Genomic DNA, 144179 nt, shown 5'->3' with positions numbered 1-144179 from the left:
TAAAATGTTAAACAAACAAACAAAAAAAATCCTCTCACCACCACTTCGGACTTACTTCATTCACATTTTTTTAAATCACTTATCAGAAGAAAAATCACACTGAATATCCCCAAGCTGATTCTCGAATAGCATTATTTTTTGTCTGAACTGCCAAAAAAGTTTAGGTACACCAAAGCTGAGGTTGGCTAGTCACATTAATATATGGTCTCTTTCTTCTGCCAACCATTTTCTGCAGTGTAGACATCTCCCATGCTCCATACTATGAAAATAGCTGTCATTAGGCAAATTTGCTTCTATGTAGGATTATTATAATTATCATGGAATTATCACTTCATTAAACCAGACAGAGCTAAATTATCCCTGATGAAACAAATTTCAAATAAGGGTATCAAGACTGGGCCAAAAAGGAGGGGAAAGTAAAGTGAAACGTTGCAGAGCATTGCAGGAAATGAAGTCAGCATGTTTCATCGAGTTGGTCCCTAGGAGACATTATAGCACGGCGCAACATGACAGGGCAAGTTGGGCTCTATAACGAGGGAGACCACCTACCTCTTTTCGCAACTCAGTCCAATTATCCTCCCCAAACCCCAACAGAGGTTGTACATTTTCTCCCCAAATTGCAACAATCATTAATCATGCCAAATACCAGTTTTAATGAATGTCTGCATTCACGCAGCAGTAGCACCCTGTTACCAGGCTGCAGCACTGCAGCTCACCAGTGTGTGAGTTCTAGAATGATAATGATTAAAATCCCCTAGAATCTAGTTTCATGGTGGCATGCGTTGTTGCTTGGAAAGCACATTTCTACTTTGGAAAGAGATAAAGTCAAATAAGTCTCAGATTTGCACAGAGAACACATCAACTCTCTCGTATCTCTATAAAACTGTAGGAACTAGGCCTTGTGTTGTGAGCAGATCTTTATTAGCAAGGTGGGAAACATTCTGTCTTTGGGGTGTTCAAGCAAACCTTTTCTTGGTTTCACATAAAATTGCTTCTCGCTACATTCAATCTTCTAGTTCCAAGCTTCGTCTGCCCGAGCAGGTAGATGGACTGCAAGGACAAAACAATGTCCAAACCACCGCGCGCTAACTTTCATTAGCGACCCAAAACATCCTAATTCCTTAAAAGAGAGACTATCCTAAGTTTAATTTTTTCACTTCGGAAATACAGCATAGGAATTATATCTGTGATTATATGCTTTTGTCAAAGTAGAGATCAATAATTTCACACTTTTTATAACCTTGCCAATGTTTAGCCACATCATTGTTTCAGTCATGTCTCCCGCAAATGGGCCCTGCTCATTTTCCTCAATTGTTGGGCCAGTAAGGCTTTTGTTACCATAACAACAAGGGATAGAGCTGTTCTTGGACAATCAAGTCTTAAAAAAACCAAAACATTTGTGCAACGTAAATCACACTGAAGCTCAAAGAATAGGGTAAAATCATAGGTTCACCAAGCTGTCAAACCGATCTTGTTGATTAGTGTACATCTATGTTAAAGGAGTACATGCAGAAACATCACAAAACACAGTGATTGTGGTATGGCCCAGAATAGAGCCAGGAATGGACCTCGTTGAAAACTATACAAATCACTCCTGGTTGCTTAGGACAATATGGTTAAGTTGAAGCCTATAAATCAGGGGTCCTCAAATACAAATCTTGAAAGTCCACAACTGTATTTTTCGTACAAGCATGGCTCCATTTATTAATGTCAGTCTAGTATAAGGCAGGTCGAAGGTGGTAAAGGTGGTTTTCTTTTGACCAAACAAAAATTCCATGCACATTCTGATTAAATAAAAATAAATTAACAGAACATTTTCTTGACTTTAAATGAAAACACAAGAAAAACAAGCAAGTACATTGTTTACACATGTACACTAAATACAGTGCCTTGCAAAAGTATTCGGCCCCCTTGAACCTTGCAACCTTTCGCCACATTTCAGGCTTCAAACATAAAGATATGTTTGTGAACAGCAGTCTTCAGCTCTTTCCACAGATTCTCGATTGGATTCAGGTCTTGACTTTGACTTGGCCATTCTAACACCTGGATACGTTTATTTTTGAACCATTCCATTGTAGATTTGGCTTTATGTTTTGGATCATTGTCCTGTTGGAAGATAAATCTCCGTCCCAGTCTCAGGTCTTGTGCAGATACCAACAGGTTTTCTTCCAGAATGTTCCTGTATTTGGCTGCATCCATCTTCCCGTCAATTTTAACCATCTTCCCTGTCCCTGCTGAACAAAAGCAGGCCCAAACCATGATGCTGCCACCACCATGTTTGACAGTGGGGATGGTGTGTTGCTTTTACGCCAAACATATCGTTTTGCATTGTGGCCAAAAAGTTCAACTTTGGTTTCATCTGACCAGAGCACCTTCTTCCACATGTTTGGTGTGTCTCCCAGGTGGCTTGTGGCAAACTTTAAACAAGACTTTTTATGGATATCTTTGAGAAATGGCTTTCTTCTTGCCACTCTTCCATAAAGGCCAGTTTTGTGCAGTGTATGACTGATTGTTGTCCTATGGACAGACTCTCCCACCCCAGCTGTAGATCTCTGCAGTTCATCCAGAGTGATCATGGGCCTCTTGGCTGCATCTCTGATCAGTTTTCTCCTTGTTTGAGAAGAAAGTTTGGAAGGACGGCCGGGTCTTGGTAGATATGCAGTGGTCTGATGCTCCTTCCATTTCAATATGATGGCTTGCACAGTGCTCCTTGAGATGTTTAAAGCTTGGGAAATCTTTTTGTATCCAAATCCGGCTTTAAACTTCTCCACAACAGTATCTCGTACCTGCCTGGTGTGTTCCTTGGTTTTCATAATGCTCTCTGCACTTTAAACAGAACCCTGAGACTATCTAAGAGCAGGTGCATTTATACAGAGACTTGATTACACACAGGTGGATTCTATTTATCATCATCGGTCATTTAGGACAACATTGGATCATTCAGAGATCCTCACTGAACTTCTGGAGTGAGTTTGCTGCACTGAAAGTAAAGGGGCCGAATAATATTGCACGCCCCACTTTTCAGTTTTTTATTTGTTAAAAAAGTTTAAATTATCCAATAGATGTTGTTCCACTTCACGATTGTGTCCCACTTGTTGTTGATTCTTGACAAAAAAAAATTAAATTTCATATCTTTATGTTTGAAGCCTGAAATGTGGCGAAAGGTTGCAAGATTCAAGGGGGCCGAATACTTTTGCAAGGCACTGTAACTAACATAATAATATAATACTGACAGTACATTTTGTAACTGTAAAACACTGCTGGACAAAAAAGAAAACTTGCGCAAGTAGTACAGTACATGTACACATATACAGAACATAAATGACAAGCTCTGTCATTTAGATGGAAACATAATAATTATTGACAGTTACTTTAACTGTAAACACTGCTCAATGAGAGAAATGGCATTTGTGGGTCACAAAGCTGTTTACTCACATCATCAGCCAGTACTTCAGTGTGTCTTGTAGTTGATGAATGAGATTTGTTTGATTTTTGATGTCATTTTCTCCTTTTTCTTTTCCTTCGAACATTCCCGTCATACACTATATATATATATATTTTTTTAAATTTCTCCATCAAAGAACGGCTTCTTATGTTTGGCTAACAGCCACGACAGTTTGAGTGAGCACACCGTTGCAATTTGTTGTTCTGTCATAGATTTAACCATAACCTTGCTTGACTCTTGATATGACTACCTCAACCTGTTAATTTCTTTCCTTCTCAATTCTGATTTAGGAGGGAACTTATCTTCAAAAGAGCTGTGCTCTGTAACATAATGGCGTTTCACATTTTCATTTTTTATCAGAGCAACTGTCTTTTAACATGTTAAGTACAATACATTGGTTTGGTAATTGCAGTTGGTAAAACGGACGAATATTTGTCAGTCCATTCCTCATTGAAACGGCAATTTTCGTTGTCCACTTTTCTTCTCTTGGTCAACTCTAAGCATGACATTTTGTTAAAATCGGTTTTCTACTGCTGGCATGTAATCAAACCGATTGCAAAGTGCGACTCGTGTTTCACACTGCTGCGGTCCGTCAACTCTAGCTAGCAGAATGCAGGCTCTCTCAGTCAATCAGCATATCCATGCACGCTCTCTCAGCCAACCAGCGCATGCATGCACGCTCTCTCATCGAGATGACAACAGATGGGGTGGTGTGGCTCAGTGGTAGAGTAGTTGTCCCCCAACCCAGAGGTTGTGGGTTCGATTCTTCGCCCTGATGAACTCGTCTAAGTGTCCTTGAGCAAGATACTGAACCCCACGTTGCTCCTGGTGCTGCGTCACCAGTAGGTGGATGGTGAGATAGTGTAAAGCGCCTTGAAAGGTGGAAAAGCGCTATATAATTATATCACCAACCAACAACAGAAGGGGGGAACATGTAAGATATCTGACTAAAAATGAATGAATTTAGCGAGAGAATAGTAGTGCATAATGATCGATCAGCGACTCATACAAATACTATATGTTATTTGATTTTTTTTTTTTTTTTCGTTTATTTTATATTCTTTTTCTTTTTTTAAAGTGCCATTTGCTCAGGGTCCGTAGAGTGGTGTGCCGTGGTCCGGTCGTGGACCGCGGTCTGCTAATTTAGGACCCCGGCTATAAATGAAAACATTGCATGCATTTTTTTTTAATACTTCAAACTGTTACTTCTTTAACTTGCATCTATTGTTTAAGAATGCTTTAAAAATATTGAGTAGAGGTTTTCTGCTGACCGTCAAAGTATTTTGTTTCCTATGGGTATAATTATGTTTTCAAGTTCCCAGTTAAACATCATTTTGATCATAGAGGTTTTGCTGTACTAGTAGTTGTATTGAAAGTTTTAGCTAACCACTTGACACATTATTACAATTTATATTATCTTATTATCTTACCTTGTAATATGAACCTTGACTGCTACCAGATATTCTATGCATTTACTATCTAACCCCCCTCGCATCTCAGTAATGATGTAACCGCCCGCAGCGCTCGTCCCCTTAATTTTTAATCATTAGAATAAATAAATTTCTATGGAAACATTATGCAGTAGCGAGGAGGTTTTGCTCTCCATTGCTCAGCATAATTCACTGATGTGCAGTCGGAAATAAAGTGCTCCTATTAGAGCTCAAATACAGCATGGAAGAGAGCAGTGGGGGAATTTTGATTTGCATCTGTTTTATGTGGCAAATTGTGGCTGAGCTTTTATCTCCTGAATAATGTATTCCTTGCCCGCTTTCTGTGTCATATGACAAAAACATGAGCCCCCCCAATCATCAATGTTTGGAGCATTTGTTGATTTGTTACTTAGATTTTTTTAGGACTGTCAGCGATGTCACGCTGATTGACTTAATGAGGTCTGACAGTTTTTAAGTGGTAGTATTTGTCTCTAAGTCTAATATTCTGTCTCCCAATGTGGTGAAACAATAGTACTACCCTACTGTCAAACAAAAGCAGCAGATCTGGCAGTTAAAATTGCTTGTTAGTTTGTTTTGCATCAGCTCCTTTTTTGGGTGGGGGAACTCTACATTCATTATCCTTTTTATGTCTCATCTGGTCATAGTATTATTAAAAATGTTGGTATATGTTAAATCAAGCATTAACTGGTTTTGCTTTTGTGGAGTTAATCCAGAAGTGGTAAAGGTCCTGCAAAATGAAGGTCAACATCAAGAAACAACTTGACAGTCCAAAGGAAGTAAAAAAAAGCTTCGTTAACAAACCAAGTATGAGTTAATACAAATAATCAATAAGTATATGAAATAAGGCTTTAAAATGGGGAAAAATAAAAGTTGGCCTCTAAGGCCTCAGTAGGGGCTGTGTCCGATAACTGTAAACAAACCACGTGCTGCTCAAGTCCCTAAACTACCTCCACTTGTTTTGACATCAAACACAGATGCTACTTTCTCTAACTTGTTTTCTACGTCCACAGAACTCATCTTCCATGCCAACGAGGCTCCCTGACTGTGTACGCAGTGAGAAGGTCCTCTTTCTGCCACATTTTTTCGCTCCCATGTTAAAATTTGTTTACATGATCCTTAAATATGAGGACAATTTTTGTTTTTTTAACATTAACAACATTAACGTAACATTTATTCTGTTACGAGGTAATAGGATTGTGTGGTGGAGTGAGAATATAAGGTGGAGCCAATTACAGTAAAAGTGAGTGCAAGTTCAAAAGCCATTTCCAGTAATGTGAAAAGTAAACAAGATGACACTAAAGGCTAATTTAACAGAGGCCCTTTTAAAATGGTGACACGAGTAACTTGTAATTTGTAAAAGACATTTAAATCACCTGTGTACTTCATGTCTCCTTTAACAGTCATCAGTTTCAACGTTTGAATGTATAATGCAGTTGTTCTGAATTTGCATATGTGTAACACAATTTTTTTTAGACCTTAGATGTAAAAAGAAGAAAAAAAACTAGTAAATAAACTCCCCTAACCTAACAGTGTTGTCTTTTTTACAAAATTAAAGGGAACACATGCATATACAGTATACAGTATCTAGCGGTACCTCTCCATACAAAGTTAAATCATTCCAGGCATTTGTTTGTATGTCAAAATGATCATATGTCGAGCAGGATTTTCCCAAAAAAATACATTATAATTCCATTAATTTGTTTCACAGCCCGAAAACCTAAACTAAATCCTGAATAAATACTGCTGATACTATTACAAATGGCAATTACACATAGCAAAACAAATAAATTATAAATCAAATTGATAATAATAATATAATAATAATAATCCATCCATCCATCCATTATCTTCCGCTTATTCCGGGGTCGGGTCGCGGGGGCAGCAGCTTTAGCAGGGAAGCCCAGACTCCCCTCTCCCCAGCCACTTCAACCACCTCCTCCGGCGGGATCCCAAGGCGTTCCCAGGCCAGCCGAGAGACATAGTCTCTCCAGCGTGTCCTGGGTCGTCCCCGGGGCCTCCCGCCGGTGGGACATGCCCGGAACACCTCTCCAGGGAGGCGTCCAGGAGGCATCCGAGCCAGATGCCCGAGCCACCTCAACTGGCTCCTCTCAAAGCGGAGGAGTAGCGGCTCGACACCAAGCCCCTCCCGGATGACCGAGCTTCTCACCCGATCTCTAAGGGAGAGCCCGGACACCCTGCGGAGGAAACTCATTTCGGCCGCTTATATCCAGGATCTTGTTCTTTCGGTCATGACCCACAGCTCGTGACCATAGGTGAGGGTAGGAACGTAGATCGACCGGTAAATCGAGAGCTTCGCCTTTTGGCTCAGCTCCTTCTTCACCACAACAGACTGGTGCAGAGTCCGCATCACTGCAGACGCTGCACTGATCCGCCTATCAATCTCCCGCTCCCTCCTACCCTCACTCGTGAACAAGACCCCAAGATACTTGAACTCCTCCACTTGGGGCAGGATCTCATCCCCGACCCGGAGAGGGCATGCCACCCTTTTCCGGCTGAGGACCATGGTCTCGGATTTGGAGGTGCTGATCTTCATCCCAACCGCTTCACACTCGGCTGCAAATAATAATAATAATTTCTCTAATAATGTAACGAATCGGGTTCTGATGTGGCGGACGTATTTTGCATGCTGTACTTAAACGCACCGCGTGGCTGACGTGACAGAGAGAGACAGGTGCGGTGGAGATTTTAGAGTCTCTTTTAATGTTTTGTTGTTGGCGTCCACCGCAGCGGACAGTAGATGTGCTGTGTTGCACAAGTTCTGAAATAAATGATTAAAAACCTGACGACGCTGGCGATTTCTTTGGCGATGTTACCACAATTATGTCACCTTAACTTGTAAAGAATGGCGAACGGAGGTCAGAGAAGGACCGTCGATATCGCTGACATTCCACAGCCTTATTGCTGAGCCGGTTCACAGTTGCACACACTATTCTTATATTTTTTATCATTTCCATCTTTACTTCAATGGTAAGCATCACCTTTTGCTTTTTTCGCCACCTGCACCAACCTTCTTTGGAACCGATGTTGATTTCTCTCACAAGAAAATCCCCCGTGCGTCCGTCTCGCAGCAAAACAAAGAAACTGCGGTGCTCTCAGAAATGTCATATTTCAAGCATGTCGTCAGATGTAGAAACAAATGGCGAGTCAAATTTTGCGTCGAATTTCGAAAAGATCGGGTGTCGTAGCGATTGTATGTTGAGGTACCACTGTACTTCATTTGATGAATTCTAAAAGCAACATTTTATCAGGTGCTGTTCACTGACATGAAAGGATTTTGATCTAATTCTGAATTATATGGCTGGCTGACAGTCCCCACTGTATTTACAATACTCTTGCCTTGAAGTAAAAACACAGTCTCCAAGAGATTTAAAGATCAGTTGGAAATTGTGACAGATTCAACCTGAACCCCTACCTCGGCCATCTTAAATAGGATTACATTTAAAATGCATGTACTTGCATTGCTTTGATGAAAGAAAATAATCTGCAAAGGTTCTGAAGTAATTTATGTCCATCAGTGTTGACAAAGAAGAGGAAGGTAAGGCACTATGTACTGTTGCACTTCGTTGTAAGAACTACAAGACCATAACCTCCTCTTCCATGGATTGCAACACGCTGCTCGTCCTCCCCTAGTGCGCCAGTGGAGGGTTGTTATGAAGTGCACCATTGAAGCTTGTGCACCACTAAATCCCAAGAGGACCTACTCGTTATGGTTGTATAAAGCACCATAAATATGCTGCTTGGCTTTGGAAATGTTGCAAGCTGTAGCTTTATTACAAGCCATCCTGTTGAATTTCAGAGGCTCCCCAGTGAGTCAGCGAGAGCGAGGTTCACAGCGACTTACATCCTCCCCACCGTCCCCTATTGTTGGCGCCATTACCAATGCCTTCTATTGTTGTAGTTTTCAGGGGCACAACCTCACACCAGGCTACTTATTCTTCATGAGGTCACCACATGTATTCCCCAAGGCCTCTCTTGGACTCCTCAAAGAATGATATAGTGGAGCTGAGCTGCAGTGGAAAGGCAAATGAGAATGCAACTTTTCCAAAGGACGGTAATAAGGAGAGGAACTTTTTCAAACTGAACTGACAATTTGATCATGTTTTATGTAATTTGACCAGAAACTCCTAATAAAATCTTGCAGCAGTTGAGAAAAAAGGGGGAACAAGAGGAATTTAGTGCTGTTAGTGCAGAGGAGGGAGGCGACTGGCAGTTGTAACAAAAGTTTATTGACAGCTTTGATGGCAGTCTGGATCCAAAGGGTCATGTGGGCAGTTGGTGAGTGAGAGTAATTGGTGAAATGAACAGAAACTCCAGAGTTTAGGTCTACCAGATCTACCAACTTGAGCTAAAATAGCCGCTTTACATCCAAAATAGCCATTAATGCCAACCTGAAATATTGGAGAAACACAATGCTCAGTAGGATATTGACACGTACCACATCTTGTAAAAAAATTACATAAACCGCCTACAAGTGAGCAAGTGAAAATGTATTTGTGCTGTTGCCGCTATAACCTGCCATAACCGGGGTAAAGTCGTTCCCTTATAACACAATTCCATGATTTCCCTTTTGTGTCGTGGCAAAAAAAGAAAAAAAAAAGCTGTCTCGTACAATTGGGACGACTTAGCCGAAACAACAAGCATGTCCAATTTCTTCCACCAGCTGCACTCGAAGCATATACTCACACAAACACCTGTAGTTGAAGCAAAGCTTCGGGCAATCCCTTTCCTTTTGTTCAGTGATTTAAATAACATAGAGAACAATAAGTTACGCGCTTTAAACACTCACACTGCTCCAGTTTCTGCACGGAATAATCTTGTATTCTTCTGTGCAGAGGAGTGAAACCCATTCATTCTTTTTCTTTGTAACAGTCTCTTATGATAACAACAATAGTAGTTATTTACAGCACTGTTGCTTAGTTTGTACATGCAGCATGTCACTATTTGCATGTAGTGTTCTTGGTTACATCCATCTAGAGCAGTGGTGTCAAACCGATTCCACAAAGGGCCGCAGTGGGTCCTGGTCTTTGTTCCAACAGATCCAGCATAGACTGTTCAACCAATGAGGTTTCTGCTAAAATAAGCAGCACCTGACAGGAATCAACTGATTAAACTTGTAAAACACCAGATTGGTGAAAAGGTATTCATCTCGTTTGGTTGGAATGAAATCCAGTACCCACTGCGGCCCTTTGAGGACCGGTTTGACACCTGTGATCTAGAGAGAGAATACTATTTTTTATTCGATCATTTAAACTCTTACGTGCTTTTTGGATCGTTCATACAAGTATTAGGCTGGTCATGCAGTGATTTCCGAATTAAGTGTCATTTACTATCTTTTGCATATATATAACATGCAGTGAAGAAAATAAGTATTTGAACACTCCCACTTAGAAATCATCGAAGGGGTCTGATATTTTCATCGTAGGTGCATGTGCACTGTGAGAAAGATAATCTGAAAAGAAAAATCCAGAATTCACAATTTATAATTTTTTAATGATTTATTTGTGTGATACAGCTGCAAAAAAATATATGAACACCTGAAAAAAACAAAAGTAAAAATTTGGTACAGTAGCCTTTGTTTGCAATTGCAGAGGTCAAACATTGCCTGTAGTTTTTCACCAAGTTTGCACACACTGCAGGATGGACCTCTGCCCACCCATCAAGCACGTTTCTGGGCTGTCGCTGAGAAACAAGGAGTTTGAGGTCCCTCCAAAGGTTTTCTATCCGTCTGAAGACCGGCTAGGACATGCTTCAACCTTGTTATGCTTCTTACGGAGCTACTTCTTGATTTTCCTGGCTGTGTGCTTCGGGTCATTTTCATGTTGGAAGACCCAGGCTGACCCATCTTCAATGCTCTGAATGAAGGAAGGTGGTTGTTCCCCAAAATCTCACAATACAGGGCTCCAGTCATCCTCTCTTTAATACAGTGCACTCGTCCTGTCTCATGCGCAGAAAAACACCCCCAAAGCATAATGCTAACACCCCCTTGCTTCACAGTAGGGATGGTGTTCTTGAGATAGTACTCATTATTCATCTTCCTCCAAACCCGGTTAGTGGAATTATGACCAAAAAGTTCTATTTTACTATCATCTGACCACAAAACTTGCTTCCACGACTCCTCTGGATCATCCAAATCGTCATTGGCAGTGTTAAAATGGGCATGGACACGTACTGGTTTAGGCAGGGGAACCTTCTGTGCCATGCATGATTTCAAACCATGACGTCTAGTGCATTACCAACAGTAACCCTGGAAACGGTGGTCCCAGCTATTTTCAGGTCATTGACTAACTCTTTTCGTGTCCTGATTCCTCACCTTTCTTAAGATCATTGAGACCACAAGAGGCTTACATGGGGCTCCACTCCGATTGAGATTGACTGTCATGTTTAGCTTCTTCCATTTTCTAATGATTGCTCCAACAGTGAACCTTTTTTCATCAAGCTGCTTGGCAATTGCTCCGTAGCCCTTTCCAGCCTTGTGGAGGTGAACAATTTTGTCTCCGGTGTCTTTGGACAGCTCTTTGGTGTTACAAGTTTGAGTCTTACTGATTGTATGGGGTGGACAGGTGTCTTTATGCTGCCATCAACCTTCAACAAGTGCATCTGATTCAGGATAATACATGGCGTGGAGGTGGACTTTTAATAGGCGGACTAACAGCTCTTTCAGGGTCAGAATTCAAACAGATAGACATATATTCAAATACTTATTTGATGCTGTATCACACAAATAAATTGTTAAAAAATCATTCATTGTGATTTCTGGATTTTTCTTTTTAAATTCTCATAGTGGACATGCACTTTCAATTAAAATTTCAGATTCCTCCATGATTTCTAAGTGGGAGAACTTGCAAATTAGCAGGGTTTTCAAATACTTATTTTCTTCGCTGTCCGTATATTGGTGTATTTTATTCGATTCATATATGGCAAATTGAGTCCTGTAAGTATATTGTTTAGTCATATGCAAGCAAGAGATACTCAGGTCAATGGTCAAGTCATTACTCGGTATTCATATTATATCATTTGCTACAGGCTAAATCCTATCCTGAAATGGTCAAGGTTAGTAAGGTTAAAGGTCAGTTTATTTGCTATATGTTTGTTGCCAGCCTCATACTTGCTACAATGGTATTGCTGTAGTCAAATTTTCTAAATTCCTCTGTTCCAAAGCAAGAACAATGCCCAAGTTATATTCAATTGGACTTAAAACAAAGTTCTATTGATTTTTCATGCTGCTTTATAGAAAAAGGTAAGAGTTTCTGAAAGACTCAAAAGTGTGTTGGAAGGGATGTCAGTCTCAACTGCAAATTCAGGTCAAATCATTATAATGAAACTTAACTACAGCAATTTGATGTCATGCAACATGGCACCCAAATACTTGCTACAGTTGTCAAAAGGACTGCTACTGATTGAGGACCAGTGCATGATGTAATTAATGACCATTCCAGGATCTACTTAAGTGTTTACGACCAACACGTCTTAGTTATAAGTGTACAAATGGCAATATTTGCTGCAAAAGGTGCTCCAAGAAAAAGTTTGTTGCAGTCAACTTGTCTGTTTACGAACAACACAAATGCATGCTGAGCACTGCCGTTGGCCATGTTTTTGTTCACTTTTGACTGGAACCTTAGTAAGCTCCAAATGGAAAATTCTCAACTTTTCAGCAGTCTGAAATTCAGCATTCTTATCATAACAACTACCACTTTTCACTGATTTTAAATCCTGTTTGTTTCAAACTGTGATCAGATTCAAGTTCATTTTTGGTTTCAGTCATCTTCTATTTCTCAAAGAATGATGACTAAATTAAGAATGTATGTGAAGAATGTGGTCTCTTTGAGAAGCTGTTTCCAAGATAAGGTAGATATCTGCCAAATACGCATCAGATATTTTGTTCACAAAAAGCTCTAATGTTGTGTAACAATAGGACATCACAGGGAAAGTAATAAGATGACATTGATGACAGCAATGTCTGTGTTTTATTTTTTTTTTCTACATCTATTCCGCCTTCCTTTAATCTTGCGAATGTCTATGTCATTTTGTTTCCTCTGTCAGAAGGAAAATGCAATTTGTTATTTATTAACCGTCCCTATGTGTTTTTCTTCCTGCTTTGAGGCACGACGCATAAAATAGTGTCTAAAGAAAAAAACTGAAAACTACTGCATATGGTGAACAGATAAGGACTAAAGATTGATACGGAGACAGATGCCAGACACTGTTGATGCTATGTTTCCTGTTTCCAATTGGGGGAAAAGGGCATAAACTATTTTTACCTGTGTTAATAGAAACTATTTTTTCAAAGAATTGATAATAAATCACTTTCTACTGAGGTACTTTGAACTTTAGCACTATAACATCACCATTCAAACACAAAACTGCTATTTTATTGCATGTAAACAGAACAGTATAAAAGATATGACACCGAGAGACGAGTGTCTTTGTGTGTTAGGGTTCATCCATCCAGAGATCATGCCAAAATGCTGTTACGTTATGATCCGAGGCGTTCGTCACTTTGGTTGGTTGGTTTTGCCCAGTGTGCTTCAGTTTTCAAAGTTTGGTTGCATTTTCCGTAATTTTTCCATGTTTCGTCATAAAATGTACTAGTATACGCTTTAGGGGCTGAGTTTTCTTTTTTTTAAATTGTTGAGGAGTGCAAATAAGGGGGTTTTGATGAGGTTGTGTTCTAGATTAAAATGTACCGATGCGCATATTTATGTTTCTAATCAAACGTTTGGGGTGGTTTCATTTCATATGAAACAATAATACTAGATTATGTAAAGAACTTCAAAGAAAGTCTATTGATTTATTAATCGATCGATCTACCCCGGTACTGCTACAAGACTTGCAAATGGTAAAGTTGCATGAATTTGAAAGGAGTGAATGTTCAGGAACTGCAAAGATTTACTGGTCCATGATAATGACTAATAAGATCTAAATCTGAGCTCTTGGATCCATGTGCTTAACTGGGTGTTGCATTAAATGAAAATAGTCAAGTACCTTTTTTCATCCCACTCATCCAATGGGTTGGCAGCGCCTTGCATGGCAGCAGCACCATTGGTGTGTGAACGTGTGCTAATGTAAGGCGCTTTGGGCATGGTAACCATGCAGATAAATGTGCTCTATAGGTACTGTCTGTTTACCATTTACCATTTTTAAGAGGTTCGCCCCCTACATCCTTTGTCATCATTGTACCTTTCATGTTTTCTTGCCTCATTAGAAGCGATTACACTACCTCAATAAATCCCAATTTTTATATTTATTTGTTTAATTGAGAAATCAGTCCACGTTTTTTTCCCATGGTCCACCCTGTTGAACTCTCTGCATTAACCGCAGCATTGACCTCCTGTTACATGTTGCATTTTCTTTTATTCGTCGGGCCCTGCTGAAGCGAACAAACAATATGCCCTTTCCTTGCCTCCAATTCACTGTTAAGCGCCTCGATTTTGGCCTCTGAGAAATTGCATTGCCTCCTTTTCGTTTCTCTTGTCGCCACAAATCCCCCATCACATAGGGTTGTGAGCATGACTTATTCATTCATGTGGTGCTTCACATTTATCATATTGAATTTGGGCATGTAAAAGGCGGGATATGAAATTGATCCACGTGCTTTTTTTTCTGCTCCTTTCTGGGTGGAATGTAACTTTTCACATTTCCAAATGTACCAGTGGTTCAATTTTTTTTAAGGTTTATATTCAGTTTTAGTTAGAATTCTGTGCCATTTTATACTGTAGACCCCTGAACTATAAAGATAATCTCACAATGATAAGAGTGTGTAAGTCTACGGAATGTTATGTTTGACTGCTTTTTTACTTTTTTTTTTTTCCTCTGACAAGCTGCAAAGTAAGGGAGTAGCGGCCCTGAATGTGTATTCACTGATTTCCTTCGCTGAATAGGCCACTGCACAGCTCTCTCATTGACTCACTCTGCAAGTAATTCAATTGAACTAGTTGAATAGGTAGGACGATTGCCGATGAGGGCCAGCTACAGCCAACTGTGTCATTCCTCTGAATAAAAAACCTTCCCTTTTGGTGACCTAGCGCTCATCATTGTTCACTGTTATAACTGTGTGCCACAGCACTGAACTTATCTATCTTAGTAGCATTATTTTTGATAGTTTGTTTTATTTTGCTCACTATCTATATTTAATTTATATTACTGGTGCACGACAATTATTGGTCCGATAATTATCGGTCCGATAATAGGAATTATGACGTCATCCCAATAAATCCAATAACATTATTAATAGGACCGAAAATATGTACTGTGCTGGCTGGCCTGGAAATCAGTTGACCATTTGCGGGGCATTGCTACCACCTGAGAGTCATAATAATTCGCTGCATCTGTAATTTGTTCCACGAACTCGTTCACTTTACACAGTGCTGTGTCTAGCGGTAGCATTGACAATCGTGAATACTTTCTGTTATTTATGTTTCCGCCTCGGAATTATACGTCTGTAAGTATTTGTTAACTATAACATATGGATTTGCAATATATGTTTACTTTGGTGGTGAAGGGTCATATGTACAGAACTTCATAAATTGTTGTGTTATAGAAGCCAGCCAATGCTTTAGGCTAGTAGCTCAAGCTAGTGTGTTATGCTATGCATACATATAATAGTTGTCGTGTAATGTTAGTCCTGTCAGCATGCTTGGTAGGATTTTATACTATGCAGAGAAACCTCATACTTTATTGAATATGGGTTCACTCACTGCCGTTTATATTGATTATTATAAGGCAAGGCATTAATCCATTTTGTTCTACCATATTTTTGTTATGAGGAATGAGTGATAAACCTTACTATATAATGTTTGCATTTTACAGTGTTAGTTATAAGTTAGTAAGTTATTGTGAATCCTTTTGGTTATTGATAGGCTTGCTGGCCTAACCGGTCTCCCAGGTTAAGAAAATTGTTTCATGGACCAAGACCACAACAGTCTCCTCTCCTGTAGCACCAAATATTTTTATCTGATGACAAAGCACAATACCTGTTGGGTTCATGTTTTAGTTCAGTGCTCATTGTTCAGGAAACACATCTTCAATTATACTGACTAATTGATTGGGATTGACTCAAATTATATTTATTTGAAAAAAATAAATATTGGCACTTTATTTGAAGTCAAGACTGTTCTTGTCTTTGTTTTGTTCATTATAATAATGTTCGTGTCATTATGAAAATTTTGGTGAGGTCAAAGGCAAATGTATGTTGAATCCACCATTATTATTATTTTTAAACCTCCAGGTGTTCAAAAACTCGGGTGACTATACATTTTAAAAATTATATATTTATTATCGGTTATCGATATTGGTATCGGCTTTGAGGAGCAGGAAGTTATCGGTATCGGTTTCAAAAAATGGATATCGTGCACCCCTAATTTATATGTAATGAAACAATACAGCCATAGGTGACAAGATGTGGGACAGAAAGGTGAAGGGTGAAAGGGAAATTATATGGTTCATGGTTTTAATTATATGGTCTTATAATATTTGTTTCAGGTCTTGTATTTACTAAAATTATGAATATTATTATATTACTTGCACACCGCCATAGCAGAAATTGATGTGACATCAAATCGTTGACTGAGATTTCCTCACACCAACCAGATCATTATTTTCTTATTTTCCACAATCAAAAGAATGTTTTGGATTAACGGATTTAGGCACACAACCGTAGTGCTTATCCTTGTTGTTGCCCTTGTTATTTAAATATCCATATATTTTGTATTCCGTCATGTTCACTCTGAAACCTGTGCGAGATGGGACTGACGCAGTATTTGTATGGTAAGTAAGTAGTGTGGTACCTTAACATAAGATTTCTTTGACGTACGATCTTTTCGACATCTGACGTAAAATTTGATTCGCCATTTTTTCATACATCCGACGACATGCTCGGAATACGACGACATGACAGCGCCGCAGACGGACGCACAGCGGATATTCTTGTGAGCGAAATCGAGGGGTGCGCATCCGTGAACTGGCTCAACAATATGGCCGTAGAATGTCGACGATCTCCACGGTCCTCCTCCGACCTTCGTTAGCCAGTCTTTATAAGTTAAAGTGACAATTATTATTGTGGTAACATCGCCAGCATCGTCAGGTTTTTTATTAGGGCTGTCAAAATTATCACGTTAACGGGCGTTAATTAATTTTTAAAAAATTAATCACGTTAAAATATTTGACGCAATTGACGCACATGCCCCGCTCAAACAGATTAAAATGAGAGCACAGTGCAATGTCCACTTGTTAGTTGTGTTTTTTGGAGTTTTGTCGCCCTCTGCTGGCGCTTGGGTGCAACTGATTTTATGGGCTTCAGCACCCATGAGCATTGTGTAATTATTGACATCAACAATGGCGGGCTACTAGTTTATTTTTTGATTGAAAATTTTACAAATTATATTAGAAGGAAAACATTAAGAGGGGTTTTAATATAAAATGTCTATAACTTGTACTAACATTTATCTTTTAAGAACTACAAGTTTTTCTATCCATGGATCGCTTTAACAGAATGTTAATAATGTTAATGCCATCTTGTCGATTTATTGTTATAATAAACAAATTCAGTGCTTATGTAACGTATTTTGAATGTATATATCCATCTTGTGTCTTGTCTTTCCATTCCAACAATAATTTACAGAAAAATATGGCATATTTTATCGATGGTTTGAATTGCGATTAATTACGATTAATTAATTTTAACCCGATTGGTTACATTATTACAGGAATTATTATTATTAATTATTCATTCATTCATTCGTTCATTAATTACTATTAATTATTATTATTGTTATTGTATTATTCCGTTTTTTTATTAATAAATTATTTGTTTTGCTATGTGTAATTGCCATATGTAATAGTACCGGCAGGATTAAGGATTTAGTGTAGGTTTTCGGGCTGTGGAACGAATAAATGGAATTATAATGGATTCTTATTGGAAAATCCTTCTCAACATACGACCATTTCGACTTACAAACAAGGTCCTGGAACAAATTAACTTCATTTGTAGAGGTACCACTGTATTTCAACGATGCCACGGCAGAACTCCGCCCCCTGCTGACATAGAAGAAGCAAATATGCAACTTACTTAAAGAATATTACAAGTCCTAGCTACAGTGGTGTCCAAACTATTCCACATAGGGCCGCAGTGGGTGCGGGTTTTTGTTCAAACCCATCATGAGGACAACCTTTCACAAATCTGGTGTCTCACAAGTGTAATCAGTTGATTGCAGTCAGGTGCTGCTTGTTTTAGCACAAACTTCATTGGTTAAACTGTCTGTGCTCGATTGGTAGGAACACAAACCAGGACCCACAGTGGCCCTTGAGGACAGGTTTGGACACCCATGTGACCTAGCACCTACCTACCTTATAGATTTAGCGTCTGTTTACATGGTGATGCTCCGAGAATACGACACATTTCATGTTTGCATTTATATGGCTCCATCTCGATTCGAACGATGTCGCAATTCCGCTTGAAAACGATAGTAGTATTCACGCCAGGCCCTAGGGGCCAGTGCAGATTTACAAGGTGACAGCCAGTTATGCACTTCCTTGACACCATCCAACATACCCGCTCACTCGAGTGGGAGAGGGCTCACTCCAAGCAAAAGCATTGTTCTTTTACTCCAAAAGGCACACAAATGCAAACATTGAACATATTTCAATTAAAAATATTGTAAAAACAGTAAATTAAATCCGACATTGCACCATGTTTGCTATTTTTAATGTTTAGTAGCAGTAGCAGCCCAAAGTAACGTTTGCGAGTGATGACGTCATCGGCGCGAGAGCCTGTTTGTGGAGCAAGCCCCACAATCGAATCATTCCACTTTGGAGACCGCAATCAAAGTTATGCGTCTTCGCCTTCCGTTTTCGCTGTCACCATATAAAGGTGAGGCCTTTCCACAACACAATTGTTGCGCCTTGGTGTTGCAGCGTCACCATGTAAACCAGTTTGGCTAATATGGTACTGGAATTTAAGAATGTCTGACAACAGCTATTTCTCCCCCTCCTTGTTATGACCCCCCCCCCCCCCCCCCATATATTTCTGCATGAATGCAAATGATAAAGGTGATGTCTATCACTTAATGCAGGTGTATGAATAGTTCATCCTTACAGAAAATAATCCGATACACTGTGATATCGACATTTCCAAGGTACAATACTTCTCTGTGCTTCTAAAGCTCAGAGAACAAAGAGCATGTACCTGTATCGGGGTGAAATAAATCAATGGTGGGTCTAATCATCACCCGTCCCATAATGTACGCCCAAAGGGAGTTGTGGTAAAATCGAGTCTCCTGTTGACAAAAACAGAGTATTTCAAAGGCCACACTCCCTCATTTCACATTGCTATCAGCCAGTTTATCCTCCCGAGAGTAGGGGAGTTAGAAGTGTGTGTATGTGGGTGGGTAGGGGGTCATCTGCCCCTATATCCGGCATCTGATGTCTGAGGAAGGTGGCTGAGGTCAGGCTGATGGCCTGAGGGGTCCCGGTAGGCGCTTCGGACCCATCTCCAACAAAGCTGCTTTATGGAGCAGTGTTATCAGGGCATCACTAATGGTTATGATATGATCTGTCCAGCATCACTCCTAATTAAAGACTGCTGGGGGATTGTGGCCAAGGAGGCTGCTGCTTCCTCCCCCATTCCAGAGAGGCCTTGGCAGCCCTATGTGAATGAAGACTATTGTCTGAGCAACTCATTTCACTGGTGATCAAAGATCCTTTGTGGTCGTCACAAAAGGAAGTGGTCAGTGACCGGGAGGTACAGATATGTAGCTGTGGTTGGGAGATGGAGTGCGTAATCAGTCTCCTTACTGATAGCAATGAGCAGACTTTTTCTCATTGTGACAAAGACTAACCTTTTCAATACAAAACAAAGCAGTGACAAAAGGCAATTCTTTTTGTGTGGAAAGTCTGCATGTTGGACAGAGATTATCCATTCCAGAGTCTTCATAATTTCCACCATCTTCTTCATCACCTTATAAATCAACTCTAGCACACTGCAATCACATGGACTGGAGCAACTCTGTAGGAGTGAGAAAGTGTTGTCATCACTTACTCATCCAGTCTCTGTATAGGATCTCTGCAGTTTTAGTGTCAGGGCTCATGCAAGGCAAGGATGCTCTCAGGATCCACTTAAATTGCTGTTCAGAAGGGATGATTGCTTCACTTATTGGCGTGGAGAAAATTTAACACAAACGTGCCTGCATTTTATTGTTATTGTTTTAACCCAAAGTAATTTATGATAGGCTGCTAGGTAGTGCATGTTACTTGTTAACAAGTTACATGTGTTCTAGTCTTTTTTATTTTTTTATTTTTTGAAAATAGTCAAGTACTTATTTTCGTCCCACTCAGTCTTAGCATAGCACAGGTTACATGAAGACAATGAATTGCTCCTGAGTGTGAATATGAGGTTGGTTGTGTGATTATATTTGCTCTACCTTTCGCTTAAAATCTCTTGGCATATACTGTAAGCTACAGCACACCTGCAACCCTAGTTAAAGGCCGTTTCAAACTAGCGGCAGCATTGTGTGAAGGGTTCAGCCGCAACCCACTCATGTGTATGTGGGAGGGGACTTCTGTGCGAAAGTGAGAAGCCGTTTTGGACAGAACGGCAAGTTTGAATGAATTTACGCCGAGAGGTGGGGCCTATTTTCACAGTGCCGCCACCCTGACGTCAACAACGCATCCAATAGCAGAGGGGCAGGCACACTTTTATCTGTGCTATCAGACTGTTTCGGATAACGGATATATGCAAACCACAGTCGACGAAACCTTGATTAATACACTTTTTCAAAGTTTTCGTGATCTTTGGGACACCGAAAAATTACTCATACATCTTCTTGCTAAGCAAAATGGTAACTCGATGCGCGTTTGTGTGGGCATGTCGTTCACGAACACCAAAAAAATGTATTCACCTTTTTACCGAAACTATAAACCTCTTTACACAGGTATTATAATCCCCCTGACTCCTTGTTGTAGGAAAAGTTGCTGTTTTTTTGTGCAACAATAAAAAATAAACACATTGATGCTTGGCACTATAGTAAATAAGATTGTCGCTTTTCATTCCAGGCAGCGTCTTCGTCAGGTTACATGACCGTGGACCGCTCTTCACCTTGGGCTAACGCTAGTGTGAAAAGGCTTTAAGCGGTAGTACTGAGAATGAATTTATGGATAATATCTTAAAGAGTTCTTTTTTTCCTCACTGGAAATGAATGTCTGGATAGCTAACAACAGAAATACACATACAGTATGACTCCTGTTATGGATGGAAAATAAAGAATATGCAGTTCATGTGCTGTTTACTGATAGCGCTCTTTCTATGTACACACGCATACTGTATAACTACTGTTTATCAAACAAATGTGCTAAAGCAAAAATAAATGTTTTTCCCCTTTTTCTTATATGAAATGATAAGCATGTTTTCGAGGGACGAGAAAGATAAAGGCTCTTAAGTACTGAGTCTTTTCATTTCGCAATAAGATGGCACCGGTAGTGCTTTCAAGTTGCCAGATGAACTGTTCTTTGGAGAGGAGGTGGGGTGTTGGCTAATCATTTAATGTGCTGGGCCCAAAAAGTCTTTAAAGAAATGGCTGATGTGCTTAAAAGTGAAAGAATCTCACATCCGCCAAGGATTTATAGCTCACCAGTAAATCTTCACTAATTGATACTTTTCACTTTTTTGTGTGGGTGATATGTGCGGAAAAAAAGGAGTTTGTTGGATTTAGGAGGAGAAATGCATGATTATAATAAGTATGTAGTATTAAGTATGGTGATCTGGAAAAAATGAGATTTTCTTTGACCGATGGTAACAATGTTTTTTTTTTTTTTTTTTTTTTTTTTTTTTTTTTTCTATTATTATTAATGTTTTGAAATATTATATTTATTATTATTATTATTATAACCAATAGTTAACACATGGTGATTCAAAAAGAATGTGCCAAAACCATGGTGGTATATTTAAAAATAAATAAGAAATTGAAAAATAATTAATAACTAGCTGGATACAAGTATTGTATATAACTTCAAGTTTTTATTCCATGCTTTACAAGTGCTCAAGGTAACCACCACCAGTGGCACGGACAACATCAAGCTGATATGAATGATATGAATAAATTTGATTTGATTTGATTTGATTTGATTTGATTTATTTGATCTTTCAAGTCAAGAGCGTAAATAAATGAGTGATTTTCCAACAAAGAAAAATTTAAATTGACACCCAGTTAAACAAGTACAAATCCTGTCTCAAATGACTGCTAATTCAGTCTATTTCAATGATTTTAATATGAATAAATGCGTGATGATTTTTGCACATTCTTTTTAATCATTCAGTATAACCTGTGTATACTCTTTGTCACACATGCTGTTTCTTAAATCCACAGTGAACTGCCACCAGCATTGAAAAAAAAGTCGCTTTTTTGTGAAGGAGCAGCTGCAAGGTCTTTTGATAGAATGAGGTCACCAAAGAGGCAGAGATCAGTGATTTTACTAAGGGGGTTGCTTGAGATTTTAGTATGGGAGGTCTAACTCAAAAGAGCTTTCAGTCTATTCTGAAGTGAAGGAATGCCAAGCTACAGCACGCTCCACTTGTGCTTGTCCGGGTCGTAAATAAATCACAAGAAGTGTTCCCTAATTTCCCCTCTTAACACGTGATAATTGAAACATTAATAGGACGTTAATAGGATGTGTGTCCCCATAACCTTTGATATAAATCTTGCCCCTAATGTGGGGAATATTCACCATGACCATTCTGAATCGGGAGCGATTAAACGTGGTCGGACAAGCACCATTCTACAGGGGATTTACATTAATGGATTGATAAATTGAGCGCAGACCTTCACCAAGGTGAAAAGATTGTGGTGTGATTAGCAGAATTTACACAAAAGGCCAAAAGCCAAAGGCCTCTTTATACTCGAGGCTCGCATTGCATTACATGGTCTGTTTCGCATGCGTAGAAAATTGTAAACATGCGCAGTTGACGCAAAGGTTATCTATAGTAATAGTGATTGGTCCATTTACTGGTACCGCACTTTCCTGGTTTCGCTCCTACCTCACTGACCGACAACAATTCATCGCCATCAATCATTGCACATCCCCTCCTGTTCCCCTACCACAAGGTGTCCCCCAAGGTTCAGTTCTAGGTCCCCTCCTCTTCATTCTCTACAACCTCCCCCTTGGTCAGCTCATCCGCAAACATGGACTCCAATTTCACTGCTACGCTGACAACATCAAAAATTTACATAACCACACAACAAATCTCGCACAGCACCCAATCCACACTTCAAAACTGCCTCAGTGAAATTAATTCCTGGATGCAAGAAAACTATCTTCAACTCAACAGTAACAAATCAGACATAATCATCTTCGACCCTGCAGCCCACATCATAGACAGTCAATTTTCCCTCACCCTCAACAACTGCACCCTGCCTCTCTCAACACATTCCCGCAACCTTGGTATCATTTTTGACAATAAACTCAGATTCGACCACCACGTCAACCGTATCACCAGAACTGCCTTCTTCCACCTCAAGAACATAGCCCATCTTCGCCCCTCCCTCACCTTCTCTACTGCTAAAACCCTCATCCATGCCTTCATAACCTCCAGACTTGACTACTGCAACAGCATTCTCTTCGGTTCTCCATCCAAACTCATCAATAAACTACAATATATCCAAAACTCCGCTGCACGCCTTCTCACCCGGACCCCTTATAGGAACCACATTACCCCCGTCCTCCACAAACTGCACTGGCTTCCTATTTTATACAGAATTCAGTTCAAAATCATCCTTCTCACTTACAAAGAACTCAATAACTTAGCCCCGCCCTACCTTACAGACCTTCTCTGTCCCCACACCCCTTCCCGTCACCTCCGCTCTTCTAATGGAAACATCCTCGCACCGCCCAAACAAAGAACACACTGAACTAGGGGGGACAGAGCCTTCTCCGCTGATGCCCCCTCCCTTTGGAACTCACTCCCAAAACCCATTTGTTCCTGTTCAGACCTTCCCACATTCAAAAAACTGTTAAAAACTCACCTTTTTAAACTAGCTTTTAACTTATAATTATTGTCTTTGTTTTGTTCTGTTCACGTTGTTTGCTGTTTCTGTTCCTACTGTAAAGCATCTTTGAGCATTGGTAAAAGCGCTCTACAAATAAAATGTATTATTATTATTATTTATTATTATTTAGTCACATGCTGTGATGACATGCTCAGCTTTCGGCTTGGGTTCATGATACCGATATCATTAAAAAACAATATGTGAGCAAATTATGTGCACCTTTATTAGAGGAGTTCCAAAAAATCGATTATTACATGCATCGCAATTGGACACGTGACGATTCGATTACGATTCATAAAGGTTCAAAAACGATGATTTTCACTTATAACTTTATGACAGCCGCTCGTTGCCGAACGAATTTCAAGACACGTCTGCCACCTGGACACCGTTAACGGACGCACACACAACATTATGGACATGATGGATGCTCCTAGTTGCTGGAAGAGAGATTTACTCCTTTTTTAAAGACTGGAAAAAAAAATTGTGTATGAGACAGACAGGGTGGTCGCGCTTTTGTGCGTGTTGTTTTTTAGAGCGAGAAGGGAAGAGAGATACGTAGTTCGTTGCTCCTTTTCTTTCCTACTGTCCAGCAGTAGTTTTAAGGCATTTCAATTGAAAAATGTCCTGAGTTTGTTGCTAAGAGGTGAGTACACGAACCCTCTTCCACTGTTTAGCCTTTATTGTTGCCTTATTGTTGTTGTTTGTGAAATGTTAATAGTTAGCGCCGACCACTAAGCTAATTAGCTTATTCACTAATGTGTATTTCATATGCAGAACGTGTAAAACCATGATTAAGTACAGCAGTAACACTACAAACATGAGAAATAGTACAGAAATCTCATGGTGGGGAGAGAGAGGGAGAGAAGTGTGCGCGCTGTAATGAGTGTGTGTGTGGCGGTGTCAAGAGCAGTTCGGATTTCCACCTGTAACACTGTGAAAACAAAGTATATTGGTTAAAAGAAGGCTTAATTCTAAAGACACTTTGTTTGTGTCCAGAAAATGTGGAATTCATTCCACCAGTGTAAATTTTACTGTATTGTTGAGAGAAATAAGTAACCTTTAAAATGGTTAATGTTTTTGCACTTTCTTGTAAAAAAATAAATAAATAAAAAAGCAGCTTAAGGGCAGCTTTTTGTTGTATGGGCACGTTTCCATCTTTTCTGTTGAATCATTAGGATATTTTAAATAAATTATGGAGATAAATTTGTTTGGCTACTTTATTAATCAGTACTGTACGATGCATCGATAATCGTGATAATCGTGATAACCGCGATAACCGCTATCATCGCCAATACCGCCATCATCATTCAAAAAATCGAATCGTAGCACCCTGAATCGTAATCGAATCGAATCGTGGGTGCCTAAGATGGCACACCCCTAACCTTTATGATGCTAGCACTAAACGCAACCAAAATGCTAGCGAAATGTTGGAGATGTCCGTTCTGGTAGGTTTGTTGGAGTGGCAGCGAAGGTGAAAATTAAAACAAAATATTGTCAGCTCTAAAAAAATTGTGTGCTACCACAGGCTGAAGGCTGTGTTGCAGAGTGTTCATGCCCTCTATTGCCCTCTAACTCCTAAGCTGCAGGCAACAATGAGTCCATAATTAAACCAAAAAAAAATCAAATGTTGGGCTCCGAGGATTGATGTATATACATCCCTAGAATATACCTACCAAATTTCATTGTGATCCATCCTCGAATAAGGAAGGAATAGATTTTTTAAAAAATGATAGCGTACACATCCCCAACAACAATTACATGAGCGGTGACTTGACAGGCCTTCATTCTGTAAAAATTTCTAATGGTAAAGAGTAATTGCAGGAAGTAGTGGAGATAATAAAGAGTTGAGAAGAAAACTGTTGCTGGATTTTGTTCCACCATCTGACATACATTATCTTACTCCCCTTCTTAACAGCAACTGGACTGGTCACCAGTATATTGCACGATACGTATGGATATGCGAGCTAGAAAGAACAGTGAAATAAATTCCCTCCAGAATTGTTCTAATGGTGATTCAAACACAAATCTTCCAATTGAGAGACCTAACTGACCTAGCTAACCACTTTGCTGACCTCTGAGCTGCCTTTTTCCCCAAAACCTGATGACATTTCTGCAATTGATGTGATTTAGCAGCAGTAACCAAAGGGAATTCTGTGCGGGCAAGTCAGTTTTCCAGCCGATGATAATGATTTTTTTTTAATGCACATTTTGCCCTTTAGCTTTATAGTCAGGGCTATATATTAGTTTGTTCTGTCTACTCTGAGCTCAAAGCCCTCCAGTGCTAATTCATCTGTGTGGCAATGCTGCCTGCAACTTAGCTGGGAGAAACAAGATCCTCCTTATGGATTTAATGGCCAAGTCATGGCAAGAGGGCTTTCAGACCAGCTTTCATGTTGGCTCCACCAGAGGCTATAGAGGCAATGGCAAATTAATTATAGAAAAGAAGACAGCCTCTTATCAGAGAGGGCAGCTAGCATTTCCTGTTGCTCACTTTCTTCCGTCATCAACTCAGTACGGCTGTAATCTTCATGTGTCTAGCCTTTGTAAGCATGGTCTCGCTGTTCGTGGAAGAGGGGTGAAACTCGGAGCGTTTATTGAGTGGGAATGTTATAGAAAAGGTAGCAACTTCTCCACCTTCCCACTCAGAGTCAACAAATAAATCAATAGTGTACACGAGTCATTAATGACATCGTAATGCTGGCTGAGAAGAAGCAACAGACTGAACATAACACAAGCCTCATCAGTGACTGTTACTCTGTTGTTTTCGGTCTCAGAAATGGCACCTTGTGACCCAATCTAGGAAATAAAAAGAACACTTCCCAGAAGAAATACACACACGCAACCATTGCCTCATTTGTTGGAACTTTCCCCCAAAGGTACGCTCAAGAAATAATGGGAGATGGCAACAGCGAGTGCTGTGAATATTAACAATGAGTTGTGGAGCCATTGCCAGCTCCAAACTCTTAATTTTCATTTTATTATATCAGTGAATGTTCAATCTGGCAGTTGTATTCAGGTGGCAGACGCAGATGTTTCCGTAAACTAATAGTGGCAAGTAAATGTAAAGTTGACAAATAAAGAACACGCATTTTACAATGATTTGAGCGTTAGCACCTGTTTAGCTGCAAACTAAATCTGAAAATGTTGAATAAATTTAAATTTTATTAAAGACTGGAAAAATGAGACATTAGCTGTTCAAATAATTTTTTTTCCCACTCGTGCTACTGTATGTTGTGTGTCAAAATGACAAGCGTCACATTTGATACTCAGTGTTGCAGACATGCTTGAATCGCAACAAATGAAGACTTCAGGCCGAGTTATACTTCCGCGTCAGACCTGCGCCGTCAAGGAAGACCCGAGTTACGACCCTACGCCATAGCCTGACGCGCGCCTCTTGAAATTTCTAACCTTCGCGTCGCGTAGACGTGTATGACGTGGCGAAAACGGACTGTGATTGGTCCGCTCAGACTGTTGTTTCCGTTTTAGCGCCAAATCACCGCCATTGTAGAATAGAATCAAACATTATTTTCTACACGCAAAAATGGACCAAGCCGACGGGAGTATCATCGAAGAGCAAGTCTCGTCAAGACATTATTGTGATTGCCAAATGGCAAGGTCGGCGACTGAAAAAAAAAAAAAAAAAAAAATGGAGGAATTACCGAGACGTGTGTGTTCGGAATCGAGTGGCCACACGAAGCGGTGACCCAGTCGGCCAAAAACTGCCGACTTTTTATCACTTTATGTCGTAATTTTGGTTGGTGCACTTCATCATTAATTGTGTACATATGTTTGCTGTGAGTCTGTGACTTATTTACGTGTCACATTTCAAGTATATGAAGAATAAAGCACAGATTTGGTGTCTAAAGAGTTGTTTTGATCTTTAATTTTCAATAACAGACAGTTCACACACGATACATCATCACTAATTGAGAGTGCCTCGGTGCTGTTTATGATAATGTTAAAATCAAGGCTCCCAACGCAGTTTGGGAAGTTCCACAGCTGCCAGAAATCTGCTATGGCTTCCCACTGGCTGGTCGTAGGACACGGCAAACAAATCGGGCTGGAGGGCTTTGCAGACCTTGAACGCAGTGCTCGACGCCAGTTTGAAGCTAGCCGCCACAGCTAGCTCTCTCCACCCGAGTCTAAAACTCTGTGCGGCATCCAAAGTTGGCCAGACTGCCTGGAAACCGTCTTCTGCGTCGCCTGCCCCTCAACATTTGTATGTACAATATTTATTCAGTGTTGATGAGCAGAATATTTACTTTCAAAAGTTCCATCTTGCATTGTTTATTTTTTCTCCGACTAGCGGAAGTCAACAAGCATGCCCCAAAACCGTACAAACATAACGCCACATCCCTCTAGTGGCTTGGCGGGGAATTACAGAGCAACGCGTTCCGCAGAACTATCGAATGTCGAATGACGCCGTAGTCGCTGCGCCGTCACCGCAGCGGGGGAGTATAACTCAGGCTTTAGGGCACTTTCACACATGCACGGTTTGTTTTGTTTTAAATGGACCAGAATTTTTCTCAGATAGTCCGCTTCGTTTTGTAAATGTGTTTGTGCGCATTCGAACTCTAGTTCGAACCAAACAACCGAACTCTGGTCCGCTCAAAAATCGTGGGTCTCGGTCGGCTTTAAGCACACCCTGCTTTGCTTGTGAATGCAACTGGAACAGGGTGCACTTTTACTTCTTTATGTGTGCGTCACAGTGTGGAGCTGTGATGCTCTAGGCTGTGACGGTACACGCAGGGCATCCTTGGAAGTACAGCGTGGGCGCTATTCAAAATCAACAATGGCACGATGACAGATGATTAGCCATGGCCAAATGTTTTTTTTTACAGAATATTTTATATACAGAATCAGGTTATAATATGGCTATTGTGTTTTGCATACTGTTGCTGAACGTACCGTGTGAGAGTGACTGGCCAAGACAGGCAGTGTGTCTCAATGCAGCTGGTTCGTGAGTCTTGCTCTTCTGAAAGTGGCGACAATTTGATAGTCTAAAAATGTCACGAAAGTAAGAGCGAATGCTTGCCTGTGTGACCTGGGGTACAACGCGGTTCTCTTTTGTGGTTTAATTTACCCATATGCATTTTTATATACTCCAGTTCGCTCGGCATTGAGTCGGGAGGGAGCGACCCCACTGCTAGCTGAGCAGCGACTTGCTATGCTACGCTACATTAACATTTTAGTGCTATCAAATTTATCGCGGTAACGGACGGTAATTAATTTTTTAAATCAATCACGTTAATATATTTGACGAATTTAACGCATGCATAGAATGACCTGCTCATGCATTGCCTCAAACAGATTACAATGATGCCGTTTTAGCACATTGAGAGCTAAAAGGCAGTGAAATGCGAGTGGACACCGGCGTTCAGTGGACCGCGCCTTTTATTGGCATAAGGTTTGGCAAGTTTTTCATAACAAACATATTTATTGTGGCGTGCGACGTGGGGAGGAATGACAGGGGTTGATCATTTTCTTAACACGCTTAATTGAACACAGTGCAGAACATACTGTATACCATTTGCAGCCACCACTGACAGTCATGGTTGCCCAACTTCCCATCATGGATTTGGGCAGAACAGTTAAGTCGCTACAGTATCATTTAGTGAAAGCACAACAAAAATAATATTCCTATCTCTCCAAAAAAAATGATGTTCACAAAAACAAAAGTGGTCAATGCAAAGAGAACTGACTGGCATTCCCAATCAAAATAGCTATGCAAAATACATATAAAACTTGATCAGACTCTGCCTTGGTGAGATCGTTAATTGATTTAAAACTCACCACTTACACCTTGTTGTGTATTTCAATCACTACCTTACGTAGTTAAAGACACTGTTTTTTTTTTTTTTTTTTTTTTTTTTGAAGTTAAAGACTCTGGAAGACCGGCATCGAGCCCATGTGACGTCCTGCTCGGCGACGTCAACAATGGCGAGCTATTAGTTTATTTTTTGATTAAAAATTTTACTAAAACGAAAACATTAAGAGGTCTTTCTATCCGTGGATCCCTTTAACAAAAGCAATGTTAATAATTTTAATGCCATCTTGTGGATTTATTGTTATGATAAACAAATACAGTACTTATGTACAGTATGTTGAATATAAAGTATATGTCCGTCTTGTGTCCATTCCGACAATAATTTACAGAAAAATATGGCATATTTTAGAGATGGTTTGAATTGCGATGAATTACGATTAATTTTTAAGCTGTGATTAACTCGATTAAAAGTTTTCATCGATTGACAGCCCTAATTTTTTTGTTAATTCGAATTTATATGCATACAAATGTCTGTTTCATAAAACAGTCAGTTGACAAACAACAACTGACACACACAGATGCACAGTTATATTATCATTGCAAAATAAAAGATGGTCTCGTGTGAAAGTGCCCATAGACGCTAACAGTTTTAAGAGTTATCAAAGTGAGTTTCTGATCATCATCACCATGTGTTTTTTTTCCCTCGCTGCCGTTAAGCGATGCAGAGGTCATATATTGCACCAGCAACACTATCAAATTGGACTGTAAGCTTCTTCCACTATTAACTTCCTTGATATAAATCTAAGCTATGCAAAGTCAAAATTCTCACTCAGTGGCTTTACGCTCAGACTTTGTCTCCTAATGAGCAAATTCAGTTTTGGACTCCTTTTAAAAAAACTTGTGTGTGCAGGAAAGGTCAGACAACAAGGCAGAGCACATTTAATAGTTTAATTATAAGCTGCTGTATACATTCAGTGATTATTCCGATGTTTATTTTGCCAGAAGCCAAGGGTGAGACTAGCAAAACATTCAGTTACAAGATCTAGATTTTTTTGTAAGAAGTCTGTCCACTTTCATTCACATAATCCACATTATACATGGTTTGCTGCAAAGCAACATAAAGCCACATTGTCTCAGATTTTTGTCATGTCAGGCACAATTCCTTCTCGCCTGCTGCTTTTCAGGGCCAGGTTTATACCACGCTCATTAAAAACTTGTCAGATCAACAGTTGGGTGACAAACTCTCAGTGGCCGATTTGAAAATATAAAACATTTTTGAGTCCAGTCGGACACCTGGTGGAACCCAATTCATCAGCTTGCTTTTAAGATTATGCAATTTATGCATCTTATGTTTGCATCAGTGTTTTTTGGTTTCTTTTTCCATCTCACTCTAATGCTCATTGAACGAACACAATAATGTTGGTGCTGAAATCACTTATTTTGGGAATTTTTGAGTTTTTTTTTTCCTTTTTTTATGTTTTTTTTTTTTTTTTTTTTTTTTTTTTAATTCATTTTGTTGTAGCCCACACAGAAACTTGATGGCACAAGAACTGACCAATAAGAAACTTTACAACAAGGTAGACTGCAAGTCAACAGTTGCCAGGGGTAACACAGCCGAAGAAAAATAATAATCCAAGTTCATTTTTGAAAAATACAAACAAACAAAAAAAAAAAAAAAAACAGGTTCAATATAAAAGCAAAAGACAAAATAATGAGCAAAAGCAAGTTAATTTCAAGTATAACTTACTCATAGAATAACGACACAGCATTAAATATTCTCATTATACATTTTTAAATTATCTATAAAATATATTTTGGCATATATTTTTTTTCCATTTTGAGTTTGTGTTACAAACGCTACTGTAGCTTCAGTTGCACATCAATGTTTATGTTTATTTGTATTTTTTTTTAATCTGTTGAAACCAAACTTTAAAGGGATTGTCACATAACAACAGGTTAATAAAAATGATAATAGTAAACCCTATACAGAGTTTCACATAGCAAGACAAGAGTGACGATCCCTTCTATCCTAGCCCCATAATCAATAGTCAGAAAAAAAGGTACAAGACACCACAGAGCACAGGGTCCTAACATGTGCTCCACTGGCTACAATCAAGTTTGGGCGTCGCAGATACAATGTTGTACAACTGGTTGTGAACACATGGCTCTCTCTGTCCTACTTCCATGTTTATTTTTATTTTTTTGGGAGAGGCTCGGGCAGACAGTTCATTTCGCTCCATCTGTGACAGAGTATAAATACCGAAAAGAGCTCAGTCTGGTGTCGCCGGCATGTCCTCGCAGAGAAAGCTTTTCTCGTATTGGTGGGGTTAGGTGAAAACCAAGCAGATAAATCACCATTTTATGTCTCCCCGAAATCACGAGTATATTATAAGATGAATCCTGTTTATTTTTTTATTACACAGATTTCACTATACAAAGGAATAAAGAGCAGATTTTCACAGCTCGATACAAACTGCGAAAACCAAAGAAGGCAAATATTGAATTGTGATACAAAAAGTTGTCAAAAAGGCATAACTGTACTCGGGTGTCGGCACCTCGGATGTCCAACGTGTCCCGCTTTGGCGTGAGAGCTGGAGCGCTCTTCTAGCCATGTCTATGCAGTCAACAGTAACCTGCCTGTCCGCTCACTGCTCAGAGGGGGCGAAAAATGTAAGAAAAACAGGAAAGCAAACGAAGAAATTACCGCAACTACAACAATGCCACACCCATTACCTTGGCATCAGCACACAACTAGCTGCAGCACACACTTAAATATTGTATACTGCAAAGTGGTGTGCCTGGTCTAGTCCCATGGCCGGACTCTTCTTGTGTGTGCGCACAGCTATTGCAGGATATATATACTTATATGTGTTACGTGAGTTTTGCGCTGCATGAGCTGTAAGTGTTTGGCAGAGAAACTCGCTAAAGCACAATGTCCTTCAAGCGCTTGCTGCTGGGGGACTCCTTATCACGGCCGTCGTGAAGAAGCGTGTTAAACTCCCGCACCGACGGCTCACTGTCTTTGCCCTCTGGTTGCCGGAGCAGACTGTGGTTGGCGATGCGCTCTGCGTCGCGACATTTCAGTGTGTTGTAGTTGGACAAGGGCTTAGACATGGGGCTTTTCAGGTGCACCGGGGAAGTAATTGGACTGCCTGCCTCTCGCCCATTGCCGGCTTCACGCACGGCTCCGCCATTGGCCTTAGGGCTGCACACCTGAGACTCGTGAGTCCGCTTCCCCTTCAAGTCGCCTCGCTCCACGTCCTCGGGCCCGTCCTTACCGAAGGTGGCAAAAGTCCTCTTAGTAGTACCATCCTCATAGTGGGGTACATCCACCGTGGTGGCTTCGATTGACAAAGCGATGACATTGCGGGGGTGCTCGGGTGACTTGACGCGTGCCGCTAGGGGGACCCGAGGCATCCAACAGCGGTCAGAGTGTCCTAGGATTCGGCACTCCTCTTGACAGTGGAAGCCTTCGGCGGGATCTCCAGCTGGAAATACAAATGAAAATTGATAGAATTGTTAACACAGACAAAAATATTGCTGTGAAGTAAGACATACCACAAAACTTTAAGGTAAAATTGTATTTTCAAGGGAAAAATAGCAAATGGTGTTCCGATGTACTGTATGTGGAACCTGTATTAATATTGTTGTTGGAAAATGTGGGGCTTAAAATATGTGCACACCTTTTTTTAATTATTAATTATTTTTCTTTTGCTACTAATCATGTAATTATTATATACAGTAGTTTACAGTGATGTACCGGTGGAAACTAGTGGACCATATATATTGGAATTATCTAAATTTATTCAGGCACCTGAGACAGCAACAGGGTCCTCAAAATTTTGGAAATGAGGTCCTGCACGCATCAGTTGACTAATGTGCAGTTTTCCTGGTCATGAATGGCTGCACTTGGATTATTTGTGTCCATGTGTGCAACATGTACCATAATTTGCGCAATATAAGGCACACCTTACTATAAACCGGCAACCACCAAATTTGACACGAAAACGACATTTGTTCATAGATAAGCCGCGCTGGACATTAAGTCGCAGCTGTCCTCACTGTATTGTGGGATATTTACACTAAAAGATATTAAGCTATAACACTTTATTTGACAGTGGCATCATCCGACTGTCATAAAACCAAATTAACCAATTGGCTGCAAAGCTTCATTGCTTCAAGAAGCTTCATTTGGCCATCACTGCTCCCTTGGGGGAGACAGTCAACCTCTGCTGCCACCAGCTGTTGTTTTCCAACATGCCTCCTAGCATGCATTGCAGCGCTACAGATGTAAATAACAATCAAAATCCATGTTCTGTGCAAATTATTTTTCCAGTTGCTGTTCCAGTAGTTTCATTAATTGCTTGTTATAGTATTTGGTAACACTTTATTTGACAGTGGCGCCATAAGACTGTCATTAGACAATCATAATTATGATATGACACTGTGATGAGCAATGCTTACAACAGATGTCATTTAGTGTTATCCGGCAAATTATCTCACTTTTGAATGGATGTAAAAGAGCCGAGCTGGACATAAATGAAGTTAGTGACATAATTTGCCTGATGACACTTAATAACATCTGTCATTAGGATTCAGTACTGCCCATGATACTTACAAAAAAGTGTTACCTATTAACCCAAATAAATCAACAAATAAGCCGCACTGGACTATAAATTGCAGGATTCAAAATGAAAGAAAAAAGTAGCGGCTTATAGTCTGAAAATTACAGTCCATTTGAAAGTGCAAGCACTTTTCAAGAAAATCACAACAACAGATATTAGGTCATATACATTTCCTATTAATTAAAAATTCTTACAAAAATATTACCAGTTATGGAGAAAAAAATCAGGCAAACACACATGATGTACACATCATTATTGTTTTTCAGCAACATGGGCATTAAATCCCTGCTATGAATTCCAATATATCCTGGTTACTGTACCCGTAAAACCAGTACCAAAACAATAAATCCAGCAAGCTTCTGCTGGGTTTGTTTTGGTGTCACACAATTCATACACTTTTCCATAAGGCATCATAAGTATTAAATTAAGAATAGTTAAATTCTTCTCATTAAGAACACGTGCCAACTTCATCGCCCAGGACAGGAATCTGACGTACAGCTGATTAATTTATGTATCGCTAATTAACGGCCTGTTAACACTTTTTGTGTAATTATTTTTTTGGGGGGTGGCAACCTAGCCGCTTGAAGCAGCGCAATCAGATATCTCACAGAGACACTAGGCTGGTTCCGGTGATGTCGCCCCAGTTCCTCCCGCTCGCCGCACCTGTCATCTGGCACCAAGTCATAAATATGTAATGATGTTTTACGCTGTAGTGAATATGATATTTGTCTGCAGTCTGTATAGATGCACTTGCTCTCGCTGTTTATCTTCAAAAAGGGAAGGACTTTCAAAACGGCTCCTGACAACAAAGGTGTCATGCTCTTCTGACGTCTGCAGACTAAATTACCTCATAGGATTGATTACAAAATGTTGGCCACAGTGCGCCTTTTAAAGATGATTGAGCTCCATAATAGATGACAATATGTCCTCTCCAGTGGGCTGCGGTGGGGTGTCCCGCCGCACAGATATGCGCTGACACATTTTTGAGCTCACTTTGCACATTGAGCATAAGCCAACTCCATTTACAGCTGCCCAAGGTGACAAGACAGGATCTCAGAGGGGGGGTTGTTTGCCATCGACCCAAATGCATACACTTACATCTGGCAATCCCAGCCTGACAGATCACCTAATTAAAATCATTAATGATCTGTTTTTCTTCCTTCGTTCATTGCACCTCAGAGGAGGCTCTAGGGATCGATAGTTGAGGATTGGAGATGTGGATGAGACCGTTTGCTAGCAACCGCTCTTTCACAATACCTTCCAATCAAAAAGATTGCGGGAAAGTATAATGTCACTTCATCAAGAAAAAAAAAAAAAAAAAAGACACTGAGTTAAAAAAATTAAACCTTTTTCACAACTTGCACTCTTACATTTGCATGGATGCTGATTGGCGCTGCTGCACTGGTGGCAATCAAGAGACCTAAGGCACGAAGCTGAGGTTGTTGTGTCATGATGGAGAATTCAATCAGAACAGAAGAACGTAATCACTGCCAAAAAGTCTCTCTAGTCTTCTTCAACCACAATAGTGGTTGATTCCTAAAACCTTGATCAATCAGTGTTTTTTTAATTTGGTACCTGTCCAAAAAGGGTGTGCTCCTTTAAGACAAGCTAAGACTGGTGTTAATGGTTGGTGGCAATGTAAACTGATTTGTGTTAGGCTGTTCAAGTGGGTCTGGTAAGACATAAGATGTTTACATGGAAACATTTCTTTGTCAAAAATGCTATTTTTTGTCTTGGCATTCAGCAGGATGTGCTATGATAAAACGTTATACTGATCTGAACTATTGTTAACTGTCTGCTGCCTTTTTGATCCCATATAAAAAAACAAAAACAAAACTTTGTTAGGGGAAGGACGGAATGAATGGGTAATAACATTAGATTAGTGTCATCTGCAAAATCCAAGACATTCACAAAAGTCCTGTATATTGAGAATATCCGTTGAGTCTTTACCCAAACCTCTGACATTAACATCACCTGCGTCAATCAATTGGCCAATTAAAGGTCTATCTTTAAACACATCAAACGTCTCTATGGAAAGTCTCCTGTTACCTGGATAACAAAGTAAATCTCGCAACTGATACGAGATTTTCAAGTGCCTTGGTAATTAATGCCACTTATTATTTCAGCTTTTTATTTCTATAGCTTGAGGCAATTTCGCAAGCATGAAAAGCCTTTGGGGCACAAAGAAAAACACACAAGTTGTAAGTTCCGTACTTAGCACAGAATGCATTTCCCAATGAATGCTTTGTTATTTAAGCACGTCCCCCGCCACCTCAGTTCCTTTAAGGTCTCGGCGAGAGCAACTCGGGTTGTAAATGGCATTGTTGTGAAAACCGAGTGCCATTGACACACGCATCCTGGCTCTGCATAGTGCTTCATAAAACGTAGCTGTTGGTCTAAAGAGCGGCAACGAATTGAAGAGGCAAGATTTAAATGAAAAAAGTGCAGCTGACAAAGCACAATCATTTCCTATTTTCACACCCAAAAAAAATAGTCATTAGAGATAAATAACACACGCCATACAGCTATGCTCAACTTGGCAAGCCAACTCATGCAGAAGAAATGACTGCGAAGGCACCTCCTAAGTTTATGTATTTATTTATTTATTTTAAGAAATGAATGAGCCAATCAGCTCAAAAGAAATTGACAACTAGGCACAGAACAGATCGGAAACTGTAACAATCAGCATAGTGAATCCTGATTGGTGGAAAGTGATTCTTGTCTTGTGTCTTGTGTTATGAGGTGAGTGCAGGAAGTAAGACACAACATCAAATTTTGAAGTCTCATAAATAGTACCCATATAGACTTTCCAACATGGGCGTCGCCACACATATTACACTGAGAGTATGAATTTTGCCAATGTAAACAAAAATAATAATAATAATACTTTGGAGTTAAATCTACATGGGATAATCTACAGAATGTGCCTATTTATTATAGTCATATTACGCTATTCACTCCATATACACAATCTGCACATGGCTCCTTAATATAGTAATTTATGCTCGTAACTTTGACTGAGATAGGCATATGAGTTGACACCTACGCGAAGCACTTTCAGGAGATATGCTGAATTCAAGTGTGTCAGGGGATCTGAGTTCCCAAGTTGGAAAATCGTTCTGATGTATTGTAAAGTTGTGATATGGGATAAAATCATGATAGCTACAAAGACGAGTAGCCTATTTTATACTCCAACGATACACCACAAATTGAGTGACTGTTTGGCGTTTTTTTACAGACTCCGTGTAATAAAGAATTATTTTTTTTCAATCAATCCAACAACACGTGAATGCAGCATCAATATTGCGGTGTGTGTGCCAATCATACAGTCGACGGTGCAAATGACATCTTCGCACCTGCTTTACAGGTTAGAGATAGATAACTGCCCATCCTTGTTGTTTGTTTTTACCTGTGTGTTGATATTTGTTTGGTCTTCTTTTCCAATGAATTGGTTTAATGAATTTAAATGGTTCAACTTTACTCTTTCCGTATCAGGCAGTTAACTGTGGTAAACTACGCTGGTCGCAAATTGAAGTAGCTGATTAGCTGCCATTTTTTAACTTAAATTGCTATGTACAGTATACAATGACAATTAAATGCGATTTCAGTGAGAGGCTCTCACTCAAGAGTTTTGTCTAATATTGTGTTAATATGATATGTGGTACTTGAACTGTATCAATATTGATGCTATTTATTGCTATTTGTTTATAAGACCAAAATGAATAGAGTCAATCTGTATGAATTAGTTAGTAAAAATAATAGTTGTAGTAGTAGAAATAGTTGCTTATCTTTGGAATAGAACCTCTAGCAATTTTGTATGTGTGCTCATCATAGTTTCCTTCGATTTTACAAGCATTTTATTTGTTACTGCAGGTATCTGTAACAAGATGTATTATTATTATTTATGTTTAATTTTTTTATTTGACTCAAACAGCATTACTCGCGCAAATGGATATTGGAATGTTATTTCCTCACAGCAAAGACAAATCAGCAAGGAGGAATGAGAGAGGTAAGCTAGGCAACCCACCTAGGCAACATAAACCCCTTTTAAGTCACAACCTACCAGTTGAGAAACACTGATTAATTGCATAACATTTAAAGTGATATAGCCCCATTTTTGTCCAGACAAACTAGAGCAGAAGAAGAAGAGATATAATTTGATGGTAATGAGCAGAGGCGAATTGACTATCAACAAGGAATTTTAATTTTGAATACTGATGGCTGAAAAAAAAAAAACATCACTTTTTTTTACGGAAATATGTATTTGGGTCCGCGACCCTCGTGAGGAAAAGCGGCATGGAAAATGAATGAATGAATGAATGAATGTATTTGGGTTTGATTATACATAGTTAAAAGCGCTATAGCTTTCTTTTTATGATCGATAAGCACTAAAAAAAACTTTTGCTTGCTCGCCAGTGCCCTGCTGTAGGTCTAGTGACGCCCCTGCTTTCCAAGTCTATTTTAGAAAAAAGAGAATTCACAAAGCACTGGTTGTTTGTCCATTACAGGGCAGATTGAGATAGATAACCTATTCACATTCACATTTACACGATCACTGAGTGGGAACTATGCCCAAGGTGTTTGAAATCAATTCAGGCCAATGCACAATGGCACCATCAGTGACCCCTTATGAAATGTCTAAATACCAATTGCAATGTTAATTCTGCCCAAGTTTTACTGTTTACAGCCGCTTAAACGGGCAAAACCACAGTTCCAAATATTTATTTCTCGTAGTTTTTCACCATGCTCATTAAATTCTAAGCCTGCCAATGTCTGATGAAGACTTCTTAACTTCCTGGCACAGAGATTTGAGGAATCCCTCAGCTCGACAAGCTCATTGCTAAATTTGCCGTCGCCTCATGCGCCGCACATAATGATCCCTTCTTGTCATACAGCTGGAGGTGATGTTTGTGTGTGGCTAATGGAGGGAAGAGGAGGAAAAAAGGATCAGCAAAAGACTAAAAATCCCCCCCTGATGGGAATCAGGAGGGGAAGCGTTCACTGTCAGGAGGAGCTCGTCAAAGAAACTCCAAGAGCTTTGGCAAGTGATTTTGCATCCGCTTCAGTTAACACACTGAAAGATCTTCAACAATGATGTAATCCTGGTAATTCCTAAGGTCAAATTGAGTTAGTAAATCTTTATTTTATAATCCACAAGGTAATTTGGTGAAGCAGGATGAGACAGTTTAGTGAGTCTGCCACCCAAATTTGATAAAAACCAAGGATAACTTGGTGAAGTAATTCACATCACTGAAAAATGGCTGCCCCTTAGGGCTCTCAACAACCTTTCTGTAATTCCCACTTTGCACTGGCACTTTTGTTGTCGGTGCGGTGAGTGCACACATCATGGTTTTCATTTGAAAAAAGACGCTTCTCAGCTGACATGCAGACATGTTGATGCCATGGTGATGTTGTTCCTATGAAAGGGAATAATTAAGACCAATTTACACCTGATTTACGTGCTGCTCGAAAGCAAGTGACACTTAGCTTTGATGTGCCACTTTTCTATTCCACTGTTGCGGCCTTTGAAATTTAACTCTATCAAATCTAACTGATTTGACAGATCTGTGGAGGTGTTTGAAAAGATTATATATGACTGAGGGGAACAAAAAAGCTACTCTGTCAACAGGTAATGGCAAATCAGCTGCATTTTAAAATTGCACTTTTCGACAAACCTCACGGAATAGATATGATTTAGTTGACCAGCCTACTTTCTTGAAAGGGAAAATTATAGTATCTTGTAGGATTTGGCCACATTGACAGTGGTCAGTGTTGGGAGTAACCCCGTTATAAATAACGCCGTTACGTAACGGCGTTATTTTTTCAGTAACGGGGTAATCTAACTAATTACTTTTTCCGCCGTTACAACGCCGTTACCGTTACTGATGGTCAAAAGTGGTGTGTTACTTACTCTGAATAAATTGAAGAAACAACCAGCCGTGTCGAGTCGAGACTCTGCTCTGTTGATTTGTCATCCAAGACTTGGAGTGCGTTCAGGTTCGAGAATAGCGCACGTACTTCTGACTCCAAGCTGTTTGTCCCTGCTCATTCAGTTAGACAATACTTTTCAAAGTTTGGTAACATTTCTGTGTTTGCTACACCTGATGCTAGGCTCGTTCCCATCTCCCACTGTCAGCCAGCAATAATTCTGCTTCCATCTTGAGGACGCTTTGAAGGTGACGTGAATTGTCGGGAAACGGGCCTACCTGAATGCAACCCCTCGAGAGATGCGATGGAAGTGATTGTGATTGGCTGAGGGTTAGAGTCATATGTCTTGATAAGCCAATCAGAGCCGGTGATTTCACAAGCAACCCGGAACAGCGTGTGCGGCAAACACACACACGCAAAACAGATGCACAGGGTCGGGATGGCAGAGCATTCAGAAGAAAAAATGTCCTTTAAGAGGTGGAGATATAGACACTATTTCAAGTTTGTCGAAATTAAAGGAAAGAAACTGCATGTAATGTGTAATTTATGTCCCGGGGCAAAGCTTTTGTCGACATCTGTGGTAAGCAATTCAAATCTGCTGAAGCATCTAACAAGTTCACTACCTGTCTGTTCTTCTCTATTCCACTGACTGGAATACTGCTCAGAAAATTTCAAATTCTTTGACATGCAACAAGTTCTTTTTAAAGTAACGGAAATAGTTACTTTCCCTGGTAACTAGTTACTTTTACTATAGAGTAATTCAGTTACTAACTCAGTTACTTTTTGGAAGAAGTAGTGAGTAATGTAACTAATTACTTTTTTAAAGTAACATGCCCAACACTGACAGTGGTTTGACTGACCAAAATGTTAATTTTTAAAAATTGTATCTGTATCTAAACATTTTAGACAATTTACAGCAAGAAAAAAATATTTTTATGTCAAACACAGAGGTTAACAGTAATTTTGCCCATGTCATGTTTTTGAGCACTCAACAGAATTTAGATTTCAAACTTCATTCATAGCTGACACAGGTTGGACCCTGCTTAGGCTAAAGCTTGAATCAATTATCATTATTCATATTAGGTTTTTAACAGACACACTAAAGAATGATTCATAAATTCAATTCAAATTACATCCAGTGCAAGATGGCCACATTAGCTGTGTCCAAACGTGTTCATGTCACCACCCTCCAAAACCTTCCTCGACCATTATTTGTAAAATTTCAAATTCAGGCATATGTCAGTAAAAGTCTCATTAATGTCTGGTACACTCATTCCACATTAAAAACTCTGATATATATATATACAGTAAACTGTTCACATTAAGATGGTGAACTCTCTGAAGATATAAAGAGAAGTGGTTTCTTGTCTCATTTGCAATGTGCAATGCTGACTTGTACATATAACTGAAAGGATGTAAGTTTTAATGGAGAAAGGTACATTTCCTAGCACGCCAAGTGCAAGATGCAATACAGTAGTATAGTCAATTATAATTTGGTCACTTGTCTGATTAGACGGGGTGTAATTTAAACATTTCTTTGCATATCACTGGATCCTGTGGGACTGACTTCACCCTGTTATCTTGTTATTTCAAACGTTGTAGAATCGCAAAATCTTTTCAGAGAATGTGTCTTGCAGTGCTTGTAGTTGTTATGAAGACAACATGGCAACCAACACTCGCTGCCAGGTCTGCATGAAAGGGCTAAAATTTGCTGCTCGACAGAATCCACTCTCTGTTCTCATCACGGTGCTGCATTGTATCTTTGACAGTGAAATGGCTGTTTTGTAATTGCACTCCGTATTAATTTTCCATTCTGGCAGCCACACGGCAAAGATTGATTAAATCCAAATTGTTACTACAGGGCCTTGATGAAGCTGTTGCCACAGAAGCGGATAAAAGTATCAGGGGAGAACAGTTCAGGGGAAAAAAATTGCACCAGCAGTTTAGGGGCAAAAGAGAGTGGTATCTAGTTTCGGGAGTCAAGTGCATGCTGCTAGTCAGTCACAGCACAGGAGCAGAGGGGTGCTATGGCCAGCTGAGTCTCGGACAAGTAGCCTCAGCTACCACTCACCCGGGAAAGTGTGAGTCTTGCTGTCATCCCAGCGAGCCAATTCAGTGTGTGCGCCATAAATCAGCCCGCAGGCTCGGCTCCAGCGGGAGCGGCAAGATGGAGTGTGATGGTCTTGTTTTTACAAACAGTAGAGGGGCACCCTTACTGCGCTGGGCAAGCCATCACTCTCTGCACAGCACAGAGTCCTTTCCTTTTTTTCCATAGTACCTGTTTCATTCATGTGAAGCTTAGTCCATCACCAACACAACCATAACACTCTCTAAATTCATCCCTTGCAGCCTCCCTGCCAAAATCCATCCTTTATATGTCTCCTCCTCCTGTCCTCCCCTTTCATCTTATCAGCGCTGCTGTCTGACGTACATTGCTGTAATTAAATCCATCCTTCATCCAAAGTTCTTATTTCTGCCGAGAATGACTTCAAGTCTAGCAGTCAAATATTAATTGTGAAAGGAATTGGAATCGCTAGGCGGTCTTGTTAGCTCCTTGAGTCGTGCGATTAAGCCAGGGGTTCTTGAGGTTCTCGTTTTGCACGTATTCACCAGTCAATTTATGAAGAACACATTCAACATCGAATCCATCAAGCAGACAAATGTCTGACAGCTTGTCACTTGCCACACACGGTTGTGCCCTCCCCATGGCTATTACAATATGTCACTTCAACTTAATTCAAGGATATACATGCACCGCATACATTCTATAGCTGTACTCGCCCGATTGTTTAAAATGAAAATGGCTGTAAGGCACTCCAGGTTTTTGACCTTGGCCGTCGTGATCCAAAGCCAGCAGGTTCTTGTGTGAGAAATGAATTCCCTAACCCGTGTTAACAAACAATGGACTCACATCTAAATTGGTACAAACAGCAGCTGTTTAACAGCTGTGTAACAGGGACGGGTGGGTGGAACAAACACTCAACAATGGACGTGCTGTTAATAAATCATTATATCATCATTAGGTTCAAAGGCAGGACCGGTGGCTATTGAACTGCTGTGTGAAGTACAAATGAGACGATTTTTGTAACAGTGCGTGGGCGGTCGCATTTTAATGTCTGGTCAATGATAGGATTCCTTTACACTATTATACCAAAAGAAGAACCACTGGCCTATTCGCTTGAATTTATGGCAAGAACTCAGAAACTGAGAATTAGACATGCTACTCTGCTCAAAGTTCTGCCTTGGTTATCGACATCGTTTCTAAAAATATAAAAACAAACCATAGTACCGTATTTTTCAGACTATAAGTCACAGTTTTTTTCATAGTTTGGCTGAGGGTGCGATTTATACTCTGGAGCGACTTATGTGTGAAATTATTAACACATTATTAGATCATTTCATGTTATTTCTGTATTGTGGAGTGACACTGATGGTTTGGTAAACTTGTTAGCATGTTCTTTATGCTATAGTTATCTGAAAAACTCTTAATAGCTATTTTGCATCAACATAACGGCCACGTTCGCATTTCGTTGTTCATACATCATGTAACATTATCATACTTTACACTTATTCAGCATGTTGTTCTCTATTGTATTTTTATTTTAAATTGCCTTTCAAGATGACACATCTGTTCTATTTGTTGGATTTTATCAAGTAAATTTCCCCCGAAAATGCAATGTATACTCCGGTGCGACTTATATATGTTTTTTTCCTCTTCATTGGGCATTTTATGGCTGGTGCGACTCATACTCAGGTGCGACTTATAGTCCGACAAATACGGTAAGTTAGTATGCATTTGCAAAGTAATGAAACTAAAATTCAAATTAAACTACCGTAATTTCCCGAATATAACGCGCACTTTTTTTCCCCAAAATCAACTGGTAAACTCATGGTGCGCATTATAAACGGGTACATGGATGGAGACAGAAATATATGTGTATTACATATATATATAAACCGATTTTTTTCATTGACACGGCCACGTTGTGTTGAAGAAACGTATGCGGCCACCCGTTGCCGACCATTACGGTACGTGACGTCACCGTTTTGCTTCGGTAATACTTCACTCTAATCGGCCAAATGATTTCGTCTGTGTTAAATTCTGCTTTTTTCACTCTTCATAAAGCACAGAATTTAGTTTCTTGAACTCATTTGAGTCGACGTTTATTGCAGCTCCGCAATAGGGAATGGGACGTACTACGTCATTGTTTGGACCCGCCTCCATGCTGGCAATATAATTCACTTCCGGGCCGGCAGAGTCAATGCGGATTGTAACGTGTGATAGTGCTAAGCTAACTCTTTCGGTGTTTTAGAAAGAAAATATGGGTGCTTTATTGTTGCGTTACCGGGTGCAACAGCGTCTCCTACGACAAAAAAGGGGTGAGGAAAAATGGACTCACTTTTCACCGTTTTCCTGCATGGAGGACCAAATATCAGATCACGAAGGTACGACGGATGGCTGGATTGCAGTGGTTCGTCGGAAAAGCATTTCTTATGATCATATTTCTGCTGGAATGAGAGTGTGTTCCTGTCATCTCTCCTCTTGTAAGTTGAACGATTTATCCACTTTTGGTTTCAATACGTTTTTGTTTTTTTACACCGTTGTGTAAATCTGCCTCGGTAGCAATGCTCGCCTACTACGACTCCCCTACCTGTTGTGTTCCTAGGTAAACCTGCTGACAACACATCCCGATTGGTCACCATCTCTCTTCTTGGATTATTTGACAAAGAAAATTTGTTCAATGGAGTGGTTCCATTTGTCCTGTGTCGGACTCAAACAAGCCCCTGCAGCAGACGCCATCTGGGTCTGCCCTTCTCGTCGATGAACTGCGGGCTTTTAACTTGTGAAAATGCAAGAACTTTAATGCACATATTTATTCTGCCTGGCTATTTAACTATGGCCAGTGACGTTTTTTTTTTTTTTTTTTTTAACCACTTTGACAAAGACACCTTTCATTGTAATGTTGAATTTATATATTCTATTATTATTTTTAAATTATAATATTCTTATTTGCACTTATGTAGACTTTAGACTGTCAATTCAAATAGTGTTGGAAAAGTTGCAATACCTAAAATAGAAATGCAAGAACTGTAAAGTACATATTTATACACCTTTATTTACCTAAGGCCACTGGATGTTTTTTAACTGCTTTGAAAAATACAGGTTTTGTTGTGATCTTGTATTCATATAGTATATAGCTTTTTATAATGTATTATGTATTATAATATTTGCTGCCCCCTGCCAGAGTGTGGGCCATTTTGTACTAAAATGATTTTAAACTGTCAGTTCAAATACTGTGTTGGAGACTAGTACTTGCAATACTTAAAATGGAAATGCAAGAACTTTAAAGCACATATTTATCCTGTCTGGCAATTTACCCAAGGCCAGTAAATAGTGTTTTAAACTGCTTTGACAAAGACACGTTTATTGTGATCTTGTATTTGTGTATTACTTATAATTATATAATATTTGCTGCCACCGTCAGAGGGTGGGCCTTGTTTGCACTAATTTAAAGATTTTAAACTGTCAATTCAAATATTGTATTGGAGAAATTGCATTACTTGAAATAAATCTATTGCAACTTATCAGTCCCAGTTCTTGTCTACATCACTGTCCAAAAATTGTCAATGCATATTCCAAATAGAATAACAAAATTAAGTCACCTGACTTTGTAATTATTACACCTGTTTATTATGAAGACCTGAAGTAAACAACAAGCAGTTACAGTTTGTCAAGAAGTTATTCAAGTCATGTTTTGGTATTCATATTTTATTGACTTTTCATAACACTTGGGATCGTGTTTGTAAGAGCAGAGCAAACTGAAGTTTCAGCGTGCACTCTTCGCCTTTCCAACCTCTCATAACGCTCCGATGTGGTGCACTTGACCTCAGAATAACCCAAGAAGAGATATGGTGACCAATCGGGATGTGTTGTCAGCATTTCATATGCAGGTTTTCCTAGTAACACAACAGGTAGGTGATGAGGAGGAGTAGTTTAGCATTGCTACCGAGGCAGATTTACACAACAGTAAAGAAAAAAACAAAAACAAAAAACGTATTGAAACCAAAACGGATAAATCGTTCAACTTACAAGAGTAGAGATGAGGGGAATACACTCTCATTCCAGCAGAAATATGATCATAAGAAATGCTTTTCCGACGAACCGCTGCAATCCAGCCATCCGTCGTACCTTCGTGATCTGATATTTGGTCCTCCATGCAGGAAAACGGTGAAAAGTGAGTCCATTTTTCCTAGACCCTTTTTTTGTCGTAGGAGACGCTGTTGCACCCGGTAACGCAACAATAAGCACCCATATTTTCTTTCTAAAACACCGAAAGAGTTAGCTTAGCACTACCACACGTTACAATCCGCATTGACTCTGCCGGCCCGGAAGTGAATTATATTGCCAGCATGGAGGCGGGTCCAAACAATGACGTAGTACGTCCCATTCCCTATTCGGACTATAACAAATGTAAGGACACACACTTCCTGTGTCCGTCAACTATATCGGTCCCTCGGGAAACTCAAACCCAAATAACAATAGTTCCTTTTGTTACTAGTGTCGTGCTGACAGCTATGAGCTCTCACGGATTTCCGACTTACGTTCTCACTTTCATTTTACCGTATCAATCCATGGAAAAACATTTATTCATCATGAGGAAACGAGCAAGTTATACAGCAGCCTTTATAAGAAAAGTCACATCTGTTTTGTTTTCTCCTAGATTCTGGTAAGTTGGAGAAGTTGTCAAATCATATTATTACCGTAAATATTGTCAGTTCACGTTAATGTTTTGAACTACCAATGTGCTATGCTTGAGCTGTGTTTCACCAGTCAGTAAAATGACATCTCTGTATCTGTACACAAGCTCTGTTTTCTTGTATTCTTCTATTTATTGGTGCTAAAATTAGGGTGCGCGTTATAAACGGGTACAATAATTTCCCCTAGATTTTACAAGTAAATTTGGGGTGCGCATTATACACGGGTGTGCCTTATATTCGGGAAATTACGGTAGTACAGTGGTGCTTCTACTTACGAATATCTCTAAATAACATATTTTCTGGTTAAGACACGCCTCATCGGGAAAATATTGCCTCTTGTTACGAAAGAAATTTCAGGATACGAAAGGCAAAAATACAGTATGGGCTGCTACTCGCAGCTCCCAGAGTTTATTGAACGTAACATACTTATAGCTGCTCTGCCACTGGCTATTGCCTATTATCTTCCTGGCATCCATTGGCTAAGAGGGACCTCTACTGTATGTGTGTATCCTCTTCATTCGCCCCTCGTGTTTCGAGAACTTTACGTAACTGTATTGACTTTTATTCTTTATTCTTTTTTACATTATGCAAAACTCTCATTTTATTGTTATTATGGAACATTCTAATTATAACATCTATTTGTTATATGTTTTGATGCATTTTTATGCTTTATGAATGATTTATGTCTGAATTTTGGAGGGCTTGGAACGGATTACGGCATTTACATGGAAAATGCGTCTGTACTCATGGAATTTTCCGTTTACGAAAATACTTCCACAACCAATTAATTTCATAAATTTTCATAAACAGAGGTACCACTGTATTTCCAGTGCAGTATGGAATGTGAAATAATTCAAAGGGTTTGTTTCTTTTTATTGCAATTGTTGCAGTAACGATAAATGCCTTCTTTCCGTAATGCATGTTTTTCCAACTTGACACAGCCATTATTGTGTGTTATTGACCATGTCACATTTGGACAAAAACGTAATCTGGGATAAATTAAGGAAATCAGTTTTTAATACAAATGTTTTCTGTGTTTTAAAGTGCTGTCCCACTAAAAACAGAAATGAATCAGTATGATTTAAAATCTCGTTCTGTTGTGACTTTTCTGATACATTATACTGCAAAATGTGGCGTTCACTACTATAACACAACACCCTTGCCAATTGTCAGCTTTTCCATATTGTCGTCCTTAAGGTAAACTTCACAATTAACCTATGTTCTGGCTCTGCTGGTCCATGCCAAGAAAACAAGGCACTCTAAAACTCCAGACAGCAGGCTCCTGGTACCCCAGCTGTGCACCTGCCAACCCCACTATGACAGTAGAGCAGCCTGCTGCTTATGCATATTGAGATTGACTCATTTTAAATTTGTGCAGCTTTTAGTAGAGGACAACTTTAGATATAACCAAAAGGAATGAAGAGATTCACTGTTTAAGCCTGATGGAGCTCACAAGCTAATTTGCTCCTAAACCCCCAAGTCTGACAGGAAGTATAAAGGAGGTGTAGGAGATGATTTTTAAAATTACATCAGTGGTCACAGCTTCGGTGAAACTGTAAGGAGGTGGGTAAATGGACTTTGATCCAGTGTGAAAATGTATGTTTCATATTCAGAAAACTTGCTTTAAAATGCTGTAATCTGTAAACTAGTTGTATGTTTGTATGTTTGTGGTAATGCAGCTCCCAAACTCTTAACTCGCTTTCATTAAAAATTTAAATTGTACAACAGCTTATATATATCAACAAATTGACAGCTATCTTGCTTTGAAGTGCTGTATGTTTAAAGGCAATTTAAAGTATGGCAGTGAAAACAAATGCCAAATACATTGATCAAGTGTGAAGAAAATCCATCCACGTATCCATGTCCTACAATTAGGACAGCAAGTGAACAAGACTGAATTAAGATGAGAGGTGAGGTATACCCTGATTTGTCGGCAGTCAGTTGAAGCCCATGTAAAAATACAAGTGCAAAGATATGTTAAATATGAAAGTAAAATGTAAATAACCACTTAAACTCACCTACGTATTTGCAGTATGTGCAATTAAGTATTTAATTATCCTGACTTGCTGTTTTTGGTGCAAATTTAGGTAATCCACACAGAGAGCAGAGGTGGGTAGAGTAGCCAAATATTTTACTCAAGTAAGAGTAGCTTTACTTTTAAATAATATTACTCAAGTAAAACTAGTCATCCAAAAATATACTCAAGTACGTGTAAAAAAGTATTTGTCAAATAAAATACTCAAATAATGAGTAAAATTGTGAGTAACTGCTTACAATGTCTGATTTTTAAAAAATAATCGAATATACATTTTTTTTAGCACTTCATCTATACAAATTCTTTTTATTATACTGTACTATAACCTATTACATGACCATATTAGGAGAAAAAGATGACCCAAAAAAAAAAAAAATTCAGACTAGAACAAAACTTTAAAAAGTGACCCGTTGAAAGAGCATAAGTGCCCTCTAGTGGAGAAAAAACATTATTACCTCTGTTATAATGGAGTCATGCGATTATTGTTGCCACGTCTCATTGAAACTGAAACTTTCGGCATTTCTGGCAATGATAAAGTCACTATGTAGAAAGAAGAAAGATGCAACGACTCAAAAAGTATTGCATGGTAAAACTACTTATAGAAGTACATTTTTTTCAAAAGGTTACTCACGTAGATGTAACAGAGTAAATGTAACGCGTTACTACCCACCTCTGACAGAGAGGATGAAGCCTAGATTAAACACCAAAACCGCTCAACTGTCAGATGTACAAGAGTGCCTAGCCTCAAGAACAGTACATGCGAAAATATTAACGAAACTCAAACTTGGATTACTGTCATTATTTGTTTTGCTTCTTTAAAGGAAACCTCAGACTTAAAGACTTGTAGGCTCTAAAAAGTCACAATTGTTTTCTTACTTTCTTCACGTTTTCTTAAAACTATAAATTCTATAATATTTAGTACATGTTTTGACCTGCAGAAGGCACCATGATTTATGCGTGCAATGGACGCTCGGGGTGATGTCGTAATTTGTCACTTTCGTTAGACAAACACTACCAGTGTTCTGCAATTCTTTCTACGCGCCGAGATGTCCAACACATGCGTACATCAGCCAAAAGCGGCGAGTACTTACTATTTGTGTTTTTATTGAGTCTTTTATTACCATTTCATTGCCTCAAAATACTTTTTGCATGCGTTTTCCTCTCATACTTTTTGGCATTTGTGTTTTCTTGTGGTAGCTTTAAAGCAGATTATTGATCTGTTGACCACATTTGTCATGTAGCACATTTAAACCACCCTCATTTGATATTACTACGTTTAAGTATTTTCTTAAGGCATCTTTAGTATGTTGTGTCTGTATGCATCAAACCAAAACAAGCTGAAAGCGCACAGTAGTACTCCTGGTGTCAAATTCGCCTCTTGTAGCACGTTTCGCCGGTGTAGCACATTTTGGCAGAACCCCGGTTTTGTCATACTCTCGTCTCGTCTCATCCCGTCAATCCTGTTCATTTTGCTTTTGCTGCTCGTTTTGTGAAATATCGACAGTGCTGTCATGCTCATTAATGTTGGACCCTCCCGGGTTCAAATTGAAAGGGTTAAACAAATTACATGTTTATGTCGCTAGCGTCATACTCTGGAAGCCCGGCAGCGTAACTCAGAGCTGTCACCGCCCTGCCAGGTCACCAACAATGGCGACCTACTTGTTAAACTAATTTTACAAATTGTATAAAAACGAAAAAATCAAGAGGGGCTTCACTATCAAATTTATTTAACTCATAATCACATTTATCTTTAAAGAACTACAAGTCTTTTGATCCGTGGATTCCTTTAAAAATGTACACACTCTTTGTTTAGAGTGTTGCTTCATTTTGCTGTACACATCTACAGAGCCACTTTAAATGTGTCCGAACTTCACACAAGGACAGCACAGCAAAAATCTCAACCTTTTCTCTTTCTGTTTCCGTCTCTTTTCTCGCTCTCGTTGCTTCCAACTTACCTCAAAAAGTGGCCTTACATAATTAATACAATGTGCCTTCTCATTCAGTCACATTCACTTTGTGTCAGGCAGGACTATGTGTTTAATATTCCATTTTATCATGTCACCGAGCCCCGGTGAGATACCCACGCTCTCATTCCCCCCCTCTACCTTCCGCCTTTTCTTTCCTCCCCCTTCCCTTGAAAAGTCTCTTCGAGGTAATTTTAACAACCTCTGGAAGTAGGACATTGTAATACGGTGAGTGGCAGTATGAGGTATGAGGGGCAGCTTGAGCTCAGTGAGCTGAAAGACACACAATGACATGGAGTAGTTCAAATTGGGTTAGCGATCAAGGCTCAGAAAGACAATTTCTCAAGGAACCAGACACAATCAGTGTATGATCATGTGCAGTTTGGACATTTAACGGCACTGCTTGCATCGTCACAATTTTCACAGTCTGGATTCTTGTGGTCATGATATGGGATCAATTAGCCACCTACAACTAATAGATCTGCAATATATGCATCCTGAACTAAGATTTCAGTTTTACTAACATTTTGAAATTGAACTACGATTGCTGATAGATGATGACATTCATAAAGATTGAGTTCTATTTGTTTTAGCAAAATTTGAAATGAAATACTGGAAGTTGTAATAATATTGTATATATAGTCATTCACATCGTCAATGAAACCTATATACAGTTTACTTTAAAGTCTGAATGCAGAAGCATTTTTGTGCTGCAGTGAGCAGTATTTTTTCATGAACAGACTGCTGCTCTCTTTCCGGCTCCACATTATTCACCACAGCGAGAGCCGCTCCACGATACCACTTAATATGAGTCAGAATCAATAGCCTTAGTATTACCACCTGCAAACCCGTGCTTCACTCTACAGTGTCCGATGCTGTAGTAAGATCTGCACATGTGCACAGGAGGGAAGAGGAATGGCGGCCGCAGGAGACTGGTCCACAGACAGGGGAACTAATGGGCACATCTTTTTTAATTTGAGTTACATATATAAGCACGATGGCAGGGATCTGACACAGTGGAAGTAATTGGATTTTCCTGCATGTGCCCACTCATAATAACATACTGAGCTGTGACGTGTAAATGTCCTTATGCGTGGCGATGGATGCACAAGGAGGGGGGTTGAAACAAGGTGCAGCAGAGTGGAAGTGGCAGGTGTCAAAGATCCAATTCCCACCATCCGCTTCTCTACTTCCTTCTCTCGGAAGAATGCGGCCAAGAAGCAACCTTTCCCCTGTGCTTTAGCCGCACAAGGTGGACTTCCAAAATGCAATATGTCTGAACCAATGTCAAGGAATGAGGAGGTCATGCCTGCTTTATTTATTTCCTGATGCAAATGTGAGCAGAGTCGGAGTCCAGGACACACATAAGCCCACCGCTTCCCCCGCAGTGCTGATCCTAGACGAAGCAGTAGTGCAGAGAGTGCGCCTGTCCTCCTCATGCATTTTGGCCTCGTCTTTAACGAGCGCAGCATGAGAAGAGGCACATCATTAAATAGAGCCCCTCTGAGACTTGCCTGTCTGCCATTAAACTTAACAGCCGACCTCTCCCATTACCTTTTATCCTTCCCTTTAAGAGGCAAGGGACAGAGGGGCTTTGAAAAGTCAAATTTGGCCACCATCGATTAAGTCCGTTGCTTAGTTATATGAAAGTAAGGACAATAAAGCCTCTACTTTTCTTTTTTACCCTCTAGTTCTTTAGTCTCATACTGTAAATAACCAGCAACTGATCAGCCTGATTTTACATAAATGTGATAATTATGCTAATGCTCAGAAAGATTTGCCTGAAGGAAATATCCTTTTTTGTACAAATGGCTCTTTGTGAATAATGTTGTTAATGTTGATTAATTCACTTAATTTGCTTATGCACCACCGCTGGCCATGATGCAGAAAAAACATCCATGCGTCGCGTTCCGCTGCTGACCTTTTTTCACGCTCAAGTGGGCGAAAAACAAGTGGAAACTAGCATATAGTACAGCACATTTCAGAGTGTTGACTGGTAGAAATCACCAGGGCAGTGTTAGAAACATGCAAGTTGTACAGCTCTGTACTGGTTTGCATGCTGCCGCAGCAACAGAGGCAAAGATGCTTAATCAATTTACGACTCATGCATTCAAATTTTCCTTTTTTTTTTTTATTTTTTATTTTTATTTTTTTCATTCTCGCAGTGGATTGCAAAAAGTTATTATTAGATGAGTGTGGTGTTGCAAATATGGATATGGAGACCAATCGAACAGATTATTTGTTTTCGTCTTACATACATGTCAAGCCGAGGCCGTTGGCAATCTTACAAATAGCGACGTACGCCCTTACAAATTGGTGACTAATCTTACACTTTGTATTTGGCGTGCAATATGAAACAAAAATAAAACTAAATTTTTTAAATAATATGAATTTATTGGTAATATTGTTACATATCACTTGGTGCAATCAAAGAACAATCAATATCTTCAGCTACATCATGATCACTAAAATTTAACGGTGACTTCTGTTATAATAGTATGTAGCACTTTTGCTCCCGTTTTTGCATTAGTTCCCTTCTGTCTACTTTCGACATGTGGAAGTTTTAAAACTGTTTCATCATTTAAAGATAGATTCAAGTCAATATTTTGCCGATTTAGGAGTATTTTAGATAAAAAGTTACTTAGGTTCGCTAGGAAGGTTCACTACAACAGAGCCTTTCTGAGAAGTCTACTGCTTTAAAATGGCGGCTGTTTACAAACGCCGCCGAGTCTGTCATTTCACGTGTAGTTCTATATGCATGTGATGTCTAGGCGTAGATTGTAGGCTGTCGGCTACAGTCAGGAAATATTGGAGCCACCTAGCCTAGCATCGCGTTTGCTACAGCGTAACAACAAACACTCTTCTCACTACGTGTCTCTGAGTTTTCCCACGTCATTCAACCATCGTAGTAACGCAGAGTAACGCACATTGTCTCGTTGCCGAAACGGTGACAAAATCCCAATGGAGTAAAAAAAAAAAAAAAAACATAATGCACGAAAAACATACAGATGTTGAACGTACGGCGTACACATTTAAAAATCAGTGCTCACTTGTACAAATTACGCCAAAACCGTACAACTTGACAGGTATGGTCTTACTATGAGAGAACTTTATTCATCAAATTCATTCAAAAGTGAAAAGAAATCATTTTGAAATTATTCTTGTTGGCTGACTTTGTGATTGTCCATTAATTTTACCTGTAAGTTTGCTCGTGTGCCTCCCTATTTATTGGCTTCCTTCATGTCTTTGTGTTTCTCAGCGTATCATCACTTTGTCTGCCTGTGGATATAATTCTCCTGTTTCTTGTTGTTCCTATCAGCTCATTGTAGATGTCTTTGTTATTCGCCATGTCCGTTCCTACCTCATTCCATGTACCAATGTACATCATCGCATAATGGTGATTATTCAAAATTTTTGAATTTCTCCTCCACAAGCCTATTTGTTCGTCTTTAGGTAGAAGACGTATGTGTGAAGTTTGGTGTCATTCGGTATGCAATTAATGTTTGTGCCCTCCATAATGTTGTTTCCCTGTTGCTTTCCCACAATGAACTCAAATGGTGATTCGAAATGAATAAACGGCACATTTCTTTATGTGTTTGTAGATGTCAAACATTCACCAAAGGGCAGAACAGTCATATTGATACAAATAAAGTAAAACACCCTGGATCCCGGGGAGTTGGGCGGGGGGTGGTGGTGGTGGTGGTGGGGGGGGGGGGGCGATTGCTCTTTTGCTGGGCTGCGGGAGGAGGGATGGGCTGCGCTACCCCCCCCCCCACGGGCTGGCCGGGTGGGGGCCGTGGCCCTGGGTTGGCGCCTGCGTGGCGTCTCCGCTCGTCTGCATGGCTGTCGTGCGCTTGGTGGGGCTCACGTGCGACTGGATGTGATAGGGTGTGCTCGGGTGGGGGGTCCTGGTGCCGGGATTAGCGATGGGTCAGTATAGGGTCGGTCGCCAAAGGGCTTACACTCACAAGGGATTCACACGATTATTGGGTTCTCGATCACAGAGCTGATTTGTGTACACCCCTCTTTCCCTGGTCAACAGGCCCCCCCACATGGTGTCAACCGGAAATACATCTAGCTGACAATAGCACCAACATATTAGTAGTTAGTGTAGACGTTCAATGTATTTCTTGTTGTTGTTTGTGTTCCTTTTCTTCTGTTCCCCCAAACCGCTTCCTGTTCGCTGCTTGGTCATAATAAACGAGGTATGTTGAATGATCACAATGGGAGTATGTCATAGTCTCAATGTGAAACATTAAAACTGTTCAGACCAACCGGGCACTTAGACTTCCATTCCCCGTGTCAAACAGCTGAACAGGACAGGTTTAAAAATAAATAAATAGATTAATAAAAATAAAGTAAAAAAAATAAGATACTGTGAGGTACAATAAGGTACTGTTTAAGCGACTTAATAAAAAAAAAAAAAAAAAACGAGTGGATACAACAAAATGGCGTACGGGACAGTGATGTTGTATGGTCGAAATCATGTAAGTCGGGTGCGACGTAACCCGGGGACTACCACTCCCTATTTTTTTTTTTTTTTTTTTTGCCAATGCCCCAAAATCATCAGTAAGTGACCTAGGAATGCCCCAAAATTTACATGAAGTTAAGAATGACAGCAATTATATTTAATTGTTTTAGGTTTGCAACTTTATTTTTAGGGTTTTTTTATATTTCATTTTTAAAGTAATAAATAACCAAAGTACTAAAGTATATTTTGGTTTGCACCTGCTCCCCTACCTTGCATCTGTACTTCCTATGTCCACCATCAAAATCTTGACAGTAGTGAACATCCAAGGTCTCTTGAACAGCCTTGACCAAGAAAAAAGGTTCAACCTCATCAATAGTTGATATCGCAAATCACACGCTGAGCTGCTTGCTGCTGAGACTAAATGACGAATTGGAGTGTGGCCATGAAGGTCACCTGGGGGACAGTGAGAGAGCAGCCATGCTCATTGCTGAATAAAAGACAGTCATGATAGACTTGCTTCGTAACCTCCTATTTGGGTCTACAGGTCACTACTAAAATCTTATCTATGAATTGATATCAAGTGAATATTGAATAAACATGAAGGGAGAAAATTCAAGGGCGCCCTCATGTTCATGTTGCAACATGATGTCAGTTAAGGTTAAAATATTAAGGCATACTGCTTATGCAGTACATAGTTGAGTCCTTCATAAGTAAGCCCTAAAATATATATTTTAATAACATACATTTAAACGTACGATGACTTCAATATTGCAGTCGCGGAAGTTGGTGCTGGACCACGGTGCATGCTGACTTTAATACAAATTTGGATAATGTCGCCACTTTAGTCAATAGACTTTTTAGTAAACCAAGGAGCCCTAATTTAAGAATGTTTGTAGTAAAACTAGAGTGTCTGTGACTGTAAAAAACATGTTAAATGAGTGGTTCGATAATCCTTAAAGATGATTCTAAATTTGAATGTGATGTTGACATGATTTTTTTTTTTAGTATTTTCATGGCTCTTTTTACCATCTTTAGTATCTCAGGATTTGCAAGAAACAATTTTGTAAACAGAATCAAGTGTCCTGAACCATTGTTTTGCTTCGTGGTCACTCAGGTTTGTCTTCGTCTTGCCCTTCTACTATGCCTTAACCTCACAATTGTACATACTACAATCTTTTGTTTGTTGCAGCGCTTCCTCGCAAATATTTTTTTTTCCGGCTCATATTGGGAAGAGCCCCAGGTTCCCCTGGTGTTAGATAGCCTGTTTCGACTGAGACATTTTTATACCCCAAGCTGAGGCGTGTATAGCGCAGTGGAAAACGTGCATTTGCTACTCCATGTTCCAGTCAAACTACGCTGCATCAATGTGATGGACGGATGAGATGGAAAAGCCTGAAATGGATTAATGAGGATTGAGGTGTAGTTTTTCCCACGGAAAGGGAAAAGAAGTGAGAGGGGTTAAAAATGCCTTAATGATCCCCTCCTTCTCCCTACCTCTCCCTCATCACCCCAGCTGCAGTGATAAGTGTCTCTTTGTATTCTGGATAGAAAAGTGTGAGCTACAATGTACTTGTCCGCCTCTGATTATTCCCACTGATTTAAACAGAGCGTTTAATTTATATTCTTAGGAGATAAAACGCATGCCGTTCCTGTGCCCGGGCTGAGTACAAGTGTACATGTGCATCGGCTTCCTGCATGCTAATACTGCCTGCTTCATCTCTGCTTCATGACTTCACTATGAGAGCTCCTAAATGTGAGTCAGTGCTACAGGTAATGGAGCTGATTATAGCCGGCTGGGCTGGCGGCCAGCTGCCTAGAGGGAGTGGAGACCGCCCAGTCAGTGTCTCATATCCTGGGATCCCTGTAATACAAGCCCGGCTTGGCAGTCTCTCGACGGCTATCCTACCACTCGCGGTTCTCCTCCGGTCCATGTGTATACTGTAGATGTGTGTCTTCATATCAGCTTGTTTACTCTGCCAGCAACAATGATGCCATGAGTCCATTGTGACTGGTTACAGCTCAGCGCCTGCCCCAAAGTGAAACTAACTGCTATTTTCTGTCCTTGGGGGTTGTGTTTAGTGCAATGGAGTCCAGACCAGTGGTCCCCAGCCTTTGTGAGCTATGGATCAATTTCATATGAAGCAACATTTTTATATTTCTTTTTATGTTGCTAAATGGTTTTGTAATCATTGGCCATCCTTCACCATCCCAATATGAGAAGCTACCGCCTTAGTGTGTTACTTATGTCGGTCTAAGCCCTAAACCCTAACCTTTTGTACTAGGAGCACAGTGGTAAAACTTAAAATTTTAGGAGCACAAAGCAGAAGATTCAGGGGTGCACACTGTAACTCGACATGCAAAGTTTTCTCTAATTTTCACAATGAATGCATAAAACTACAAATTTATGAATCTATATTTTTATTCTCTTATCAGTTTTGACATCATCCAGTATACTGCTTAGAAACCAGCTTAAAAAGGAAATTTTGTTCTATTTCTGTCGCTGTTACGTGGCACTACAACCAATCAGCAAATAATTTATTGATTGACAAATCGCGTGCAAGGACACTGGCCAACCCAGTTACCAGTGTGCGACGAGCACATACTTTTTGATACCCCTTGGCAGGGGTCGCGTTAACTGAATATTTTCCGTCGTTGACCCTTTTTTTAAAACGGTGACGGAAAAAACTGATGTCCATCCGTCATTTTGACAGGTTGCAATTCACACCCCAGACCACAGGGTGGCAACTGAGCATATTAATTAGCTATTGTCTTTCTTGATGCATGACGTCGTTGGCCTTACTCGGAAAAATGTCAATGCAACTGAGTGTTTGCCTGGCACGGCCAGACTGTTCTCCCTGTATTTTTCAAACACTGAGAGAAAAGTCTGGGACACAGCCTCTCGAGTAGGTACAAAATCAATTGACAAATCAGATTTGTTTATTTGCATGACGTGTTCTTCACGAGCAACGTCACTAGTGCGCGCCGAAAGTCGTCTCTACAACAACACGGATGGCGGGAGAGCCGAGAATATGTTCCAATCCGCGGTAAATTCAGTTTTAAATGAGCTAAAACACATCGACACGAGACATTGACAACAATCTGTCTCGCGCTAGCCATGCTGAATAAACTCCATTCTCCTCGTATGTTTACTTCCGCGCGCAAGTCCCTCGTCCTACCTTCGTCGCTTTGCTAACAGCACGTCTGCCCGTCGCTGATTGGTGCACTCCGCTGTCTGTTTGCCTCTTGTTAAGCTTGTTCGGACAGAATATTAATTAGAAATGAATGAAAACTAAATACTATTGAATATGTCATTATTATCATTTTAAAAATGTAAGTGACGGGTAAAAATAGATTATGACCAGATTTTTATGACACTGTCAGTCAAAATGACAGACAACGAAAAAGTCTAGCGTAACCTCTGCCCCTTGGAATGATTTCTGGAGTAGGTTCACTATCCTCTTCCCCTTACTATCCACTCGCTTTCGCTATATGATTGGCCGAAGAGTCGAAATGCTCTCCCGTGAAATGCCTGTTTAAAAATGTTCCCGTTGTTACTTGTTGCGTTCGCTTAAAAGTAACCATTTAAAAGGGAAAAGCGATGGATGATACTACACACAGAGCGTATTATTAACAAATGAAAGTTGTATAATCATATAGCGAGAATAAGGAACGTCACTGACAAGCGCAGGCCCCCGCGAGTGGATAGTGAGGGGAATAGGATAGTGCACCTACACCGGGACATGAATAAAAAAGCAGCAGTATGGGAAGTTGTTGGCGCTCATAAAAGGTTGGAAATTTTAAAATGCCCTCCAAATTCATAGCTAATCAGAGACGAGCGATGACGCACAGGCAGAGAGCGGTGCGAGTCGCTGTCGCAGCAGTCACACCGCGCCCCGTGTGTTGGCTTTCAGGTCAACGGCGTTGACTTTCGCATTTCACCATCTCTCATCGCCTCCCACGTGTCGAGCCCATGAGTCAGACTTCCCCATGTTGGCTTCCTTTGAAACAGTGTCGGTGGTTTTGTTGGAAAGAAAGTAGTCACTTAGGATAGGTTCAAACTCCAGGTCTTAATGCTCGAATCCGATTTTTTCGTGTTTTTTTTAATCGAGTCAGGCATTAACTTGACGATCTGAACGGTACAAGTCGAAGTGGACCATTTTAAATCCGATCTGAGTCACTTTTGTATGTGGTTCAAATTCGATCTGGGCCACATTTTTTCAGAACGTGACTGGCGGATCTGAACTGTCAAGACTCCCAAATCGGAATTGTTGCAGCAATTACATCAGCAAGGAGCAAGAGGCATGGAGGACGGCAGCCATGTAGGCATTTGCGCCTAGCTTGAACTCTGTTTTTAAGCACGAAGCGGGCTTGACCACAGTCGTAAAAAAATAAAATGAAGAAAAGAATAAGCCTTATAATTTTCCATTTTCATTCTGTGCGCCAAATGAGCAATATTTCATTATTGCACACATGGCCGAGTCGGAGCAAACTGACACACCCACATCATTTCACGCACACACGTCAAGGCTCATGTGTGTGCGTGTATGCATTCTATCAGTCCATATAAACTTTGAATATAAGACTAAACGGGGATTAGTAATGTGTGTTATTTGTGTCCTCTTTTTGGAAATCAAAATATGATCACTCTGGAATGACATACAGCTAGCATGTGTAAATTGTTTTGATGCTTCTGCGCATGCGGGTCTATTTGCTGAGTGCATCTCGGACTGCGAATTAGTGTGAATGCGTGATACTTGAACGGTCTCAATGGACAAAGGCAGTCTGAACGGGCACGCCACAAAAACATATGGCAAAAAATCCGATTTGTGCATGAGAACTGTATTATGAACCTAGCCCTTTTGACCTTTTCGCCATTGTTCGCAAGTGCTATCAACTTTTCCAGCTAACCCAATATTAACCCGCTCTACCCATCTCCCGACTCCACCTTCTTTTTCTTCTATTGTATTTTCCCTTGTCAAACTAGCTTGTTACATTACAACCAACTAGTGGATTCAACTTTGAAGGAGTTTGTCAGAAAAAAAAAAAATGCAATGTTACTGTTTGCGCATGTGCGAGCAGATGAAAAAAATGCCCGTACTGGCTCTAATTTTAGTCGCAAAAGCGACCATTTGGTCACAGTCTGGAGCCCTGAAATATTAGTAGTAATGTACTGTTAACTAATAATGCAAACCATTCATATTTTTAAAAGATAATATTTAATATCTTAATGTCCACTGTGTGTCTGTGAAGCCCTTTGGGATTTTTTGATGATTTAGGGCAGGGGTGCCCAAGTCCAGTCCTCGAGAGCCCCAATCCAGCTTGTTTTCCATTTCTCCCTCCTTGAACAGACCTGAATCAAATGATCAGCTCATCAGCAAGCTCTGCAGGAGCCTGATAATGATCCTGATTATTTGAGTCAGGTGTGTTGGAGGAGGGAGAAATGGAAAACAAGCTGGATAGGGGCTCTCGAGGAAGGATTTGGGCACCCCTGATTTAGGGCAACATGGATAAACTGGTACTGTGGTACTACGACTTTGAGTGTTGGGGCTTCCTAGTCAAGAGAACTTTAGACAAATAGCACACCTTAAATTATGATCATTCACCCCATAGATATCACATTCTTGCCTCATCTATGAAATGGCACATTTGATTGTGCGCAGCATTGCTGAGAGAAAATTATAATGTAAACATGACTGTGTTACTTAAACGAAATAAATTCAATTGGTTTAACTAGATTACATATTAGGTTGGTGTATTTCATAGCCTGGGTCAGTCACACATGTCACAAAGACAAATAGTGAGCTCACGCCGGCTCGTGAGGAGCGTGTGGCTTGTGGGCAGATACGTAGCTGGTAAATAAAGCATAGTGGGGCACAACCCGTACTCTTAACCACTACTTATGCTGAATGTGCATCACGCAGATCATGTAAATTGCCGTGCAGTAGCCGTGAACATTGCTCTCCAACAATGACCCGGAGTAATGTAATCATCTGTGCAGAAGACTTAGCGCGAGGGGATGAAAGGGTAACTGTGTGCATTTTCTTGAAGGTGGGAAATAACACAAAGCAAGATTGTTCCATCCATAGGTTCACTGAGCAACACTCCTTTAGAGTTTGATTTTAGAATATGAAAATGGCCATTTTGGGTTAAATTCCTGGTAGGAGATACCCAAAGAATGAGCCCTAAAATTTTCTCCATGTCCAAAATTTCCTGAACAACTCTTGCATGGCTCTTTCACATTTTTTGTTTGTTTGTTTTTTTGTTTTCCTCGTCATATGCACGCTGCACACTTAACTTTGTGTTGATGAGAGATGATTGAGGCTTGTTTTTCCCTACTTTTGCACTGGGGGCTAATGAGAAAGTACAACATACATTTTCATCAGGACATACAAAAGTTTTCGACCATTTTGAGGTTCTCAAAAAGGCGTTTAATTTGTTGCATCGTGAGAAGGCCTTCAAAATGCTGCATTGCTCACTCCACAACTTGTAGTATTTCTCCATCACCTCATCTTTCTGTGATTAACCTTTAAAAACGGACTATCCGATCCTCAGTGCAGTGTTTGTGCACTGCCCGTTTTAACATTCCGTTCCTGGCTCCTGGTCTGATCTGCTTCTGCCCATCAAACTTCAGCCCCTTACCTGTTTTAAATTACCTCCCATCACCCGATTAAGCCTTGTTTCGCCACCTGCCGTCCACCAGGGGCAAACCTCAATGAGGTGTTTGACAAACAAGTGTTTTTCACTCTTTTTATGTGTATATTATTAACACACCTAGCATGCCACAGCATCATGAATAAGCAATGGAGATCCGGTAGCCTATTTTCCCTCTCTCACACTCTCTTCACACTCACACAGCGAGCTGAATGCCAGGATTGTGTGGAAAATGAGCTGTCAGCAGAGGACCCACTATAAGATACATCAGACTCATTGTGAGTCCTAGAAAATAATGAACTATTCCCATTTCTCTCTCTGATATGTTCAATACGCTATTCATGACAAGTGCACAGAGTTTCCTCTTGAGCTGATTAAAACACACCGGCTGTATTCAGGGGAGATTTGCCAGGATCAGGCGATGCTCCCACCGTGTTACGACGTTCCATGGCCGAGAGATAGTCTACATTCTGAGTTTGTCCCGCAGCAAAAGATGCTTGTAAAATTTAAAGCAGCATCAAAACACATCAAATTTGCTTTAATCCGTCCTCACATCCTTCGACTTATTCCCACTTGGAATTAAGCAAAGAACTAACAGGAGAAGGAAGGGCTGTGGAGGTTTTTTTTCAAGAATTTGTTGATTTACTTATGCAAGTACAGCAAACAAACACTAGTACCAAGAGACCGCGGCTATATTTAAACATGAAAGCAGCACACTCACTTGCTTAACATATTCAGATGTGTAAAAACAAAGAAAGCGATGGCAGCCTCTTTTCCACTGGGTAAAATAAATGTTGGTCATTTTTATTTCCCCCCCTTCCCCCAATAATGAGACAGAATACAAACATAGACAGGTAGAGAGATAGATAGTGGACCATTGCAGACACCTCGTGTTGTGAGCATTGGCATAACGCTAATGTTTGCTATTACACGGTTGCACTATGATAAGTGGAGTACGTTGACTTCAAAGAATGAGCACTTTGTCATCTTGGCGAATTACGTCAAGTCAAATCAAGTTTTTGTTTAGCCCCAAATGCTAATGATTCAATGCAGTGTGGAAGAAAAAAAATCGGCACTTCTGAAACCATGTACTCTATGCTCAGCTTAATTCCACTAATTATTCCTCGTCGGTTCTTCCAACGATGGGGAAAAAAGTGGAGCACAGATGGACACAGCTTGAAATTCCAATTTATTCCCTTCCATATTTCTTCAAGTTCGACTCCTGCTCTGTGGTGCACTTGGTCTTCCCTAACTCGTATTACACCTCCCCACTGCTCTTTGTCACTGTCGGGCATTTTACCTCCATGGCTCCAACATTAGATTAAGCAAATCAAAATGGATGGGCCCTGTATGGAGTTTGAATTGTGGATGTGATCATAAAAATATCATCATGCAAGATTTGTTGTTGTTGGCAGGCTTGATTCGATGTTGTCGAAATTTTATTCACTGAAAAAAATCACTCATACCTGCCAGATATATTGTTTCCTCTTTTTTTTTCATTTTCCCCTCACTAAGACTGCTTACTTTACTCTATGCTCATCTCTCCATCTATGTCTTTCTTACACTGCCTGCTCCTCCTCTTGCTCTTCCTCCCCTGCTGTAAGCACAGCCTTGCCGCCTCGCACACTCTGACACCTGTCAGCATTTTCTTTAGGAGATCACAGAACTGCAAACTAGAAATGTTCCCGTGTTGAATTTAGGGCAAGTTTTGCAGTAGAAACATATGCGTTGTTTTTAGCCCCCCTTCAAATTCAACAGGGAAAGAGAATTGCTTGAGTGGCACAAAGTTTAAGGAAAGACAAAAAAAAAGACATTTTCAATGAGGGAAGGAGGGAGATGCTAGATTCAATTAGGGGCAGTGGGACCCAGTGGATCCTGCTGATGGAAGATGGGAATATAGAGAAATCTGAGGCCCACTGAGGGGACTTCCTTTTCTGAGTTCCAAGCTCCAGGCCAATCTCCCAACAGGAGATAGTACATTGATGAGAGAAATTCTCCAGAGGTGAGGTAGGGCGAGGAATATGTCAAAAATAAAAGACGCCTGTTCCCTGCTCGATCTAATTGAACAGTCACAGTTTTCCTAGGTGTGTTAAAAAAATATTTTTTCCCTCCCATTCCTCTACTCTAATGAACATGAAATAACTGCAAAACCACAAAATCTTACCGTCACAGTCCCCATTTCGCTCTTACATCGCGAAATTTGACAAAACATGGACGTTAAGCTGTAAAAACACAGCATCTCTTCCATATTATCTAAGAATTACAACGAAGGGCTGACAATCAAAGAAACACCACCCCCACCCAAAAAAAACCCTCAAAAGATTTTACTACATATTAGCTGGCTATTATCATGGCATAAAATGTTCTACACAGCTAAAGCTCCATTCAACCAAATCCCGCCAATTTTAGCAGGTTAAAAAAAAAAAATAAATAAAAAATAAAAAATAAAACATTTAATACATGCCTTCTTCAGAGGTTATGGAATTTCAATATTTAAGATAGCCATTCCTTTGTAGAATTTTAAGAGATTTAATGAGATTTGCTCTACAAATACTTCAATCTAATCAGCCAAAATAGAGCTCATCTTAAGACTCATGACAGGAATTCACCAAACGATTAAGAAACACTAAAATGCTGAGCCGCTGCTTTTGGCACACTGTCAGTGACGGCATGTCAAAATTTGAATTTAATCTGGATCTGATGTTGGACCTTTGATTAGAAAATCAGCTTACTTTGAAAGAAGGAGACGAGGAATGTAAAACGTGTTTTCAGTTTCTCTAGGCGAAATGTAATAAGAAATATATTAAGGTTATTTTGTGTATTGACAAAAAAGCTGTGTGAAAATTGTTTTTTTTTCCATTGTCATTCTTATATTTTTAGACTTTTAAACCTGCATTTGTTTTATTTCTTCATACGCACTCAGTGCAGAGGTAACATATATTTATTTTGCCATGTTATTTATTTCGAGTTTTTTTAATTTTATTTTTTTGTTTATGTTGATTGCTTAGTTTCTTCATCAAATGCCCTGAAATGGATTTTACACTATATTACATATATTTGTGATTTAAAAGATGAGTTGTTTATCCCAGTGTGCTGGCACAGCTATTTTATGTTTTGTGTAAATTAGGTATTTGTTTATTTACTAATCTAGTTGCAAGTCATTATTTACAAATATTTCTTTTAATTTCATTTGTGTTACATTAAATTAACTACAGTCATGTGAAAAAATTAGGACACCCCATGAAATATTTAGTTCTTGATTAAGAAATGTTCACATATTAATGTCTGACCTTGTTTTTCTTTATCTCTGAAAAAGAAAGTGATTTAATTGCAGGTAAACAAAACATATTAACATTGTTTTACTCATTAAACCAAATATATCAACAAAATGCATATTCTAATTGAGGAAAAAGTTAGGACACAGTCCCACCTAATAGCTAGTGTTACCCCCTTTGGCTGAAATAACTTCCGTGAGACACTTTTCGGCCATTCCAGGACTCTCCATTTCTTTCTTTTTAGCCAGTCCTTGGTGGATTTACTGGTATGTTTTAGGTCTTGTCATGTTGCAGGGTCCAGTGTCGCTTCAGCTTTAATTTTTTCACAGATGATCTCACATATTCTCGAGCACTCTCTGTTACACGATAGAATTCTTGGTGGATTCTATGTTGGTGATCTGGCCAGGTCCTGCTGTAGCAAAGCATCCCCAAACCATGACACTTCTTCTCCATGCTTGACAGTTGGTATGAAGTTATTTTCCTGGAATGCTGTTTTGGGTTTACGCCAAACATGTCCTCTGTTCTGGTGTCTAAATAATTCAATTTTAGATTCATCTGTCAAAACAACATTATTCCAGAAGTCCCGGTCTTTGTCTACGTTCACTCTGGCAAACTTCAGTCTGGCCTTCATGTTCTTCTTGGAGAACAAAGGTTTTCTACTAGCACACCTCCCATGAAGGTTATACTTGTGAAGTCTCTTTCTGATTGTTGATGCGTGCACTTTCACATCAACAGTAGCAAGAGCCTGCGGTAGGTCCCGTGATGACATTTTAGGATTTTTGGAGACTTCTTTTAGCGTCTTGCTCTCGGGGTGAACTTGCTTGGACGGCCAGACCTGGGCATGTTGGCAGTCGTTTTGAATGCCCTCCACTTGTAGGCTATTGTCCAGACAGTTGAACTGCTTATTTTATATACTTTTGAGATCTTTAGAAATCCCTTACCAGACTCATAAGCCCCTACAATCTTCTTTCTGAAGGCCTCAGATAGCTCTTTTGATCTCCTCATGATGTTTTCTCTCTCTTTAACAGTCAGGGGCACACCAAACTAAATGTGAGATTTAAATTAAGCTTGAGAACGATAAACCGATACGACCGGATATCCGGTTTTACAGGTGAGAGATACAGCTGTATCGATAGTAAAGTTACCATTCGACAGTAATTAGCCATTAAATATTCAATGAATAGAATAGAATTTGGCTATCGCAAGCACAAGAATCGGCTTCTAATGCCTAGTTTAATGGATTGCTTAATATGATTATAATTTAGCTTTTACCTCACATGCTGCGCTTGTGTCATTCACCACACAGCCCACTTAGATTGTGAACACCGTCGTGGTTGCCTCAACTTCCCATGCATTTCGGCAGAACCACTAGTAGTCGCCGTCGTTACCCGATCGTCACGGGTGTCATAACAACGCGAGAGCTAACAAAACCACTGAAACGCACGCTCCGTAGCGTTTTCTTCACAGCCCAAAACGAAACTAGTAGTGGCAACGAAGCAACATGCTAAAACAATGGACAGTTTGCGCATCACGCCAGTGACGTGCAGCGATTGATTTTCAACGCACCCAGGAAAACAAAAGTCGGACTTTGAAGTGACAAAAGCAGCCAGATCTGTTTGCATGGGACAGAGCTACTGTGAAGTGTGAAGTGGTACAGAGATCGTGAGTTTTTAACCCTGAAAAATAACCCACTACAATGGTGGAAAGGGCGGCATATTGTTTCCACGAAACGCAGTCTACTTAAACATGAAAATGTGGATAAGTTGATCTTCCTCAAGAAAAATCTGCCCTTCAAAAAAGATATAGACAGTGATGAGGAATAAAAAAATGTGGAAGCACAGGCATAAGACTTTGCTGTGTATTAGGTTAAAGTAATGATTATTGACCTGTCCGTCTAAAATGCCATGTTTTTATTCCCCCAGTTATACCAGTGATAAAGCATAATTTATTATTTATTTATGATAACACTAGCAGGTTTAATTCTTTTTTTCTAGAGCTGCTGCATATAATTAATATTTTTTGCTTGTAAGATGTTTACGTTGAAAGTTTGCACTTCAATTACTTACCTATTGTGTTCAAAACACCAGGAAATACAGTAATTAAATTACTGCACTTTATTGTTGTCTATCACTGGAGTTTTAAGTTATTATCAATCCCATCCAACAAAATGACGGTCATATTTGTAAACTTTATTATTTTTTTTTTCATAAAAAAATAAAACAACATTGGTATAAATTTTTTTGTTTGATTTAATCATTAAATCATTTTTTATATGTTTAAAATACTGTACGAACACACACAAATGTTTGCTATCATATCGTTTTCACTCTGTATCGAACCGTATCGTTTTTAAACTGTATTGAATCGTATCGAATCGCTCGGCTTTAAAAATGTATTGTTTTTTTAATCGCATCGTAACCTGTGTATCTAGATACATATCGAATTGGTTTCATGCCAGAGATTCCCAACCCTAGTTTAAATAAGGCAAGCCTCCTTCAAAACACTGGGTAATGATGTTCTAATCATGTGCACCTGATGTGATACACCTGTGTCTGACTTTAGCCATTTTAAGTGGGATTGAATGTGGGGGTGTCCTAATTTAGTCCTCAACAGAAATTGCATTTATTTCAAATTACATTTCAAAGAAAGCAATCATATATCAGTTTTAATTGTTTAGTTCCATTACTTGAATCTCTCAAGGTTGTTAAAATTGATATTAAATATCCATATGACCAAATATGTTGGAAAACACACAGGCTTCCATCGGGTGTCCTCATTTTTTCACACGACTGTATATTGTGTGACAACCAGGCAGCTTGGGATGGGGAGATGGAGATTACAGTACTTGTTCATTTCCTTGCTCAAGTGTACCTTGACACTACTCGGAAAACTATCACCTCTCCTACAACTTGTCATGATTTCAATTTGGTGTTTGTAATGAACTGATAATTTAGTTGTATGTGTTAATTTTTAACCGTTTTGTCTTTAAGTTTAAGCTGATACTTTCTTTTACACTGTTTATCTGGATAGTGGTTGATCAGAACTGTTTTACGTACCTAAAAGGGGGGATAATGTATAACATTTGTGACAAATAATAAGTAAAGGATCAAGATGGGTTGTCCATTGTAATGGACAGTGGTGGGGGGTTGCATGAGCACAAAGGGGTTCCCTCATGAAAGAAAGCCTGCACGTTTATGAGCTGCGGAAGTGCTTTGTTTTGAGGTAACAAATAATACCTTTGCATGGCACTGGGAATGGGTTAAATTTCCAGGCTTTAACGGACTATGTAAATGTTGACCAAGCTTCTTCCTGCTAGCTTTGTTACCAGCCCCTCACCAACACAAGAAAACATGACAATAAAAGTGTGAATGGTGAGAACAAATCCTCACCGTTGTCTGTTGTTGGCTAGTGTGCCGTGCTAGTGTCCTGCTGTGTTTAGTGAACAATGTCCTCTGATAATCGCCTTCATTCAACCAACATGCAGTAACAGCTACACACAGTTCAGTCCTGAAATGTTTCTTGGATCTCTCAGAGGACTGCAGTCTCCAGAATAGTGCTTAAAGGATTAATCGATTAACTCAGGTAATTCTATCAGAAAAAAGCTTTGAATTAGACTTTGCTGCTTCGAGGATTCGTGTAATTAGAATGGCGTTGTAATGGTTTGTTTTGAAAGTGTTTATTTATTTATTTATTTATTTATTTTTTGGTGGATACACTGCCCTCTAATGGCAACAGTGAATATGACATGTTCCTAATCCGATTACTCAATTATTCTGACTAACGAGATGATAGATTAATCGATTACTAAGACAATCGATAGCTGCAGCCCTACTCCCGAATACCTTATAGTTATTTTGTTGTAGGGACAATGTCCTTTTTTCTCTTCATGCATCAAATATGGTTTAATATGGAGTTTATATAATTCACCAAAAACATCCAGTTCCATTCTAAAGATACTCTGAAGCTTTCTGGTTTGTCACTGCCCATTTGGGATCATTCTCACTAGTCAGTTTTAAGCTAGATCAATGACTTATTCTCTCTTTAATGGGGAGCAAACAATCTTGACCATATGTGCATATGGCTATAGTAACGTTTAGTGGTGGATGAAGTACTTTTTTTTTTTTTTTTTAACTTAAATAAAAGTACAGATACAGATGAAAAAAATTACAATGAAAAAGTACAAGTATCTACGAAAAAAACAAGTGAAAGTACCAAAGTACTTGCTATAAAATTTACTTTTAGTAATAGTAAAAGTATTTTCTTCGATGCAAAAATGTAATATACATATATATGCATTTATAGATATATATTCAGACATACATACAGAGATTTGAGTCAATATTGAAAGAAACGTGCAGAAAATTCATTGAATACACAATTTTATTTGAAAAAAATCAAACAATAAAATTGACTGCACTGTAAACAGAAGCTTAAAAAAACTCAAAAACTTAGTTTCTTGGCAGATTGCAGGCAAGTATCAGGTGCATACTGCCACCTACTGTACAAGAGTGTGCAGCACCTATTTAAAGGCGCACTGCTACAGTTTTTATTGGTCAATACCTTGTTCACCTACCTAATCTTGGAAGAAAAAAAGAAAACAAACAAAGGTAATGTGTAACGCAGGTGACTATTTGAAAAGTAGTGGAGTAAAAAGCACAGATATGTGATGTAGAAGGTAGAGAAGTAAAAGTAAAAATTGCCACTTCATATTTGTTCTCAAGTAAAGTACCGATACACAAAAATACTGTATACTGCACAGTAACAAAGTACTTTTACTCCGTTACATTCCACCACTGGTAACGTTCTTCAAACAACTACTCTAAGTATCTAATGAGAACCTAGGATTGCCAAAGGGAACCTTGTTAGGTCCATTTCATAATCCCTATTCCTCATAATTCTACTGTTTATTGAAGATAAACTTCATTGTTCTTGAAAATTGATGATCAATGAAAAATCCAATAACAAAACTCTCTGACTGCAATTCAAACCAGTTGATTTGCTAATGGTCAACACTGATACATTACACTTTATAGGTATGCTGCACCTTAAAAATACTGTAAACCGCTTTGTGCATCATCTCTAATTGTGTTCAACAATTACATCGCATCAGGCCAGATTGGTAGGTTGAGAATAAATGTACAGTTAGCACATTTATCTTTCATTGTTGATAGTATGTGATCCCACTGAGAGAAGCGTCGACATCAGGCGCGTATCCCAGCCAAGTTGTTACAAAAGATGGGCAAGCGGCCAGGGAGGTGGCAGCAGAGTCCATTTGCATGGATGTCATTAAGTGTGTCTGCTAATGTTATTATTCCCCACTTACACAACACCTCTAGCCAAAATTGCTCCCAGCTACATCAACTTTAAGAAAGCCTTATTATTCCTTGACATAAAAGCGTATTTTTGTTCTGTCGCACTCATTAAAAATTGATTTTGTACGTGAGCAAGGGGGAGAAGAAAAGCGAGGCGCTTATTATGGTTGGAGTTGAAATAACACCACTGAGGGAAGATATACAGTAGCTATTAATAAACCCTTTTTGCTGAGCTAAAAAAGGGAAACGCAGGTCATCCTAAAAGTTTCCCCAACCGTACAGTTCTTCACCTGTGGTATTTTTCTACGATCCTTAAGTAGTTACAAGGTGCACGACAACATGTGGGCCGAGTATAGACGTCTTCATCCCGCTCCACCTCCAGTGTGACTGGCAGCAGTTAAGCACCGACACCACCGCTTACACTGACTCCTGCCAGACGACGGGATGTCTTTTTAAACGCTCCAGTCAGATATGAAACATCCGCATTAACTCGCTGGCTAAATGATCTCTCTGAATAATGGATCAGAACTCGTGGAGATATGTAAAGTCCACCTTTGTGAGCCTAATTGCTGCCTTGCCAGCTCATGGGGATTCGACAACTCTTCAAACTCAAACATAGCTGCTGTCAATCAATGTGTGTTGCCTGAGGTTGCGTCAGATGGGTGGCATGCAGCGTTTTACTCACCCTTTCCAATTGTCAAAACTTGTGATCGTAGATAAAAAGTACCAAACAACTTTCAGTATGTACTCTAAATAATTAATGGATATTCTTACTGTAATATGGTGGAAAAAACAAGGCTGAAAAAGAAGTTTCTGCTCTTGGACCCGTCTTGAAAATAAGCAGCTGTGTTTTAAGCCAAAAGAACTCTTGTGTTTGATACAACAATATGTTTACATGCTGCCATAGCAGTTTCATGGCGCATTAAGCCGCCTAACCATTTTTAATTTGTCCATTTTATCCTGGAGACCCCCCCTTACAGACACCGCGCAACCGCTTTTTTTTTCAACCCAGACATAAAAAGAAGGTATGTAATTATATTTATTATTTGAAATGTGTATTATTTTTAGCTTACAATCATTAATTGATGTCTAATATTTAGTTTTTAAATAATTTAAAAAATTGTTAACTCACATATTTTAAACTTTTAAACAAATTACGTCACAATTTAAAAAATAGTGTCTGTAAATAGGTCAAGTATATCTACCCCATAACTATTTTTTTATTATTACTGTCACATTTTCCCCGATATTTTAGATAATAAATAATAGATGCAAACAAAGAAAAATTGAAAATAAAAAAAAAATTATAAGGGTGAATATTTGAAAAACAAAATCTAGACCACTCCTTGATGTCTAGGATTTCTGCATCGCGACCCTTGTTATATTACTGTGTTTCACCCACATAATCCCCAAAAAGTCCGGCTGTGGCCATTCGCAGCTGTGTCTTGACACTCAATGGTACATGCTACTTAGAGGTTTTGAATTGAAATAAGTACGCGATAATATCTTGTTAAAATCATGGTCTCTTTAATTATGCTCTCTCATGCTCTCACCTTGAGTTATGGTTTAGGACTTTCTTTTTTTTTTTAATGCCCTTCTTTTCAAAATGTTTCCTTCCCCAGAAAATGGAGATTTTAAGCTTTGCAAGGATGTATCACAGATGCATAATTTTGAAATTTGGCCAAATTAGGTGTCTTAAAGTGGAACTTCAAGTCACCTGAGTGTTTTCCGCCATATCCAATAGCCATGTTCATTTACAATTTGTATTTAATGAGCAGTATGTTCACTTAAAGACTGGTTGCAAAACAAACCATAGCCACAAAATATCAAATTACCATTTCAGATGACTAACACATTATTCAACATTTAAAGCTAGAATATCCCACTATCACAGCTTCTCGGTGACTTAATTAGTAAGAGATTATACTGTTCACATCTGAATAAAAGTAGTGAGACTTTACTAAATTTGGGTCACTAAAAATAAAAAATTAGGCCAAAACTCTCAATCAGCTAGTTCATACAGTTTCAGATAGTGTTACGACATCTGGCTGAAATGTTAAAATCCAAGCAATTTAGGCGAAAATGGGTATTAACTGAAATGGAAATGGATATTTCTGGGTAAACACGTATACCTACATAAAAGTGTCTACTCTTTCAGAATATAATCGTGGAGGCAAGAGATTTGACATAATGTATTGCATAAATCCTGGTGTTTTGGGAGTGGACAAAATGAATGTAGACACATATCTTAAGCGGTGGCACTCACTGATAAGTCCATCTCATGTCAAATGTAGCAACTTGTAAAACTGATATTATATAATTACACCAGGGGTGGGCAAACCGTTTCTCAAGAGCTGTAATGGGTCCTGGTCTTTGTTGTAACTGATCTAGCACAGACAGTTTAACCAATGAGGTTTCTGCTGAAACAAGAAACACCTGACTGCGATCAACTGCACTTGCAAGACACCAAATCGACGAAAACATTTCCTCTTCATGGGTTGGAATGGAAACCCACACCCACTGCGGCCCTTTGTGGAATGTTTTGCGCACCCCTGAATTACACCAATGTATCTTTGTAATGAAACTTTAAAATTAAATATTTTGAATACTTTGAGTACTCTGAGGCAGATATTAAAATAAAGGCCATGAAGTATCATACAACAAACAGATGACCACACTTTCAATGTTTAGTCACAATATTAGGTACACATAGAAACACTATTGTAGATTTTTTTTACAGCAGGCAAGTTACAGCAAACAGGCTTATCATGGCTACAAGCCATATTTTTACTTGGGACAGCTACTACTGTGCACTTAGTCTAAACAGTACTGTATGCACATTATGGCCATTTTTTTTTTTTTCTTAAAAAAACTGCAGTATTTTCACATAAGCAAGTGTTAAGATTGTCTCTGGGGAAGTATGAATCTGAATAAACTTAGTCATACATTATATAAATTAAAGACAATTGAAAATACTTCTTAATTAATTCCGACCAAATTACTGAATTGTTTTATACAGACTACAATTTGATATTATTTGATAGTCAAACAGAGTTGGCATTTTATAATAGCTCTAATTCTAATCTTTATTATGTTTGTTTAATATTTATAATATAAATATAAGTTTATTGAGACTGCCTGTATACTGTATTGCAGTGTCATTAACACCTAGCATGTCACATTTACTGGACGTTTTATGCTGTTATTTAATTCTTGTTTGAACAAACATTAGCCCCACCAAATTGATTTAATGGTCCATAGAATGTGAAAGGTACCAACATACAGTAGCTGGTCGGTAAACTTCGGTACTCCCGTACCAATCAGAATTTGAACAAAATGATTTGCCGATTTGCTGATGCAGAATTTTCATTGTTTTTTTGTTTTTTTTTCCTCCTAGTTTAAATTGACGGACACAGTGTTCAACTCCTACGGTATGTCACATTGTAATAAATCACACTAAAAAGTGAGGACAGAAGCCAGATCACAAGAATCAAAGTGAAATGTAAAAGATGCTTTGGTCATTATGTTTTAGTGTAACAGTAAAAACGAGGTCTTACCTTGATCTGGATGCTGGCAAACATTAGGAGGCACGGTCATGTTGAGCATGTCATTGACAGCTGTGTCAACATAGTGTCCTCGCTGGACATCGTGTTCGCTGTCAGTCTGGTCACTCTCCTCGTGGCCGCTGTCCTTTAAACTATTCCCCTCCAGGTCCTTGAATGTCGACGAACTGCACAAGAGGGGAACGAGAAAGATGTTGATTAACTGTCACATCACCTTCACTCACATGTTGGCCTTGCCAGTGTCCATATTTTTCTTGGTCAGGGTATTTTTTCAGTGACCTTCCTCTACCTTTTTTCTACAGGGCCATCTCGGTATAGCCCATATAGACAGCCATTTGCTTCATAATATTTATTGACCAAAAATTCACCTTGAAATAATCCTGATATAAAGAGCTTGTATGAATTTCCTTGTTGGGGGGGGGGGGGGGGGGGGGGCGAGCAGGCATTTTGAATGGACGCGCTGCCTTCAAGGGCATCTTGAACAAACGGGGAGACGCTCACTTCAATCAGACAAATACTGCCGTAATCAGGAATTCCGGGAAGGAAGATGGATGTCGGAAACGCTGGAGGCATGCAAACGGAGCATCTGCCTTGCGCTGGGGGCTTGCAGTCAATAAAGGAGGATGGGTGGGGGAGGGGGGAACAATCAACAGCTGCACAGTAACAGTGTGATTTCCCCTCGTTTGAGTGCCATCCCACTGGAACAAATTCCCATTTATAAACAACACTAAAGAGCAGGGGAATAAATCAACATGTATTCTTGGAGGAAGTAGGAAGGAGAGAGTGTGAAGTAGAAATGAAGGACATTCCAAGGTAGCTGCATCCTCAGATGCTGGCCGAACATTCCCCATTGTGGGGCTGCGGTGGCAGCTAATGCTGACCCTCTGATGTTATCACTGTAATTGCACCTGTTCCTGACCGGGGGGTCTCACTGGGCTCCTGAGGGCTTTTTTTGTGGGAATCTGCACTTCAATGCTCTTTGTTTACATAAATGCAGGAAATCTTTGGAGAGGAAATTGTCATAATGGGACTTGAGGGAGGTGGGGGGGACGCTAAGGGCAAACAAAAGAAAGCCAACATTGTTGCAAGGCTGCAGGTAACAAAAGGACAATTGTGGAATCAAACAGAGCTCTCTTACAGAAAGATTCCAAAGCCAATGGGAGTTATCTTGATCCCCCATGCCAACTTCCTCACCCTGCATTCCCATGTAAGTATCCTAATTTTCGACCAACACGGTGGACTTTCAAGTAGCATATGTGCCGCTAAATTCCCAGTTGTTCAGTATCCAAATTTGTCCTAAGACTGCACGTTTCTCTGGGAATTCTGGTTTTCTTCCACATTCATGCATATTTGGCAGGACAAATGCAATAGATGTTTTGGTCAGAATGTGAATGGGTGAGTCCTGCCACTTACTGGTGACGAGTTCAGGGTATACCCTGCTACTCGGTCGGCTAAATCGGAAAAGGCTCCTGCTCACCAGAAAAGTGCTAAAGAAAATAGATGTGATGCATTTACACTTTCAAATTATATCTCATCGGGCACTTCAATTCCTATCAATTCAAGGTTTATATTAATACTCAACCAAAATACTATTATTCTTGTGAAGCGATAGTGAGGGTATGATCATAATAACAAAAATGACCGTTGAAAAAGTATTGACCAATTTGACAGTAATTACTCGGTGTGAGTAGGTTGGTGCATGGGGCGGTTCTTGAGGCGTAAAAACAACAACCGGACCCATATATCGGCCAAAGTGACCAATGTTACAACCTGGAGCTGCTGCAGTCCCAGGTTCTCAAGTGGGGGCCCTTTTTCAAGTTGGCGTGTCTTCTTTGGGTTAATAGAATGCTCAAATTCATTCAGCAGCATTTTTTTTATGGCTCAGGATTGCTGAGGACTTGAAGGCCTTTGTTGCCAGATGCTGAATTGCTCCAGTCCAGTGTGAAGTCCTCTCATCGTCCACCTGTGGATCAGCCAATTCCTGGCCCTCATCACCCCAGGTCTCATCTGGTCTTGGTCTTCATAACAGATCTGCCTTCTTCAAATAGAAACAATCATTCTCATCGTGGTGGACCGTTTTTTCAAGATGAAACACTTCATTTCCATTCCCAAGCTTTCTTCTGCTTTTAGAGATGGCTGATTTTCTGGCCATCCACGTTTTCAAGACACAGCCCTGCTGCTGAAATAGTCCCCGACTAGGGCCCTCTGTTTATCTCTAGAGTATGCTAGGCATTCTGTAAAGTTCTCCGGGCGTCTTCCAGCCTCTCCTCGGGGAACCATCCCCAATTCAATGGACAAGCTATGAAAAAGGATTTGGAGTTGGCCCTCCGCTACAGTGTATCACAAAAGTGAGCACACCCCTCGCATTTCTGCAGATATTTAAGTACATATTTTCATGGGGCAACACTAATAAAATGACTATTTGACACAATGAAAAGTAGTCTGTGTGCAGCTAATATAATAGTTAATTTATTTTCCCCACAAAATAACTCAAAATATAGCCATTAATATCTAAACCCCTGCCAACAAAAGTGAGTACACCACTGAGAAACTATGTACATCCCTAAATGTCCAAATTGACTACTGCTTGTCATTTTCCCTCCAAAATTTCATTTGACTCGTTACAGGAGTGCTGTCAGCATTGCTGCAGAGATTGAAGAGGTGGGGGGTCAGCCTTTTAGTGCCCAGACCATACGCCGCACTCTATTAAACTGGCGTGCATTGCTGTCACCCCAGGAGGAAGCCTCTTCAGATTCAGAAGACGGTGCACAAGAAAGCCCGCAAACAGTTTGCTGAAGACATGTCAACAAAGCACATGGATTACTGGTACCATGTCCTATGGTCTGATGAGACGGGTGGGCTTTCTTCTGTACCATCTTCAGCTAAGCCACTGCCACACCCAGTCCTCCATTTGTTTGCTACATTGGTTTTCTTATTGCTAAATTTCAGTTGTAACTGTAAAGTCCGTGGCTGCTTCTTAGTCCAACACCAACCATAAACATTACAATTTTCCTTCTCCTGTTGTAATATGATCGACCTGCATAGGGATCTTCCATGTTGCTTTACAGGTAAATCATTATTTCAAAGTCTTGAAGGTAAGGGTTGTACGTTGTACATTTTAAAACTACAGGGTGACCCCAAAATTGAAAATAATACTTGTTTTGTAAAGAAACCAGATTGCATGTTTAATTTAATTATTATCTGACTCACAATGGACAGATTTGGATTTTAATTAGAACAATGGATTCCCTTTTATTGGCATGGATACCCCATTATTGCTAAAGTATTGACGGTCTTTTATTCATTGCATATGCCAGAAAAATTGACTTTGTTTGAGCACGCTAAAAATATTTGCTGTAAGATTTTCAGAAATGTACAGTGGTACCACAACATACGATTGCATCGACATAGAATCGTTTTGAAATCTGACGTAAACTTTGACTTATTATTTGTCTCAACATATGATGACATGCTGGAAATACGATTTATGACAGCGTTGCATTTTCATTGTTTTCCCGCAAGACGGATGCACGGTGGATTTTCTTGTGAGAGAAATCAACATGGGTCTCAAGCAGTTAAAAGGTGGCGCTTAGCAATCAAATTATGATGGAAATGATAAAAAAATATGAGCCTAGTGTGCGCGTCATTGAACTGGCACGACAATACGGTCAGAACACGTCTACAATCTCGACGGTCCTCCTCTGACCTCCGTTCGCCAGTCTATATAAGTTAAGGTGACAATTTTTGTTATTGAAACGTCGGCAAGGAATTTGCCAACTATCAGCAATAGCTAACGTCAACAACAACATGAAAGGCGAAAGTAAAATTTTTTCCGCACTTCTCTCACTCTGTCATCAGGTACACGGTGCATTCAGGAACAGCATGCAAAACACAACCGTCACATTAGAACCCGATATGTAAAATGCATATGATATTATTAGTCCGATTTTTATTTCTATATTTTTTGTTTTGCTATGTGTAATTGCTATTTGTAATTGTACCAGCAGTAGTTATTCAGGATTTAGGGTAGGTTTTTGGGCTGTATTCTGATGGGAAAATCCCGCTCAACATACGGCCATTACGATTTACAAATCAGGTCCTGGAACAAATCAAAGTCGTTTGTAGAGGTACCAATGTAATTGAAAACACTGGGCTTCTATTGTAGGCATCTACGTGAATTATAAATCCCTTTAAATAAATCATTACTTCCAGTTGATTTGAAGTATGACATTATAATTGATTTTTAAAGATTCTAAAATAGAGAAGACCATGTTGTTTATTGCCATGTCAATCCTCGATCAATGTCAGTCTTTCATATGCTATGCCTGCCTGGACACTTTCATTGTTATGCAGTGTAATGTATGACATCTATACAGCAAATACTTCCTAACCTTTGGGAGGTAAACATTGCATTCTGTTGCGTTTTAAAAATCAGCTTTGCATCATGTGTTGCTTGAATTTCAAAATTACAGATGATTTCTATCAGACGCTAATTCTATGTCTAATGATATCATCTCCACGCATCTTTTTTCATGTCTTTTTTTTTTTCATTCTCCCAATCCCTCTTATCCTATTCTCCAAAACAAACTCATACAAACCACTGCAATGATTCCTGTGATCTCATTAGATAAAACAATTACGGGTAGCAATGGTAACAAGGAGCTTAGAACAAAAATAATACTAAACATACCTTTTAATGAGGTGAGCTCTGCTGTTCACGTAACTGGAGTCAATTGAATAATTCTCCGTCTGTAGCACAGAGTGGGGTTGGGTTGGGATAGGGGAGGGGGTTTAGTAGGAGTTGGTGGTTGGGTGGGGTGAGACAAAGAGAGGTATTTTTAGTAGGAGAAATACACTTGAATAATAACGTCATTAATTGGTTTTCAGTATGAATGTCATATTGCACAAAGGAGAGCGTCCTCAGCATCAAACCATATATTGAAACATACATTAACTGTATTGTTATACAGGAGATAAACACACAAACATGAAGATGACTCAGAGTTGAGTGCTGTGAACACAATCCTCATCAAGCCACTGTCACATTCACCTGCTGGTTATCGAACCAGCTGAAAATCTTTAGAGATCAAAAATTCTTTGGAAGTGAAAGAAGAAATATTCCCCCTCCCATCCTAAAATGTTTCCTCCCTCCCTTTCTGTGAACAGCTCACTTCTATTTAAGAAGATTACCCATTAATGTGGAAAAAGCTGAAATAAATAACTAAATAACAGCAAGAGAAGGAGATGAAATTAAGAGCATACCGGGGGGAATCTGAACGCCGCAATTGGAGATGAAAAGACTTTTTCAGAATATGCATGCGATAGATCTCTGACCCACATTACGACGCTAGGTTCAAAGACATCCCGCTCTCATATTTTGCCCAGTGTTTATATTTGTTAAGGATCTATGAACCCTTTTTCCCTTGCACTGTATCAACTCCCACTAAAAAGTGCAGGCTTCTCAAAAGAAGCATGGCAAAGTCAGTAAAAAGCCAGAATTTGATCCTTTCTGCAAAGTATGGTCAGATGCAGGTGTTTTCTACAAAAAGAAAGCAGAGGCTTCACTTCAAATTCCAAAGTGGAGATAGGAGGTGGTGATAAGACGCTGCGGGTCGACCCCTTGACTTCCGTGTGAGGGCAGCTGTGCAGATACTGAGGCAGTGGTGAAATAATAACAACAACAAGAAAATAACCCGTATGGTGAAGCCAAGTCAATGAAAGCACTCACACAAATTGACAACACTTCATCCAAACACATCATTTAAGCAGGAAAAACTGCAATGGTGAATGCAAGGACATGCACTACATTATGAATCAGTGTGTTTGCCATGCTTATTATTATTCAGACGCTCTTTTTGCTATTTAGCCCTCATTAAACTTTAGCACGGCACTTTGTAGAGCAGATCATTCCTTGAAGAAAAAAAAATCAAGTTTATAGATGTTTTATTGTTTGAACCCACGTTGTTTTTCTGCAAGCAATAAATATTAACACAATTAAAATGTCATTTCACAAAGGGATAGGTATGATGATTCAGTACATATTGTGAGATTTCAACCTTTATTAAATCATCTTTGATTCCACGATTAAAAAGGCAGAACACAAACCTTCATGCAGTTAGCTAAAATTTTTGAGAAGAAATACTAAAATATAGACAATATATATAAGAAATATATATACATATAAGAAATATATACAGTACTGTGCAAAGGTTTTAGGCAGGACACCTGCCTAAAACTTTTGCACAGTACTGTATATTTTTATTATATTATGTATATACAGGATATACTGTATGTATATATTTTCCCCAAGTGGAAGCTTCCATGATCCTAATAAATTTGATAATTAAAAAATTATATATACAGTACTGTGCAAAAGTTTTAGGCAGGTGTCCTGCCTAAAACTTTTGCACAGTACTCTATATGGCGGGAAACACAGACAAGGCTGAAAAAGCAGTTTCCGCTCTTGCACTCCTCATGAAAAGAAACTGCTATATTTGAAGCCAAAACAACTGTTGTGTTTAATAAAACAATATGTCTATATGCTGCCATAGCAGATTCATGGCACATTAAGCCCCCAAATTATTTTTAATATGTCTATTTTACCCTGAAAACCCATGTTTACAGATGTCGCGCAACCGCTTTTGTTTCAACCCAGCCATTAAAAAAGGTAATTGGTTATATTTATTATTCAAAATGTCTGTCATTTTTAGCTTATAATAATTAATTGATGTCTCATATTTCATTAAAAAAAAAAACTACTTAAAAAAATAATTCACTCACATATCTTAAACTTTTAAACAAATTATGTCACAATGAAAAAAATGGCGTCTGTAAAAAAAAGTCACAGATATCTACCTCATAACTATCGCTTAATTGTATTTTTTTTTTTGTTACTGTCGCATTTTCTCAGATATGCTAGATGATAATCGATCCAAACAAAACATTTTTTAAAAATAAGTTTAAAAGAGTAAATATATGAAAAATAAAATCTCGGCCACTCTTGATGTCTGCGATTTCTGCATCCCTTGTTATTTTACCATTTTTCACCCATAAAATCCCCCAAAAATCCAGCTGTGGCCATTCACAGCTGTGTCTTGACACTCAGTGATACATGCAACATGGACCTTTTGGATCAAAACAAGGTAAGTACGCGATGATATCTCGTTAAAGTCATGGCGTCTGTAATTCTGCTCTCGCGTGCTCTCACCTCTGGATAGGGTTTTACTGTTTAAAAAACTTAGAGAAATTGAGATTTCAAGCTTTCCAATGATGTATCACACATGCATAACGAACAATTTTGAAAGTTGGCTAAATTGAGGGTCTCAGAGCGGAGCTTAAAGTCACCTGAGTGTTTTCCGCCATATATACAGTATATGCAGTGGTACCTCTACATACGAAGTTAATTCCCCCTAAATCTCAAAATCCCTATCCAAAAATATGTATTATACGTCATTTTACTGTCCTCGCAAAGATGTTGGAGCTAAATAAAGTGGTATGTATACATACATAGTAAATTCGTTCCAGGCCCTTGTTTGTAAGTCGAAAGGGTCGTATGTCGAGCAGGATTGTCCCATAACAAAATATTATAATCCCATTAATTCGTTCCACAGCCTGAAAATCTACACTAAATCCCGAATAGATGCTGCTGATACTATTGTAAATAGCAATTACATAGAGAAAAATAAATTAATTATGAATGAGAATCGGAATAATAATATAATAATAGTAATAATAAGAATAATAATACCTGTAATAATGTAACGAATGGGGTTCTATTGTGGCGGATGTGTTTTGCGTGGTGTACCTGAATGCACCGCGCAGCCGACGTGCCAGAGTGAGGGAGGGAGGACTTTTTATTTTTACTGTACTTTGTTCAGCTGGGGCGGACAATAGGTATGCTGTGTTGCGCAAGTTTTAAAATAAATGATTAAAAATGTTGTTTTTTTTGCGATGTTACCACAATAATAATTGTCACCTTAATCTATAAAGACTGGCAAATGGCGGTCGGAAGAGGACCGTCGAGATTCTAGACATTCTGCGGCCGAATTGTAAAGTCAATTCACGGACGCGCCCAGCATGCTCATATTTTTGTATCATTTACATCTTCATTTCAATGGTAAGCCTCAACTTTTTCCTTTTTTCGCCACCTGCACTAACATTCTTGGAACCAATGTTGATTTCTGTCACATGAAAATCCGCTGTGCATCAGTCTTGCGGGAAAACAAATTAACCGCGGCACTGTCATAAATCGTCATATTTCGAGCATGTCGTCAGATGTAGAAACAAATGGCAAGTCAAATTCTATTTCTGCTGTCGAAAAGATCTTGTGTGTGTAAGCGATTGTATGTTGAGGTACCACTGATAGACTCTAGTACATACTGTATTCAGTCCTGTTAGCACCCAAGAATTTACTTTGATTTTGGTCAGACATTAATGGTGTTTTAAGATGAAATGCAAAATGTCTGAAATAAATATGCCTTAAAACATCACACAAACACTCAGGGATACTGCTTGATGCCATTTAGCATTCCCACTAATCCAGCTCGTTTCAGCAAGCATCAATCAACTTACTCGGATTGTGTTAAAAGTTAGAGGCAATTGCAATGTAATACTTCTGTTCTAAATTTTTTTTAAAAATGAGCAAACTATACCTCTATTCTTCAAGGAGACTGCTGCATTCCTTAGTTCAGTTCAGCAAGCATCAAATTATAAACTCTGAACTGTACAGAATTTGACATTGATGTTTTACAGGACAGCCTAGAAGAAATCTGTCTTATAAAAATACACATAACCCTTTTGATAGTGTGTGATGTCAGCACATTCCAGCAAATCTTGAGACATCAGTCTTTTCAGCTAACAGAGAAAAATTGACTCATATCGTGTTAAAGATTTAAAGGAAGTGGAACAATAAGGCTCAAAGGTTGCACAAAAACCTTCATATTGTGAGATTTCAGCATTTCTCATTCAATATATCATTGTAATTTCCTTTGAGGAAAAATGGACATTTTGACCAAGTTAACATGCAATGTTCATCATAACACACGGCAATGAAAGATATTCTATTTTACAGTACAGTTCATAATCAAGCACGCCAGTTAACACAAAAACAAAAGATAACTTAAAAGATGTCTCATGGATATTAACTCATTTGCTCCCGAAAATGTATAAATACGTTCTATTTTTAATTGTTTCAGTGTCCCAAAGACGTATTCATACATCTATTTATACGACATCTCTGGGTCGTGATTCAATTTAGCTCCAAAGCACAAAGCTGAAAATCCATTTTAAAGAAATAAAACTGGCCACTGGAGGGCAGTAGCACATTTGGTAAGATCCGCAACCCGATTCAACGGCAACGAACGGCAAAGCCGCAAGGCAGTGCGCCGGCGGAACACGACCGAATGAATGCCAGGCTGCGGACGACCAAGCAGAACGACCGGGACCACTAGTGCAGCGGATGATGCCTTTGAGTCCGTGCTGCTCGTAAGCAGAGCCCACAGAGACTCAAAAAAAATGCATCTTTATGAGACAGACGGCGATGAGGGAAAAGTTTAACCGGCTGTCGCGGCCAGAACAGTGTCATCTTTCAGTTAGTTACAGTATGTATACATAAATTGTTACTTTGCTATCAAAAGCTCTATTTGTCTTGTTGTTTATCTTATTTTGTAAAAGGAAAACATTATTCAGATGTTTGGGATGTAACTAAAGCAAAAAATAGCTGTGTATAAGTCAAAGTTATGTTTCAAATGTATGCTTTCATAAAAAGCTAAATTTCTTTTTTCATCAGAAATTGGAAAATTGCTCAAACTAAGCTATGTTCTAATGCTGATTTCTAAAGAAAGGAAAAAGATATGAAATAACTTTTTTTTCTGCTGAAAGAAGAGAGTCTAATCTTTCTTTTGATGGGTTCCATGTTTATATTGCAATAGAACAGAATTTTCTGTGGGCCTGCAAAATCAGTCAAAATCCGGTAAAACTGCCGGGACCTAAGGGCCTTGCTCCAGTGAAAATGGCTGGGAATGAATGAGTTAACCTGACTGCAGCAAAGTGCCACATTCCCTTTGTCCAACGTGAACAAATAATTCCTCGATATTCAACCTCTTGCTAATTTAAAAAACGGGCAAGGAAAAAAGGTCTACAAACGTGACTATTGTCTCCCCTTCAATGATTTCATCAACATGCCTGACAGTAAACAGCTGTCTTCTTGCGAACTTGCAACATCACACATTTAATCAAAGGATTCCACAGGAAATGACCATAGTTCCCACTTTCTCAAAGGAGTGGCCTTGATGAGTCTCTCACTCCGAAACACAATGCCTCCTCCCACGTCCGTGAGCGACCTCAAATTGGAGGGCGTATCGATACATCTTGCTGGGAGGGGTCAAGTTGCAGCCCAGAGCAGCCAAGGAGGAGGAGGAGGCCGCAAATGGCTCCTTAATCAGGTTGGACAATGTGTTGTTGTGATCCAAGCGGCCCCGGTTTGGCGGCCAGAGCCACTCTATTCCCATAATTATTGCTCCGTTTCATCTGGAGGACTGCAGGGAGGAATGTGACTGATCGCTGTGTCACGACAAGTAGGGAGGGAGTCGAGAGAGCAGCTTTAAGATGGGAGGAAATGGGCGAGAGCTGACCTGCGGGACACAGAAGCATAATACCCCCCCTCCCATTTTCCACCCTGTTTTTCTTTTTGATTTTTTTGTTTTCAGCCTTTGCATCTTTCTCTTCAATAAAAGAAGGGTCACCGGGACAATGGACTCGCCTTTTGCCATCCAGAGAAAAAGCAATCTCCTCTAAGATTTGATTTGCCTTCCTTGCAGCGTTGTACACACAGTCAAATCAGAGTAAGGGTTCAGCGGGTTGGGTTGGGCTGGGTTAGTTTGGTGGGTAAGGACGCCAGTTCGTATACCAGTAGCACCTGACAAGCTCAGCAAATTTTGTACAGACTACAAAAAGACAAAATGTCTCCCTATGGGTATTACCAAGGAAGTGGCGACAAATGACAATGCTTAATTTGAAGCAAACATAGGCAGATGGAGCACTGTCTAAAAAAAAAAAAAATGCAGCATTTAAGGGTGTTACCGCCAATCTGCTCAATTTACAGGTAGAGACTTTTCTTTCGTCTTCTCTTTTGCCAGACTATGACAATTTACATTTTAAAAATAAAATGGTGGTACAAGTGTATGGTGTGATGCTGCTGAAAATCATTTCGTAGATGTGTCTGGATTAAATGCAAACATTTAAATAACGTTCACACCATTAATCTGTGCAAATATAAAGCTGGAATGAAGGGAACATATTCAAATGATTTTTTTCTATGTAACTTAAAAGACTTCTCAATTGTTTTTAGGTTATAGGTTATTAATTATTTATGGAAGTGTGAGGATTATGATGCTGTGATAAATAACCACAAATAACCATATGTGATGGCTCACTATTTGGCATCTGTAACTATAACAATTGAATTATTAACATTATGCCAGAAAGTCGTACAGCTGGAAGAGATGGTTTATGAAGAACAAAAAAGTTGTTTCCCCTCTTTTAACAGGTTATTTTATTCTCTAAATGGACAGGAGATGATGACATACAATTAAGTAACAAAAAGAATGCAATAATCACCCAAGATACATTTATTACATACATTTATTAAGGAAAGAATAATTAAAAGGTGTCCAGCAAGGACTATCATCACAGAGAGTCCCACACAAGTGCCTTCGAGAAGATCTGCCCGGAACTCTCAACACATACACTTTTTGTCATTTTCAATGCGAATAGGCAGACCCCCCCCCCCCCCCCCCCATTTTAACCCATTCAATGACTCACAAGAAAGTGGAATTTTACTAGGCAGCTGTGTTATCTGTTTATGACAGTGGTCTCCAAACTATTCCACATAAGGCCGCAGTGGGCGCAGGATTTCATAATTCCACATAGGGTCGCAGTGGGCGCAGGATTTCATTCCAACAAAACAAGATGACACCTTTTGACCAATCTAGTGTCTTACAAGTGTAATCAGTTGATTGCAGTCAGGTGCTGCTTGTTTTAGCAGAAACTTCATTGGTTAAACTGTCGGGGCTCGATCGGTTGGAACAAAAACCAGGACCCACAGCGGCCTTTGAGGACTGGTTTGAACTTTGGGGACCCCTGGTTATGACATTACTTCAGAAAAGAAGCTGAGAGCTGCAATTGTCAACTTATAAAGACAAACCAATATAGAAATGAGAGTACCAAGTACAATCAACAAATGTATGGGAAGAATTATCTCTACAGTTACAATTGATCAAGTGTGACTCATGAAAAGCACGAATAAATCAATTAAAATTATGGAATAATCTGTATTTGTAGCTTGACTAGAAAACAGCAAACAACCCCTGAATCCTTGCAATGCAAATGCAAATGGGAGATTGTTTAAGATAACAAGAAGAATCAACTGTCTTTTGAGAAAAGAAATCGATCCATCATTGACCCAAGCATGAATAGAATATTCCACAACGACTCCATTATAAGACAAAGATAAATGCTTACACAATTTGGTAAGTGTCTTAGACAAGGAACCATACATGCCTTCCAACTTCGAGTATTTTCTTTCTCACAATTTTGCAAGTGTGGATGAATGTGGCATGCGTGGATATACTAAATGCTACATGTTTGGACAAGTAAGAGACGACTCACTACTTTTCTGGATTTTGTCTAGTATTGATGCTATATATATATATATATATATATATATATATATATATATATATATATATATATATATATATATATATATATATATATATATATATATATATATATGGACTATAAGGTGCACTTGAGTATAAGCCGCACGCCACAAATTTGACTCAAAAACAACATCTGTTGATAGATAAGGCGCACCAACAAGAAAACTATTTGCTTATGTAAAAGCCGCACTGGATGAAAAGCCACAGGGATAGTCACATCTAAGTACCGTTGTCGTGATACTATAATATTTCAAACTGGATATCCATACTAAAAAAAAAAAAAAAAAAAGAAAGAAAGAAAACTAAATTCCATTTTCAATACTACATAAAAAAAAAAAAAAAAAAAAAAGTTTTTTTAGGAACTCAATGGAATGGAAACAGTAAGGAAAATGGAAAAATACCCTCTATTACTCTCAAGAGTCGTGCACAATCAAATTTACCCCATGACAACAAAATTCTCTTAACCTGAGGTAGCCCAAAAACCAGTATATAACTGAGTAATCAAATACCGTATCCCGACACAACATTTCAGTATCATTACAAATCAATACTTTTAACAAGCCTATATATATATATATTACCAAAAAACGGTAAAAGGTAAAAAGTTATTCTCCCTAATAACACTAACCTGTTTTGGAATAGGGTATGCCTTTGTAAGAATGCAGCAGACTACATTTGTATTCCTCCTGCAAGTTCAACAGAGCTTAACTTGGACTCTTAATGCACATTTCTGCACACACAGACACTTCCCCTTGTTGGGCTTTTCTTGCACAAAAATCCCCCGACTTGGCAGGAATGTGCTTTCATAGAGACGACCGGCTCACCTGTAGGTCTGCCCCCCGCCGAGCTGCTGAGGCCTATTGTGGTGACGCCTAAGACAAAGAGCCCTACGATTCAGTAAAGAATGTTTAGATTGTGTTTACCTTACACCGCTGAGCTACCAAAAGCCCCTGCAACCCTTGCCCCTTCTGCCCCAGACCCCGGCAACTATTCCACCATCTTCTCGATAACAGAATTTCTCAAAGATCCTCCGCCATCTGCTGGATTATAGATTCTCCTCTTCCTTGAGAGAGGCCAGGGCCCCCTCAGGGAGGATCAGTGGTGAAAAAGCGTGGAAGAGAGCTTTAGGGCACAGCCATAGTTGCGGATGAGATTACATTTTCTATTTCTGCTTGCCGCGGGGAGTCAGCCCTGATGAATACGGAGAGTTATTACCATTTAATATCAACGGGCTCCCCCGCACGCTCAAATTATATTCGATCAATTGTGACAGAGGGGTACACATGTGACAAACAACCTGCCACGTTCTCTGCATCATTTCACTCCATCACCCGTTAATTTAGTCCAAACCCAACAGCCCTGTCTGTGAATCAATCATGCTACCAAAGTGAATTATTGTGGCTGAGTGAACGTGTTAAAAGGCATCCCTTTTTCTTTGGCTTGAAGAAGAATTGGAACCAACCCCCTTCCAAAAAATACAATGATCATCAGTTTGTCCTTGATAGCACCGTACATGTCGAGTATTGTCTCAGCAATCCAAATAATGGCCTCTCTGAAACACAATGACACAAATGTGTGAACACACCAAAACTTCCTGCTTGCTTTTCAGTCTCTGTCGTTTAGCTTTCCTGCGTAAAGTTTAACAAATACTCCCCACTCTTGTTTTAAAAGACAATCAATCGCATAATTTGTAAAATGGACAAAACAACGCTGAAGCACTGAGCCTTATTTCATCCCAGTTCCAAGAGTCAACATTTATTCATCTGCCTCTGTTGAGCAAAACTTGCTGAAGGACTATATCGTGTCTGCAGTGCACATTCTAACAGCTGTCGCAGGTTCACATATTCATACAATTGGATACGTGATAACGTCAGCGCCATGAAAAGAAGCAATTTCTATCAACACAAATGAGTTTTGCATCTTAAACTGCGCACCGTTTTAATCCACCTACAGTATGTTATGTCCGGGTTGGTACATCATCATACCATAACTTCCCAGACGTGACGTCATGTTGTCCTTTTTCAGACCAAAGACTGCTGTTCATAGTCAGGCAATGCACTTTGCCATTTTACCACTAATCAAAATTCATTTACACACAACGAACAGCATTTTCCACATCATTTAAGCGATTTATAAGCGAGAAAACTAATCCTATCCATACTACCAACGTCAAGAAAGTGCAGATGATGCCTATTTGTCTTTTTTACCATCAGACACAGACAATAGTCCAGACTTGTCTCCATGTCACTCAGGCCTAGAGGCTCCATAGACATCCAACTGGAAAAGATGTGATTAATTATACATACATTGATAGAAACGGCATTCATTATTCATGTGTTTTAGAGCCATTTCCCCCCCTTTCAGAATGATGAAAAGATCTTAAATAATAGGCCCCCCTATGCAGACATCTGCATTCCAACGTAGTTGAGCGGCGCTTAAGCAGCTTAAGTCTGTTGTCTTTCTTTTTAGAGTGGGGGTCGCTGCTCACCTCTGACATTTTTTTCAAAACTTTGGTGGCCATGTGACTTCCTGCGGTGGTTGTTTTGTGGTGCTTTTGTCTCGAGTGACAAGGCTAGTCAGCATCAGTTGAATAGTGATCTTGGTACTGCACCACTAAACTCCTGAAGCCGAGTAAGGGTTTCATTGAACACCTGTTCAGCATTCATAGCCGCACGTGCCCACAGACTCAATCCAACCCCGAGTATGAAAGAGGAGCATGAGATAAAGTTCTCCGGTTTTACATAATAATAAGGCTGGAAGGTTGTGAGAGAAAATGTATCTGTGTTGCTTCCGAAAGAAAGAAAGCTTAAGAACTCCAAGACTTTTGGGGATTTGATTTAATTTGAATCTCAGACCAAAAAGTTTTCAATCACCTCATTCCCACCCAAAAATGCGTAAATTGGCATAAAGCATCAAGGTTTGGATTAAGGAAAAGATGAGCTTTGCATCTTTGCTAGAAAGGATTTGTGCTTCTGACCCTTTGGGAACAAGCACTATACACACAAAAACATAATTAGCAGTCACTTATTTTTGGTGTGTGAATTACTAAAGAGCATTGACTTCTCTTGGTTGTGTCCTACATTAGCCGGAGTTGTGGAGAGAAGTGAGGCACACTAATTTGGAGCATGGGATATTCCCAATGGTTTACACCCCCTCCCTTGGGCAAGGCCTTAAAAACACACATTCAGAAAGAGTGTATGTTATGTAAACACTAGCGACTGAGTAAACAGGATAACTTTTGGTTACTTTTGAAACACGAAAGAAATTAGCATCTAATTAACTAATTTCCATGCCAGAAAGGGAACAATTAACTGAAAGACTGCTTATTAACCTCTTGTAACAAGTTGGAGCACCGTTGTTTTATGTGTAACAGATCACTTGAAAATACTGCAGGCGTCAACCAGCAATATGGAAGTAAAGACATTTGAATCATAGATGTGCGTATATGGCTCGTGTATATTGTTGACGTAGCAATTGCCACAGCACCATTGACAATATTCGGCTATCCCCTGAGTATGTGACTTTATGGGGTTTTACCCTCATGGACATGCCAACCAAGTGAAGCAGGCCTCTGGGAATGAATATACTGAATGATAAAACCCCTTGGTGCCAAAATTTTAAAAATTAAGATTTAAAAATCAACTGCCTCAATTCTTTGTGGCATAGTTTCAACAAGGTGCTGGAAGCATTCCTCAGAGAGTTTGGTCTATGTTGACATGATGGCATCACACAGTTGGTGCAGATTTGTTGGCTGCACATCCATGATGCGAATCTCCCGTTCCACCACATCCCAAAGATGCTCTATTGGATTGAGATCTGGTGATTGTGGAGGCCATTTGAGTACAGTGAACTCATTGTCATGTTCAAGAAACCAGTCTGAGATGATTCCAGCTTTATGACATGGCGCATTATCCTGCTGAAAGTAGCCATCAGAAGTTGGGTACATTGTGGTCATAAAGGGATGGACATGGTCAGCAACAATACTCATGTAGGCTGTGGCGTTCCAACGATGCTCAATTGGTACCAAGGGGCCCAAAGAGTGCCAAGAAAATATTCCCCACACCCTTACACCACCACCACCAGCCTGAACCGTTGATACAAGGCAGGATGGATCCATGCTTTCATGTTGTTGACGCCAAATTCTGACCCTACTATCCGAATGTTGCAGCAGAAATCGAGACTCATCAGACCAGGCAACGCTTTTCCAATCTTCTATTGTCCAATTTCGATGAGCTTGTGCAAATTGTAGCCTCAGTTTCCTGTTCTTAGCTGAAAAGAGTGGCACCCGGCGCGGTATTCTGCTGCTGTAGCCCATCTGCCTCAAAGTTCGACGTACTGTGCGTTCAGAGATGCTCTTCTGCCTACCTTGGTTGTAACAGGTTGTTATTTGAGTCACTGTTGCCTTTCTATCAGCTCGAACCAGTCTGGCCATTCTCCTCTGACCTCTGGCATCAACAAGGCATTTCCGCCCACAGAACTGCCCCTCACTGGATATTTTTTCTTTTTCAGACCATTCTCTGTAAACCCTAGAGATGGTTGTGCGTGAAAATCCCAGTAGATCAGCAGTTTCTGAAATACTCAGACCAGCCCTTCTGGCACCAACAACCATGCCACGTTCAAAGTCACTCAAATCACCTTTCTTCCCCATACTGATGCTCGGTTTGAACTGCAGGAGATTGTCTTAAACCATGTCTACATGCCTAAATGCACTGAGTTGCCGCCATGTGACTGGCTGATTAGAAATTAAGTGTTAACGAGCAGTTAGACAGGTCTACTTCATAAAGTGCCCGGTGAGTGTATATTTTATCTATGATATGATGCAAATTAGCGTCAACAGGCATCTCTGGTTAGGAATAAAAAAAAAACATTGAGCTTGCTTTGATGTGAAAATAAAAAACAGCTCTAATTAACATCAATGAATGTTTTGTATTATGGTAAAAGCACAAACCATATTCACGGATAGACATTAAGGGATATTAGCCACTAGCTCAGACAGTGGCTTTTGAAGTTCACTAAATACACTATAAAAACCACTGGCCCAGGTCAACGCGTCAGTTTCTTATCGAATAACATTTCTTTAGGTAAATTTATAGAAAAGTGCAGCAAATCGGTGCAAAAACATGAATCCATTACAAATAATCCTATTCAAATTTCATAATCATATCCATAATCATTCCATAATCACTCCAGTATAGCTAACAATTTTTCTTGGAGCTCCAGGGAGAGGCGGGCCCACGGGAGAGCCCCGTGCCTGGACGAAGCTTTCCTGTCTTCCTCTTACCGCCCTCTGGAAGTCTCCCCTGGCTCGGATGTCGTGACAACAATTTAGAAGTCAAAGAGATGACCAAGGCAATCATGACTATTTTCAAGCCAGACCGTCGTGAGGACGATATCATGTTCACCGTAGTCACACGGATGAATTATCACGTTATGTTCATACCATAGGTTTCATATTTGACTTTTCTCTAACTTACTAGTCTGCATGTGTGGGCATTGATCTGCACACCTCACAGTAAACCTCATTTCTTGTCTCATCACCACTGGGACTGAAACTTTCTCCCCCTTTTGTTTTTATGTTGGACTTCCCTTTCCCTCAAATACTCCAGCGACTTTCTCTTTCTTGAGTGGTCGTCCTCCAACACCCCCGGTGCTTGGCCAGGTGCTGGGGGTTTCAGAAACATCTCGTCTTTTAGTATAACATTAGGTGGGTACTGAGATACAATCAACGCGCAGCAGTAGTCAGGTTGTGCGAATTCACGCGGGAGCGAGCAAGTGAACGAGGTGTGTTTACGCCCTACGGAAGCAACCGCTGGCTGCATAGACTGTAAGGTTGTGTTTGATCGGGATCGCGTAACCTCATCAAAACAAAGAACCACTAGAAATAAACGTGAAATGAGGTTTTTGATTTTTTTTTTGGACGCATTATTTTTACTGGCCCCACCGGGCCAGTGGTTTTAGCATTCTGTTGGCCCTGACGGTTTTAAAAGTACGTCTGGGCCACTCAGCCATTTATATTGTAGACCTCTGTTATTTTTTTGCAGGGACTGGATGTGTGTGGCCTTACATAAGTCTAATTTTTGATGCCAAAGCTCGTGTTTCATATGTCACTGAATTCCTTATTTCACTGACATTAGGTTTGCAGTGACACCATAGATACTATCTGTCCATTTTTTCTGCAATTGTATCAGCATGTGTGAGATTCATCTGATATGATCCCCATTTTGAAGTAGCCTGATTACATGGCGCGTGCCTTGACACACAACCCAAATTGGTTATACTGTGCAGAATAAGTCCGACATTTAAAGTGAGTAGCAGTCCCATCTTTTCTTGCCCCCCTCCTCCATTGCACTGTGACAGGGCTTCTTTCGAGACATTTCAGTCCAGTGGAGATTTGCAGCAGCTCATTACAGTCCGCAAAGACACAGCCAGAGGATGCAGTCGCTCAGAGAGGGATTGAATTGGTCTGTTTATTGACATGCCTTAATCTGACACTCGGTAAAGGGAATTAGTCACCGCCTCTAGACATACTCCAGCATCACAAGTCACTCCGGCAAAAAGGGATACAGCGCCCGGGCTACGAGTGGAACTTCATCAGCGTTCATTAATCCCACCACCCCAGGCCACACTAGCCAGCAAATAGTATTTGCACTATGGAACGCTCGGGTGAATGGGTGACACAGTTTAAAGGGCATGTGACCTAGGTACAGTACAAGTGCTACAATATCTCCGTGCACCAGCAGCTTAACCCATTTGATGCCTCCTAAATCAAAGGTCAAATTTGGTAACTACCTTTCAATCACTGTGTTTTTTTTTTTTCTAAACAGATCCCTTGGCTCAAGGATTCTCAAACATTTTGTGGCCCACGGACATCTTTTAGGTGTTAAAAATACATAGATACTAATTATTCATCGAGCATGTGTATGATCTTCCTAGCCATCATGTAAAGGACTGTCAGTGGGGCCCCTTGAGCGATACATTTAAAGGAAATGAGAGGGACCGCAATGTTTGCCTGAGATAAGTCTGAGAAATTGAAAACACCCAGTTTGTGCAACGTGTTGGTCTAGATTAGTGTCAAACATGAAAACAGAGCTCATTGTTTTATTATGTTTACAAACAAACGGAAAAGTGACATAGGGTGCCGTACGGTGCTGCAAAATTCATCGAGCAAAAAATAAATTAAAAATAAATAAATAAAATAAAAAATAAATAAATAAAAATCTTATAACGATGGAAATTGACAAAGGTGAAAATGAAAGGATTTTTATTTTGTTCTAAAACGAATGATATAGTTTTAGTGATCAAATCTATGGATCAAATATAACAATGCAATGTACAAATAGTATAAAATTCTCTAAAATGTAGTAAATAATAATGCAATATGTGGGGCTACGTTGTGCATGTGGCAGAGTTTAACCCTTTAACACCTAAGCCTATTTTGGCCGAATTTGCATGCATTTGATGTTGCCTTTATATTTCAAAGAAAAAATTGTTCACAATGGCCAAGTTGGGTCCCTTTTTTAAGGACACCTTGAACTTCATGTCCAAACTGTTGTTTTCTTCACTGATCAATTATAATCCACATTTTGGACCCAAAAAGACAAAAAAAATCCCAAAATATTTTTTCAAAACTTGTAATGTTGATTTCCCATTAACAACCAAACATGCTCGACCAACCGTTTTGAAGCTTGATAATATTTATTCAGCTTGTTAGGATAAACATTCAATAGGAAAAAATAAGATTGAATAGCTTTATGTTTGACAATTCAACACAAACAGCAAGTATGGTCATAGGCGTTTTTGGCCTTTATACATACTATGGTCAAAACAGGTTATATACAGTGCAAAATAATGAGAAAAAAAATATATATATATCATCTAACACAAAAAGGGTTTGGAGGATATCTCTTTGTGAAATTAGGTATTATACCCATCACCTTATCTAAAGTATATACGTACATGCAATCAAGCTTCTCGAACACTCATCTTTATAAAAATTGAAATTTAATAGAGAAGAAAAAAAAATATATAACACTGAATAAAAGTATTTTCAAAAATATTTACAAGTAGTTCAGTTCAATTAGGCTCGAGCGTTTACGTCGCAGCAGCACGGGATCGTGCGAGATTTGCGACAACGCAGCCATTGCGGAAGCACGTCTGTATCACGGAACATTTCAACTTAACGGCAAATATAATTGAACTACGAGTGCCAAAGATGGGAAAATGTAGGGAAAACTTGCCAGTTCGATAAAGAGACAAACTTGTTACCACGGCGAAGGACATATATGTGAGCAATTTTAAGGATGTGAACAATGTTGACCCTCACGAGCAAGCCGAACACAAATGGAATAAAGATGTCGACAAGCTTCCACCACTACGCGAAATGGACATCATGCTGTATTTAGTATTTGGTGTATGTTACTACACTCATCAGCAATTCCGAAACTACAAATCGCTACAAAGCTACGAACAGTTTTGCTGCTAATGGGTGCAGGATCTTCACATTATGACCATAGCAAACGGCAACACCATCTTTCTAGCAAAGGTAGGCAATGTGTGTTTACATTAGTCTGTGACCATGGATGTACAAATTTTTTGTTGCATAAAATGTAGCCTGTGTACAAATTATTTGCCACTCTGTCACGTGAAAATATTACAGCTTTTTCATTTAGCAACGACAGGAATTATGTTTTATGAAGACAATGCACATGTATGCATGCTAGTTGTTTAGCTGTAGCTATAGCTAACAACAGGCCGACTTAGGGCGTAAAGTTACTGAAATTTGCGTAAACAAACGAAATTAACTTACCGGAGAGGAAGTGCATAGAGCAAACTCAGTGTGTAACTGGAGAATCAAACGTTATGCCCTTCCTTCTGATAGAGGCCACGCATGCCATTCTTCGACGTTTGGTAAGTTCAGATATCACCTTTCCCTCTCCTTTTCTCCATGTAGGGATCCGGAAGAAACTCAGTGTTGTTCCGTCGAGCTGTACATTCTCCTTTCTATTCGATCGGTTGTTGCAATTCTTTACCGCACAATAATTTCCAACCATTTTTAAAGAGCGACCTGTGTTGAAATGCCTCACTGTTTATGTTTCTTGCTTCCACAATGGCGATAGCGGCGGAAACCTCGCGAGTGCCACGTCATACGCTCGAGCCTAATTCAAAATTTTCTGGCATACGACCCAATTATTTTCTTTTTTTTTTTTTGCTCACTCAATAAAGCTTCTGCATGAACAGGTCACAGAGCTGCGTCACACACAACGTCACACAGCCTACTCTTTCGCCGTTAGCGCACTGCTGTCACTTCTACTCGCCGAGACGCCAACTCATCCCAGAAAAACAACGACAAATACGGCTCATCTTCTTCCTTGAGTTAATGAAATAATGCATTAGCTTACGCTAAATTTAGTTTTAGATTCATTCTGCACGTTTCAAAGTCGCTCGCTCAATCGAACCGGTGTTCGGCCATTCCTTACTACGCGGCGAAACGTGCTACACAATGCTAAGCGCGCTTGCGCATGCGTCCACACGCATGCGCACATCGGTTAGAAGCGGTGAGTACTCACTATTTTTGTTTTTATTTAGTTATCTAGAACCTTTTCACTGCCTCAAAGATACTTTTTGCATGTATTACCCTCTCAAACTTTTAACCATTGTGTTTTTTTGTGTTAGCTTTGAAGCAATTGACCACATTAGCCACGTAGTGTATTTAAACCGTCCTTATTTGATATAATTTCATTTAAATATTTTCTGCTGGCATTTTTTTATTACGTTATTCCTGTATGCATCTATACAAAACAAGTTTAGAGCGCACAGTAGTACTTTGGGTGTTAAATTCGACTAATGTAGATGTTTCGCCGATGTAGGAGATTTTGGCAGAACACCGGTGCACAACACCGGCCGTTGCTTGCTTCGCATGCCTCCTTTTCCTTAGTTGGCACCTCGCTCGGAAATTTATTAAAAATGTCCACATTCGGTTCGTCCTTCTTGACATCACAACGGCTTTTGGGATCTGTAGTTATTTTGTGCTGCTTTCGGTTTTGAAAAAGGACGAGAAATGATGGAAATATGGAGATAGATACATGGTCCATGCAGCGTTTTAATGCATATTTATGAGTGCAATAAAACTATAAAACTCAAATGACATTATCTCCCGTTTTTTTTTTTTTTTTTGGTCAATTGACTTCAAATAAAAACTGGTGTGGACATCAACTTCCGCACGTTCAAATGAGACCAACCAGCGGCAGGTGGGTGACGTAATTACAGCGTGACGGAGCTTCAAAGACGACATGCGTAAACGCGTCGCTGCCGACACGTTCGGTGTTAAAGGGTTAACCCAGGCCCTCTGCACAAATTACCTAACATCTACAGTTTTGGGAGAAAAATGCATTCTAATGTTGTTTAGAGCTAGCATCATGTTAACTGCAAACACCCATAGAGTAGTTTACTAAAGCAATAAAACATGAGAACGTGTCACCCATTTTTTACATGGCAATCAAGAAACCTTGATCTAAAAATTTTACTTTGGAATACAAGCACATTCCAACAACAGCTTGTATGTGTCGTCTATTTTACAGGACAAGTGAAATGACTATTCTTGGAAAACAGGGGTACCATTACTTACCCCTGTTACAACTTACTTCTCTTCACCTATTCTGTAGGTATGACTTTTTTTTTTAACTATTCCAATAAAATCATCATATATTACGAATTATTTTTCACATCCCCAAATTATGGCTTAAAGGTAATAGGGTCCCGGGAACCACTGTTTTAGAAGCCCACAGCTAAGAGTGATCCAGATAAGCAAGTATTGCACAATGTTTCTGATCCTGTTTTCTGGTAAATCAATGAGATGTACATCTGTTTGGTCATCAACTGCAATGGTTTTACTAGGCAGCTGTCAGAGTGATAGCAGAGTATTAGCTCTCTGTGCATCATTGCTGCATCTGTAAATCTGTCTTCTTAACAGGATCGGGTGCTGTCCGATGGGAATAACATCCCAGTGCTATGCTTCTGTTTATAATCCATTACTGATTTAAACAAAAAAAAAAAAAAAAAAAAAGCACACACACAGACACACACTTACCGTGTGTGAAAGAACAAGTGAGGGGGGAATAAACAATGAGTCAGCAGGGGAAAAAACGCAACAGGAATCTGCAGTGAAACGTGTTGACCCAAACACACATTCACACAGAGTCACAGTGGGAATAAAAATTGGAGCAGTCAGAACGGGAACCTAGCAGTATGCGAGCAGGGGGCCGCTGGATGGGCCAGATGCAGTGGGCTTGACCCACTCATTGCAAGTGGGGGGAAGTGAATGTGTGTGTATGTGCATGTGGTTGGGGGGTGGATTAGCTGAACTGACTTCATTTAATTGAATTTGTATTTGGGCCGACTTTGGGGAGCAAACAGTTTTTCACCGTGGGGGAAAGCACGGGGGGCGCAGAAAACAGCAACAGACGGTGAATCTTGCCTCCTTCCCCCTACAGTGCATCAGCAGGGGAAAGCCGAGGTGCTGCTGTAGTTCCCCCCACACACATGCGAACACATATCTTGTTTCCCTGTAATTATGTCTCCATTATGAAGTCTAATCTATCCCATTGAAATGCATCTTACACTCCAGCACCCACCTTTCCACAGCTTTGATTCCTTAAAATGAAGTCCTTTTTAATCCTTTTGTTCTGCCACCATAAACAACATGTAGTAATTTTCAGTGCTTATCAAAAGCGCCGCTCCGTGCATGCTTGTTTTTGTATGTCAGCGTGTGTGCTAAGCCGTTATCTTGCAAGAACATATCTCTGGGCTGGATGTTTATCTGGACTGATTGGAAGAGTTCGCCTTGTCCCTGTGCCATAGTGAACAATATTATCTTTTGTTTTTCATCATTCCATTTTTCCCAGGGCCCTCGATAGTTGATAGCTGATGGAAGAGAAATCCCTTTAGTCACCCTCAGGCGTCTAATGTACTTTTACTTGTAATCTGTGAATTTAATAAATCAAATGGGGGAGGAAACAATCCGTACACAATCAAATGCTTCAACTCCCTTTTGTACTGCAGTGAGGGGGAGGCATGGCTGTCACTATTAGGCGGAGGAGAAACAGCTGCAGCGGCCGAGTACACAACAAACACAGCACACATTGCTTCTGATGGCTTGATGGAAAATATTGCCGATCTCTGCTATCAAGTTAGCTGTGGACCATGCTCGACATCTTCTCTAATGTGTGCAAAAAAACAGTATTGTAGTGTTTACCATAAATAAATCACTGGTATTGTTTTAGTTGGTTATTTGGTCATAAAGTAACAGGGCGTTTGAACGGCTTTTGCTCTGTACAGTCAAATTTCATTTGAATGCCTACTGGTTTAGCTCTGACACCATTTTTTTTTTTTCAAAATAAATATATATCATAGACTTATAGACTATATTACACTATATTATATTATAACTATAGACTTTCCGCCAGTATATGGCGGAGAACACAGACAAGACTGAAAAAGCAGTTTCTGCTCTTGCACCCCTCTTTAAAATAAACTGCTATATTTTACGCCAAAAGAACTGTTGTGTTTGATAGAACAATATGTCTATATGCTGCCATTGCAGATTCACGGCGCTATTCCTCCGAACTATTTTTAATTTGTCCGTTTTACCCTGGAAACCCCCGTTTACAGACGTCACGCAACCGCTTTTGTTTCAACTTAGCCATAAAAAGAAGGTACGTAATTTTATTTATTATTCAAAATGTCTGTCATTTTTAGCTTAGAATCAATAATTCATGTCTAATATTTAGTTTAACAAAAAAAAAAAAAAAAAAAAAATTCACTCGTATATTTTAAACAAATTACAACACAATGAAAAATTTGGCGTCTGTAAATAAGTCACGGATATCTAACTCATAACTATTGCTTAGTTGTAATTTTTTTGTTACTGTCGCATTTTCCCCGATATGTTAGATGAAAACAAAGAAAAATTGAAAAATAACGTTTAAAAGGGTAAATATATGAAAAAGAAAATCTCGACCACTCCTTGTTGTCGACGATTTCTGCATTACTTCTCCCATTTCCCCCGTAAAAATCCCCCAAAAATCTGGTTGTGGCCATGACACTCGGTGATACATGCTACATGGAGTTTTTGGATCAAAACAAGGTAAGTACACAATAATATCTCGTTAAAACCATGGCATCTTTAATTCTGCTCTCGCCTGCAGTTAGAGTTTTGCTGTTTATTTTTTTTTTAAATGCCCTTCTGTTCAAAATGTTTCTTCCCCCAGAAAATTGAGATTTTAAGCTTTCCAGTGATGTATCACACATGCATATAGGACAATTTTGAAATTTGGCCAAATCGGGGGTGTCAGAGCAGAACTTAAGTCACCTAAGTGTTTTCCGCCCTATATACTGTATATACTAGTAAATCATATTATATAGATAGATATACATTTATTATCAGACTCAATGTCCAAATCACAACAACACAACACAAGTAAGATATATATATGTATATATGAATATTCTTGGTTAGCGAATTTTTAAATCAAATGACTTATTTTACAATTCGCCAAACCCACATTTTTTTCCCCCTATTTGGTCCTGAATGACTCGGAATCGGTTATGTTACACTAACTCAGAAACTCTTGTGTTACCTCTTTAAAGATTGTTTCACCTCCATGAAAAACCAAGTACGCAGCAAAGACAGCCACCACATGCACCTGATTATTTTATTGCTTGAGAGCACCAAGCAAGCAAGCAAACCAACAGTAGACATAAGAAAAAGAGCGAGCCAGAACAGTTGGTCTACAATTATTTTGGTATGGTTTTCTGTCTCTCTGCTAAGCCTGTAAAATTTGGTCCACAAAATACTGAAACATGATGCAGTTTAAAGGAGAATGGTAGCGAGGATAAAGGTAAGGATGCAGTAGCTATTGATGAGGTAATCAGGCAATCATTGTCATTATTTTTTCTTAGGTATGATGATATTCAGGTGGTTGAGCTTAGTCATGTGTGTCCTATAGTGCAAAATGTATGGTATTTACATTAGTTTTGTTAAACAACAAAAGTTCATGTGTATGTCCTGTCTGAATTTTGCAAAAGCACATTCGCAATATCTATCTATCTATCTATCTATCTATCTATCTATCTATCTATCTATCTATCTATCTATCTATCTATCTATCTATCTATCTATCTATCTATCTATCTATCTATCTATCTATCTATCTATCTATCTATCTATCTATCTATCTATCTATCTATCTATCTATCTATCTATCTATCTATCTATCTATCTATCTATCTATCTATCTATCTATCTATCTATCTATCTATCTATCTATCTATCTATATATGTATATATATGTATATATATATACATACAGTGTTGTTAATCTTACATTAATAAGGTAATTTAGTAACTTAGTTACCTTTTTGTAAGAGTAATTAGTTACTCAGCAAAGTAATTGACATTTTTTTCATGTTCTACATGTTATTATATTATATATTCTATAACATCTTCCACATAAAAGATGTTTATATTAACTGATTGAATTGAACTGAAAAACGTAGTTTACACTTTTTACATTTTTTTTTTTTTAATTTCACCTATTTGACAGTGTAACGATATACAAACTTTAACTTTCAAATGCTTTGAGAACTGTACTGAACCCACACCGAGGTACATACTGAACCATGACTTGTGTGTATCGTCACACCCCTAATATTTATAGATACATATTTTTAATATGCAGGTGAAGCTCTGAATCTCCTACCTCTCCTGTCTTTGCTCTAGTTGTTTTGATTAAAAAACATCACAAAAGGTTAATGGATACGTCATTTAAGAAAGGTTTAGGGCAAGTGACTATTTTTGGTCTTAAAAAAAATATATATATATATAAATATTATATTATAGCGTCTACAACAGGGGTGGGCAAACGGGTCCTCAAGGGCCTTAGTGGGTCCTGGTCTTTGCTCCAACTGATCCAGCAAGGACAGTTTGACCAATGAAGTTTCTGCTGAAACAAGAAGCACCTGCCTGTGATCAACTGATTGCGCTTACAAGACACCAGATTGGTAAAAAAGGTTTCCTCTTAATGGCTTGGAACAGAAACCCGCACCCACTGCGGCCCTTTGTGGAATAGTTTGCCCACCCTTGGTCTACAAGGACAATGCCGGTGATAATTATAAACACTCAGCAGGAAAACAACATTATTTTCAATTGATTGTACCCACCTGGACGCCACGAACTCTATGTGGAATAAAAAGTTGCCCCAGAGTTTAAGATGACACTCGCCATGGTAAACGCTAATGAGAATGCAAATGCTATGTTAACGCTCCAAACCACCTAACCAATCATCATCGTGTTTGCAACGGTGTCACCACCCGCTAGAAGATTGTCCTGGCTGGCAAGATTTATCAAATAAATATACTTTTTTAATTTACATTTTCTCAAAATGTAACAAGGAGAACAAATTACTTGAGTTAACCAAAAGTAAGTACTTTAATGCCAAGCGGTTTACAATATCGCCTGAACTATCTTCACTTTCCATTTCAGTCTGTTGTTTATTACTTAAAAAAAAAAAATCATTCAATACATACATTTTCAGCACAGATGATAGTGAATAAATGTGGCTAAAAAGTTATTGTGGGATTACAACCTCCCCTCACAGGTGTCAAAGTTGACATACCTACATCAATTTTTGAGTATTTGCAGTAGGTGTTTCTATCCTAATACTTCACGAAAAGGAACAGAGTGTCAAAGTATGCCTTTACTTTAGTTGTTAAATCATAGCCTCATCATTATCAACTTTAAACACATTAATTAGCAAAGTTGGCACATGCTTTCCGTAAACACCTAATGATGTTTGCACACACTTTAGGTGTTACTATTTCAGAAAATGCTAAATGCTTATTGAGTTGCCAAAATAAAGGGTGTGTTTGTCTGCAAATAGGTGTTTGTCTTGCTCTTTGTTAAGGAAAAAAAAAAAATCACACCATTTGAAATCAACACTGAAAAATGAACATTCAATTTTTTTCTTCTTCAATGACACATATTTTTAGGAAAATATGTTTAAAAATATGCTTAAATGTTTGCTACAAAAATATTGTTTTAATGCAGAGGCCAAAACTGCCTATTCAAGACTATCAGACACTCTCTAGTAATCATCTTTTTTTCTTTCCTTCCCCTGGCCCCTATCAAAAGATATTACTGTGCAAAATGTCAGCGGGAGAGACAGAGAGAGAGGGAAAAAAGAGGCAAGAGAAGTAATCTCCATCTCCTTTTTGATCACAAGTGGAATAATTGGAACCCTCTTAGGCTCATTACACAACTTGCCCGCAAGCCAAAAGATAGCTCCAGCTGCCCCTCTTCATTCATGTTGAAGCTTTGAAAACTACTGCTTTCTCCAGTAACAACTCTTTATAAGATGCAATGACAAAAGGTCCTATATTGAAGGGCCATCCTTTTTTTTAAAAGGGAGATATAGCTTTCAAGAAGCGCAGCCAAACATTCGTCAGGATTGGAAAGAAAAAACAAGAGATGATAAGGCGACTTGTTAACAATGAACCCTGCAACTGATCGGCTCTGTGCTGCTATCAAAACTATGTTTGTCATGATTATGATACTAATTACTATTACTGTGGTATCCAGATTAACCTTAGCGGTGGCTTTAAATCACCTGCGCTGATGGTAGCCCAATCATGTCTCAGAAGAACGGCACAAATGTCCCCTCAGATAAATCCACTCTAATTAGCCGTGTGCCTTACAGGGCCTATGTGCTGCTAATAATTAGTGCTACAGTAGCAAAGGTCATGAAAAACTATTTATGCAGCCTGCATGGATAATGGGTAGAGAGTGAGGGGCGGGGTGGGGAGCTAGCGGTCTTCTTCTTTGCCAATTTTTAGAGTGACTTTTAAAATCAATATATTTGTACTAAACTCCGTTTGAAATTTGGGTGTGTCTTTGTGCTTTTGAAGATAGAATCGCGTCACCCTCAACCTGTTCCTTGTTTTATTAATCCGCAATCTAATGTGTTTGCACTAACCCTTTAAGTCAAATCATCAAGTGTAAAGGTGCAAAGATGTTTGTTGCGAGCACAGGTTAATGAGCTGAAACAGAAATTCTGAGGCGGCGGTAAACAAGTCCCTACACCGAGTTGCTATGTATATCTATTTCGATACCAGCTTCACCACCCCCGTGTGGTTTTGGCAGCATCTTAACTCCCAGGCTGCCTCCCGCGATAAGAGCCCAGGGCTTTACAGGCAGGATCCGCAAGGAATTCAGTCACCTTGTCACCATCACGCCTGCGACAAAATAAGCAACAGCCTCACACTTTAACACGTATTTCAAGCAACACATATGTTTACGTGTGCATGATGGTGTCTGTTCCACAGTTGCAACCACATCCAACTCTATTTTTTAAACACCTGAATTGTGCAGTCTCTGGTTTGTCTAAATTGAACTTGTTGATGTTGAGTGTTTCGCTCAAAAAGACACGAAAGGCATTTTGATGAATCTATTGGCATAAATGTGAAAATGGCAGTGTTTTTTTTTGTTTTTTTTTTTTTTTGAGTGACCTGCAATTGGACCAAAGTCCACTACAACAGGCTCCAGCTCATCTGATGTCATGGAGCAACATTCTTGACTACAGCATGTTGCTTGTTGTTTATACCTGTTCTGTTCAGCTGTTTTGATGTGGGAGAAAAGGAGTCTGAGGGTCCTTATGGTCTAAACAGTTTTAATGTATCACATTGGAGTTTGATATACTCCTTTGCGCAAATTTTAATGTTGCAGCCTCTCTCATAACGGTGTGCCAAAAAATTGATTATAAGATGCATCACGATTTGAGACGTGACGATTCAATTACGATTCATAAATGTTCAAAACCGATGATTTTCCTTAACTCATTTGCTCCCAGAACCGTATAAAAACCTATTTTTAAATGCTCCACTGGCCCACAAACGTATTTATATGTCTTTTGCGTTTTTTTTTTTTTTTATTTATAAGAAGCAAATATAGCTTCCGCTGTATCTGAGAAACTAAGAACAACGCTCCAAACCCCTTTTAAAGCAATAAAACTGGCCACTGGAGGGCAGTAGCGCATTTTGGAAGACCAGGCAACCGATTCAACAGCAGTGAACGGCCGGACAGCTTCGTCAGAGCGCTGGCGGCATGAAGCCAGGCGGCTCTCCGACCCGACAAAACAACGAGAGGACACCTGGGACGCCAGGCGCTGGACGACTGGCAAAACAAGTGAAACCCCCCGTGGAGCGGCTCGCCAAGCAGACCCCGCAGAAATGCAAACATAATCCATCTTTGTGAGACAGACAACGATGAGGGAAAAGTTTACACAGCTGACGTGGCGACAACGGCGTCATCTCGGCGACAAACCGTCATCTCTCAGTAGTCGTGTGTGAATAAATTATTACTTTGCTATCTAAAGCTCTATTTGTCTGGTTGTTCATGGTATTTTGTCAAAGGAAAACATTATTCAGATGGTTGGAATGTAACAAATGCAAAAAATAGCTTTGTTAAAGTCAAAGTTATGTTTGAAATGTATGCGTTTACAAAAAGCTCATTTTCTCCGTTTTTTTCATCAGAAATTGGAAAATTGCTCAAACTAAGCTATTTTCTAATGCTGATTTCTAAAGAATGGAAAAAGATACGAACTTACTTTTTTTCTGCTGAAAGAAGAGAGTCTAATCTTTCTTTTGGTGGGTTCCAAGTTTATATAGCAATAGAACATCATTTTCTGTGGGCCTTGCAAAATCAGTCAAAATCGAGAAAAACGGCCGGGAGCGAAGGGCCTTGCTCTGGTGAAAATGGCTGGGAGTGAAAGAGTTAAAAACTTTATGACAGCCGCTCGTAGCGGAACGAAATTCAAGACACGTCTGCCATCCGGACACTTTTAATGAGAGATTTACTTCTTTTCAAAAGACTGGAAAATAAATTTGTGTATGAGACAGCCAGGGACCCGGCGGTCGCGCTTCCGTGCGCAAGATACTTTTTAGAGCGAGAGGGGAAGAGAGATAGTTCGTTGCTCCTTGTCTTTCAGTTGTCCAGCAGTCGGTTCAAGTTGTGTTAATTGGAAAAAGTCCCTAGTGTTTTGCTAAGTCCCGTGTCCGTCTATCAGAGGTGAGTACACGAACCCTCTTGTACTGTTTAGCCTTTATTGTTGTGGTTTTTGAGATGTTAGAGCGCTATGCTAATTAGCGACTTCGCTAACATATACAGTGCCTTGCAAAAGTATTCGGCCCCCTTGAATCTTGCAACCTTTCGCAACATTTCAGGCTTCAAACATAAAGATATGAAATTTAATTTTTTTGTCAAGAATCAACAACAAGTGGGACACAATCGTGAAGAGGAACAACATTTATTGGATAATTTAAACTTTTTTAACAAATAAAAAACTGAAAAGTAGGGCGTGCAATATTATTCGGCCCCTTTACTTTCAGTGCAGCAAACTCACTCCAGAAGTTCAGTGAGGATCTCTGAATGATCCAGTGTTGTCCTAAATGACCGATGATGATAAATAGAATCCACCTGTGTGTAATCAAGTCTCCGTATAAATGCACCTGCTCTGTGATAGTCTCAGGGTTCTGTTTAAAGTGCAGAGAGCATTATGAAAACCAAGGAACACACCAGGCAGGTCCGAGATACTGTTGTGGAGAAGTTTAAAGCCGGATTTGGATACAAAAAGATTTCCCAAGCTTTAAACATCTCAAGGAGCACTGTGCAAGCCATCATATTGAAATGATAGGAGCATTAGACCACTGCAAATCTACCAAGACCCGGCCGTCCTTCCAAACTTTCTTCTCAAACAAGGAGAAAACTGATCAGAGATGCAGCCAAGAGGCCCATGATCACTCTGGATGAACTGCAGCTGAGGTGGGAGAGTCTGTCCATAGGACAACAATCAGCCGTACACTGCACAAATCTGGCCTTTATGGAAGAGTGGCAAGAAGAAAGCCATTTCTCAAAGATATCCATAAAAAGTCTCGTTTAAAGTTTGCCACAAGCCACCTGGGAGACACACCAAACATGTGGAAGAAGGTGCTCTGGTCAGATGAAACATAACTTTTTGGCCACAATGCAAAACGATATGTTTGGCGTAAAAGCAACACAGCTCATCACCCTGAACACACCGTCCCCACTGTCAAACATGGTGGTGGCAGCATCATGGTTTGGGCCTGCTTTTCTTCAGCAGGGACAGGGAAGATGGTTAAAATTGACGGGAAGATGGATGCAGCCAAATACAGGAACATTCTGGAAGAAAACCTGTTGGTATCTGCACAAGACCTGAGACTGGGACGGAGATTTATCTTCCAACAGGACAATGATCCAAAACATAAAGCCAAATCTACAATGGAATGGTTAAAAAATAAACGTATCCAGGTGTTAGAATGGCCAAGTCAAAGTCCAGACCTGAATCCAATCGAGAATCTGTAGAAAGAGCTGAAGACTGCTGTTCACAAACACTCTCCATCCAACCTCACTGAGCTCGAGCTGTTTTGCAAGGAAGAATGGGCAAGAATGTCAGTCTCTCGATGTGCAAAACTGATAGAAACATACCCCAAGCAACTTGCAGCTGTAACTGGAGCAAAAGGTGGCGCTACAAAGTATTAACGCAAGGGGGCCGAATAATATTGCACGCCACACTTTTCAGTTTTTTATTTGTTAAAAAAGTTTAAATTATCCAATAAATTTTGTTCCACTTCACAATTGTGTCCCACTTGTTGTTGATTCTTGACAAAAAATTAAAATTTTATATCTTTATGTTTGAAGCCTGAAATGTGGCGAAAGGTTGCAAGGTTCAAGGGGGCCGAATACTTTTGCAAGGCACTGTATATCAAGTTGTGCGTTGTTTGGTGGTGTACATAAGTTACTCCAGATGCAGAACGTTTAAAACCAGGATTAAATACAACGGTAACACTACAGACATGGGAAATTGTACAGAAATCTTTGAAAACAAAGTATATTGGTTAAAAGAAGTCTTACTCCTGAAGACACTTTGTTTGTTTCCAGAAAATGTTAAATTCATTCCACCAGTGTAAATTTTATTGTATTGGTGAGAGAAATAAATACTGCCTTTAAAATGGTTAATGTTTTTGCACTTTCTTGTAAAAAGAAAAAAAAAGAAAAAATAAAAAAAATTTAAAAATTTAAAAAATTTAAAAAAAAAAAAAAAAAAACAGTTTAAGGGATGCCTTATTTGTATGGGCATGTTTCCATTGTTCCTGATGAATCATTAGGATACTTTAAGTAAATAATTACATTAATTTGTTTGGTTACTTTATTAATTAGTAATGTACGATGCATCAATAATCGTGATAATCGTGATCATCGTTCAATAATCAAATTGTAGCACTCTGAATCGTAATTGAATCAAATCCTGGGGTGTCTAAGATGGCACACCCCTACTCATTACGCCCAGAAACTCTACATTGTGCGGGTACTGCACGCTCACCACATACACAATGAATAGGTTTGTCGGCAGCATGCTGCGATCTTCCAAAGTGTAATGTGAAAATGTCTTTGAACTAACCTGACTCAAGACTTTCTAAATCCAACTCAGAGGCCTTGGGCAATCAATCCTCTTGGTGAATTCTGCTTCACAATAATAGGAAGAGCTGAGATTTCAAACGACAAATCTTACAAGAGCATATCTAATGACAATCCAGCTCAGTGAGCATTTTAAGGATTAGCTGCACTCTTTTTTTGTTCTTTTGTGCCCATTTTTCATGTGACATCCTCACTTTCCTTCACTGCTCATATAGGGTTATACCGTTATCATTACCTTCGTGTCTTGTAAGTCACTTGCATGATTTGTGAGTCAATGTGGAGTCAGTGCGGTAATAAACCCGAAAAAGTTCATATCAAACCAAAATGAACATGGTTAACACCAGGTCAAGCTGCTTTACCACAGTCCAATAATTTGAAATAAAAGTCCAGATTTTTAAACTGCAGCCATTTAAATCTTACTATACATTAGCATAATGTGTTAAAATTTCGGTAGGCATTTCAAACGTTATTTTGTGTAGCAGATTAAATTAGTAGAATTTTACGCTTGTTTAGAGTTAACAATGTAAAAGTGAACCTAAGAAAGCTCATTTCTACAGTTGTTTTTATCAATACCAGTTATCCCCTGACTGCGGCAGTATAAGAGAAACCATGTAAATCAGATCCAGGAGGTCATTTGTCTATAAGTGTGTCAATCAATGTGTCAACTGTGTACTAATAAACCCAATGTGAGCTCATGCTGTGCACACTGCTGGGTTCAGTGCACTCAAGTTCAACTGAGATGAACTTTGAAGTTTATCTTTGTACGTTGGAGCTTGGTATTATATTTATCTGACTTGGTGGGATTTACATAGAATCATCACTGTTTTGAAAAGTGGAATATATATTTTTAGATGACTGAAGAAAGCCAGAATCATCGGTAGCATTTATAGACATTCCTAAAGCACTGGTGCTGGCGCCTATTAGCACGACCCCACCTCCCTATTTTAAGTAGAATATTTTAATGGAATTTAAGTGACAATATTATCAAGACAAATATACATATATTTTTTTCCGTGCAAAGCTAAACGTTAGCAAAATGGTTCATTCAGTTTGTCACATCCTCTGACAATTTTTCCAGAACTCACCACGTTGGTGTTGATAAACACAGTGAAAGTGATTAAAAGGCCAAGCTCAACAGGACATCTAGTTTTTTAGCCTCTTTCAGTACGTTAATGAAATTTCCTTGGGTTGATATGAGTGGAGGCATCCAGTTTACCTTTGTGTCTGTTGGGTTGTGGGGAGTGGGTAGAGTGTTTTAAAAACAGAAAATTGTGATTACCATTGATCTCATTTGTCAAATGCATAATCTCTGACTCATCGACGCAACGGCCACATTGGGTGACGCCGAAACGTCTTCCTCCGCTTCCTTAAATCCCAAACAAGCGTTGAGGGAAACAGCGATAAGCAAGCCCTTATCCTTTTAAAGACACTCCCGTAATCCTACCACAGTGGGTGGAGAGAGGGGGCTTCAGAGATTTAGTCTGGATTAGAGCTCGTCCCCCAAATTAAGCCAAAAAAAGTTTCCCCAGTTGCTCATGCAAATTGGGTGACTGGCTTTCAACCAGTGCAGATAAAAAAAAAAAAAAAAAGCAACTGATGAAGGTGTAGAATTGGAAAACTGCTCTTGCAGCTCTCACACTCTGATTCTGCTCCTTAAACTGACCATCTGTATTGATGCCCAAAATGCAAACTGGTGCATATACCTGATTTTATTTGCCAACCGGCTTAGTCTCAAACAAGCTCCTCAAGCCAAGTTATCCTTTCCCCTCGACACGACTTCCCATGGCAATAACAAGGCCAAATCTGCAGCTTAGAGGCTCAAATAATCATCAGTGAGTAGCGTACAAATCTAAATTCACAACACCACAACCATGTCATCCCCCCCCATTGCTCTAGTTCTCCATTTGCTGTGCTCTGAAAGTGGGCGACCACATGTGAATATGGTTATGGTTATGCATTTTTATTTATTTATTTTTTTCAACATTTACATATTGGTGACTAGTCAATACTAGGATTTCTATATTAGACAACCACATTGTTGTACTGGTGCTGATTCCAACAGTAGGATAGTGGGCTGTAAATAACACAGCACAAGAAATATTGTTTATTTTCATAATAAAATGTCAAAAAAATTTTGATCCATTTATTTTTATTTTTTTTTTAATGCAGTGGTGTCCAAACCGGCCCTCAATGCTCGCTGTGGGTGCAGATTTTTGTTCTAACTGAACCATCACAAACAGATTAATCAATGAGGTTTCTGATGAAACAAGTAGCACCTGACTGCAATTAACTGATTGCACTACACACAAACGCTGGATTTGTAAAAAGGTATTTTCTTGATTATTATTAGTAATAAATTTCACTCTGAACAAAAGCAGCATAGAAAATGACCGTTTGGTTTTCTGGGGATGCACAGTATATGGGTCATTATTCATTGAATATGCTCCATCACTACAAAAATTATAGAAATATAATGTGTGATTGTCATGTGGTATGGCTAAAATATCAAACATTCCTCAACAATATTTCAGTTTGTTAGTTTTTTTTTTTTTTTTTTTTTTTTTTCCGTCTGAAGACAACATGGGATTGCAGCTACAGTAAGTCTTGTCCCTCATGAAGCAATGTTTACTTCAAAAGTTTGGTAATGCTTTACTAGAATGTTTCTTATGACAGCGTCATAAGACTGTCATAATCATGAACGAATGAATGCTTATGACAGACGTCATGAAGTAAACTAACCCTAAATCCTAACCCAAATATATTTGAAACTGTCAGCTTTGGATCTAAAGTGACAAAATTTACTGAATGGCACTGAATGACATATATCATAAACATCCATTTATTTTCATGGCATGTGTCATCTCATGTCTAATGACACTGTTATAAGTCCAACAGAGTGCAACCAAATGTTTTTTTTTTTTTTATCTTTTCAAGTGGTACTGTGAAGTTCAAATTTTGTCAAAACCTAATGATACTTGTGATTCCACAACAATGTGTATCATTGGGATGGCAATTCCCTGTCCACTCTGTTCTAAGTCTAATGATTAAAATTGTAGATTACTAAATTAATTTTATCAGGGGTTAGGGTTTGGTTTGGCTTGTTTTTTGAAGTGCTCGGTTCGGTTTATTTTCGGTACAGAAAAAAGGCTGTGAAAAAAAATCGAAAATGCTTTTATTTTTAAAAAAATGTATTCAATAGAACTCATGTAAATGAATATAAGTGACCATTTTGGGTAATATTTCAAATAAATTACACTCTGAGTTCATACAATTAAAACATGAATAAACAATTGTAACGCACACCTGTCACCACGCCACCAGCCGATCGAGGCGGGCCGACCCAACAGTAGTGAAGTAAGACAGTCTTTTAGCTCAAGCTTCTTGCTTGCATTTGTCATGCCTGTAATTTACAGGACTTTACAGGAAAGTAAAGTCTCAATTACTTAACCCAAGCCCTGAGTGTCCAACACTTAAGGCGTCCGTGCGGAAACTCCCACAGGACTTGGGTTCTGCACGCAGCGCTAATGATAAATTTTAATTCAAATGCAAAAAACAAAAACAAAACGTTACGCAAACGAACCGAACCGAACATGCAAAACTGAAACGATTCACAGCATCCACGTCAACCTATAAACCCTTAACTGCATCTGGTGCCAAAATGAAAGAATATACCAAAAAAGTTAAATGTTTTTTGTTGGATGTTTTTAATGTAAAAGAATCATGCACAGCCATAAAATGCCATCTTGAACACAGCTTGTGATGACCTCCCTGCTTTGATTGCCAAAGGAAACTACAACTAAACCCAAAGATTGAAAGTGGAGACTTTTTCTTTAAGGAGCACAAGTTCCGCCACACTACCTTTCTAACTGGAACAGAGAGCAGCTCTCAGGTGGAACTAAAGACGTTAGCGTGGAAAAAAGACAACACTTAAAGCCACCTTAGCAAGGCCAAGTGCTTTTCGTTCATTAACTTAGCTGTCTGGACTGCGCTATGTCAAACGTTAGACGTGAGGGGAAAGTCAAAACACGGTGCCCTATTGTGCGCCGCAGCCCTAATATTATTTCCTAATGGCGAAAGAGAGCTGCGGGAGGAGGCGGAGACATGATCAATTCAGAAGCAAGGCAGTCATAAGTATTATCATTAGTGGATTTTCATCCTCTGCGTGTCCTGTGCCCAGAAAGAGACGATATCATCTATTCCTGGCACACATTCCTGTCTTGGCAACTTGACCTGGTATTACTCAAGCAAAGAAATAGATTCTCATCCCTCTTGAAGCCGCCACTGGGTGTAAATGATATGCCTAGGCCCTTTTCTGGAAACCTATAATCCCAGGAACACTAGCCCGGGCAGAAACCTGCATATTTGTGTGTGAATGCAAAAATGCAAAGCGCTCTTTAATGGAAAGGTGAGACTTTCAAACAACAAATCCCCGACACCAGACATCAGCAAAATTCTCTCCCAGAGCTTTCATTGTGCTGTTTAATTCTTAATGTCATCTCACGGCTCTTCTCCTTTATGTCAGACTCAATCACAACGACTGCTTGGAGATTTGAACGCATCATGAATGAGAATAGGAGCTAAACATACGGTGTGGGGGGGGGCGACAATGACGGAGAGAGAGGCGATAAAAGAAGGGGATAACAGGGGTGACACCGTCGGGGGGATGAAAGAGGGAGAAAAAAATGGTAGTCACACAGAGCAGGGGAATGTGAGGCCTCTACACTCGGTCATAGTCCATTAGACTGGCTGAATGCAAGTGCTGCAGCTTATTACATGCTCTACCTCTGTTGTGTGGATGCATAACACACAATTACACCATTCGGCCGGCTACATCGCCCAGCTCCTCTGAGGCAGCTGATTTCTGCCACTGCTACTAGTGAAACCTCCGTATAATAGTCCCTGATGTAAATCCAGTTTTATATGTCTTGAAACAAAAGTGCCATTTCAATGTTCTTGAATGAAATGAAGGCCCACTGCACCAATGGCCCAAACAAAACAACAATGCAACATTTGCGTGAGTGTGCTGACTATTTTAACGCCTATTTCTCACTTTTAAAAAGCATGTTAGACAAGAATAATTCAAGCCAATTCCAGCCACAATTTCTTTATGGTATAGCGGTACCTTGACTCAGGAGTACCCCAATATAAGTTTTTTTTAGTTACAGGTTTTTAACAAATATATAAGAAATGACGTAAGCCACTTGTTTGAGTAAAGTGAAAACAAAAAAATTGAGCAATGAAAGTACTTTGATGCGATCACATGTTGGCAAGGAGCATCACATTTTGCAGTGCAATACAACACTTAAAAAAACTGGTTGGTTTCTTTACATTCTCTTATGTGTATTTATACTTTGTAAGGAATCTGGTTCTAATGTTAAGGTTGTGTTTGTATGCTGTACCTCAGTGGTCTCCAGCCTTTTTTGCACCACGGACAGGTGTAATGTGGGCCTTTTTTTCACGGACCGGCTATGTGTGGCAGAAAATGACAGTACATATATATATATATATATATATATACAATAACACGTCGAGGCTAAAAACGAATATAAAGTGCTGGGAAAATGCCACTCACTACACACTGAATCAACCTTTTTTTTAAACAGCAGCCTCTCCTAAATATCTGTGGTCGCAAGTAGGGGTGTGACAAAATATCGAAATGGTGATATATCGTGATACTTTGTATCCCAAAAGGTTATCAATATGCTCCTTTCAAGAATCAAGATATTGTTGTGAAAAGGTGCCAATGTCCAAAATCCATTTAGACTGGGAACGTTCGTTCATTCAAAACCAGAGCATTCACAGTCATTCTGTCCGATTTTCAGGGCATTTACAGGTCACTTGCTGTTCATTTTAGGGCATTTACAGGTCATTTTCTGTTGAGTTTGAGTCACTGCCCATTCATTTGGGTGATTCCCAAGTTATTTCCTGTTCTGTAACTCAAAGTAAACTGGAAGAGACCCATGAAATTCCCCCAAAATCAACAGGAAGTAACTGAAAATGAACAGGTGAATGACCTTAAGTAGCCCAAAATTACCTCATTGCCTGGCATTGGCTGCCACTACCGGACATAGACGTCCAATCCATTTGAACTCCCACTTCAAACGGATTGAACGTCTACGAATGATTAACTCATTCCAATTCACAGCAGAAGCTTGGTTTTCTGTTTATGAGTTGTTTGTAGAATATCCTAGAATGATTTCCTGACCAATGTATCGATAATCGTTGTATCGTCAGATCATCGTTATCGTGAGCTTTGTATCGCAAATTGTATCATATCGTGAGGTACCAAGAGGTTCCCACTCCGAGTCGCAAGCATAATGAGTTCTTCTCCTTTCGTTAAAGTTTTAGTGCATTCCTTTTGTTGCCTCGTTTGCTAGCTTTTAGCCACATATTATGCAGAATGGACTTGATTGTAGGCTCGTCTTCTGGGTAAGCAGGTGGCCTTTTCCCTTTAAAAAAAACTGTCCAAAGACGTTGCTGCCCGCAGCACACAGCCAACGGCAGCTAAAGTTACTGTTTACATTGACTGGCGCTGGGCTAGTATAGGTGTGCAAACACCCTAGTAATTGCGGCCAACCAATAGATGGCAACCTATACAAATTAGTCTCTATAGATTAGACAGGGATATTGATGTGTCAAGAGCCACAGGCCAGATTGCAGTCGTTAATAAATTATTTACCGCATTGCCCTGAATATAAGACGGCCCTGATTATAAGACGACCCCCTCTTTTTCAAGACTCAAGTTTGAAAAAAGACTTTTTGAACACCAAATTAATTTTTATACAGAAAAATAATTACAGTACATCTGAAACAAATGATTATAACAATATATTTGAGAGAAAAATCATGTTATTTTGCCTCATTCAAATCTTAATATCTGGACATTTAAATATGTAAACTAAAGTGCAATCAAATTGCTGGCTTCTGGTTTTTGAAATGTAACTAAACCAATCTATTGTGACAAAACAACAAAATTGCAATAACTGCATTCACCATCAAAGTGAAGTCTAACTGTAACTGTAGTCTTGAAACAAATCTGAATAAGGGAAAACATTGCAATAAAATAATGCAAACTGTTTAAACTTGAGAGTAGCGGAGATCTGTCATGACAGAACATCGCTTTAATGATATTTGGCGCCATCTAGCGTCATGAATGGGTATAATGACTAGACCACGAATATAAGACGACCCCCACTTTTTCAGTCTTATATCAATGCAAAAAACACCGTCTTATATTCGGGCCAATACGGTATTTCTCTGCGGCACGGTAGCAAATATGCCACGGACCAATGTCCGGTGGTTGGGGACCACTGCTGTACCTGAACTGTGTGATTGGCGGTAGAGAGAGAGCGGTGCAGAGGAGTTGACTGTAATGCTTTCACTTTCGTTGCTTGGATGTCTTTTTGGCATTGGCTACGTCGGACAGTGGCAAAAATAAATGATTAAAAACCTGACAAAGCTGGACACTTTCTTGTCAATGTTACAATATATTTAATACAATCGTCATTTTGTTTTTCAAAAGCACATAAATATATGAGCGAAATCAATTTCACATTTAAGTAAATTGAGCTTGATCAAGATACACAAATTTTGAATCAAGGTGCCACTGTACCTCGAAACGTAGTGGCAGTAGCATGGCAGAGAGCAAAGGCATAGCTGCATTGCAGGTGGGGGGTTTTTCCACCTGCGCAGGCAAATTGTTTGACAAGTCTTCCTACTTACTATTCTACAATAATGCATGCAGAAGTTGACATTTAATCTGATGGGGAAAATGCTAACTAACCTCCTCCCGCTACCTCCTTGTTTTAGGCCTCTGCTAAAAGGTCACTCTTCTCCTGTGCCAGAGCTGGCTGCCCAAGGTACCTTCCATTCACTGCATATATTTAATAAATAATCATTTGCTGCTAAATTGTGAAAAAAGTCACAACACCATGTTACAAAAAAAATATTGCAACAACAAAACATTCATTTATAAGGTACAAGATACCATTATAACGCCAAGGTGAGCGACAAACAATAATGATTCAAACTTATCATTTAGCTTCATATAGCGTATTCGATTTTTGATATGTTTGATATATGTTTTAAACTCAATACAGTTTGTTTTCAAAACTTAAATATTAATATCAACTATAATGCTTTATTTACATCACCAAAACCATCTGTAACCCGAGTGTCAGCGCCTCCCCACGTTCCGCTCCCACCTCTGACCAGGCTGGGACGCGAACCCATGCGCCGCGACGAATCTAGTCGGCAGGCAAGGACGTTAACCACTGCGCCGATAAAGCTCGAGCTAACGGTGCAGCGTCCTTACATGAAGGAATCGGCGAGGAGGTTTCCACGTTCCACAACACATACAATGTGTACCCGTTACACTCTCCCCCCGAAACCTTCGCTGCCGATCCCGGACGAGCCCCCATTTGTAACCCGAGTGTCAGCGCCGCCCCACGTTCCACTCCCACCTCTGACCAGGCTGGGACGCAAACCCGCGAGCCGCGACGAATCTAGTCGGCAGGCAAGGACGTTAACCACTGCGCCAATAAAGCTTGAGCCAACGGCGCAGCCGTTAGCGTCCTTACATGAAGGAATCGGCGGGGAGGTTTCCACGTTCCACAACGGATACAATGTGTACCCGTTACACATCCATAAAATTAGATGCACCAAAACAGATGTGCTAAATCTCACAAGAATTTTAGTTTCTAAAATTGACCAAAAGTCCAACTGAAAGTTAACAGAAAGTAGTTGACTTAAACCACCCAATTACACGTAATCTGCATTTAGATTCCAATGATACTTAAATCCGTAATTGACATTTGAGGCATAGAGAGAGAGTTTATTTTGGGGGATATTAATTCGTTCAGTGATATGAATGCAACCCTCCCCCTCTTTTTTTAACTATAGCAAATCTTTGGTTTTGTCTTTTTAAATATCCAGCCTGACCTTTTCTCCCCTTTAAGAATGTAGTCCATTCTCAGGGGCCAACCCATGTCCCATTACTGGAAGATGAGCTATTTCTTTTTCCCATAATATCCACCTAGAGTCATAATTTTTCTTGAAAGCTTAATAAACCTTTGCAGGAAACAATGCTGATCATTACACACTTGATGGTAAACATTTGCATATTCATGCGCTCTGTTGGGACTTGAGACAGTCCGATGATTTCCATGAAAGGAAACACAATGTGGCATATTTATGTCTGAGAGTTTAATTTGAGAAATTAAAAGCAGGAGAGGGGTGGGTGAAAAAATGCCACTGGATACTCATTTAAATGGGTAATTACGTCTATGCAGCATTGCTTGCGGGGCTTAACAAGGTACGTAATGATGTCCTGTTCCCCAGTGATAAACATCATCACTATGTCCATTTCCTTTACTCCATTTAGCCTTCTCCAAATTACATGTCGACCCATCAACCTCAGTCCAAAGTTCTTGTTGACGTTCTGCATTCAAGTCCACTAAAAGTCTTTAAAGAGATTTAGTGTATATTTTGCTCTAACTGACTCTGACTTCGCATTAAATCTCCTTTTTATAGCGTAAAAATGTTAAATATTCCCACATTTTCTGTCTGTTCAGTGGCTCTGAACAAAGCTGGATAGAAAGTAAATGATAATTGTAACCACTTTGCGTCTGCTGAATAAAATATGATACCACACACAGTGTAAAATCCACTTAAACCACTATCTTCACTTAATGCCACCATCTGTGTTGTCGGATACACTGAAGTAATATTTATCTCCAAAGTACAAAATAATCTGTTCTAACAATAGGAATGTGACATTTTTTGTGGAAAAAAAGATAATGTTTTCCCATTTGAAGGCCAGGATTTATATGGAGAAATGCTGATAACATTTTGTTTTTACCAAAATTGTAACAAATGTCCGGAACTCATATTGGGCAAAACAGTGAAGTGTTACCTTAAAATCAGCATAAAATGTATTGATAACATTCCCAAAGTTGGTTTACTGCACCACAAAAGTTAGATGCCAAACGTAGATGACAATAGTACCAGAGAAGTTTTCCATGCTTTTAAAAATAAGAACATAAATCATTAATGTGTGACCCTGAGGTAGTTAGTAATATGCAAAAGTACATGTGCGTGCGATAAAACATGTAAGTAATCTTCCTCGGTGAAAGTAAAAAATATTTCAGGCTTTTGGAAATCATAGACTTCCACCAATCCATCTCATCTCTTCTTTGTGCCTTGAGTGCTGCATGTCCCTCACAGATTGAGGAAACGCAGGTGTTGAGTGATACGTGACATTTTTTTCCCCACTGCCCTTTTCAATCTTGACTTGTCAACATCTTGCACACCAGACTCTGACTGTATGTGTGCACCAGCAAAATAAGCAACTTGTGCACGCGTGTGTAGGGGTGTTTCCGTTTGTGTGTGTAAAACCACGGCCAAACTCATTTAGAGAGGGCACTAAGTGCATTGCTCTCACCCACTGTTCATTCATTTCTGACAGCTGAGGGTTTATTCAGCTTTATAAACACTGACACTTGAAAAATGGCGCAGACTCTTTAAAGTCTATGCCTTACAAACACTTAAATAATTAACAGGATCATCTGCCACTCATTCAGTGGGGCAGTCTAAAACTTGTCATGGGAGATGAAAAGCTTTTATTCTTTTTTTAATTGAAGCCGACTTTAAATACTGCAACTGATTTGATAAAAGTTTCTCTATTGCGTCAAGCCTTCAAATGTCCATTTAATTTGCCAAAGTGCAGTTTCTCTTTACTTAGTCATTGACCTGAACTAACATTTGATACTTTAAAGCAACAATTAAAAAAAATATATATATATTTTCTAATCATACAACCAAGCTAACAAACTTGTTGCCTTTTGAAAATCCAAGATTGTCTCTGTTGTAATACAAGCGATAAATATTTTCCGAACAGGAAATATGTCGTTATGTACAGTAACAAAATGCCTTAAGCAACTTGAAGCACTGCTGAGACACATTACACTACTAGCATTAACAGCAATACTTACAGCTAACCATATATTGAACACAATAATATTGACTACAATAGCATTAAAGGGGTACTACAAATACAAGATCACAATGTACGATTATTAACAATGCCTCTCCATTCTGAGTCAGCCTCTTGGATGTAAATGATAATGTCACAGCTCATGTTTCAAATAAATGAGACAACCCATAAGAGATGTTTTGTGAGTGGCGTTTGTGTGTGTGCTTGTGTATTCCTCACAAGTGTAGAAGGCCACCTGCAATGATCTGAGTGATGGCAACATGCCGCTTCTCGCTCAGTATGACAAGTTTGCCTATTGCCATGCATACCTCAATAATGATAATAATCTGATATTTATTTATGTAGGTACTAGATTTGATAACATAATGAACACTCAAATGTACCGTATATTATCATTTTTTAAAGTATGGTAAATGTTAAAAAAAAAAAAAAAAAAGTGGTGTTATTTAATCATCTTTATTGATTGACTAAAAATGTACCAATAAGGAGTACCCAGGGCTCCGGGCTTTTTTACTAGGAGCACAGTGGCCTCTAACTTAAAACTCTAGGGGCGCAAGCAGAAGATTCATGGGCGCGACCTGTAAATCGACATGCAAAGTTTTCTTCTAATTTTCACTGTTTAACTGATAATACTATCATAATAAATGCATAAAACTAAAAATGTATGAATCTACTGTATATTTCATTCTCTATCAGTTTTGACAACAACCAGTATACTGCTTAGAAATAAGGTTAACATGGGAATTTTGTTCTATTTCTGTCGCCGTCACCTGGCACCGCAACCAATCAGCAACAGATTTATTGATCGCCAAATCACCTGCGAGGACACTGGCCAACCCGGAAATTGACATCCACATGCCACAGTTTGTCAACATAAAGGAGCATATCATTTTAGCAGTGTGCAACCAGCACATACTTTATGATACCTTTGTGATACTTTATGATAAGCAGCAGTATGGAAAGTTGTTAACGCTCAGAAAAGATTGGAATTTTTAAAATGCTCTCCAAATTCATAGCTAATCAGAGATGAGCGATGACGCACAGGCAAAGGGCGGTGGGTGTCGCTGCCTCTGGCCGCTGCAGTCACATCGCACGTTGCCTGTCAGCTCAACGGCGATGACTTTTATAGTTTGCCATTGCTCATCGCTTCCCGTGTGTCGAGCCCCTAAGTTGGACTTATTCCTCCCATTGGCTTCCTCTGAAACAGTGCCGATGGATGTGTTGGAAAGAAAGTAGTCACTTATTGTCCTTTTCATCATTGTTCGCAAGTGCTGTCAAGTTTTTGCGCAACCTTAATAATAACACGCTCCACAGAGTCCACACGCCACCCTCCTCCAGCTTCTTTTTCTTCTGTTGTATTTTCTCTTGTCAGACCAGCTTGTTACATTACCGCCAACTAGTGGATGTAACCGTGAAGGAGTTTGTTACCCCCCCCCCCCCCCCCAAAAAAAAAAAAAAAAAAAAACACACAATGTTACTGTTCACGCATGTGCAACGACGTGACAAAAATACTCACACTGGCTCTAATTTTAGTCGCAAAATGCAACCACTTGATTGCAGTCTGGAGCGCTGGTACCAGTAAAGTTAGTGAATGTGTGTTGATGTGACCAGGCATGTTTCCTGATCACATAACAATAACGTAGCCTAACAGTTGACAATAGTTTTTCCCCCCTAAAAAAGTTTACCAAATGCCAAACATCCCATCTTGTTAGTTACCACAAATTATTACCTGAAGTAAGGTTGTAAAATAGTAAACAAACAAAATGTTACTAGATGATTGTTCACATAGTTTTGAAAAAGGTTGCCAGAAGTTACTTCACATACAGTAATTACAAAAATTGTTACAAATTGTTATAAAATGGGGGTTTCCTCAGATGACTCAATACAGTTAAATTAAATTATCTTTTAGTGACGTGCTAATTATCTGAAACCACAAGTGAAAGAAGATGTCTAGGATATTAAAAAATACATTGTAGCCAAAGGCCATTCTTTTTTGTATAATTGCCCATTTGATCAACTAATACACCATATTCATGCCATGAATCATAGCTCATTGGTCATATTAATCTTGAGCAGCTCCAACAAACATCACACTGCTGATGTCCTTCAGAACAATGGACAAGAGGGATGTAGAGTGTGGTATATACCGCTTCAATTTTTTCACCAGGGAGAATACAATATACACAACTGCAGGTATTAGGCCTTCAGGGAAACCTGTCACTATTCTTTGCCCAGTCTGTTGTTTGAGTACAGGATGTGTATTTTTGTGATGCAGCAACCTTTTGTCTAAACCAGGAAAAGCTTTGTACCCAGCTGCTATTCCCTGAGCAGAATGGTCACCGGCTCACAACAGCAAACAATTGAAGATAAGTGCATTGATCGAGAGCATAAATCAACTATAGTTTGTACCCTCCACTGACATAAAACCAAATCTGACCTTGTAGCCATGGTGGGAATCTAAACAATTGATTTAAATGGTTGATGGGTGGGGATGGGGGAGAAAATCCAAAAGAGAACAAAAAAATGATTACAATACTTGTAATGCATTACCATTGCTGACTCACTATGAGAATTATCAACAAATGTTATAGCGGGTTAGTTGGTAGATTCCAAAATGTTTTTTTTTTTTTTTTTTCTATACTGCAGCTAAAAATGTTACAAATCATTGGCAAAATGTACCTGATATTAGTCAAACAAAATGTGCTGTTTTGCCAGCAAAAGGTTCCCATAATTATTCGACCAAATGTCGATTCCCATAGTTTCATAAACTATTGCCCATTGGTACCAAAATGTTGAGATAGGTTAGATGAAAAATTGGCTGCAAATGCAATAGAGCTCCTTTACGTAGGGTAAATAAATCAACACAAAGCAAAGTAACTATCCTAAATATGGAGTTGTGTCCAAAATTAAAGGGCAGAGTCTCAGCAGTTATTTCAATCCTGTTTGCTTGTGTTGCAAATGGGGTTGTAATTGTACAGCATTTCTTAATCCAGTGCAACAATTGTGTGTGCTGCAGAACGTCTGTCAACAGCAGATGTCACACTAGCAGGCAGATAAAACAATAGCAACTGTGCCATGGAGGTAAATGTGGTTAAAGGTTAAAGCGCTGCCTCGCTCGGATCGCCAGACATAGGAGCTTGCTTCCTCAAAGAGATGCTTGTCGACTTCAGGACAAGTGGCCAGCGATGGAGGCTGCGTGCTAAGCAGGCCGGCCTCCATCAAGCTAATCAAGTGACTCTAAGACAACATTGGCCCAGACACCTGGCACTGGCACTCATTCACCAGGCTTCACTTCTTTCTCTCGTCTCTGTTTGCCCTCGCAAGACTCCATCGGGCGGCTCAGAGCTTTGCATATAAGATTATCGGAATCAATCGAACCTAATTTGTCTAACTCTTTACTTTTTCATTAGCCCGGGCAAATCAAGGTTCGGCTAATCCGCCAGCAAATGTGCTTTTATTGGATAATTAAGACACAGAAGAAGGATGCTTCAGGAACCCATGCGAAAGTCTAGCCAAGCAGTTGTTTTTTTTTCTGTTTGTTTTTTTTTTTTTTTTTTTTTTTTTTTTTTTTTTTTCAAGACCATTACAGTTGCTTTCTCATCACAACCATGTATTCATCATGTTTCCTAACAAGTATTGAGTCAACATGTATTTTAATTAAAAAACAAAAATACATCACAGGACACCGCTAAACAAAAATACTACCAAATGTATTTCGTTAAAACAATGACAATCTCTTTATACTGGACTGTCTCAGAAAATTAGAATACATAATATTCTAATTTTTTGAGACAGTCCAGTATTTTCCGTCACAAATTTACTTGTTCTAGTGTGAAATTGGAGTCCGTTTGCTTGAGGAAAAACCTATTATTCTGTTTTATGAATGACAAAGAGTTGAAAAACAAGTTAACTGTCACCTCTGCCATGTAGTAGAGAGTATATATAATTATGTAATATAATAGCCTGGTGTACATTATCTTGCTGTTATGCCTGTCACTATATGTAGAGGACAAAAATTGATAACCAAAGTACCTTTTTCTAGTAAATTATTTGTTTTTGTTGTTGTTTGTTTGTTTGTTTGTTTGTTTGTTTGTTTTGCTGCTGATTTTTAATTACCTTGAACTGGATGGTTAGTTTGCTAAAGCACAGTAATTGGAAAGTACTGATTTTTTTTCCTGGTTCTGTCACACAATGAAGTGAAACAAATTAAGGAATACATGACGTTAATATAGTTATTATATTTATATGTATCACCACTATTTGCCACTCATAAGGCACTTTCAAAAACACTTGATATCGTGTTACGTGTCAATACCAACTGAGAAGAACATAAATAATTGTTGCTCATGTAACATGAACACAGACATTATGTGTCCTAGTTCACACCCATAAGAACTCATAAACACTTTGCTGTAACATCTATGTTCTTTTCCCTGACATACATGGACATTATTTGATTAAAGTGTTTTCACCACAAGTTATATTTTGGTCTACAGTTTTCCAAGTTTATGTTGTCTAAGGATTTATTTACTCATTTGTTCCACATAGTTTTTAGGTACTCTTATTTGGGGAAACTGACCGGTGTCAAGGTAGTGAACCAGCCATTTGTCTCGTGGTTATAAAAATCTATTGTAGTCTGTGTCACACTGTTATGTCATACTAATGATGTTCACAAGGTACTGTAGCTATCAAATAAACCTAACCATAATGTGCTCATGGCGCTTACACACATAGCTTTTAATCTGTGTCAGACCTACTGTTTCAAAAGTCAATGGGGCAACCAAAGTCTACTGTACTCTCTACTCGAACTGTGGCTATAGAGGTCACCACATAGACACTGTCAATTGTCCAGCCATCCCAAACATAATTTCTTACTCACGTACTGACTCAGATCTTGCTCAGAAAAGCCCAGTAAATCAGAACACTTGTAAGTAGGTCTCATTGACCTCTCTAGAACCATCGGTGTCTGAATATCTCTGAATCATCAACTCAATAGATCAATATCCATCTCTTGTGTCTTATTGTAAAACCTCTAACACCCCACCTTCCTCTCCATGAATGTCAGAGAGAGATTGGACTCATCAATTGCAACTCTCTGGTAGGGCATGTGGACACTAACCCTTTCCTAATGCTGCCTTTAGGAGTGAGCGTCACACGACTTCCTCTGCAGAAAAAGCACGACGTATATTTGTAGTCACTCACTGTTTCCTACCCTCGCAGGGTTGAAAAGAAGTGGGTCATGACGACAGAGAGGTGTGTTGCACAAGAAATCCAATGAAGCAGTTCATACATTGAAAAATCTATGAAATAAAGATCAGCTGGTCTGCATACACTGTCAGCTTAAATAGTTTTTCTCGTCAGACTTTCTCTGCTCTGCTGGAGCTATGCATGGTATGTCAGGATAATTCAATGGCTGGCTGCACAGGGCACCCATGCGCTCACACTGCACGCCTGCTCTGCCAAATGGACGGTGGGCAGGCAATTTAGGCAATGATTATTCTTTCCGCTAGCACCTGAAATTACACGTGATGGATCTAATTGGCTAGATCAATATACCATTGCTCACAAATAAAGCACAAAAAACATGGAGCTATAGGAAGGGCAAATCCTTCTTTTCATTCAGCTTTTACTCACGAAATGTTTTTAGTCTCAGGTCAAATTCAATATCTCTTGAAATGCCTTCAAGATTTCACTCAGACGTACTGACATACGGTCGCACATGCCATTTCAAATAGCTTAACCTTCCATCAGTAACGGGGAGACATTTCCCTGACAGCACCATCTTTGCTATGATGGAGCTCTAAATATCACCACAACTTGAGATGTTTTGAAATGTGTCAAATAGCATCTTGCCATCCCAATGAGGCCATCAACAGATATCATACAGATCTTTCAGACTCTGCTCTGTAACTTTGCTTTTAAAATTCAACATCGGTCAGCTTTGGTTTCCTACCCCGTCACCCAACACAATCCGAAGCAACTGTTCACAGTTTCTCACCTCTGGCAGTGGCATGCCGTTGATGATGAGGTCTGGCTGCTGGTGGCCCTGCCCGGTGAACGGTTGCTGATAGCCGTGGTTGGGTGCGGCATTGCGTGAGTTCTGGTTTTCCACGTTGAGGAAGGTGCTCTCAGAGCGCCTGCAGCCCAGCGGCAGGCTCTGCTGGTGGTAGTCAAAGTAGTTGAGTGAGGAGGTGAGTGATGAGCAACTCACCACGTTCATCTTGTCCGTCTCTTCGACATCGCGCGGGACCAGGCGGATGTCGTTCTTGTTCAGCTTCTTCTTCTTGCTTGACTTCTTCTGATTGCCATAGGAGTACTCAGCCACCCTGCGCAAGTAGAAGAAACTGAACAGACTCAATAAAGCAGTGCTCTGTCTTTGCCATCCTTCTGAACAGTCAAAAATGTGCACACACCATCATGCCAACTAGAATGATGTTCGGCTCCACGGGTGCCAAACAAAACCTTTGCGCGTGTCCAGTGGTAGCAAACCCCACTTAACTCAATGGCTGTCATTTACGGCGATACATGCCTAATCCATTTCGACTGGGAGAGCTGACACTTTGAACTTGAAATGAATTGGACGTCTATCGCCAACAATGGCAGTGAAAGAGTTGCACTCCCCACACTGAGACAGCAATGTAGGTGTCATTTCTTCTATGTTTGAATTTGCATGCTCAACAGTGGACATGTAACAAACAGGCAGAGTATGCAAACATGCCAAAATCCACAAATACAAATGACACTGGTTCATCACAGCCCCATCGGTATATCCAATCATACTGCATCCAAAGCATACAAACCAAACATTTTTGACTATCAAGCAAGCATATCAGCAGTATGGAGTATAGTAAGGGGCTGCAGATTCAATTCCATTTTGCTGCTCTCCGTATTTTCCACAAACTCCAAGATTATTTTGACTCAAATAAGAGCAAATGAGCAGCGGACTAGAGCTATATTTGATCAAAGGCTAATCCTAGAGTGGGAAATAGCAAATTCTTCACACAGGCTTGTAGATTTCCGCAGGAGAACAGATGCTATGTCCAAATGTCACTCGACATAATTAATGCTTTCTCGATGTGATGTTTTCTTTTCTTTGCAATACTTTAAAGAATGCCATTTCTATCATCACTCCTCCGAGCATATGGTGTATATCGTTCAAATGTGAGTTACAGTTTTCTCTTGTTGCATGTAGAATATCTGTGTGATTGTCGCCCCCACTGGCCTCTGTTTCTTTCAAAAAAAAAAAAAAAAAAAAAAAAAAAAAAAAAAAATGCAGCTCTAGTCCTCCCAACACATCTACAATTGTGCAGGATAAGAAACTGCATTGTTTTTTCCTTGCTTTCATTTCCCTCTCAGATTGCATCTTGAAAAGAGCCCTCATTCCACACCTCAAACCCTAAGCACCACCCAAATTCACGTCAGTTCTTGTGATTTAGTGTTTAAAAATAAAAAGAAAGAAACAAAGAAAAAAAGCAAAGCATTCGCCACCTCATTTTCATTTATCATTTAGCCTGTTCCCTTCCACCCTATGTTGCTTCCAAATGCAAATCTGGGAAGGGGTGGTTATTGTTTTGAATCAGACAGGCTGACTGAGAACAGCAATCACTTGGACATAACTTCAAGGTACAAGGATTGCGTAAGAAGGACACAATTCACATCCATGTGATTAAACCAAGAGGATAGTGTTTAGCATTTTAAAATCTAGTTGATAATTGTTTCAACTTGAAACATGATTTATAACTGTGCAAGAGAAGACATGATTTTAACCTGCAAACCCCTTTCTATTGAGATTCCGCTGCATTTGCATCCATCAACAGTAAACTGAGATTCAATATTAAACACTCAAATATTAACCTCCTCGAATCTGCTATAAAGAGGGTTAGATGTACTTAGGCAAAATAGTACTTGCTTTTAATGAGCACCAATACGTAGCATAGAGAATTTTAAATAAATAAATACACCATTATTTGTTACTGTTTTAGACATTTTCAAAACAATGATGTGTCAAGATAGATGTTAAAATACAGCTCTTGTATTTAAACCCCTATTATGTTGTTTAAGAATACCTAATGTAATGTCTGATGAGTGTGGTAAAAAGGACGATGATGAGAAACAAGTAGATATATATACTATTTTAGAATGAAGATGGACTTTGTGCTAAAAATAAATAAATATATAAAATCAAAATCCAAACTTGACTTCCAATAATATGTGAAGCCAAATATGATTATGGCTGCAGGTGAAGTCTCAAATCCAATCTATATGTAAATGCATAATGTTAATGTGGCACCGGGGCTGATTGCAGATTGATGAACAAAAACAGAACATTTAATGTATGAAAAAAATAATGATGTGCTACTTCCTAGTGATCTTGATAATATTGCTGTTTGAGTGCTGTTTTTTTTTTATTTCTTTTTTTTAGCTCATGCAGACAATGGATAAAACTATTTGTGATTTATTTCGCAGGATTAAAGTTGGCCGAAACTTGACCAATCCCATAATCATAGAAGATTAAGTTAATAACAACCAATCAGCCACGGTTAAATAAGAAGCGTCTGTGACTGCCACTGAAGCAGCAGGGCGTTAATTGTCCGGCAACACGCCCACAAATTGAACATGACACTCATACTTATGAGCCAATTGGTCACAAAGGAAAGATTAAATCATTCAATCACAAGTAACAATGCTCTCAGATGTTCTAATTCTATTTCAAAGCAGCTTCAAATGAAACCCAAGGAGAAAATCTGCAGGCCCCAAATGCTAGACAAAGAGATAGCATAACACACACACGCATACAAAAGTGGATCAGTACCTGCAGTTGTAGGTCCGGATTTCCTTGTTGTCCCTCTTGCACTTAACCGCCACGAAAATCATGGTGACAAAAAGGATGGCGGCAATTGAGCCCAGGGCAATGATGAAGATGAGGGATAGGTTGACGGGTCCAATGGATTCCTGGGCATTCAGGTCCGGCGACAGGTACACCTCGATGTAGGCTGAGGCAGACAGGGAAGGCTTGCCATGATCTCGGGCCACCACTGTTATCTCATAGGTGGATTTAGCATTCTCGCTGAACATGCGGGTGGAGTGCACTTCTCCGTTGACTTGGTCAATCTCAAAGAAGGCCCGGTCTCCTTCAGAGATGGTGTAAGTGAGCCGTCCATTCTCGCCTTCATCATAGTCGTCCGCCTTCACCTGGGTCACCATGTAGCCTGCGCCGGCGTTCCTGGGGATTGACACCGCAGCAGTGCCATTCACCAAAGGCGGGTTGGTCATGACGGGCGTGTTGTCATTGACATCCAACACCACAATTCTCACAGTGGCATTGCTTGACAAAGATGGATTGCCATTGTCTCGGGCCAGAACTTTAAAGTCAAAAGTCCTTGTGTATTCGTGGTCAAAGGACCTCATGGAATAAATGCGGCCTGATGGGTTTATGCTCACATAAGTGTTAACGTCCATATGCTTAATCTCACCAGGGACTATGGAATATGACACCGTTCCGTTCATGCCCAGGTCGGGGTCTTCTGCTGAGACCGCCAGCAGGCACGAGCCGGGTAGGTTGTTCTCCATCACCATCTCCTGATAGTGTGGCTTGAGAAAATGCGGTGGGTTGTCATTCTCGTCCGCCACTTTGACCACCAGCGATTTGGTGGCACGCAGGGGTGGAATGCCGCTGTCCTCTGCCTGGATTGTCAGGTTGTAAGTGTCTTTTTGCTCACGGTCAAGCCGACCATCCACCAGGATGGTGGAGAAGCTCTCGTACTCTTGTAGCCGAAAGGGGACGTTACCCTGGAGTCGGCACTGCACCTTGCCATTGGCCCCAGCATCTTTGTCAGAAACACGCACCAGGGCAATAACGTACCCGCGCTGCGCGTTCTCGCTCACCTCCACCATCTCTGTGTTAAGGGAGAGCAGGCTGATGACAGGCGGGTTGTCGTTGGTGTCCATCACATTCACTGTTACTTTGCAGTGCGCAGGTATGGAGTTGGGTCCCAAATCTTTGGCCTGTACATCAATCTCATAAATCTGGGTGCTCTCATAATCCAGAATGCCGTTGACAGTTATGATACCTGTCCGAGGATCAATTTTGAACGCGTCCCTCGTCTTCTCGGTGACGTAACTGTTGAACGAGTACACCACCTCTCCGTTGGTGCCCTCATCGGGATCTGTTGCATTTAAATCTATTACTAGAGTGTTGATTGGTGAGTTCTCCATGACATTAACAGTATACACTGGCTCGTCAAACACAGGGTTGTTGTCATTGGAATCAATGACTTTGATGTTTAATTGGACCGCACCTATTTTTGGTGGCTCCCCTCCATCCTCCGCGCTGATCTCATACGTATAATGGGACTGGGTCTCTCGGTCTAATGATTTTTGCACGACAAGCTCTGCAATTTTAGAGCCGTCCCCTCGCGTTTTAATCTCCAGTCCGAAAAGCTCGTTTGGGGTGATGGAGTATGACTGCACGCCGTACACGCCCGAGTCCGGATCGCTTGCCCCCTCCAGGGGAAATCTGGTCCCGGGGGACGCGTTTTCCGAGATCTCGATGTCAATGTGGCTTGTTGGGAACTTGGGCGCGTTGTCATTCAAATCCTCGATTTCAACTTTAATGACGCAGATCTCCATTGAGTTGGACATCACCTCCAAAGAAATAATGCACTTGGGGTTCTGGCGGCACACTACATCCCGGTCGATCTTCATTTGCGTGGTAAGAATGCCGGCCGGGCTGAGTTCCACCCAGCGCGGCTCTGAATTGGAGATGACCCGCAAGAAAGGCGGCTGCGGTGCGATTTGGAATCCTTGTTTGAGCGCGTCCTTTGTCACGTTCCCAATCACAGAGCCGGGCTTCATCTCCTCGTTTATTCCATATTTGAGGTTTATGACAGCATCGGCACCGACCCAGAACAAGAGCAGGAGCACAAGTAAATGTATTAATTCCATCTTTCCGTACCTGTTGAGTTCGCCTTGATAAAATAACTTCATTAACACGCGCGCTCACGCGCCTCCACAAACATGTCCCGTAAAAGTGTTGTTATTTTTTTGGGTGCGTGTGTGTGCGTGCACATCAAAACATCTATCGGAGTTGTCCTTCCTCCGGTGCAGTGCAGCGAGGGGTGACGGCGGGGCTATGCACTGCGCTTAGTGTTCGGGCAGGCTGCAGTGATTGAACCGTGCACGTCTTTATCCAAGTGCTGCCGTGCATGTCCTTACCGAGCAAAACTGCCTCACAGGAGCAAAGTGCATCACTGATCCAAAATGAAGGTGGTGGTGGGGGGGGGAAATCCACTGAGTGGCAAGTCGCCCAAAATAATGTGTATACAAATCTCCCAAGTGGTGAGGTTCAAAAGTCTCCCCGTGATTTATGCATATATTCTATTTCAATTCGAAGTCCTTGCTCAAATAACTAAATGAATAAATCAACAGATCAAGTCCGATTTTCGTCGCTTACTGCCGGAATGTCTCATCACTTCAATTAAGTCCAAGATCTGTTTTAATTCCAGCACATTTTTCTTCTTACATCCCCTCCTCAAGTCTTGTGGATGTTACCGCAAAGCACTGGGTTAAAAAAAAAGACAAAAAAGCTCCAAATATCAACGTTATTAAATAAATCCGTGAAAAAAATGCATACACACGTATCGTGCCTAAAATTTTGAAGCGAATGCACACTGGAGGACTCAGCAGTTCCTATCATTCCAAATATAAGAACTCCGACTCGGACATGCGCTCCTCTCGCTCCACTGACACACACTGGCAGACGCGCACTAGTTTCAGAGCCGGGCGCTCAGTGCGAGCGGACCCGCAGTCCCCCCCACCCCCACCTCTCCCTTCCACTAACCCTCCTCAGCCAATCAGGGGTTACATTGCCTGGGCTGGAGTCGCTTGTGGGTGGGGCAAAATAAAAAATAATAATAATATTTTAAAAAATGCTCCACGGCCAGCAGATACATACCTGCTCATCTCGTCTCCTCTTTACCATCACTACATGCATGATCTAGTACTGTTTAACACTGCAGTAGAAGAGGTGGGGTTGCGGGTATGGAGGTCGGAGCAAGGCAAACAAATCAAATCACAAGTATTAATGTAGACAAGACATTCATTGGACAGAACACAAGGTGAACCTGCGCATTTCAACTAGATTAATGACCAGAACTTAGTCAAAAATACAATAACTAAATACAATGGTCATGATGTTTTGTTTTACGCTGCAGTGTCTATTACATTGATTCATATTTGCAATATGCACCTCTGCATCATGAAACCACATAAATACACATATTGTGAAATCAATACGATTACATCTCTGACTACGTTAATTGCAGGAATGACACACATATTGATCATTTATAGGACACCATTCTACATCAACTGTATGTATGATGTCCGAAATTGAACTCCAGTACAAAGAACATTTATTTATTTATTTATTTATTTATTATTAATATTTTAATTAATTATCGTTTTTACTTGAGAGAAAAACACATTTGAACTGGATCCACTTCTGGATGTTGACAGTAAAAAATATACTTTCATTTAAAAGTTATTTTATTTTATTTTATTTCTATTTATATCATCTCGTGGCCACTTGAGGATTAAGGCTTTAGGTTTGCATTCAATAGGATAGCGTAGTGAAAATACTCCAAAATGTTGCACTTGGATACATTCTTCTATCACGTGATTGATTTCAAAACTATGAGGTGCGTCATTGTAGGCATGTCAAATCCAAATTTAGTGTGTGTGTTCGATACCAGCAGTTTTGTCTTCAGTCTGCCTTTGTGGAGGTTAATGTCGAGATCCACTTCAGGCCACACACGCACACACTGAATGCAGAGGCAGACAATCTTCAAAGTCACAAGGGTGACACCTAGTGTCCATCGCTGCGTGCATTGCTACTTCACCCTATGCAGAGGAAACAGACAGAGAAAGAAAGCCTTCCAAATCAGGAGAAAACAATGGCGCAATCAATTTTCTCTTTATACTGAAATAGCATTGGACAGTTGAAGCACAATTCAGGTGAGGTCCAAGAGGTGATCTAGGACTGAGTCACAGCCAATCATTGTTCATTAGTGGCTGCAGCAAAAGGCTTTCAAATGTTCTATTGAATAAAAATGCAGTGAATGCTATCATTAACTTCAGCCCCAATGTGGTTAATTTAAAGGCAATTTTAAAGGGGATGTAAAAGTGGATTGCATTCCATCTGAATAATATCTAAAGACTGGGCCATGCCTGTGTTGCATACACACTGTTGAAATTCTCACGTTGCCTAGGCAGATAGAGTAGTTTTCTCCTTTGTTACACCAGCTCAAGAAACAACTAGGTATCAAAAGCAATTTGTTTGCTTCTCTATTACACTTCTCGAGATGTGTCATATTCACATAAGAGAAAGTGTGAGCGCGCATGAAGCTCATGAATTCTTAACGTCAGCAAGTTAAATAACTGTAGGCGGTGGCTGAAGACACTCTTTTTTCATAGGGGGAAGGGAATGGGGTTTGACAGTAGAACTCGGTGGCATGCTTAACATGACCGTATGTGGTGCTCAAACGATCTCCTCAAGCTCATTAATTTGTGAATTCATGCTACAAATATGATGGATTTCCAATCACAACCAATTACAGAAGGTCTTATATTTTTCCTTCATCCATCCTGTCAACCTTTTACCATAGTGCTTGTCCTCATTAAGTTCATGGGTGAGCTAGAGTCTTTCATAGATAATTTTTGATGAGAGGCAGAGTACACCCTGGATCGATTTCCATTCAATGTAGGTCACAGACTGTAAGCAACCATTCAAAATCACATTCACACTGATGGACAAATAAGTCTGGAGTGACCAACATGCATATTTTGGGAATGTACACAAAGAAATCAACCTCAAGCATAGGGAGCTCATCCAAAGATTTCCAGACTTGAAACACAAAACTGCCCCCACGACCCTGTTGAAGACAAAGCTGCTCGAAAAATGAATGAATGAAACCAAAACCTGTGATGTACTGACCCCTAATAGACCACCATTTGTTTGAGAGACACTTTTTATGTGACAAAGTAAAAACTGTTATGAACTCAGTTTGCCTTTTTTCGCTGAGTTTTGTACTCTTAAACCTTTGAACAAACTAGTTGATAACCTCCAAATGCCTTATGTTTTAAAATTCATGAATTGAGCACTCCCTTTATGGGTTGACTATAAACAATTACAAACAGAAAAAAAACACACCGTAGGTTATTGGTATTAGGTTCTGCACCAGAAACCCCAGTCTTTTCGAACAATGGTAAAAGGACATCAAAGCGCTGTACAGTTAAACCACAATTTTACCGACACGACATCATTGTCATTGTTCTGTTGGAGCACTTTTAATTGTAGCTACGAAGCAAGCAAAAAGTAAATAAAGAAAGTTGATGGTGTCGCCTCGAAATCACACAGGGTCCGCCGCGCTACGCTCAGCTACGTTCCAAACGACACAACAAGTAGGTTTGAATTGTACTCAACACAAGGTGGTCCACATGATCTTCTCAGCCCCGATCCGGATCCACCTGAGTCTGGCCTCTCCGGTCCGTCCGTCAAAACTAAAATACGGAGGAAGTCTATTTTCTGTTCCGTCAACCTGCGGCCAGATCAAGCCTTGCCATTTGGCACGGACCAAACAGGAAATAGAACGGCAGCAATATCTGGTCTTTCAAACAAATGTTTATAAAAGTGTTATGCATCTAATTTGAACTATATTTTATTGAAATTTACACAAAACAAAATGTGTGTAGGTCATTTGCATGGGATGCACAGTGCTTGTGTATCTCCAACGAATATATTTTAAAATGACTAGAGGAAATGACATTCTTCTTAAAACTATTGTAGCATTACTAGGAAGCACTGCAATAATGCGTCAGCGCTACCCTCCTTTTGGTGCATTTGATGTGGCAATGCGACGCTCCCATTGGTGGGTTACTGAGATCATGATTGAGTGCGGAGAAAAATAAACAATAAAAAGTTAACTGCCAATTTTTATAAACGCTACACTGGTGTCAAAAGTGGGATGTAAGATGGCAACCAAGAATGAGGAGAAATCAGGTGGTTCTCCTTCACCGAGACCGGCTCACCCCCTATCAACCCCGACCATCTCCGTAGAAGGATGCAAGGCTGGAGAAAAAAACTGAGGACCCTCGGGCACCTCCAACGTCGGCTGGAAGAGAGCATGCTCATCCAGCGCCACAGACGTCCTTGCCATTTGACGAAGGAATAATGTCGACCACGCAATGTGTCAGCGCGACCCTCCTATTGGTACTGGGGCCAAGAGGTGTCAGGTGAAATGCAAAGTCCAAACACTTTGCAAATAGAAAAAAGCACGAACCCCAATTGCAAACGCTTTAGAAAAGAAAAAAAGCACAAATGCAAACTGCCAAAGCACGACTGCAGGTTGGCAAAAGCACGAACCCCAATTGCCAAAATAGGAAAGCAAATGGCTCGCAACACGAATGCAAAAGAAAAATGCACGAATGCAAACTGCTACAACACTATCCCCAATTCCTACAGCAAGATTGCAAATTGGAAAAAGTTCAAACCCCAATTGCCACAACACTAATGCAAATGGCTACGTAGCAGGACTAATGCAAAAAGCCAGAGCACAGCTGCAAAAAGCTGCAGCGCGATTCAGTAGGACGACGCTTTGTATATTGATATTTGTGCTTTGGGACCATCTCTACGGACCTACGTGAAGTTGGCCCCCCCATCAGATGCAAATTTATATATAAATGATGTCGGTCGCGCACACGCAGTGCATTCAGACTGAGTGGGTTTCCAGGGTCAGGGTTTGTTTCCTCCTAGTGTGGCTTGTCCCCGTGATTATCCATTGATTTTACCTGTTGTGCCTGCTCCTTGTGTGTTCACCTATCCTCTGCCTCTTGTGTCACCCACTTGCCTGTGCCTCATTGTCTCGTTCTGCCATGTCTGTATTCAAGTTCCCCCATATTTGTGCTGTCTTTCCAAGTGTCAAAATCAGTGTCCAAACCCACATGTTTATTCTTCCTCAAGTAAGTTTCCGATTCCTGTTTTTTTTTGTTTGATCCCCGCTGCTTTTGTTTGTTTTTTCAGTCTTTGTTTATTAAAGTATTTTGAGTTCCCTGACACCCTTCCTTGCTTTTAGGTTTTTGCCTCCTTGTTTCCCTGCATTGGGGACACCTATGGCTCCCTCCCATGACAAATGTTTGCTTATTAATATGTGCTCTGCAATTGATTGGCAACAAATTCCGAATATATGACACATTTTTTTTTCAAAGGCAGCTGGGCTAGGCTGTAGCACACCTGTGAGACAATCACTCAAATGGCTGAATAGAGATACATGTTAAAGATGATGAAATGTTTTCATTGGTTCTTTATCTAGTTTTATTAGTAAATCCGTGCTGGAGAACACTGAGATTATCTAAGGTTTAAATGCCAAAATCACAGATTTAAAAGATTGAAGTGATGCAATGGAGCAAAAGCAGTCTGCCCTCACCCCCCCGCCCCCTTTTTTTTTTTTTTTTTTTTTTTTTTAATATTCGGTGGAAAACACTCAGGTGTCTTGAAGTTCAATTCAATTAAATTCAATTCAATTCAATTTTATTTGTATAGCCCTGGATCACAGCAACGTTGTCTCAAAGGGCTTTGCAGAGGCAATATGATACACAATCAGAAACAGCAAACGAAGCAACAAATATGAATAAATAAATTCAAGTCCTGGGTATCCCCCATCCTTAGACCCTCCATGTCGGCAAGGAAAAACTCCAAAAACTCCAGAGTCTTCGTGAGAAAACGAGAAACCTTGGGGAGTACCAGAGTCAGGAGAGATCCACTCCCAGAGACCCCCAGTTTGGCCAAATTTCAAAATTGTCCTATATGCATGTGTAATACATAATTGGAAAGCTTAAAATCTCAATTTTCTGGGGGAAGAACATTTTTGAACAGGAGGGCATTAAAAAAAAAACAAAAAACAAATTAAACCTGGCCTAAACCCTAACCCGAGGTGAGGGCATGAAAGAGCATAATTAAAGACACCATGATTTTGACGATATATTATCGCATATTTACCTTGTTTCGATCCATAAACTCAGTGTAGCATGTTTCACCGAGTGCCAAGACACAGCTGTGAATGGCCACAGTCCAAATTTTGGGGAATTTTATGGATGAAACACTGTAATATAACAAGGGTTGCAATGCAGAAATGACAGACATCAAGGCGTGGTCGAGATTATCATTTTCAAATATTTACCCTTTTAAATGTTTTTTTTTTTTTTCTTTGTTTGGATTGATTCATGTAAAACATCAGGGAAAATGTGACAGGGACAAAAAATACAATTAAGCAATAGTTATGAGATAGATATCTGTGACCTATTTACAGACACAATTTTTTTTTACTGTGACGTAATTTGTTTAAACGTTTAAAATATGTGAATGAATAATTTTATAAAGTTATTTTTTTAATTAAATATTAGACATCAATTAATGATTCTAAGCTAAAATTGATAGACATTTTGATTAATGAATATAATTACCTTGTTTTTATGGCTGGGTTGAAACAAAAGTGGTTGTGCAGTGTCTGTAAACGGTGGTCTCCAGGGTAAAACAGACTAATTAAAAATAGTTCGGGGGCTTAATGCGCCATGAAACTGCTATGGCAGCATATAGATATATTATTCTATCAAACACAACAGTTCCCTTGGCTTAAAATACAGCAGTTTATTTCTAAGAGGGGTGTAAGAGCAGAAACTGCTTTTTCAGCCTTGCCTGTGTTTTCCGCCATATACAGTTTTCTTGAAATGTTTTGCATGAACTTAATTCCTGGGTGAAACACTCGAGTGTTGCTAACAAATGTATCTGAGAGTTCAATGTCTTCAGGGCTATAAGCTTGGGTCTGCAAGTTTCTACCCAATTTGAGCTGCTCCAATGCATAAGGTGGATCAAAAACGTTGCATGAACATTTACCCCCACAGTGGATTGCAATCTGGAAAGAGGATGAAGGGGGAAAAAAAGCATCAGTTTTGCCGCCAGCAGTAGACTCAAACATAAACTAGCGCAATAGTTTAGCCACAATGCGTTTCCCCCCTTGCAGAATGAGGGGTGGCATATTTCATTTATGAGCTACAATCTAGCTCAGTATACTTTCTCGTGTTGACGTGCCTTTTGTGGCCTTTATTGATTGGCGCACGTTTGAGGTCCTGAAATGTTATGCAGAGTGGTGTCACACAGCTGTTCTATTTCCAGTCACCATCTTTTTAAGTAGTTGCTGTTTGAATATTTTTGTTAGGGTCTGTGTTTATATTCAATTAAAGTGACGTTTACATAGTGATGCTGCGACACAAAGACGCGACAATTGTGTTGCGGAATGGCCTAGCTTTTACACGGTGACGGCGAAAACACAAAGACGCAAACTTTGGATTCTGTCCTCCAAGGTGGAAAAATTGGATTACGGGGCTTGATCCGCAACCATATAGATGGAAAGCTCTCGCTCGGATGATGTCAGCACTCGCACACGTCACTTTGGGCATGAGCAGTCGCTGCTACTAAACATTCAAAACGGCAAACATGGCGGAACATCGGTTTTAATTTACTATCTTTATCAGGGGCGATACCGGGGGGGCAGGAGTGGGCAGTGCCCACCCATGGACACGCTCTGCCCACCCAAAGAAAACTGGATGTAGTACTTACGGCAGTCTGGGCACCGCGTATGGTATCCCATTCGTATCATACTGTGTATGTCAGCGGACACTCCCGTCGACTCTCTCGCGTCGGAAAGTACACACTGTCAGCTCAGTCCCCACAGAGCAGCCCCTTCCAGCAGAGAGATGTTAACCCCTCGGCATCCAGATTGCAAATGAATCACGCATGTGCCAAAGCGCAACTCGCTGGCACCATCGGTAGTTTAGACACTGTACCTTTAACCTAACCTGCGCCTTATAGACCCTACCCACGTGACATCACAACTCCGCCCTCCTGACTGGTGCCGCCCAATTGTCCGTCAACACATCGTCTTTACCTGTTACGGCTTACGTACATTCCTCCTATTTACGGCGTGTTTTTCTGCTCGTTAACATTAATAATCAAAATGGTGAAGGCGTGTGTGGCGGTCGGTTGCAATAACAGAGAAGATAGACGGAGAGACTTGAAGTTCTACCGGATTCCGAGAGACCCGGAGAGGAGAGAGCGAGATGGGCTGCTTCAATTCGACGAGAAAACTGGGCTCCAAACGATTACCACAGATTATGTAGTAGTCATTTTATATCTGGTAAGATGCATTTAATATATATTTAGAGGGTTTTGGGCTGACAACCACAATTAAGATCATTGCTAGGCTAATCGCCGACAACATACATGTATGTATGTAGTGAGAGTGCTATCGCTAAACCATATAAACATTAAAAGCCCTAGCTCCATTGACAAATGACATGAAATACATTAGACTTGACAGTGGATGTTAGCAAGAACAAAAGATTTTGAATTGAAAATTTCGTAACTCACCTTTCCAAGCACAAGATAGATTCCTGCCGAATTTTCGTGGACGAAGTCCTGTTTCACCCAACCAGCAACGAAGTATTTATAAGCCTCCAAGCTCTTAAAGTTTTTCAAACTTTCGTGAGAATAGGCTGATTTTGTGTGGACAAGATAGTTGTAAATATCAGGGTCGCTAGCAGATGTCAGGCAAATACGGCGAAGACAGTAGGTCGAAAAACATCGATTTAGGCATCAAATATGGATCTGGCGAATGGATAAACTGAAGCTTTTCCACATAACGCCTTTTATGCAATGCATCAAGTGAGTTTACGGCATCCGAAAGCACCGGGTCTTCCATGAAATGCATTATAAATTGCTCGATCAATTGAGACCATTGATAATACAGAAACAAAATGACGGACAAGGGGGCGGAACAATAAAGCGATCACGTGATTTTGTGACGTCGGTGGGTAGGTTCTATAACCTTCACATCTTATTGTGTTTGTTAACTTTCGTTTGTCACCTACAGGTCCATACTGTTCAGTTATGGATGTGTTCTAAGTTTTAACCTTTGAGTTGTTACCTCCTCTTTCACATTAAAAAAAAAAAAAAAAAAAAAAAAAAAAATGTTGGTTTTCTTCCTAGGGGGCGCTACACACATTTACGCATATTTTGATTTTTTTTTTTTTTACATTTTATCAAAGTTTTTACCAGTGTTCAACTGGCTGTTGAGTTTGGTGAGTTTTGAAGCATTTTTAGGGGGTCAAATCAGGGCTCAACGCGTCGGCGGGACAAAGAATGACTGCTAGGGTGCGCTACATAGTGTATCAAAGGTATCAAAGATTGAACCTGCCTTGACCTGCCTGCCGATTTTGGTGCATTTTAAAGCATTCTAAGGGGGTCCAAATTGTGCTCAAAGGGGCTGCGGAACAAAGAATAACTATAACTACTAACTATAAATAAAACCGAGGAAGCACAATAGGTTACCATAAAAAAAAAAAACATTGTCACCTGCGTGTCCATACTGTTCAGTTATGGATGTGTTCTAAGTCAAATAAAATCAAATTAACTTTTTTTTTGTTCAGACTAAATCACAACAACAGTTATTTCAAGGAGAAAACAAAACATGTTTTAAGGTGCAGCAGCCCCATGCTGGATTTCGACCTATTTGAGCATTGTAGCTTTTTTTTTTTTTTTTTTTGCCCCACAGGTGAGTCTAATACCCACCCACACCTGGCATCCTGGTGACACCACTTTTTTTGCCCCACAGGTGAGTCTAATACCCACCCACACCTGGCATCCTGGTGACACCACTGTTTAGAATATAGAAAAAAAAAAAAAAAAAAAAAAAAAAAAAAAACACGTGAACACCTTTGCTTCGAGTGGGCTCGTACAGTATGTTGTTTTCTGGTCTTAGAAGATTGTTGTCACGGAAATGCATCAGTGGCTGTCGTTTTGTAAAACTGCGCTGCCCCCTAGGGCTTGGCATGATGAATACTCCATCGTCTTCACGCGGAGTTGCGACATTGTTCGAACAGAGAGGGAACCAAGACGGAACCATGTAATTGCAAACATGAAATGGGTCGTGTTCTGTCGTCTTTGTCTGAGCGTCACCATGTAAATAGCCCCTTAGTTCATTACTTGCTTTGTATTCTTTCCCTGTATTTCTTGCTAATTAATATTTTAGTTCCACCTGTTGTTGGTCCTGCGCCAGGTGTTCACCCAATCAGCTCGTGTCTTGTCCAGGTGTTCGTCATTGTCTGGTCACCTTGTTTGTATTTAGTTTCCTGCTTTCTTTCTGTCTCTGTTGATTTGCTGTTGTTTACATTGCTGTGGTCATGTTGCATATGCCACTGTTCTAGAGGCTGAGTGTAATATGGCTAAATCTGCAATAATTAAGGAGGAATGTAACGCACACCAAGATGTCAGATGCAAATAGAGACGCATTTTCTTACCATCGTGGTGTTAAACTCATCTTGCCACAGTGGATGCATTCGGTGGGCGATATGTGCATGCGTTGTTGTTGCCGGTGACATCTGACAGAATGTAAACAGCCTGCAACTCGTGAAATCCCAGGGTAACAGTTGAAAATGTTTCCTGCACAGTTAATTATTTTCATTGGGGAACATTTTTGATTGATTTCTAACTGTAGACTCACAATCCAATTGAATAACATTATGATTACCGGTAATGGAAAACTTTCCCGTGGTTTTGCATTGATTTATTGATTATAAACAGCAATTACTGAACAATCGAAATTCCACATAGTTCTCCTCATGGACAACATAGGAATGAGTAAAACATAAGCTGACATAACAGGAAGTGAATAATTAATTGCTTTTCCCTGACACACATATTCCGCATGGTGCTGTATATGTACTTCAAGGTTTGTTCTTTAACTTGAAGACGACAGGCAGCGCCAGCCTATTGAAGTCCATTGGAATTTCACAAGTTTGCATGGGGTTTGAAGCTATTTGAAGCACTTGTGTCAGAAAGCTTGAACCGTTGCAGCTGAAAGTACACACAGAATTTTATCTCATATGGCATATTTTTTTCTGCTCTCCTGCCGAGGAATGGCACACACGGCGGTGTTCTTGTCCCTGAAGCTTACTCAGAATTGAATAGCTGAGTGTGTGTGACAGATGCTGGCATTATCACACCTGTGGCCCGGCTGGCAGTTGAACTTGGCACCCGTGTGAAAGGTGTCAGACACATATGGGTATACCCCACCTCTCGTCCAAAGTCATCTGGGACATGTTCCAGCTCCACCACCGCCCTAATGAGGACAAGTAGAAGGGAAAAAAATGGATGGAAGGATGCCAACAGTTGCAAAGTCAAAGTGTGCAGTAGCAATATTATTATTAATAATAATAATGATGATTAATATTTATCTCATCTATGAGTGGCATGGCCAATCTGTCTATTTTAAACATTAAATGTGGCCATCATGTAAATCATGCCTACCATGGTTTGCTTTTTGCAGAATCATGGATGCCACAGTTTACAATATGCTCTTTAGTCTCCAATTTGGTTCGCATTTTTTTTCTCGTTCTTTTTTCTTCTGAGTTTTTGCCTTTTTTTCTTGTCTCAGTCCAAAGTCTAAAGTGATAAGGCATCTTTGAGTGAACTTTCAGTAAAATTTTGAAATCAAAATACGCGATGACATTTTCTTTTGTCATTCTTATATTGAGGCAGGAAAGGGGGAAAATTGGTCAAAAGTAACCCATAAATTACTTTTAAAGTAAATTAGTTTCTTTGATTATAAAGTAATCAGTAAACTAACTAGATTACCTTTTTGAGGCGTAATCAGTAATTAAATATATTTTTCAAGTAATCCTGCACAACACTGCTTATCTTTATGTAAAGAACAGGAAAGATACACATTTATGAAATCATTAATTCTGATTTAACGAGTTAGACTGAAATGTCTTAAAATATGTAGCTTTGATTTGAGTACAATTCTTACTCGGGACTGAAAAACTGCCACTGTGTTCTGACCAGCAGTGGAACATGGCACCTGGGCAAGAGGAATTAGACACACTTTATTTAGCCAAAAGCAAAGATAACATTATGTTATGATTATTCTCATTGATACACGTTCTCAAAAATCGATCATTCCTTTGCATCTTTTGCCAGAGGCGTAAGAAAGAAGGACTAACCAACAGACTTAACCTCGAGTCCCTCGTTAGTAACGGCACGCCTTACACTCCATTCCATTTCCACCACCTTCCATGATGCATCAATTAGTATCAATGCTAAGCATCTACTTGGTTTTCCAGTGTCTACCCCCTCAGGGCTCAGCAGAAAAATTAGCCTTTTTCCACTTTTCAGTAACATTTCTATTTTTTTTTTTTCCATTATTGCTTGTTGATGTGCCACTTTTAATCTGGACCTGTTTTTAATCCAAATTACCCCAAAGCACAAACTTAATGGGACTTGCTGCGGCTGAAAAGAAATTGGGTAAATTTGTTCGTCTTTGTGTTCTGTCAATATAAATAAGACCAAACTATATTCTTTAATTTCACAGTATTATTGTAGTGCTTGAGTGAAATGTTAGGTACCATTTTTGTGCTGTGCTGGTGGATGCTGTTGTGTATACTTTTCTCAGGGTTTCCTCAACCTCTCTCACGCTTATTCCTCCAAGAATCAAATACAGTACATGCATAGATGCATTGTGTTAGAAATTGTGCCCCTTAAGGCCCACAAGACCCCAGTAGAGGTCAAGGGAAAGTATATTAATTATCTTTTTGGCATGTTCGTCAATTACCGAGAGCGGGAGTATTTACCAATAAATAACTGATTCAATAAAAGAGACTCACAGACTTGATGCTGTAATTTCTGAGTGTATTGATTCAACAGATATTGTAAATGACAAGTACAGGCTTCTGGCTGATAGTTCCCTTACCCCTAGTGCACCTACGATAGCCGGAGTATCAGTCAAGTACCCCAGCCAGTGCGCATCATAATACAGTGGTACCTCAACATACGATCGCTTGGACATACAATCTTTTCGACATCCAATGTAAAATTTTTCTCGCCATTTGTTTCTACATCCGACGACATGGTCAAAATACGACGATTTATGACAGCGCTGCAGTTTCTTTGCTTTCCCGCAAGACGGACGCACGGCAGATTTTCTTTTGACAGAAATCAACATGGGTTCCAAGAATGTTAGTGCAGGTGGTGAAAAAAGGAACAAGGTGAGGCTTCAAATGAAGATGGAAATGATAGAAAAATATAAGCGTTCTGTGCGTGTCCGTGAATTGGCTCGACAATACGGCCGTAGAATGTCTACAATCTTGACGGTCCTCCTCCGACCTTCATTCGGCATTCTCTATATGTTCAGGTATCAATATTATTGTGGTAACATTGCCAGCTTCGTCCGATTTATAATCATTTATTTCAAAACTCGTGCAACACAACAGGCCTTCTGTCTGCCGCAGCTGAACATGAAAAGTGAAAGTAAAAAGTCCTCTCTCACTCTGTCAAGTCAGCCACGTGATACGTTCAGGTACACCACGTAAAACACATCCACCACATTAGAACCCGATTAGTTATATTATTACAGGTATTATTATTATTACTATTATTATTATATTATTCCGATTTGTATTCATTTGCAATAGCAGTAATTTGCAGTAGCAGCAGCATTTATTAAGGATTTAGTGTAGG

At 39.7% G+C, this 144179-nt stretch overlaps 1 protein-coding gene across 4 annotated transcripts; it reads right to left on the bottom strand.

Annotated features, from left to right (window-relative positions):
• Positions 1-30649: 30649 nt before the first annotated feature.
• pcdh19 (protocadherin 19) lies at positions 30650-131328 on the bottom strand. Of its 4 annotated transcripts, none has more exons than XM_057849355.1 (5): positions 128367-131328; positions 125553-125898; positions 78989-79047; positions 74293-74465; positions 30650-33203 (listed from the first exon to the last, which is right to left on the bottom strand). In XM_057849355.1, exons 1-5 carry the CDS (start codon positions 130538-130540, stop codon positions 32638-32640), a joined length of 3318 nt encoding a protein of 1105 aa, XP_057705338.1. In that variant the 5' UTR covers positions 130541-131328; the 3' UTR covers positions 30650-32637. The 4 variants fall into 4 exon arrangements, with proteins under 4 accessions (XP_057705338.1, XP_057705340.1, XP_057705339.1 ...); XM_057849357.1 differs by having other exon boundaries at positions 125766-125898; XM_057849356.1 differs by having other exon boundaries at positions 125553-125880.
• Positions 131329-144179: the final 12851 nt, after the last annotated feature.

Source organism: Corythoichthys intestinalis, chromosome 11 (genome assembly GCF_030265065.1).
Source record: "Corythoichthys intestinalis isolate RoL2023-P3 chromosome 11, ASM3026506v1, whole genome shotgun sequence".
Lineage (NCBI taxonomy): Eukaryota > Metazoa > Chordata > Actinopteri > Syngnathiformes > Syngnathidae > Corythoichthys > Corythoichthys intestinalis.
The sequence above is the reverse complement of the archived record's forward strand: the minus strand, read 5'-3'. Positions and strand labels throughout refer to the sequence as shown.

What these genes read in the sequence shown, in the direction of transcription:
- pcdh19 (XM_057849355.1), bottom strand. Translation starts at nt 130,540, where the DNA reads ATGAAGTTATTTTATCAAGGCGAACTCAACAGGTACGGAAAGATGGAA. An exon ending in ACGGCATGCCACTGCCAGAG is followed by an intron (nt 79,048 to 125,552) that starts GTGAGAAACTGT and finishes TCTGTGCTACAG; the next exon opens with ACGGAGAATTATTCAATTGA. An exon ending in AGAGCTCACCTCATTAAAAG is followed by an intron (nt 74,466 to 78,988) that starts GTATGTTTAGTA and finishes CCTCTTGTGCAG; the next exon opens with TTCGTCGACATTCAAGGACC.